Source organism: Mirounga leonina, unplaced genomic scaffold (genome assembly GCF_011800145.1).
Source record: "Mirounga leonina isolate KUSES-001 unplaced genomic scaffold, KU_Mleo_1.0 Mir_366, whole genome shotgun sequence".
In the NCBI taxonomy this organism is placed as follows: domain Eukaryota; kingdom Metazoa; phylum Chordata; class Mammalia; order Carnivora; family Phocidae; genus Mirounga; species Mirounga leonina.
This window is the reverse complement of record NW_023270709.1, coordinates 13,246,056-13,373,833: the sequence shown is the minus strand read 5'-3', so window position 1 is coordinate 13,373,833 and position 127,778 is coordinate 13,246,056. Positions and strand designations below refer to the sequence as shown.

Below are 127,778 nucleotides of genomic sequence, written 5' to 3'. Positions count from 1 at the left end.
AAGAAAGAAAGAAAGAAAGAAAGAAAGAAAGAAAGAAAGAAAGAAAGAAAGAAAGAAAAAAGAAAGAAAAAAGAAAGAAAAAGGAAGGAAGGAAGAAAGAAAGGAGGAGGAAGGGAGGAAAGAGAAAGAAAGAAAAAAGAAAAGAAAAGAAACGAACTTTGACTTATCTCTTGCACCAAATAGAAAAAGTTACTGGAAATGAACCACATAAACCTAAATGTAAAACGTAATACTAGAAAATTCCTAAAAGAAAATAAAGGGGGAAATGTTTGTGACCCTGGGAAGGCAAATATTTCTTATATACAACACCAAAAGCACAATTCATAAAAGAATAAAAACTTGGAATTCATCAAAATTAAGAATTTCTTCTCTTTGGAAGGCATTGTTGAAAAAAGAAAAAAGAAGCCATAGGCTAGAATGAAGTATTGTACTATATATATATGATAAAGGATTTATATCCAGAATATATGAAGAACTCTCAAAACTCATTTATAACGAAACAAATAATGCAGTAAAAAAATGGGCAAAAGATGTGAATAGACTCTTTACCAAAGAAGGCATGATGGTGGCAAATACACACATGCAAAGTGCTCAGAAAAAACCATTGAATGGATGGATGAAGGAATGAATGAATGAGGCCTGGCTTTCCTGAATGCATTTGCTACTTGTTTAACTATTTTTTTAAAAGATTTTATTTCATTTATTTATTTTAGAGAGTGAGAGTGAGTGGGGGGAGGGGGAAGGGAGAGGGAGAGGAAGAGGGAAAGAATCCCAAGCAGACTCTGTGCTGAGCAAGGAGCTAGGACATGGGGCTCAATCTCAAGACCCTGAGATGATGACCAAGGGTTGGTCACCCAACTGACTGAGCCACCCAGGTACCCCTTGATTAACTGTTTAGAATTCATTTTGATGATTATTCTAGTAACTAGAACAAGTGAAGATTATTTTAGAATAAACATACATACTAAAGCCAGATAAAAACAAGTTGTATCTTTATTTCTGGACCCTTCTAGTAGGAAAAATAATTTTTAAAAAGTTAGCTACATTAAGGTAATTTGGTCCATGTTCTAAGCTTTCTAAAGATCTGGCTTAATGCAGGAGTGGATGTAGACTATTCAAATAAGACTACAAAAATGACAAATCTCCATTAGAAAATTCCTCTCTCAATTAAGCTTTTGATAGATATTCGGTATCAGTGAGTCAAGATAACACTGCTAGACAAACAGTGTAGATGTGTCCCAGAAGATGGCCCCCAACCACCACAACTTGGCTGTAGTAGGAGTTTCCGCTTTGTTACAAAGCTAACAGTTTATCTCCTCAGCTCTCCTCCTTTGCAGAAAGTAGACAAAAATTAAAAGTTGCTATTACCTTCTTCCCATGAAGACTTTATTAGATGTCCTTCAGAGGTTTCTGAGATTACGTACTTCTCCCTTGGTCTCTAGTATTTCACATTTTACATTTTGACTTGCAATCTATCTTCTGGCAGAATAAAGGATCTTAACTTAGTCCCATTAAAACATTTTTTTTTCCTATTTGTTTTTTCTTTTTCCTGAAGTAAAGGCTATTGACCTGTTAACTCAGCCAGTTCCAAAGGATACCAGTTTGTTTTAAACTACTTGTTTAAGGACTTTTTTTTTTTTAAAGATTTTATTTATTTATTTGAGAGAGCGAGAATGAGAGAGAGTACATGAGAGGGGGGAGGGTCAGAGGGAGAAGCAAGCTCCTCGCTGAGCAGGGAGCCCGATGCAGGACTCGATCCCGGGACTCCAGGATCATGACCTGAGCCGAAGGCAGTTGCTTAACCAACTGAGCCACCCAGGCGCCCTGTTTAAGGACTTTTAACTATTTGTTTAAGGAATTCAAAAGGTGATCAGGCCTTTCTGTTTATTCCTATGCTCTGAGTAGTCATATGAGAGAACACGTTAACATCCCAGGAGATAGTCTGGCTAATGAATACAGCTTAGTCTGGATGATAAAATTATGTATAGTCAGGAGCAGAAGTCCATTTAACAAGGTCCAAAGCTATGCAGGACTTGCTAGAGAGTTTGGAGGTGAGGGCGAGGGTTAGGGGAGCAGGATTAGTCCTCTATGTGGAAAAAGAGGCCATCTTCCACGTATAGGATCCTTAATGCTTACTCTGTATCAAAGTTAAGAGTATAGGGACTTTGGCATGATCCTGGAGTCCCAGGATCGAGTCCCGCATCGGGCTCCCTGCTCGGCAGGGAGTCTGCTTCTCCCTCTGACCCTCCCCCCTCTCCTGCTCTCTCTCTCTCATTCTCTCTCTCAAATAAATAAATAAAATCTTTAAAAAAAAAAAGAGTATAGGGACTTTGGTTCCCTAGAAATGATAGAAATTGATGCACCAGGAATTCTAGCTATTGGCGTATTGTCTTTTGAGGCTGTAGAGCTTAATGCAAAAGGGCAGAAGAGCGCAAATTCAATTCGACCCATCGCCATGCTTCATTCAATTTCCCTATGGGGAGGATGATTAGCACAGGTACACATGAACTGACGTATGTATCTTTTTAAGGATCAAAAATAGAGAGAAGTGCAAAAGAGGTAAATTTTTATCTATTTCATTGGTAAAATTTCTGGGCCACACACTTGCTAGCTAGCCTTATCTCATGCTAGCTAGCCTTATCTCATGCACTAACAAGTAAGTTTCCTGGACCTATATTCCTAGTTCACTGAATTGCAACTGTTATTAGAACTCAACAGGCCCCCTGGGTACTAGTTCAGGTAGGGTTTCTTCACTGCTTGCACAATGTTCGGGTCCCCCATCAGACAATGGAGAGATAATACTAGAACCTATGAAACCCCAACTCCTAATGCAGCCGTCATACCTAATATGTGATGGCTAGAACTATGTCTCCCATTTTTTTTTAAGATTTTATTTATTGATTTGAGAGAGAGAGACAGAGAGAGCAAGCACAAGTGAGTGAAGGGGCAGAGGGAGAAGCAGACTCCCCGCTGAGCAGGGAGCCCGACGTGGGGCTCCATCCCAGGGCCCTGGGATCATAACCTGAGCTGAAGGCAGATGTTTCACTGACTGACCCACTCAGGCGCCCCTCTCTCTCTCTTTCTCTTTTTTTTTTTTTTTGGTAAACTCTTCAGTGCTGGCATGGTGCAGGCCTTGACAAAGTAAAGACCACATTTTTTTTCAGGGTATTGCTTATATCAATGATATTATTTGCTCAGGAGCTGCATTTCCATTAGCCAATAATAATAATATATTTTTCAAAGGCCTTTGGATCTAATGAGATTCTCATTAGAATGTCACAGAAACCCTAGGTGGCATGCAGTAACAAAAAAAAGGGAGGAGGGGTAGGTCTGCATTAAATATTAATTGAATGCTTACTATGTGACCAAAGCTAAAAAGACAGTTGAAATGAACATTTTCAGGTAAATTCTGATCTAAGCTGAAGTATCTGTAGATCTAAAGTAATTACAAATTACCTTTAACAGAACTAGTTACAATGCTGACCAATTATAATCAAGATTACTGTTAAGGGGTGCCTGGGTGGCTCAGTCGGTTAAGCATCAGGTTCTTCATTTCGGCTCAGGTCATGATTTCAGGGTTATGAGATTGAGCCCCACATCAGGCTCCTGCGTGTGGAGCCTGCTTAAGATTCTCTCTCTCCCTCTACCCTCCCACCTCTAAAAAAAGGTAATTGTCATATGTACTTTTCTGTTCAACTAGTTTAATGATAGAACCAAATAAGATTCAAAAAAATTCTTCATGTGACTCATTCTCCTGAATTCTGACCTCTTCCCTTGAAAAGGATCAATCACATTAAAGTCTTCTGTTAATTTTTTCCCTTTTCAGAGCTTAGATAAACAAAGACATCTGTGAAAATCACTCTAGTTAAGATAGAACACAGTATATTTAAAAAAGCAAGTTGGGCAACAACAGTTAAGGTGTCTTTGTTGACACTAGCAGCTAGCCTGAGTATTTCCAAATGCTATTTATTCTTATCTTCACATTTAAATTTTGAACCATCTCTGAGTTTTTACATGAGCAGTGAACCAGCTCTTCATTTTAAAGTTTTAATTCATTTTGTCTTTCCCGTATGCACAGCACCATAGGCAACCAAAGAATACATATCAGCAAATTTCTGGAAGTATTTCAGCAAATAAACGAAGAAGGAATGACAGAGTTAGAATGTCACAGTTTTGCAACCCCTAATGAATTACTAGATGTAGGCACTGAGCATCACCTGATGCCTAAGCATCACAAAAAGAGTGACAATTGGATGTCTTGTGCCTCCTGATGGAAACACACAATCACCTCTGAAGTATTCTTGCCAAAAATGTCTAACCTGAGTCTGATCAAGCCTCTGGAGCTAGTTACAGTTAACAATTTACAAAAACACAGAGGTCAGAGCACATGCGAAAAAGTACCCTGGGGGTGTGGTCAACAAAATCCAGACTGCAGGAAATGCTACAGTACAAATTGCAAGAAAATGAAAAGAGATGGGAGGGGGAGATTGGAGATTAAAGAAACATAAGAGATGTAGCAACCAATTGCTATGTTAAAAAAAAGACAAATTTTGGAAATTTGTGTACTCTGTGTCCATAATTAATGCTGTTGATAAGTTATGGTTAATGTTTAAGGTATTACAATGGCGTTGTCATTTTGTGTGTTTTTTTGTTTGTTTAAGTAGGCTCCGTGCCCAACTCTTGACCCTGAGATCAAGACCTGAGCTGAGATCAAGAGTCAGATGCTTAACAGACTGAGCCACCCCAGGGTCTCTTAATATGTGTTTTCTAAAAGATTTCTTTTCTAGTGATATATACTGACATATATACAGACAAACTATTATATCTGGGATTTGCTTCAAAATAATAGAATGGAAAAAAAACCCCTAAAATAATAGATCAGGGGAAAGTAGGTAGGGGTATTGATGAAACAAGATTGGTCATGGGTAGATAATTTTTAAAGACAGGTGACGGATGCATTGGAGTTCATTAATCTGTCTACTTTTTTAGATGTTTGGAATTTTCCATAATTAAAAAAATTCTGTAAAGTTCATACTCTTTCAAACCACAGAAAGTGAGTTTCTCTGCCAAGTTCATAAGGATTCTTAAAGATAGGATTATTCAAAACAGCATGGTGTCACATGGTGTCATAGAAAAAATCCAACAGGCTTCAGGTTGTATTCTGGCTTCCCCATTTTCCAACTGCCTGACCATGTGACTCTGGGTACACCATTTCCCTTCTTTGGGCCCCGGGTTCCTCATCTGTACAATGGAGCTAGTCACAAATGAGCTACTGCTGTAAGTCATTCAGCATGGTTTATGTTAGATACCCAATAGTTACCCGCAAATACCACATTTGAGCTAAAAGAATGATGAGCTTATAAACTGAGGCTGTCTTCTATAACTTCTGGATTAATCTTAGGATCCCTTTGGTCTGCTTCCCAGATGTAGAAGGAGTTGCTAGGTTGCAACAGTGCATGTGGTTGAAGTCTGGGTCAAGTAAGAGGCTCTTCAAGGCATCTGAACCTCATTTAGGTTCTTCTCCATTACCTCTAGAAGGCCCATTCATCAATTTACTGCCGAAATAAAATGTTAACTATTTCAGGGTACAGGTCTTTCACCTCCTTCATTAAGTTTATTCCTAGGTATTTTATTCTTACCGGTGCAATTGTAAATGGGATTGTGTTGAGTGAACAAAGTGAATGAATGAATGGGACTGACATCAAATTGAATATTTGGTTTCAGCCTTCTGGACACTTTTTATAAAAATATGCCAGCATTAAGTAGAATATAACTTTCTGATTTCCATGGGCATTAGATCAGTAACAATATCAATAATTAGTACTTTTGCTCCAGGCATTTTTCTAGTGCTTTATTCATACTAATTTAATCCTAATAGCCATATATAATGTGTCATTTTATCCCCATTTTATAGATCAAGAAACTGAAGCCTAGAGAATTAGGTAACTACTTAAAGCCAGTATGTGGCCGGGCTGACTCCTGAGCCCACTGATGGTGAGATTTTAAGAGACTTGGTTAACAAATACCTACCTGTTCGTGGTATAAGCTATCCACTCCTTATAAGCAAATACGTAACTGATTTTAACAGTCCCAACTACAGGAAACTCCAAATATTAGGTGATTATATGACAATTAGGAGTTAGCTCCACATCTATGGTTACTCACTCTGCTACTTCACAAAACTGCAAATACATCCGCAATCCTTCAGGTGTGGAATGCTAAGATATGTTGCAAGTACCTCCGTGTACAACCGTATGTGGTGTCCTGACCCTGAACAAACACGTTTACCTTTGCTTGCATTTCAGTTTACCACATCGGCCACATAAAAAAGCAAGCAGACATTCTTAACGCTAAAAAAGAGGAAAGGTCATGCAGCACGCACAAGTCTTCAAAAAATGAAAAGCGCAGGATCTTAATTAAGATCCCATACTTTGTGTTCACGATTAAGTGTTCAACTAACCATTGGTGGTATTAGCTAAGAAGGCCCTGGAATAAGACCCTCTGCAGGCAGCGTCGTGTGGAACAAGGAGTCAGTCGCCTGCTCAGACTGATCCGCTCCTGACCTTAACGCCAAAAAACCCCCACTGATCCCTGGATCTAAGACACCCACATCCCGCAAACCCGCATGAACACGAGCCATCCTCCCCAACCCCCCCCCCCTTAACGTGTGCTTGAAAACCGCGGAGCCCAACGAAGAGGAGGAGCAGGGCCCTGGCCCTCCACAATCCCCAGGTCCTCGCAGCTCCCGCAGCCGCCGCAGCCTCCGGGGGCAGCGGACAGAGGCCAGCGGGGCGGTCCTCGCGGAGGCTCTGCGAACGTTGGGCCCCGGCACGCGACGGGCGGCCTGCTGGGCCTGCAAATCGCCGCCCGGCCGGCAGGGGGCGCCGCGGGCGGAGCCGGGCGCCCGGGAGGGGGCGCGCAAGGCCGTCCGGGGCCCCGCCTCGTCGGCCCCCGCCCCTCCCCTCCCCCTCCGCCCTCCTCGCGCCGCGGCCGGCGACCCGCGGGCGGAGGGCGGGGGAGGGGAGCGGCGGGGGCCCGAAACGGTCCTGCAGCTCGGAGCGTCGCGCGGCAGCAGCGCGAGCCCGAGGGGGCGGGGAGGCGGGCGGGCGTGCGCGCGCCGGGCGTGGGCGTGGGCGTGGGTAGGTCGAGCGGGCGACACGGGAGCGCGGGGCAGAGGGCCGCTGGCTACCCTGGACAGCGCATCGCCGCCCGCCGGGGTCGCCGCGCCGCCGCCGCTGCGGATCATGGTGAGTGGGCGCCGCGCGCCGCCACAGCCGTTCTCCTTTCTCTCCTCGACCAACGCACTGGGCGGGAAGGAGCCGGGCGGGCAGCGGCGCGGGAGCTGCGGGTTCGACCGCTGGAACCCGTCGCGCTCGGCGGGCCTGGGGAGGGGGCGGTGAACGTTTGCGCAGGGGGTCGGGGGAGGGCGCGCGGGCCGGGCCGGGGCCGCGGTCCCGCCCCGGCACCTCGGGGCGCCCGCTCGCGTCCAGCCCCCTGTTGCAAGCACGCGGCCGGCCGGGCGCCCGGGATGCCCGACGACACCGTACCCCGTTCCCGTGGCGGCCATTCCCGCTCGCCTCCCAACCCCGCTCCCGCCCCGACCCCCGGCGTGGGGGGCGGCGTTTCCCTCCCGCGGTCCCGACCCTGCCTCGGGAAATTCTGGGGGTTTTGTCTCTAACGGCTGAATCCGTGCCTCCTCTCCTCCCTGCACCGTGCCTGCAATCCCGGGGCTGTGTCTTTGTGCTTGCCCCGGCCTCCCTGGGTTTACCTCGTGGAGTCGGGGAGATTCCCGTTTGCTTACGGAGACTGGGCGGGGGGGTCTGGCGTGTTCTTCCGACAACTACTCTTTCCCAGTTTCCAGGCCGGTGCTCGACTCTGAATTCATACCCCTTTCTGCTGGCCGCGGAGCTCTGTCCTGGAGAGAGAGGGGTGCGTGTGTGTCCGTGTGTGTCCCCGCGCGTCCGTATCCCATGAACTGCTTGCGAGTTTTGGCGGAAGAACCTGGTTCTGTGACTACAAAAAGAGAAAGTGATGTGGTTTCCATAGGGTTCCTTCTCCACTATGGGGCTTGTTAAAATATGCTAATCTCCTTTCTTTTCCCCGCTCCAGCTGACCTTGATCAGTCCCGGATTTTGCTCTCCCTCCACCCTCTCAGGCACACATCATCTACCTGATTATACGTGAAGCCTTCTGTGGTCGCCCTGTCTAACATTTCAGTCTTTCCTACCCCAACCACCACAGTTCCCATCACCCTTCTTGCTTCTTTTTTTTTTTTTATAGCATTTATTATTTAACATACTCTTTTATCTTGTTTACTGGACGTGTTCCCCACTATGTAAATATCGGCGCAGAGATTTTTTCATTTTGTTCACCGCTGTATTTCTAGTACCCTGGCACATAATATGTGCTCTATAAATTAAAGAGAAAATTAACCCAAAAAACCAGCATACTGTTGCTGATGTACAAATGGGAAGCAGCAATGCAACTATAAGGATTATCCAGTTGACAGTTATAAGGATGAGAATTTCAAGGGAAGATTGAGAGGAGGAATAGTCTTGGAAACCAGGGACTTAGTGTGGTGACCCTCAGTGGGAAGAGTAGAGCTGCCATCTCTTAATGCCTGGGTCTGTCTCTTCATGCCCTTGACACCTTTGCCCTTGGATGGATAAAGCATTTTTAGAGCTAAGTGGCTCTCTCCTTGGGGGCCTGAACCTTTGTTACAAAGAATTATAATGAGTAAGAAAAGAAGTCCAAGGATATCACCTTAATTGGAATGGAAGAGTCATGGGAATTCAAAAGAGTCAAAATAAAGGGCTTGCACTTATTAACTCTACCCTGTAATATTGTGATACTACCTTTTTAGAAAAGCATTTTCAAAAACTGGGTTTTCTGAGGAGATATTTTTATGCATATGTCCACGTAGAAGTCCTCTCACTTTAAAAAAATTATGCTGGCAGTGGGAGGTTAAATTCCAAAATAAGCTCATGGGTCAGTTCAGAGAGACACTGCTTTGGATTCAAGTCCAACATGAATAGTCTCTCACGATGGCTGCTAATTAGTCTTATTCCAAAGCCTATGTTTTTCCTTCAAATTCCCTTTTGCTTTTCCATTTCACAATATAAATGTATAGCAGTCCTTTGTTTTAAGCCTGGGGACATGTGTTTTTATAATCTGAACCTAACTGCATAGTAAAATTTACATGGGCAAGTTCCTGAAAATGATGTAATTATAGCCGTCACTCTTCAAGTTTAGCACCTCTGTAATTGCTGTTCTGGCCAGATAGGTAGTAAAGATGAAAGATGGAAAGGAAGGCATAATAAGATTGTCTTTGAAATTAAATCCAACCACCAAACATAAATGAAAGATGCCTCATTCTTTTGATCCCAATTTATATTTGTAGGAGATTTTATGTTACAATTCCAGTCAAAATATCAAGCCATTTTTTTTTTTTGTCTATTCCTCAAAGCATCATATTTTTCAAGAAATATAAATCCCCTTTTAAACTTATCCAGTTGGGTAAGCTTAATTCTCATTCTTTCAACAAAAAGTTACAATTTCATCCAGCTCCCTTGAAAACTTTTTTTTTTTAATTGCAGTATAACTGATCCCTTCAAAACATTTTAATCACACTTTGGGAGGTTCGGGTGTTTTCATAGTCTGAAAGAAGGTGTTTAAAATTTAAGTGGCTCCATATTGTAAATTTGTTCTATTCAGAAAACAGGGTCCTTCTATTGAGGGCTGTGCCCAGGATTATCTCCCTTGGACAGTCTACCATCTAACCTGAAAGTTCTGGATATTTAGGAGTAGATGTTGATAAGAGACAAGAGGTTACACCAGTAAGCTCTTATTTAAGCTCAACATGGTGAAAATATGCCAACATGAGTAGCTCAGCAAAATTCTGAAGTTACAAATTTTATACATTTGTATCTTAATCGAATTAGGACATCACTAGTATGTCCCTGACTCTGACAGTGAAGGATTCTAATAAATTGTTAGTTTAAATATAACCATTTAAACTCTAACAATTTAAAAGTTGCAGAGTATACATTGTTCTGGAATTGATGTGTCAGTTTAAACCTTGAGATCTGGATTGAGTCATGTATTTGAACCCCAACACAAGGTTTAACTGTGTGACCTTGGGCAAGTTAACTTCTTTAGAACTCAGGTTTTTTTCTGTAAAAGAAGACAGTGCTATCATTTCATAAGGTTGTTGGGAGGAACAAAGAAGATACTGCACTAACTGTGGCTAGTGTATTTCTTCGAGCATTCATGAATGTTATCTTTTATAATGACGTGCGTTCTTTCTCCTGTATCTGGCTGTTTTCAGTTGAAATACCTCAGGATAATGTCTGTGATTCACTCCTGGATTTCATCCCCTTATGTGATCCTGAAACGGATCTAGTATTGCTCTTTATCAACACCATCCAGGGGAAATAGCAAACTGCATATGTAGTTTAAAATTTTCTAGTAGTGGCATTAAGAAGTAAAAAGAGAGGTGAAATTAATTTTAATAATAGATTTTATTTAACCCAATTCATGCAAATATTATTTCAACATGTAATCAATGTAAAAAAATTAGATATTATACATTTTTCCCCCATGTGAAATCTTCAACATCTGGTTATGTGTTTTATACTGACAGCACATTCAGTTCAGGTGAACCACAATTTCAGGTGCTGAGTAGCCACACTTGGGACAAAGCAGCCCCAGATGACACACGTCTTCCAAATTTACCTCTTCTCTGCTAGACTCTTCCCTCTCGTGAGAACCTCACTGCCGCTTTAGACCTAGTGTTACCAAAAGTCAGCTACTCACCTTTCAGACTGTCCTCTCTGTTCCCTTTGGCTGTTAGTAATTCCACCAGCTTTCAAGTCTACTGTGTCTGAAATTGGATTCTTACTCGCCTTTCTCTTTTATAGTGTTCATTGTATAATATTCCCACATTTTGAAAATCTCTTTGCATCTTCTCTCTCCTCCGGGGCCCTCTCCACTATTCTTGTCTTTCTTACCGATTTCCTCCTTTGTGGTCTCTTAGTTTTTAACCTTTTTACTTGAAGCTCATTATTTTTTCAAGGCCAGAGTCCTCATTTTCCTGTAGTAGCTTAAAGCTGGGGACGCTCTGGTCCTGATATGTTTCCAAGACCTCCCTCTTGCCTTCCTCCCTGTGTTGCACTTCCCTTCCTTCTGCAACCCCCCCCCCCCTCCGCCCCACGAAAGGTAGTTCTCTACCTCCCAGCCACTGGGCTCCACATTCTCACCATTCTCTCATAGCTCTTTTGTATGTTAAGTTATAAATGCTTTCTATTTCATACCTTATTTCTGTGCTTCACACCTTTATCAAATATCCAAAGAAATAGAATTCCTTTAACTGAAAATCTGATATTGAAATGACCCACCCAAAGAAGGAAGCACAGATAAAGGAAAGAGAAAAATAGACCATGGGAAGGGAAAATGAAATTATTCTTTGAGCTTTAACTACCTTTCAAGAAGTATCAGTGGACCTGATTAATAATAATAGCAACAACAACCACAGCTATGGTGACCCCTTACTCAGGGCTTTATAGGAAACAGAACACTTTCCTCTAGCCTGGTGGACAAAGGCACGAAACAGAAAGGTGCTGGACCAAGAGTCAATAAACCCAGTTTCTTTATAGTCCTGGCTTTTTTAATTAACTAGCTCTATTGCCTTAATCCCATCACTCTGAGACACTATTTACTCATCTGCAAAATGGGGTATTTTCCTTTCACAAGATTGTTTTGGCAGAATCAATGGAGCCTTTACACTGGCTCTTCTCTCTGGCTGCCTGGCTGGATCTTTCTGCCAGAGAGCTGTATGGCTGTCTTCTTCTTTTTTTATATATATATATATATATTTTTTATTATGTTATGTTAATCACCATACATTACATCATTAGTTTTTGATGTAGTGTTCCATGATTCCTTGTTTGCATATAACACCCAGTGCTCCATGCAGTACGTGCCCTCTTTAATACCCATCACCAGGCTAACCCATCCCCCCACCCCCCTCCCCACTAGAACCCTCAGTTTGTTTCTCAGAGTCCGTAGTCTCTCATGGTTCATCTCCCCCTCCGATTCCCCCCCTTCATTTTTCCCTTCCTGCTATCTTTTTTTTTTTTTTAACATATAATGTATTCTTTTTTCTTTTTTTTTTTTTTAAAGATTTTATTTGTTTCAGAGGTACAGGTCTGTGATTCATCAGTCTTACACAATTCACAGTGCTCACTATAGCACATACCCTCCCCAGTGTCTATCACCCAGCCACCCCATCCCTCCCACCCCACCCCCCACTCCAGCAACCCTCAGTTTGTTTCCTGAGATTAAGAATTCCTCATATCAGTGAGGTCATATGATACGTGTCTTTTTCTGATTGACTTATTTTGCTCAGCATAATGCCCTCCAGTTCCATCCATGTCGTTGCAAATGGCAAGATTTCATTCCTTTTGATGGCTGCATAATATTCCATTGTATATATATACCACATCTTCTTTATCCATTCATCTGTTGATGGACATCTTGGCTCTTTCCACAGTTTGGCTATTGTGGACATTGCTGCTATAAACATCGGGGTGCACATACCCCTTCGGATCCCTACATTTGTATCTTTGGGGTAAATACCCAGTAGTGCAATTGCGGGATCATATGGTAGCTCTATTTTCAACTTTTTGAGGAACCTCCATACTGTTTTCCATAGTGGCTGCACCAGCTTGCATTCCCACCAACAGTGTAGGAGGGTTCCCCTTTCTTGTATGGCTGTCTTCTTAATACCTTTTTTTTTTTTTCCTTTTCTTGTAAGTGTTAAGAGAATACGATCTTAGGACCAAAAAAGTTTTGGGAAGCAGTAGACAAGACAGGTTTCTTTCTCTTTCTCTCTCTCTCTCTCTCTTTTTGAGGTATAGTTGACACACAATGTTACATTAGTTTCAGGAGTACAACATAGTGATTCAACAAAATCTATACCTTATGCTATGCTCACCACAAGCGTAGCTACCATCTGTCCCCATACAGTGCTATTACAATACAATGCAAAACTGACTGTATTCCCCAGGCTGTACCTTCATCCCTGTGACTTCTTCATTCCCTAACTGGAAGCCTGTATCTCCTACTCCTCTTCATCCATTTGCCTGTCCTCCTGTCCCCCCTTTGCTCTGCAGTCACCAGTTCTCTGTATTTATGGATCTGTTTCTGCTTTTCTTTGTTCATTTGCTTTTTTTTTTTTTTAGATTCCACGTATACTTGAAATCACATAGTATTTGTCTTTCTCTATCAGACTTATTTCACTTAGCATAATATCCTCTAGGTCCTACCATGTTGTCACAAATGACAAGATCTCATTCTTTTTTTCTTGACTAATATTGTGAGATATATATATATATGTGTATATATATATATATATTATATGTCTCACACATCTTATTTATCCACCTGTCTATTGATGGACGCCTGAGTTACTTTTATATGTTGGCTATTGTAAATGATGCTGCAATAAACTTAGAGGTGCATAGATCATTTCAAATTAGTGTTTTCATTTTCTTTGGGTAAATACGCAGTGGTGGAGTTGGTGAATCCTATGGTAGTTCTATTTTTCATTTTTTTTTTTAAAGATTTTATTTATTGGACAGAGAGAGATACAGCGAGAGAGGGAACACAAACAACGGGAGTGGGAGAGGGAGAAACAGGCTTCCCACGGAGCAGGGAACCCGATGCGGGGCTCGATCCCAGGACCCTGGGACCATGACCTGAGCTGAAGGCAGACGCTTAATGACTGAGCCACCCAGGCGCCCCCTATTTTTCATTTTTTAAGGAGCCTCCATATTCTTTTCCACAGTGGCTGCACCAATTTGCATTCCCACAGACAGTACATGAGGGTTCCATTTTCTCCACATCCTCGCCAACACCTGTTGTTATTTTTTTATTTTTTCTTTTTGATACTAGTCATTCTGGCAGCTGTAAGGTGATAGCTCAGTGTGGTTTTGATTTGTATTTCCCTGATGACTAGTGATGTTGAGCATATTTTCATGTGTCTGTTGGCCATCTGTATGTCTTGTTTGGAAAAAATTCTATTCAGGTCCTCTGCCCATTTTTTTGATTGGATTATTTGGGATTTTTTGGTGTTGAATTGTATGTTATTTATATATTTTGGAAATTAACCTTTCATCAGATGTATCATTTGCAAATATCTTCTTCCATTCAGTAGGTTGCCTTTTTGTTTTGTTGTTTCCTTCATTGTGCAGAAGCTTTTTATTTTGATGTAGTCCCAGTAGTGTATTTTTGCCTTTGTTTCCCTTGCCTGACAAGACAGATTTAGAAAAATATTACTAAGGTTGATGGTCCAAGAAATTACTGCCTGTGTTTTCTTCTAGGATTTTTATGGTTTCGAGTCTCACACTTAGGTCTTTAATCCATTTTGAGTTTCTTTTTGTGTATGGTGTGAGAAAGTTGGCCAGTTTCATTCTTTTGCATGTAGCAGTCCAGTTTTCCCAGCACCATTTATTGAAAAGACTGTCTTTCCCCCATTGCATATTCTTGCCTCCTTTGTCATAGATGAATTAACCTGTATAAGCATTAATTCATTTCTGGGCTCTCTATCCTGTTCCATTCATCCACGTGTCTGTTTTTGTGCCAGTACCATACTCTTGATTCCTGTAGCTTTGTGGTATATTTTGAAATCAGAGCGTGATGCCTCTAGCTTTGTTCTTCTTTCTCAAGATTGCTTTGGCTATGCAGGATCTTCTGTGATTCCATATCAATATTAGGATTATTTATTCTGAGATGTGTGAAAAATCCTGTTGTAGGTTGATGATAATTGCATTGAATCTATATATTGCTTTGGGTAGTATGGACATTTTAACAATATTATTCCTCCGGTCCATGGGCATGATGTATCTTTTCATTTGTTTATGGTGTCTTCAGTTTCTTTTATCAGTGTTTTATGGTTTTCAGGGTATAGGTCTTTCACTTCCTTGGTAAGGTTTATTCCTAGGTATTTTATTCTTTTTGGTGCAGTTACAAGTGGAATTGTTTTCTTAATTTCTCTTTTTGCTTTGTTATTAGTATATAGAAATTGAACAGATTTCTGTATATAAATTTTTTATCTTGCAACCATACTGAATGCATTTATTCTGTTTTGGTGAAGTCTTTAGGGTTATCTATATATAGTACCCTGTCACCTGCAAATAGTGAGTTTTCCTTTTTCCCTACCCATTTGGATACCATTTATTTCTTTTCATTGTGTGATTGCTATGGCTGCGATTTACAGTACCATGTTAAATCAAAGTGGTAAGAGTGGACATCCTTGTCTTGTTCCCGACCTTGGAGGAAAAGCTTTCAGTTTTTCACCATTGAGTATGATGTTAGCTCTGGTTTGTCATGTATGGCCTTTATTATGTTGAGGTATGTTCCCTCTAAGCGCACTTTGTTGAGCATTTTTTATCACGAATGGTTGTTAAATTTTGTCAGATGCTGTTTTGCATCTATTGACATGATCATATTATTATCCTTTGTTTTGTTAATGTGGTATATCACATTGATTTGCAGATATTGACCATCCTTGCTCCCCAGCATAAATCCCACTTGATCGTGGTGATCCTTTTAATGTGTTGTTGGATTTGGTTTGCTAATATTTTGTTGAGGATTTTTGCATCTGCTTTCATCAGGTATATTGGCCTGTAGTTTTCTTTTTTTGTAGTGTCTCGTTTTAGTGTCAGGGTAATGTTGACCTCATAGAATGTATTTGGAGGCTTCCTTCCTCTTCTGTTTTTTGGAATAGTTTGAGAATTGGTGTTAACTCTTCTTTAAATGTGAGGTAGAATTCACCTGTGAATCCATCTGGTCCTGGGCTTTTGTTTGCTGGGAGTTTTTTGATTACTGATTGAATTTTGTTATTAGTTTGGTCTGGTCAGATTTTCTATTTCTTCTTGACTGACTTTTGGAAGATTGTACATTTCTTTTTTTTTTTTTTAATTAACATTTGTTTCAGGGGTACAGGTCTGTGATTCATCAGTCTCACACAATACACAGCGCTCACCACAACACATACCCTCCCCAGTGTTCAGCACCCAGCCACTCCATCCCTCCCACCCCCCAAAGATTGTACATTTCTAAGAATTTATCCATTTCTTCTAGGTTGTCCAGTTTGTTGGCATATAATTTTTCTTAGTATTCTTTTGTATTTTTGTGGTGTTCATTGTTACTTCATTTCTGATGTTATTTATTTGGATCCTCTGTTTTTTTCTTGATGAGTTTGGCTAAAGTTTTATCAATTTTGTTTATCTTTTCAAAAAACCAGTTCTTGGTTTCATTGATTTTTTTTTTTTTTAAATCTCTGTTTCATATATTTCTGCTCCAATCTTTATTATTTCCTTCTTTCTGTTGATTTTTCTGCCTGGATGATCTATCCATTGTTGTAAGTGGGTGCTAAAGTCCCCTGCTGTTATTATATTACTGTCAATTTCTCCCTTTATATTTTTCAGTATTTACTTTATTCAAGTGCGCCATTGTTGGGTGTGTAGATATTCACAATTATTATATCCTCTTGTTGTGTCGATCCCTTTATCATTATGTAATGCCATTTTTTGTTACAGTCTTTGTTTTATTTTTATTTTTTAAAAGATTTTATTGATAGGGTGCGTGCGCACGCACACACACACACACACACACACAGAGGGAGAGTGAGAGGGAGAAGCAGACTCCTCACTGAGCAGAGAGCCAGATGCAGGGCTCAATCCCAGGACCCTGAGATCATGACCTGAGCCTAAGGCAGATGCTTAACCAACTGAGCCACTCAAGTGCCCCACAGTCTTTGTTTTAAAGTCTGTTTTGTCTGATAGAAGTATTGCTAGTTTGGCTTCTTCTTCTTTTTTGCCTCCCTTTGCATGAAATATTTTTTTCCATCCCTTCACTTTTAATCTGTATGTGTCTTTAAATCTGAAGTCAGTCTCTTGTAGGCAGCATATATGCATATGTGACTCTTTTATTTTTAATTCAGTCATCTCATATCTTTTGAATGAGCATTTAGACCATTTACATTTAAAGTAATTATTGATAAGTGTATACTCACTGCCATTTTGTTACTTGTTTTCTGGGTTTGTTTGTTTGTTTCCTTCCTTTGTAGTTCTTCTCTGTTCCTTTCTTTTTTCTTTTTTCTTTTTTTTTTGCTCTTTTTCCTTGTGGTTGATAACTTTCTTTAGTGTTATGTTTGGCTTTTTTTCTCTTTATTTTTTAATGTATTTTTTACAGGTTTTTGTTGTTTCCATGAGGTTCATATATAATATCTTAAATATATAGCAGTCCATATTAAGTTGATGGTCACTTAAGTTCACACACTTTCTAAAAAAAAACTATTTTTACTCTTCCATCACATTTTGTATATTGTCATATTTCACATATTTTTATTTTGTGAGTTCCCTTAACTAATCTTTATGATGTAATTGATTTTGCTACTTTTGTTTTGTAACATGCACAGTAGCTCTGTGATTGTTCTGCTATCTTTACTGTATGTTTGCTTTTACTCATGAAATTTTGTCCTTTCATAATTTTCTAATTTTGAAAATTTCATAGTTTTCCTTCTAATTATGACTTTCTCTTTTTCTTTTTTTGAAAGATTTTATTTATTTGTCAGAGAGAGAACGAGAGAGCGTGCGCCTGCATTCACAAGCAGGGGGAGAGACAGGCAGAGGGAGAAGCCGGCTCCCTGCTGAGCAGGGAGCCTGACATCCTAGGACCCTGGGATAACGACCTGAGCCGAAGGCAGATGCTTAACCGACTGAGCCACCCAGGCATCCCTGACTTTCTCTTTTTCACTTAATGAAGTCCCTCTGACATTTCCTATAAGGCCAGTTTCGCAGTGATGAACTCCTTTAACTTTTGTTTGTCTGGAAAACTCTCTCTCTCTCCTTCTATTCTGAATGGTAGTCTTGCTGTTCGGTATAACGTTGTTGTTGTTGTTGTTTTTCTCTTTCGGGACTTTAAATATATCATGCCACTCCCTTCTGGCCTGCAAAGCTTCTGCTAAAGAATTAGCTGACAGCCACTTGGGATTTCCCTTTTTCATTTGTAATTAGTTGCTCCTCTCTAGCTGCTTTTAAAATTCTCTGCTTATCTGTAATCTTTAACATTTTAGTTATTATGTATCATGATGTGGACGTCCTTGGTTCATCTTGTTTGGAGCTCTCTGTGTTTCTTTCTTTCTTTTTTTTTTTTTTTAAAGATTTATTTATTTATTTATTTGACAGAGAGAGACACAGCAAGAGAGGGAACACAAGCAGGGGGAGTGGGAGAAGGAGAAGCAGGCTTCCCGCTGAGCAAGGAGCCCCATGCGGGGCTCGATCCCAGGACCCTGGGATCATGACCTGAGCCGAAGGCAGACGCTTAACGACTGAGCCACCCAGGCGCCCTGCTCTCTGTGTTTCTTGAACCTAGAAGTCTGTTTCCTTTTCTAGGTTAGGGAAGTGTTCAGCTATTATTTCTTCAAATATAATTTCTGCCCCTTTCTCTCTTCTCCTTCTGGGACCCATGTAATACAGATGTTCCTTCCCTTGATGTTGTCCAAGAGATCCTTAAACTATCCTCCTTTCTTTTATTATTATTTTTGCTTTTTGCTGTTTAGCTTGGGTGCTTTCCATTATGCTGTCTTCCAGATTGCTGATCTGTTCTTCTGCATCCTCTAATCTATTGTTGATTCCCTCTAGTGTATTTCTCATTTCAGTTATTGCTTAGTACCTTCTTAATTAGACCTACCCTAACTACTCTATTTAGAACTAAAACCTGCCCTGCCATATTCACATATGCCTGATCCCCTTACACTGCTATATTTTTTCATAGCACTTTGATTTACTCATTTATATAACACTTGGTACCTTTTAATTATTATGTGAAGTGATTTTTGTTTATTCCTCATGATGTGTCCTTTAATGTCCCCTTTTGTTTGCAAGCTTCATGAGGACAGATTTTTGTTTGCCTTGCTCAGTAAAGTATCTCAAGCATCTAGGCTAATGCCTAACCTATAGTAAATGCTAAACTGTTACTTGCTGATAAAGTGAAGGCCAGTGTTGCTGGATCCCAGTGCAGTGTTCTTTTCTCATCAGTCCCATTTACCATCCATAAAGGATTAATTTGGAAACGCACATCTGCTTTACAAACATATCCATGGTACAGTTCTTTTAAAGACTCTTATAATTATTTATCACAGTTGAGTTTAGGCGTGTTTCAGTAATGTAGGTGTTTCATCCACGCACATATGTTTGTGTAACCTTTCCAGAAATGATGATGTATATGTATTCCTACAACTATATTTTTATTTCACAGTCATATTTGTGGAAGGGCTCAGGTTATGTCATTTCTGAGTAATGAAACCTATAACTTTATTATAAGTTACTGAAATTAAAATGAATGTGTATACGTTTCTATAATTATATTTGCTTTTCATAATATAATTTGTAGATGGGGCCAGATTATGTTCCTATTTTTACATAATGAAATCTATAAGTAAAAACATTAAATTTTTGCTGAAATTAAAAATGAACATCTTAATAGTAATATAAACAAAGCCAGGATTTGTGAATTTACTGAGTAATTATTTTGATTCTTACATATGTGTTGTCTTTTTTGGGTTTTAGTTATCACTTAAATACACGGCAAGTGTAATAATGTCATTGGTGCAGTTCTGCTTAAGGAGGGTGCTTTGGGTTATCAGTTATTTTATATTAATTAGTTAATATGTGTAAAAGTGCATTGGAAAACATTTATCTTTTTTGAAGCCTTGCATTGAGAGAGGCAAGTCCTGTATCAATATACCTACTTTACAGGTGAGAAAATTGAGTTTCAAAGAATAAATGATTTATCTAAGGTCACATACTAGAGGTAGCAAAACCAGGTATAAACCTTCTGATGCAAAAACATTACCTGTTTTATTCCATATAGGTTTATCCGTGAATCAGTGTAAATATACTCTTCTCATATAAAAATGTGATGAAAGCCATAGTACTCTTCTACATTATCATAGATGAGAATGGACAAATCAGAATGACTTCCCCATGTAGTCTCTTTCCTGTGAATTATGAGAATAGATGGATGGATAGATATATTTGTATTTATATATATAATATCTGTATTTACATATTATATAGATCATATGTATGTATTTACATATATAAACCAATACACATAACCTAAAAATCCATTTCAAATATATGGAAAATGGAGCAAGCAAGGAAAAGTGTGTGGGGGGGGGGTTCTGTGTTTCTTTTTTTAGAGAGAGAGAAGGGAGAGAGAATCTAAAGCCGGCCCCACACCCATCTAGTAGACACTTAAATAATATGCAATTAAGTAAAGCGGTCACTGTTTTTTGATTGAATAACTGTAGTATTAAGACACTAATCAGAGGGGCACCTTCATTAAGCACCTGATTCTTGGTTTTGGCTCAGGTCATGACCTCAGAGTCGTGAGACTGAGCCTTGTGTAGGGCTCTGTGCTCAGTGAGGAGTCTGAGATTCTCTCCCTCTCCTTTTGCCCCTCCCCCTCTCAAATGAATGAATGAGTAAATCTTTAATAAAATAGACATTGATGAAAGAGACCAATGATAGCTTTGCACATAAACTTTTGTTTCATAATGACAGTTTATCATTTGAGTTTAATTGTAATACTTAAAGATTTAAATTACTGATTTTTCCATATTGCTAAGCAGAATTTGGTTAATAGAATCTTTGAGTTTAACAGATATTATGACTAGTTGGGGACCCTTAGTGTTTTGGCAGGGTCAAAAGTTTATCAGCTGTTAACACTGAAGTTAGATTAGTAAGAGTGAGTGAGTTAGAGTCAGATTAAAAATTAACTCAAGCCTTTAAAGTAGAAAACAAAAGGTGTCCATAATGCAAAAATAAAATTAGACCATTTTTAATTTTCCAGAAAAATTAGTTCTGATCACCTCATTTTCTTTGCCTTTGGGAGGTCTGTGCAGTGTTCTCTGACTCAGTGGGACGAAAGAGGGAGCCTATACTTTGACCTTGTCTGCTTTCTTTGCAGAGGCTTTCCTTAAATTGTTACAGGGAAGGTTCATTCTCTTGGGCCAGCAGCTTCCTTAATTTTTGGAAATGCATATTTTGGGAGTGTTTTAATGTCAGTGGTGCAGTTCTGCTTAAGGAGGGTGCTTTGGGTTATCAGAACAATACTCAGTTGCATTTTCTTCTAGGACAACCTAATCAAGATTGCCCTTAGAGGCTATTTCATATCCCTCCCTCCATAGGTTAGGGAATTGTTACTCCTTTGTATTCTTCACGGTAAGGATTACCCCTTTCCTGTGGTCTTTTCTGTACTCAGACTCCTAAAAAGAAATGGCACGTATCACGACTAACTTTGAGATTTAACTGCCTGAAGTCTGTTTCAGACTCACTAATGCAAAGCAACCATACTAGTTTAAAAAAAAAAAAAAATCCAAATCTACAGCATGGGTAACTTTTATTTCTTTATTGAGCCAAGAATGTGGTCAGGACCAGGAGGTGGTTGGTAATTGAGGAGCCAAAATCATCAGGATTGATAAGGCTGAGATCAAGTTTGTGTCTGTGACACCAGAGTACTCAGAAGATGAGTCAATTCGACGAGAGGAGAAAAAATCAAACCAGTTGTCTGAGAGGTAGCATGAGTAGAAGGAGCAGGAACTTGGGAACTGGATAGACATGTTTAAATGCACATGCCCAGACTAGATGAAGCCGGACCCACTGATTCAGAGTCTCTCTATGAGGGGCTTTGGAATTTGCATGCCAGGAATCAAGTCCACAGAAATCTGAAATACAGTATTCTAGGGGTTCAGAGGAATGAACTAACAAAAATATTTAGTGTATGCTTCATGAAGGAGTTGGGATTGACACTAGATCTTGACTAGGTTGGATTTTGATATATAGGAAAAAGGAGGAATGTAGAATCAAACAGAAGATTCCATTTAGGGGAAATAACTGGGTAAGGAAGGACCCAGAAAGCAATAACAGATATTTGAGAAACACTGTTCTGTGAGCACCTTATGCACAAGGCCATCTATTCTTGCAGAGCCTAGCTTACATGTAGGTGCTCTGTAAATGTTTTTTGAATTGTGAAGGTTGTGAACCAACAGGAGTATGGAATGGGTCAAGGCAGATTTTTGAAGAGTCTTGAATCTGAGGCCAAGAGGTTCCTTCTTGATTATGTAAACCAAGTTTTTGAAATGGAGAGTCAAGTGATGAAAGTGTCATTTAGGAAGATTAACCTGGTTTCCATAATACCTGGGCTGGGAGAGCCTGGGTAAGGAGGTTATAAAATAGGTCAGTACTCCCTTTTTTTCGTGTTGTCAACATTTGAAAAAGTGATTTCTTGAACCACGCTTCCTGGGTTCAGTTCCCTACTCCATTTATCTCCTCTATAAGATGTGTATAGTAACAAATGGTGAAGATTGGGTCACATAAGATAACCTATATATAAGTTCCTCATAATATACAAGCTAGCTGATAGTGAAAATTCAAAACTGGTGGCTATTACCCGTAGAAACTTAATCCTGTTCATCTTTACAAACCTAACTTTTTTCTCTGGAAGAGAGAATTTTTTTGTTAGACTAACTTGATTAAGCTACATTTACTTACATTTTTAAAATCTTCATGTTCCTGTGACTATAGATTTAGTTTAACATTCAGGACTTTTCCTGGAGAGACTGAAAAAGTAATAAAGATTTCATTCTCTGATATTTAGTTCCTTTTTTTTTTTCAGACAGCACGAGTTCTGTTAATTAGCAAAAAATGAAAGACCAAGCTCCGTGCTAGTTTCAAAACTGTTTTTCCTGCTGAATAATTCGCACCTATAGATGCACTCCTGTTAGGAAACTGAATGTATTTTGACAATTGTTTCAAGGATTTGAATCACAATTTTAGAAAATCCTGAGTGCTCCCCATCATCAGATTAAACCTTAGCTGTTTGCCCAACTGCCTACATCAAATTGCTTGTCTTGAGCTTCTTAATAATGCTTAATCTAATGCCTTAACCCTTAAAAATTTACCCTACAAGAAAACATATCTTCCACTCTCTGCCTTTCCCACTGGATCATCATTATTTCATTACTAAAACCCTAAGTAGAGCAGATTATTGGATTTGTATATTGTATTTGAAATAATAAGGAAAGAGAACGCATATATATACGTAGTTTGTTTTCCTACTTTTTCCCTGTCAGTTTGGAAGTAGTGAAAATTGATTACAAACTTAAGCGTATGGATAAAAATGAAATAAATGGACAAGATAGGACTTACTTGGCATGACCTAGGCGGAGACAATATTAGAAGAGACTAAGATTAGGTGGGAAAACTGGGAGACCCATCAGATGTGTTGAGGGCAGTGAAGACACCAGCCTGGTCGGTATGAAGCTGTTGCATCAACGACTGGTCCCAGCAAGGCCGGAGGACTGCTTTGGACCAAATGGAATGAAGTTTCTGGGTTTCTGGTTCAAAGTCCATGATGCCCTCCGGCATAAAATTCTTTCCTATCTGGTAGACTTTTTTTTTTGTCTTGTATGGCTTGACTCCCTATCAGTTCGTTTTCGAATGAAATAGGATAATTGCAGCTTCAGTTTGTGGGCCACTTCAGAGGAACTTCAGGCAGCGTCCCCAGTGGTGATAATCGAAATGTCCTGCCCTTGTAGAACACTTTTCAATTTGCAGAACATTTTCACAGCATCCTCTCAGTTGATGTCATTTAGTTAGTTGCTTTTGTATTATCTTCGTTTACTTACTATTTGCTGCCCCCCCATCCTGCAGTATAAGCTCTGTAAGGGCATAGACTTCGGGTATCTTGTTTACCACTGTAGTTTCAGCTCCAGGATTGTGCCTGCACGTAATAGACCCTCGAAGGATACTTGTTGGATAAATGGACGGCTGTGTAGAGTAGTTCTCCCTTGTTTGAGGAAACTGAGACTCAGATTGTCTTAGCCGGAGTCCTACAACTAGTAAGTGGTGGATTGGGGACTCAAACCCTTTTTATACCCGTGTGTTTTGTCTTCTACCCTGTTGCTTATTTTATTATACCAGTTGGCCTTCCTCATACTCATGGTATTTTCAGCATGTCTTGCAAAAACACAAACCATAAAAAGTGACGGGTTTGACCATATCAGAATTTAAAATTGAGACGATAAAGGACACCATAGGTAGACATTTTAAAAAATCAAGCAACAGGGGCACCTGGGTGGCTCAGTCGGTTAAGTGTCTGACTCTTGATGTCAGCTCAAGTCATGATCTCAGGGTTGTGAGATCCAGCCATGCATGGGGTTCCGTGCTCAGCACGGAGTCTGCTTGAGATTCTCTCTTCCTCTGCCCTTCCGCCTACTTGTGCTTGCTCTAAAAAAATAAGTAAAATCTTTAAAAAAAAATCAAGCAACAGACTAGGAGAAGGTATTTGCTATCTGTATTAACAATATAGACTGTTATATATACAAATGATTTTTATAAATCTGTTTAGAAGACAAGCAATTCATTAGAAGCATACATAAGAGTTATTAAATGGCAGCTCCCTGAAGAGGAAACCTGTACAGTCAGGAAGCTTTTTTTTTTTTTTTTTAAGATTTTGTTTATTTATTTGACAGAGAGAGACACAGCGAGAGAGAGAACACAAGCAGGGGGAGTGGGAGAGGGAGAAGCAGGCTTCCCGCAGAGCAGGGAGCCCGATGCGGGGCTCGATCCCAGGACCCTGGGATCATGACCTGAGCCGAAGGCAGACGCTTAAAGACTGAGCCACCCAGGCGTCACCAGTCAGGAAGCTTTTAAAGACATCCCACTGCAGTAATAGTAAGGAAATGCAAATTAAAACCGTGTCACAACCCTGAACTTGGCAAAAATTTAAAAGATGGACAGTAGCAAGTCCCATAAGTTCATAAGAGCAATATGGTAGTTTTTACTAAAATTAAACGTATTCCCCAAACAACATAGCAATTCCATAACTAGACTTATTTTCAGAGAAAGTCTGTTATGAAAACAAGATTTGTATAAAGCAGCATTGTTTGTAATAGAATAACTGAAAACAACCTATGATTCCATCATGAGGAAATGGATAAATAACAATCTAGAATATTCACATGATGGAATATTACACAGCAGTTACAATGAATCAACTAGGTCTGCATGTATCATCATGAGTAGATTAAGCTAAGTATGATATAATTTATATATATCTTTAAAATGTGTTAAGTAGTGTTGTTTTTGTTTGTGAATATCTGTATATAATTGTATAGAAATACAGATAAGGCCTGAAATCAAATTTATTACAATAGTTATATCTGAGGAAGGAATGAGGGACAAAAGATTAGGGAGATTTGCAAAGGGAATGATGACTTCATCAGTTATACTTTATTCCTTAATTCCCAGTACCTAGTAGGTACATTCGATAAATATTTATTGAATTAATTTGAAAAGATTTGAAACAAATATGACACAATTTCAACGTACGTGATATATTTATTTTGTTATGCTCTACATTTTTTTGCCTTTACATTTTTTCCCAAGTTAAAAATCGGTTTGGATTTGGCATCTGCATTATATTCTCAGGTCAGATCTGTTAAGTATAGCACATGGAGGACAGATGAGCCACAAGGCAGGAGGGCCTTCCTTTGTTTTCTTAAACCCTAGTCCTGTCCTCTTGGCTGACCAAATCGACCTAGGGCCTTAGAAGGCCAGACTCTAGCATCCATGCAATTTTAGAGAACAAAAGGACTTACTGTACCAGGGCATGTTTGTCATTCTCAGCGTCAGTTAAAGGAATAAGGATATTTTCCCGTGTGCAGAAAGAGACTGAAGAGCCATATACTGACAACAGGAGCATCTAAGTTGAATTCTTACTGTGTCCCAGGTTCTGAGAACCTTTCCTGTTGTCACTCATCTCCACAGCGGCCCTGTGAGTTGGCAGTGTCAATTAATTCTTTTCTTCATAAACCAGTTAATAAGAAAAGAAAGGAAAAGAAGAAAAACTATGACCCTTATTACTGTTGGAGGCAATTTACCCTTTGAGGGAGATACTTTGGACTGAAGTTATCCAATCACCGATCAGCGCATTCGTTTACACCTGCTTCTAGCTGATGATAAAATCTCTTTACCCAAAGTGGCTAGACTGAAGAGTCAATAAATAGTTCAGTCAAGCAGTAGCTTATCAGGGCAGTCATGACAGGCCCTATTTTAATGTATCATGGAGTTAAAATACTACATCCAAATCTAAAGCAAAACCAAATCCTCAAAGAGGGAAAAGACATCCTATAATTAAAGCAATTTATGAGTTGTTATAAAGAAACTTTATGGTCATCATTTGGTGGATGGAAGAGAAGAGAAATCCATGTGTCTGTAGATTCTCCCCACCCCTCCAAAAAAAGTCCAAATTAGGTCCATTTGGAGGAATGGTATCAGAGGGAAAGTTTTTTTCTAGGTACAAGCCAAAAGGAAATGGTTATATTGATAGAAATACGGCTTTCAGAGTATGAGAGGTAATAGTTCTGCCACATTCTGAAAATGTTCACTTCTGAGGGCTTACTTTAAAAAAAGATGCTGACAAACTAGAATAAATCCAAAGGAGAATGCCGAAGAGTGTGAGGGTTTAGAGCTTATGTCATACATATGGACATGTGTCTAATACCTAATATATTCAACCAATGCTTGTGGGAGGAGGAAGGAAGGAAAGATCAGACGACATGGTACGGAAGAGAGGCAGGCAAGGAAAGGAGGATGGGAGAAGTTGGGCTCACTGAGACTGGTTAGCTAGGAAAGGGGAGGCATGGTGTGAAATGCCTGCTCTCAATGTCTGAAGGGCTCTCAGGTGACAGGAAAAACACCAGCTGTGTATGATTTCAGAGGAAAGAAGTAGGATTGATGGGTAACAATTGAATAGAGAAGGATTTTTAGCTTAAAATAAGGGTTTTCCGGAAACAAAAAACATTTTAAAAACAATGTGCTACCTTGCAAAGTAGTGAGAAGTCTTTCTGGAGTATTTTCCAGTAAGGTGGGTGAATTTCTACCAGAATTATTGTAGAAAGCTATTATTTCTGACTTTGGGTGGAAAGTTGAGTTAGATGTCTATGATTCTCTGATCTTGTGAGAGCCAATAACTGCTCATTGATTCATTTGAGGTTTAAAACATCATTCTGTATTTTTCCTTCCTTTGTTTCTATTCATCAGAAAAAGTCTGGACTATGCAGGGCTGAGTCTTATGGCTTTATGGTGCTCTGTGATGGGAAGGGAATTGTAATATTATTGTAGTACTTTCAAAGTTATTTTTCACAAAACAAGTTTTGTGTTGTGTGTAAGTTTAAGAAATGGAGAAGTAATCACATAAAAATTTTCAAATATTTTAATTTTACCTAAAGATATTAGATCTCCATGTAAGGAAGGACAGTTACTCTTTAGAAGGATAGTTACTCTGTTGGATATAATATTAATACTCCGTATAGCCTTGTTAAAGGTCATGTGACGAAACCAGGCTACGATTTATAAACTGGCAGTAAATCCTGGTATTTCCTCAATTTTTATATGTTGGATACACACAAAGCTAGAGGCTCTTTTGCAGGAGTTAAGAGTGTGGCCAAAGATCAGATTTCATACTGTTAATCTACTGATTGTGTTGGAATTACACATGAGTAACAGGACAAAGTTATACTTATTTTACTGATTCTAAAATGTGGTAGGACACTTGAGATGTATCAATGTTCCATGAATACTTGTCATAAAATCTTTGTTTCTAGGTAAATGGTCCTCAACAGCAGGTAATTCAGTCATCAGAAGAAGGGAGGTGGTTTTTTTCCTGTATTGTATAAATGAGGTTCCAGATGACAAAACTTAGCGGTGCCAGAGTCAAGACAAGAACCTGGGTTTCTTAATTCATATTCCAGTGCTTTCTGCCTCATTATGATAATTACTGACTTTATAGTGAAGCAGTTATGTTTACTAAGTGGCTAAATGTATGGGCAGTTCCATTTAAGAGATCCTATGGAATTGGGAAAGCTCATTTTTGTTAAATAGGATTTTTGATTAGTGTATATAACATTGATTTTATCCTGCATTCTGACATTCTGCTAAGTGTATGCAAGCTATCCTTACAGGTTTGGCAGGAATATGTTTTATTCTGAAAGATTTAAGCTAACGTAACCATTGCTGTCATGGAGTTAAATAGGTTTCTCTGTGAATACATTCAAGTGATTCCTACGTTAGAGAATTCTAGAGCCGGAAGGAATAGTAAGCTAGAACGAGCAGTTAGATGAAAATCAGACTACTCACTCCAGTCCTTCAGAGGCAAGAGCTAGAGGAGGTGGCAAATCAGTGTGGTAAGGTTTTCCTTGCAGTTGGAAGGGAACACTGTAAGGTTTTCGGGTTTTTTGTATGTTTTTTTTTCCTTCTAATTGTTACCAGCTGCTGCCTTCGTAAGTCTGTTGGACTTAAGAGTGCTACATTAATGAGACCGTGGATATGAAGAAAATACTGATAAACAGCTTTCATTTCCCCACAGTTCCTAGTTTGTCTAGTGAAACAAAGGAGGCTCTCCATTTAAGAATCAGGCTCTTGGCTGTCCCAGAGATCCACTTCTGTTACAGCCAAGAAGGACCACAGACGGTTTCCTACCACGCGCTGCTCCGCTATGCTGGCGGCCCAGCGCAGCATTGTCTGACCCTTACGCCTCGCTTGCCACTGGCTGCTGGAGTCACTTGCGTTCTCAGTCCTAGGGCGACTTTAAAGCTATGCAAATGAGTTGGCTGGACTTTGTCCTTTTAAATAAGAAACAAAAACTTCATAGCCTAACATCTTTAACTTTTCTAATATGTCTAAATGCAACATATTTGTTTTCGCACAATCAGGCTAGCAAACTTTCCTTAAGTCATTACTTCTCCGGCGACTAATTGTGGCTGTGATTTGAGAAAGCACTGGAAGCCGTAATCGGTGAGGCCACTAGGGGACGTGACCGTGGAAGCCAGGCTCTCAGAACTACTGTTCGGTTGCTGCTTCCACTGTATCTTCCAGATCGCGTGTCTGCTGCCTCCAGCGTCTTCTCGAAGGACACTCAGGACTGTTTTTGAGCCACGCCTTCCCCTGTGCAGAGTCCCGTCCAGTAGTGTACTGACTTTCTCCTTTCCTTTTAGGGCTGGGGAGGGAAAACCCTATAGCTCTGGTACCTAACGTTTCTAGACTGATACAGTTCTGACAATTTAACAGGAAAAACAAGCTTGGAGTGCTGAAAAGCTAAAACTAGGTGAAGACTTCTGCCAAGAAAATCTTTTTAAAGCCTAAGGTCTTAAAGTTAACAGTCTATTTTGTGTGTGTTTATTTTATGGAAGTCAAAGGAATAGATTGACGCACTTACTTTTTAAAGAAAACCTGGTAATAGTCTCTTATTTATATGACTTAAAATAGTTGTGCTTCTCTAACTCTATTCTAATTTTTATGATACATCTATAACCATTTCAAATAGGCATTTATTTTAAACTGTTTCTTCTACCTTATTAAAAGTTACACAGAAGATAAGCATTCGAAGGAAGACCTTGCTTGCTTGCATATAATTGAACTAAAAAACTGTGGAACGAGTGAACTCACCGAGGTAACCTAATTTACCGAGCAGAAATTACCCTGTTAATTTAGAAGGCTACAGATTTCAGCTTCCCAGATTTCAGTCCTACCTGCCCAGTTTACTTCCAAATTATGCATCAGTTCTACATACTTCAGACATACATAAAGCTAAAATAAATGATCATTTATTTCATTATGTGTTTATATTTCCAGTAGTGACTTCAGAATTTTTATATGGGCCAAGAATGGGATGGCCATCTGGTTGAATGGAGGACGGGGACTGGGGGATGCTTGAAGTTTCTGTTTTGCACTTCAAAGAAAATGAGAAAACATTACAAAATTCTTTCTATTCTCCATTGAATAGAAATGATTTGTCAGTAAGAAAAAGGATAGTAATGTTATAAAAGTGCTCATTTAGCAGGGTTCAGACAATAGCTCAAGAAGAACCCAGAGAGAAGATTGTGTGGTGCAAAGCTAATAGAAAAAAATGGGAGTCAGACACTTATATTTCCATACTTTTCTTTATTTTGACACAATACCTTGGAAAAGACAATGGGCTGAGCCACGTGTGGTATATAATTGTGATCATTTTGTCTTCTGCCTCTTATCTGTAAAATAGATAATACTTGTCACCTCTTGATCCACCCCCCCACCAACCTCCCTATAGAATTATCTGTCTTCATCCCTTAGCTCGGTGTTTTGGGAGGACAAGTTGGGTTGATGATTAAATGTTGATGAATTACTTAAGGTGAATTAAGGCGTTATCCCAGAAGATGCTCAAAATAACATGAGATTCATATATATAAAATTAGTTTGTAAAACTTTCTAACCATCAATAAAAGTTAAGTGGCCATCAACAAAGGCCTTTCCCCCCCCCCACCCCCCACACAACTCAGGCTGCATTTTGCCTTTCCATGACTTATTTTCTTCTTAGAGCCTGCCAATGATGCTCAATTTGATTTTCCATTATCTGGATTAAAATGCTAAGGGAAGGGTATGCTTTACCTTCACCTCTAAAAGACTTCACTCAATGAAGTGTGGATTAATTGTCACTTTATGATAATATACTGCTAAACAGCAAAGTGTGTGATAAGGATTTCATTCATCAGGGAAAGAATCTAGATTGCTCATTAAGTCCCCTTATTGGCTGGGTTTATAGCTTAAAAGAAGGAAGATAAAGAACAGTCCATAGGACTCACATATTGTCTCTTGCTCAATATTAGCAATAAAAGAACACATCTTTTGACTTTACCATAAATCTACTGTAAACTGTAGATATTTTTAGAATATATAGAAATAGAATACAGAGAAATAGATAGGTGTGATTATTGCTTAAAAAATTAGAAATAAAATCTGGCTCATTTTTTTCCCAAGAAATCATTAAAACTTTCCTTTGTTTTCATTCAAAAGGAAACCACTTACACATGCAGAATAGCCAACCTGCTTCCCCTCTGGTCAGTACTTGATAACCAGGGCACATACAAACAGAATCTCCTTTCATTGCTGTTGTTAATTGTGAAAGAGCTTTATTCTTGCCCATGTCCCCAAATTCAGAAACTGGTACAGTTCCAACGTGTCCTGAATCCAACTGTCTGGCTTTGGAGTAAATCTCCAAGGAGTTTTGTATTCCCTCACTACTTCCTGTGGAAGTAGAAGTTGTAATAATCATTATGAGGATCTCGGATTGTAACCTTAGCTTCATTATTAGCTTTTTTGTTGTTGTTGTTCCTTACATATTCAGTATTGAATCTCTGAATGACGTTATTTTGTAGTTGTGAAATTGACACTCTTTGTTTTCCTGTACAGCAGATTTCATTTTTTCCCTCAAAATTGGCAGTTATTTAGTATCTTTTAATGGGCCCAGAATGTTATGAAAGAAATATGGTTTTGAACTTTATTTCCATACTTTTAGAGAGAAGGCCATAACTTGCAAAGTAACTGGAAATAAACTAATATTATTATATCACTATTAAGAATATAAGTCTGTTCAGTAAAATTTCAGTTTCCTTAAACTTGGTTAAGATCTATGGGACTGGCGAATTAATTCACAAATCATTTAAGCATTGTTAATATATTTTTAAGGTGTTTCAAATCTATTTTTGAGACTTAACAAATCAGATATACTTATCTCCTATCTTTTTTAACCAGGGACTGTTCTGTGCTCCAGAGATACACATCTGAGCACTAGCTCACAGTAATTTTATATACTTTTTACGTCTCACCAGTTTTTTCACCAGCACCTCATGAATTTCCTGTAGTATCCTCTTCCTTTGACATGCACCCATACCCAGACAGGTTTTTCAAGAGTTCTTTATAATTCACGTCCATGAATAATTCTGGTCCATTATTTCAGGACATCCTTGGGCATAGCCTCTTGTCTTGCTTAGATCTCCTTTTTGGGGGTAAGGCCAGTACCACCATACCCACCAAACATCTGCCGCTACGTCGAGAGAATGCTGACGGCCAGTGGTGCTGGCTGGTGGAGCTCAGTGGTGCTCACGCCCGGTATCCCAGACTCTGCTGGGCACCACTGCCGATGCCAAGGAGCCCCACAGGTACCAGATTCCAGGTGCTATTCTGCGGAAAAGTTGAGAATAACCGGTCTCTTGTTTTCTGTTCTGTACGGGAGAGACGGCAAAGCACTCCTCTCCTACAACCCCAATATCTTATGTAGATTTAAGTACATCCTATTTTTTGATCACCACATTCTTTCTTCCTGGGGACTCACAGAGGACTGAACCATGAAGAGTCCCAAGTAACAGCTTTTACTTAATATCAGTGCTCTCATGTCCAAAGTTGTTACCAAGACAACCTTGTCAGTATCTGACCCCTCCACCAGGGAGCCTCCATAGGATGAGTTTCCTCCCAAAATGTTGCTCAGGCTCTTGTGCAAAGTGGGCTGCCCCACCAGTTTGCAGAGAATTCTGGAGCCAAGAGGTGAGCCAGCAGGACCACCCACAATGTAGAGATAGAGCAGCAGGTGACTGAATGCATATACACGCCTGATAGCATTCTGGAAAGCTTTTTTTTTTTTTTTTTAAAGATTTTATTTATTTGAGAGAGAACAGAGGGAGAGGGAGAAGCAAACTCCCCGCTGAGCGAAGAGCCTGATGTGGGGCTCCATCCCAGGACCCTGAGATCATGACCTGAGCTGAAGGCAGACGCTTAACCAACTGAGCCACACAGGTGCCTTCTGGAAAACTTTTTAAAATATGTTATTGAAATTTGTAATTTTTAAACATTGATATTTATCTCTTAAAAATCTAACAAACATATTTTAGAGTTCTGCTAGTTGTTTTGCACTGAGTCTTGGGTCTGTTTACAATTCTGGAATTACTGCTGCCTCAGTATCCGACTGCTTGAAAATACGGTGATACTTTATCAGATCTCTGTCAGTGTGTCTATTCTCTCTTCCTACTTCCCAGGACTCTTTACTTGCCATGTGTATATTCATATATACATAATCCTGATAACTCTCCAAACCTGTACAAGAAGAGTGTTGTGAAAGGAAAAAGAGGTCAAAAGTTGTCTGCTTAGCCCCATTCCTGGTATGATTTTGACAGACTCCTTCCCTTACTACTACATGCATTCCACAGATGCTTTTTGAGAGCTTGGTGTGTGCCAGGCACAGAAGATCTTGGCCACTTTGGGAGGAAAGTGGTTAAGGAAAACCAAAAGACTATCTAGAGTCATCCAGGCAAAAGGAAGAACAGCTGCAATGGCACAGACAGAGAAGGTTGCTTTGGGGGAACTTCAGGTAATTAGATAGGCCTAGAGCACAGGGTGCTACGCTCTAGGCTTCCGGAAGGAGAGGAAGCTTAGCGAAGTGGGTCGAGCTTGTGAATGTTGGCCCAGCCAGCCAAAGAACTTAACAATTATTTGATGTTTTAAAAATTCTTCAGGGGCGCCTGGGTGGGTCCATCATGTAAGTGAGCAGGGAGCCTGACCCAGGGCTCCATCCCAGGGCCCTGAGATCATGACCTGGGCCGAAGGCAGATGCTTAATGACTGAGCCACCCAGGCGCCCCTGAAGGGTCCTCTTGTTACCCTTCTCCAGGCATCTCTAAAGACCTATAGAGAAATATTAGAGTAGACAGCTCCTGGTGTTGCTGATCTTTTGAAGATAGTTGAATTTTGGTAGCTTAGTGTATTTTATATGATTCAAGATTTAACCAAACACAGCCAATTACTGTAGAGTTGGGCTGATGACTTTTTTCTCCAGCTTTGAGATGTAATTGACATATGACATTATGTAAGTTTAAGGTGTACAATGTAATGATTTGATGCTCTTCTATATTGCAAAATGATTACCATCATAGCATTAGCTAACACCTTTATCCTGTCTCAATCTTTTCTGTGATGAAAGCATTTAAGATCTACTCTTAACAACTTCCAAGTATTTGATACAGTATTATTAACTATATTCACAGTGCTGTGTATTAGAAGCCCAGAACTTGTTAGTTTGTACCCGTTGACCAATATCTGCCCATTTTCCATACCACCCCCCCCCCCCCCCCCCGGGTGCCCCCCCCCCCTTTTTTTGGTTTTGCTTTTTTTTTTTTTTTTTTTAAAGATTTTATTTATTTATTTGACAGAGACACAGTGAGAGCAGGATCACAAGCAGGGGTAGAGGGAGAGGGAGAAACAGGCTTCCCACGGAGCAGGTAGCCCGATGCGGGGCTCGATCCCAGGACCCTGGGATCATGACCTGAGCCGAAGGCAGACGCTTAATGACTGAGCCACCCAGGCGCCCCAATGGTTTAGCTTTTTTAAGATTCCACATAGGTTCCATGTCTTTCTCTGATTTATTTCACTTAGCTTAATGCCCTCGAGGTTCGTCTGAGTTGTAAGGGCAGGATTTCTGTCTTTCTCATAGCTGAATATTATTCCATTGAATATATATACTTTATTCATCTGTTGACAGACACTTAGATTGCTTCCATATATTGACTATTACAAATAGTGCTGCAGTGAACATAGGGACACAGATATTTCCGATATCTTGTTTTCATTTCATTGGATATATATCCAGAAGTGAGATTGCTGGATCCTGGTAGTTCTATTTTTAAGTTTTGAGGGACCTCTGTACTGTTTTTCATAATGGCTGCATCAGTTTCCATTTCCACCAACAGCATACAAGGGTTTCCTTTCTCCACATCCTTGTTAACATTTGGTAGCTCTTTTTGAGGATAGCCATTCTATGTCTCATAGAGTTTTGCAGTTCTCTGATGACTAGTCATGTTGAGCACATTTTCATGTGCATTTTGGCTGTCTGTTGGTCTTCTGTGAAAAAATATCTATTCAGTTCCTCTCTCCATTTTTTTTTAATCTGGTGGTTTTTGTGCTGAGTTGTATGAGTTGTTTATATATTTTAGGGTATTAACCCTTTACCAGATCTATGATTTGCAAATGTTTTCTCCCTTTCTGTGCTTTGCCTTTTCATTTTGTTACTGTTTCTTCCATTTTGCAGAAGTTTTTCAGTTTGATATAGTTCCACTACTTGTTTTTGCTTTTATTGCTTGTGCTTTTGGTGTCATCCAAAAAAATGTTACCAGGAGCAATGTCAAGGAGCTTTTTGCTTGTGTTTTCTTTTAGGAGTTTTATGGTTTCAGGGTTTAGGTTTAAATCTTTAGCCCATTTTGAGTTAATTTTTGTGAGTATTACAAGAGAGAGGTCCAATTTCATTTCTCTTCATGTAGTTACTCAGTTTTTACAACACCATTTATTGAAGAGATCATCTTTCTCTAGTGAGTATTCTTTTTTTTTTTTAAAGATTTATTTATTTATTTGAGAGAGCGAGAATGAGAGAGATAGAGAGTACACGAGAGGGGGGAGGGTTAGAGGGAGAAGCAGGCTCCTCGCCGAGCAGGGAGCCCAATGCGGGACTCGATCCCAGGACTCCAGGATCATGACCTGAGCCGACCAACTGAGCCACCCAGGCGTCCCTCTAGTGAGTATTCTTATTCCCTTGTCAAATGTTCATTGACTGTATATGTGAGGGTTTATTTTTAGGCTCTTGTTTCTGTTCCATTGGACTGTCTGTTTCTACTCTGGTATCATACTGTTTTGATTACTCTGGCTGTGTAGTATAGTTTGTAGTATGGTTCAAAATGTTTGATGCCTCCAGCTTTGGTCTTCTTTCTCAGGATTGATTTGGCTATTTGGGATCTTTGTGGTTCCATACACATTTTAGGGTTCTCTTCCTATTTCTGTGAAAAATGCCATAGGAATTTTGATAGGGGTTGCATTGAATCTATAGATGACTTTGGAGAGTATGGACATTTTAACAATATTAATTCTTCTGATCCATGAACATGGGGTATCTATTTGCATCTTCAGTCTCTTTCATTAAAATCTTGTAGTTTTCAGTGTACAGATAATTCACTTTCTTGGTTAAATTTTTGCTAATTATTAATTTTGATGCCATTGTGAATGAGATTATTTTCTTTATTTCTTTTTCAGCTGTTTAGTTTTTAGCATGTAGAAATGCAACTCCGTTAATTTTTGTATCCTGCAACTTTACTGAATCTATTGATTAGCTCTAACAGGTTTTTGATGGGATCTTTAGGATTTTCTATATATAAAATCATATCCTCTGCAAACAAAGATTTCTTCCTTTCTTCTTTGGATGCCTTTTCTTTTTCTTGCCTGATTGCTTTGGCAGGATCCAGTACTATGTGCAATAAGAGTGGTGAGAGTGGGCACCCTTGTCGTTTCTGATTTTAGAGCAAAACCTTTCAGCCTTTCACCATTGAATATAATGCTGGCCATGGGCTTGTCATAAATGGCCTTTATTGTGTTGAGATGTGTTTCTTCTATATCCAATTTGTTGAGCATTTTTATCATAAAAGGATGTTGTATTTTGTCAAAGGTTTTCTCTGCATCTATTGAGATATGATTTTTATCCTCTGTTGATGTGGTGTATCACCTTTACTGATTTGTGTGTATTGAACCATTCTTTCAACCTGGGGATAAATCCCACTTGATCGTGTATGATTCTTTTCATGTGCTTTCAATGTGAATTCAGTTTGCTAATATTTTGTTTTGAGAAATTTTCATCTATATTCCTCAGGGATATTGGTCTGTAATATTTTCTTGTAGTTCTTTATCTGGCTTTGGTATCAGTATAATGCTGGCCTTGTAAAATGAGTTTGGGAGTGCCCTGTCTTCATTTTTTGGAAAAGTTTGAGAAATTGGCATTAACTATTCTTTAAATGTCTGGTAGAATTCATCAGTGATACCATCTGGTCTTAGGCTTTTCTGTGTCTGAGGGATTTTGATCACTGTTTCAGTCTCCTTACTCCTGTTAGTTAGTTCAGATATCCATTTCTTCATGGCTTAGTCTTGGTAGGTTGTGTTTCTAGGAATTCATCCATTTCTTCTAGGTTATCCAGTTTGTTGGTATATAATTGTTCATAGTAGTCTCTCATCATTGTGTGTCTGTCATATCAGTTGTGATGTCTCCTCTTTAAGTTATGATTTTGAGTTCTCCCTTTTTTTTTCTGAGTTAGTCTAGCTAAAGGTTTGTCCATTTTGTTTATATTTTGAAAAAAACAGCTTTGGGCTGCTGATTACTGTAATCACTAGTCTTTTTGTATCAATACAAAATAATATATATTTGAAAATTTAAGTTACCTGTCATGTACTTGGTCAAGAATTTCACATAGGGTTATATTTTTTCATTGTTTTACATCATGATATCATCTATTTGATCTCATTTTTTATTTCATATGAATAGGAAGAGACAAACCTATTCAAAACTATGATTTTTTTTTAAGGAAATTGTACGACTTTCTTTGATAGTCATTCCATTAACAATATTTCTCTTTTTAGCTGTAATATTTTAATTATACAATTAATATATTGTTAACAATTTCTTATTAAAAACTAAGACATTAGACATACACAGAGTAAAGAGTCTCTCTTTCCTTTCACCCATTCCCTGCCCCATGTCATTCTCCTTCCCCCCAGAGATAATTGCTACTAACAATTTAATGTGTGTCCTTCCAAAATTTTCCATATATATATATTTGTACATATACATGCATAGGCAAATAGATTGAGGTTTGTTAAACTGCTTTTTTAAACCACATCTGATAATGTAAAGTGTGTATTGTACTTTACATTAGATGAGTTCAAGTCATGATTTCTTTTCTTACACAGTTATTCTGTAAGGCATTCTTCAGGGCTAGTTTTTTCTCTTTTAGCCAGTTCAGTCATAACAAAATAGCATAGACTGGGCAGCTAAACAATAGAAATTTATTTTCTCAGTTCTGGAGCCTGAAGTCAGAGCTCAGGTGCCAGCATTGGTCAGGTTCTGATGAAGGTGTTCTTCCTGGCTTGGAGACAGCCACATTCTCATTGTGCCCTAATATGGCTGGGAGAGAAAGCAAACTGTCTGGTGCCTCTTCACATAAGGGCACGAATCCCTCATAGGGCTCCATCCTCAAGACCTCATCTAAATCTACTTCCCAAAACCCTCTTCCAAATATGATCACTCTGGGCATATGAATTTGAGGGGGACATAAACTTCCCCAAACCCTCCTTTCCAAATATGATCCATATATGAATTTGGGGGGATGTAAACATTCAGTCCCATAACACTCACACTTGTGCAACTTTAACTTTGTTTCATTAGTAATTTGAATAAAGGTGCCAAAACTTTTAAGATACACTAAACCTAAAAAGAAAAAATACATACATTTAGGAATTTGGGAAACCGCTTTTTGAAATTCCAATATAACTAATGTACAGTGTTATATTATTTTCAGGTGTACAATATAATGATTCAGCAATTTCATACATCACCCAGTGCTCATCATGATAAATGTACTCTTTAATTCCCATCACCTATTCCACCCAACCCCCACCCACCCCCCCTCTGGTAATCACTCAGTTTGTTCTCTATAGGTAAGAACCCGTTTTTTGGTTTCTCTTTTCTTTTTTTGTTGTTTCCTTTCTTAAATTCCACATGTGAGTGAAATGTGGTATTTGTCTTTTCTCTGACTGCCTTATTTCACTTAACATTATACTCTCTAAATCCATCCATGTTCTTGCAAATTGCAAGATTTCATTCCTTTTTATGGGTGAATAATATTTCATTGTATATATATACTACATCTTCTTTATCCATTCATCTATTGATGGACATTTGGGCTGCTTTCATAATTTGGCTAATATCAATAATGCTGCAATAAACATAGGGGTGCATATATCTTTTTGAGTTAGTCTTTTGTTTGCTTTGGGTAAATACCCAGTACCAGAGTTACTGAATCATATGATAATTCTATTTTTAATTTTTTTGAGGAACCTCCATACTGTTCTCCACAGTGGCTGCACCAGTTTGTATTCTCACCAACAGTGCCCAAGGTTCCTTTTTCTCCACATCCTCACTAACTCTTGTTGTTTCTAGTGCTTTTGATTTTAGCCATTCTGACAGGTGTGAGGTGATATCTCATTGTGGTTTTGATTTGTATTTCCCTGATGATGACTGATTTTGAGCATTTTTTCCTGTGTCTGTTAGTAATCTATATGTCCTCTTTGGAAAATATCTGTTCATGTCTTCTGCTCATTTTTCAATTGGATTTTTTTTTTTTTTTTTTTTTTTTTGGTGTGGAGTTGTAGAAGTTATTCGTGTATTTTAGATATTAACCCCTTGTCAAATACATCATTTGCAAATATCTTCTGCCATTCAGTAGATTCTTTTTGTTTTGTTTATTGTCCTTTGCTATGCAAAAACTTTTTATTTTTGTGTATTCCCAGTAGTTTATTTTTGCCTTTGTTTCCCTTGCCTTAGGAGACCTATCTAGAAAAATATTCCTATGGCTGATGTCAGAGAAATTACTGCCAGTGCTCTTTTATGATTTCAGTCTCACATTTAGGTTTTTAATCCAGTTTTAGTTTATTCTTGTTTATGGTATAAGAAAGTGGTCTACTTTCATTCTTTTGCATGTAGCTGTCCAGTTTTCCCACCACAATTTGTTGAAGAGACTGTCTTTTTCCCTTTGCATATTCTTGCCTCTTTTGTCATAAATTAACTGACCATATAATCATAGGTTTATTTCTGGACTCTCTATTCTGTTCCATTGATCTATATGTCTCTTTCTATGTTAGGACCATACTTTTTCAAGATTGCTTTGGTTCTTTGGGGTCTTCTGTGTTTCCATGCAAAATTTAGGATTATTTGTTCTAGTTCTATGAAAAATACTATTGGTATTTTGATAGAGTTTCTTTAAATCTGTAGATTACTCTGGATAGTATGGACATTTTAACAGAATTTGTTCTTCCAGTCCATGAGCATGGAATAGCTTTCCATTAATTTGTTTCATCTTCAGTTTCTCTTATCATTGTTCTCTAGTTTTCAGAGTACAGGTCTTTCATCTCCTTGGTTACGTTTATTTCTACGTATTTTATTATTTTTAGTGAAATTAAAAATGAGATTGTTTTCTTAATTTCTCTCTCTGCTAATTTGCTATTAGTGTATAGAAATGCAACAGATTTCTTCCGTATATTGATTTTGTATCCTGCATCTTTACTGAATTCACTTATCAGTTCTAATAGTTGTTTGGTGGGGTCTTTAGAGTTTTCTGTATCTAGTATCATGACATCTGCAAATAGTGAGCGTTTTACCTCTTCTTTTTTTTTTTCTCTCTTTGGAGGGTTTATTTATTTTTATTTTATTTTTTATTTTATTTTTTTATTTTATTTTTTATTTTATTTTATATTTTATTTTATTTTATTTTATTTTATTATGTTATGTTAGTCACCATACAATACATCATTAGTTTTTGATGTGGTGATCCACGATCCATTGTTTTCATATAACACCCAGTGCTCCATGCAGTACGTGCTCTCCTTAATACCCATCACCGGGCTAACCAATCCCACCCTGCAACCCTGTTTGTTTCTCAGAGTCCATAGTCTCTCATGGTTCATCTCTCCCTCCGATTTCCATCCCCTTCATTTTTCCCTTCCTTCTCCTAATGTCCTCCATGCTATTCCTTATGTTCCACAAATAAGTGAAACCATATGATAATTGACTTTCTCTGCTTGACTTATTTCACTTAGCATAATCTCCTCTAGTCCCATTCATGTTGGTGTAAAACTTGGGTATTCATCCTTTCTGATGGCTGAGTAATATTCCATTGTATATAGGGACCACATCTTCTTTATCCATTCATCTGTTGAAGGGCATCTCGACTCTTTCCACAGTTTGGCTATTGTGGACATTGCTGCTATGAACTTTGGGGTGCATATGGCCCTTCTTTTCACTACATCTGTGTCTTTGGGGTAAATACCCAGGAGTGCAATTGCTTGGTCATAGGGTAGCTCTATTTTTAAATTTTTGAGGCACCTCCACACTGTTTTCCAAAGTGGCTGTACCAACTTGCATTCGCACCAACAGTGTAAGAGGGTTCCCCTTTCTCCACAACCTCTCCAACATTTGTTGTTTTTTTCCCTGTCCATTTTTGCCATTCTAACTGGTGTAAGGTGGTAGGTATCTCAGTGTGGTTTTGATTTGGATTTCCCTGATGGCTAATGATGACGAACATTTTTTCATGTGTCTGTTAGCCATTTGTATGTCTTCTTCAGAGAAGTGTCTTTTCATATCTTCTGCCCACTTTTTGACTTGATTATTTGTTTTTTGGGTGTTGAGTTTGAGAAGTTCTTTATAGATCTTGGATACCAGCCCTTTATCTGTAGTGTCATTTTCAAATATCTTCTCCCATTCTGGGGGTTGCCTCTGTTTTGTTGACTGTTTCCTTTGCTGTGCAGAAGCTTTTTATCTTGATGAAGTCCCAAAAGTTCATTTTTGCTTTTGTTTCACTAGCTTTTGGAGATGTATCTTGAAAGAAGTTGCTGTGGCTGATGTCAAAGAGGTACTGCCTATGTTCTCCTCTAGGATTTGGATGGATTCCTGTCTCACATTGAGGTCTTTCATCCACTTTGAGTTTATCTTTGTGAATGGTGTTAGAGAACGGTCGAGTTTCATTCTTCTGCATGTGGCTGTCCAATTTTCCCAGCACCATTTATTGAAGAGACTGTCTTTTTTCCATTGCATGTTTTTTCCTGCTTTGTCGAAGATTATTTGACCATAGAGTTGAGGGTCCATATCTGGGTTCTCCATTCTGTTCCATTGGTCTATACATCTGTTTTTGTGCCAGTACCATGCTGTCTTGGTGATCACAGCTTTGTAATATAGCTTGAAATCAGGCAACGTGATGCCCCAGCTTTGTTTTTCTTTTTCAACATTTCCTTGGAGATTCGGAGTCTTTTCTGATTCCATACAAATTTTAGGATTGTTTGTTCCAGCACTTTGAAAAATGTCATTGGAATTTTGATTGGGATGGCATTGAAGTTATAGATTGCTCTGGGTAGCATAGACATTTTAACAATGTTTATTCTTCCGATCCATGAGCATGGAATATTTTTCCATCTTTTTGTGACTTCTTCAGTTTCTTTCATGAGTGTTTTGTAGTTCCTACAGTATAGATCCTTTACCTCTTTGGTTAGGTTTATTCGGAGGTATCTTATGGTTTTTGGTGCTATTGTAAATGGAATCATTTCTCTAATTTCTCTTTCTACAGTTGCGTTGTTAGTATATAAGAAAGCAACTGATTTCTGTGCATTGATTTGTATCCTGCCACATTACTGAATTGCTGGATGAGTTCTAGTAATTTGGGGGTGGAGTCTTTTGGGTTTTCCACATAAAGTATCATGTCATCTGTGAAAAGAGAGAGTTTGACTTCTTCTTTGCCAATTTGAATACCTTTTATTTCTTTTTGTTGTCTGAATGCTGTTGCTAGGACTTCTAGTACTATGTTGAACAATAGTGGTGAGAGTGGGCATCCTTGTCGTGTTCCTGATCTTAAGGGAAAGGCTCTCAGCTTTTCCCCATTGAGGATGATATTTGCTGTGGGTTTTTCATAGATGGATTTTATGAACTTGAGGAATGTTCCCTCTATCCCTATACTCTGAAGAGTTTTAATCAGGAAAGGATGCTGTATTTTGTCAAATGTTTTTCTGCATCAGTTGAGAGCACCATATGGTTCTTCTCTCTCCTCTTATTAATGTGTTCTGTCACATTGATTGATTTGCGAATGTTGAACCACCCTTGCATCCTGGTGATAAATCCCACTTGGTCGTGGTGGATGATCCTTTTAATGTATTGTTGGATCCTATTAGCTAGGATTTTGTTGAGGATTTTGGAATCCATATTCATCAGGGATATCGGCCTGAAATTCTCCTTTTTGATGGGGTCTTTGCCTGGTTTGGGGATTAAGGTAATGTTGGCCTCATAGAATGAGGTTGGAAGTTTTCCTTCTGTTTCTGTTTTTTGAAACAGCTTCAGTAGAATAGGTATTATTTCTTCTTTGAATGTTTGGTAGAATTCCCTGGGGAATCCATCAGGCCCTGGACTCTTGTTTTTTGGGAGGTTTTTGATCACTACTTCAATGTCGTTACTGGTTATTGGTCTATTCAGGTTGACAGTTTCTTCCTGTTTCAGTCTTGGCAGCTTATAGGTTTCCAGGAAGGCCTCCATTTCATCCAGATTGCTCAGTTTATTGGCATATAGTTGTTGATAATTTCTAATAATTGTTTCTATTTCCTTGGTGTTAGTCGTGATCTCTCCCCTTTCATTCATAATTTTATTAATTTGGGTCCTTTCTCTTTTCTTTTGGATAAGTCTGGCCAGTGGTTTATCGATCTTACTAATTCTTTCAAAGAACCAACTTCTAGTTTTGTTAATCTGATCTACTGTTTCTGGTTTCTAATTCATTGATCTCTGCTTTAATTTTAATTATTTGTCTTCTAATGCGTGGCTTAGGCATCATTTGTTGTTTTTTCTCCAGTTCTTTAAGGTGTAAAGTCAGTTGGCGAATTCACGATTTTTCTATTTCTTTGAGTGAGGCTTGGATGGCTATGTATTTCCCCCTTAGGACCGCCTTTGCAGAGTCCATAGGTTTTGGACAATGTGTTTTCATTGTCATTTGTTTCCATGAATTGTTTAAGTTCTTCTTTGATTTCCTGGTTGACCTAAACATTCTTGAGCAGAGTGGTCTTTAGCTTCCAAGTGTTTGAATTTCTGCCAATTTTTTTCTTGTGATTGAGTTCCAGTTTTAAAGCATTGTGGTCTGAAAATATGCAGGGAATAATCTCAATCTTTTGGTATCGGTTGAGACCTGATTTGTGACCCACTATGTGGTCTATTCTGGAGAAAGTTCCATGTGCGCTCGAGAAGAATGAGTATTCTGTTGTTTTAGGGTGGAATGTTCTGTAAATATCTATGAGGTCCATCTGGTCCAATGTATCATTCAAAGCTCGTTTCCTTGTTGATTTTCTGCTTAGATGATCTGTCCATTGCTGAGAGTGGAGTATTGAGGTCTCCTACAATTAACGTATTGTTATCAATAGGACTCTCTATTTTGGTTAACAGTTGGCTTATGTAGATGGCTGCTCCCATGTTGGGGGCATAGATATTTACAACTGTTAGATCTTCTTGTTGGATGGACCCTTTAAGAATGATATAGTGTCCTTCTGTGTCTCTAACTACAGACTTTAGTTTAAAATCTAATTTGTCTGATATAAGAATTGCTACCCCAGCTTTCTTTTGAGGTCCGCTGGCATGGAAGATGGATCTCCATCCCTTCACTTTCAGTCTGGATGTATCTTTAGGTTCAAAATGAGTCTCTTTTAGACCGCATATGGATGGGTCCTGTTTTTTTATCCAATCTGCAACCCTGTGCTGTTTTATGGGAGCACTTAGGCCATTCACGTTGAGAGTGATTATTGAAAGATATGAATTTATCCTTTCTCTTGTTGATGTGATGTATCATATTTGATTTATGAATATTGAACCATTGCAACCCAGGAACAAATCCCACTTGATTGTGGTAAATGGTTTTTTTAATGTGTTTTTGGAATCAGTTTGCTAATATTTTGTTGAGGATTTTGGCATCTGTGTTCATCAGAGATATTGGCCTGTAATTCTCTTTTTTTTTTTGTAGTGTTTTTATCTGGTTTTGGTATAAGGGTAATGCTGGCCTTATAGAATGAACTTGGAGGCTTTCCTTCTTCTTCTGTTTTTGGAATAGTTTGGGAAGAATAGGTATTATCTATTCTTTAAATGTCTGGCAAAATTCACCTATGAAGTCATCTGGTCTTGGACTTTTGTTTGTAGGGATTTTTTTTTTTTTTTCCCTGAATACCAGCAGTGAAATTGAAGTAGTAATTTGTTCAGATTTTCTACTTCTTGATTCAGTTTTAGGAGGTGATCTGTTTCTAGGAATTTATTTCTTCTAGCTTGTCCAATTTGTTGACATATAAATTTTCATAATATTCTCTAATAATCCTTGTATTTCTGTGGTGTCAGTTATTATTTTGCCTTATTTCTGATTTTATTTGAGTCCTCCATCCCCCCACCTTTTTTTTTTTTTTTTTGATGAGTCTGGCTAAAAGGTTATCAATTTTGTTGATCTCTTCAGAGAACCAGCTCCTGACTTTGATCTGTTCTATTGCTTTTTTTTTTTTTTTTAGTTTCTATTTTATTTCTGCTCTAATCTTTATTATTTCTTTCCTTTTACTGGTTTGGAGTTTTGTTCTTTTTATAGCTTTTTTAAGTGTAAATTTAGGTTCTTATTTGACATTTTTCTTGCCTTTTAAGGTGAGCCTGTATTGCTCTAAACTTTGCTCTTAGAACAGTTTTTGCTTCATCCCAAATATTTTGGACTATTGTGGTTTCCCTTGTATGTAACTCTTTTTTCTTACTGCTTTTAAAATTCTCTCCTGGGGCACCTGGGTTGCTCAGTTGGTTAAGTGTCTGCCCTCAGCCCAGGTCATGATCTCAGGGTCATGGGATCGAGCCCTGCGTCGGGCTCCCTGCTCAGTGGGTAATCTGCTTCTCCCTCTCCCTCTGTTCCTTCCCCCCTGCTCATGCTCTCTCTCTCTCTCTCAAATAAATAAGTAAATCTTTAAAAAAAATTTAGTGCAAGAGGGTGATAGACAATTTTATTGATGGAGATTCAAACTGGTGCAGCCATTGTGGAAAACAGAATGGGGTGCCTCAGAAAGTTAAAATGGAACTACCCTATGAGGAGCGCCTAGGTGGCTCAGTCGGTTAAGCATCCAACTTTTGATTTTGGCCCAGGTCATGATCTCAGGGTCGTGAGCTCAAGCCCAATGTCAGAGTCTGCACTGAGCATGGAGCCTGCTTAGGATTCTCTCTCCCTCTTCCTCTGCCCACCCCTCCTCACCCCCCAACACATGTGTACTCTCTCTAGAAAAAAAAAAAAAAAAGAACTAAAAACAACTACCCTATGATCCAGCAATTGCACTACTGGGTATCTGCCCAAAGAATACAAAAACACTAACTTAAAGGGATACATACACCCCTAAGTGTATAGCAGTATTATTTATAATAGCCAAATTATGGAAACATCCGAAGTGTCCCTCCATAGATGAATGCATAAAGAAGTTGTGATATACAGACAATGGAATATGATTCAGCCATAAAAAGAATGCAATCTTGCCACTTGCAACAACGTGGATGGAGTTGGAGTGTATAATGATAAGGGAAATAAGCCAGAGAAAGACAAATACAGTATGATTTCACTCATATGTGAAATTTAAGAAACAAAGAAGCAAAAGGAAAAAAAAAAGAGACAAACCAAGAAATGGACTCTTACTATAAAGAACAAACTAATGGTCACCAGAGAGGAGGTGAGTGGGGGGATGGGTGAAATAGGTGATAGGGTTTAAGGAGTGCACTTGTGATAAGCAGCGGGTGCTTTAAAAAAAAAAAACAACTTAAAAACAAACCTTAAAATAAAATATATAGATTTTTAAAGTGTTCTTTAGCCCCAAATATAAAGCTATATTATTTTACCCTTGCAAAAAATTTAACTTCCCATTAAAAAATAAGAAGTAAAATTCTCTATCACTACTTTTTGCCATTTTAATTACTGTGTCTTGGTGTGGACCTCCTTGGGTTGATTTTGTTAGTGGGGGGACTCTCTGTGCCTCCTGGATCTGGATGTTTGTTTCCTTCCACATATTTGGGAAGTTTTCAGCTACTATTTCTTCAAATAGATTTTCTGCCGCTTTTCGTCTCTCTTCTCCTTCTTGGGTCCCTATAATGTGAATGTTGTTACACTTGATGGTGTTGCTGAGTTCCCTTCATGTGTTCTCATTTGTTATTCTTTTTATTCCCGTGTTCAACTTGATTGCTTTCCATTACTCTCCTTCCGGTTGCTGATCCATTGTTTTGCTTCCTCTATTTATTCTATCTAGTGTATTTTTAATTTCATTTATTGAGTTATCTCTGGTTCTTTTTATGTTTTCTCTCTTTGTTGAGGGTCTCACTGAAATCCTCCACTCTTTTCTCAAGCCTAGGGAGTACTTTATGACCAATACTTTAAATGCTTTATTAAGCATATTACTTAATCTCTGTTTTGTTTATTAGCTCCTTTGCTGTGATTTTGTCCTGTTCTTTCATAGGGGACATATTCCTCTGTCTCCTCATTTTGTCTAATTCCTTGTGTCTGTTTCTACGTGTTAGGAAAGTCAGCTATGTCTTCTGCTCTGGAAAGTAGTGGCCTTATGAAGAAGAGGTCCTGTGGTGCCCTGCAGTGCCGTGTCCCATTTATCAGAACCTGGCCCTGCGGGGATGTCTCAGGTGTGTTGTGTGCACCCTGCTGTTGTGGCTGAGCCTCATTTGCCTTCAGTCTAGTTATTTAAATGGCTCTCTTCGCCTGCCGTGGGCAGGGTTTAGTCCCTGTGTTGTTAGTGAGCCAGTCTGGGGCCACACTGGGCTTGAGTTGAGTCAGACCAGGCCAAGGCCCGGGATGCAGTAGCACCAAACTGCAGGGTGCTCTCCCTGAGAAGTTTTTGTATGTGGCCAGGGCCTGCAGTCAGACCAGATGTCTGCCCCGAGCCCATGGCTGGGGCTGCAGTGGGACAGCGTGTGTGGTTATCTTCCCTTACCCCAGTGTAGGCGTCACTTTGGAGTGCCGCTGGGCCCTGGTGGGGCTGCTTCACACTGCCAGGTTTGTGGTCCCACTTTGGATGGGTTCTGGCCCCGGGCATATTGGAGGGGGCAGGTCCACAGGAGAATGAGTGGGTGGGGGAGGGAAATGGCACCTGCCAGCTCGTTTGTGCTTGGAGAAGTCTCCTAAAGATCCCTGCCTGTCCAGCACACACTCTGAGAGGAGAATACAAAGCTCCCTCCCATACAGCCCAGGGGTCTTCAAACTGCTGCTTCTACACTCTATCTCTGCGGGCTGTTTGTTGTGCTGTCTTTTTAAGGTTAAAAACTCAGTTTCTTCTCACTCTCTGGCTCTCCCAGAGCCAGCCTGCTGACTTAGAAGTTCCAGCTGTTAAGCCCCACTGATTGTAAGAACTCATGAAGTTAAGTCTCTCTGGTTTTCAAAGCCAAGTGTTATGGAGATTTGTCTTCCCAGTGTGGGGCCCCTGTGTCTGGGCTGCCTGGTGTGGGAGCTGCTCCTCTCCCTTCCCCATACCAGTGGTGCCCCTCCCTTTCAAGGACGGGCTCATGGGTCAGTTTTGTTCCCGACTGTGTTTCTGCCCTTCCTAATGTGGCCTGTTCTCTACGTTTAGCTGTGGAGAGTCTGTTCTGCCAGTCTTTGGGCCATTTTCTGGGTTATTTACGTGGATGTGGTTGTTTATCTACTTGTATCCATGGGATGAGGTGAGCTTAGGGTCCTTGTACTCCACCGTTTTCCCGGGAAGACCAGAATTTGGATAATCTTAACAGAGCACAAAGTTGGGGCTGAAATGAAAAAGATAAATTCAAAAAGAACAAAAGCTTAAAATCCCATTTAAGTAAAAAAAAAAATGAGTTGTATAAGTATAGGATGGATAAGGTTTGAATTTGACAGCAATTAACATGAAAATCACCTGATAATCAGTACTGACTGATGCAGTGTGTGAATGCAATCTCATGATACCTTAATAGAAACATAATCTCATCAGAAGAGGCCACCAGTCCTTCTGCACTCTTCCCTGAGTAGGCACTTTCAGAATACCATATTCCAATACAGCAAATATAATGAAAAATACAACGGAAGCAGTGATTTCATTTCTGTCTGGAATACTGTGGATACTGTCTGAGTTTGTAGAGTTAATTACTAAATTCCTGTGAAGTGAGTGGTGATATAATTAGTATAAAATAAGTTTGAATTTCATAGGGTAGTATATGTAATAAAATACTTGGTAGATTTGTAGAAAGTAAGCAAGAACTTGGTATTTTTATAATAAAAGTGCATAAATAGTTAATTCCTTGATTATATTCCACATAAGTTTCAAGAGACCATGGTCTAAATCCTTGCTAGTCAAAGTGTGTTCTGTGGACCAGTAGCATCGACCTCACCCAGGAGTTTGGTAGAAATGCAGACATTTGGGTCCCAACCCAGACCAAGTTAATGGAAACTTGTACTTTAGCAAGATCCTCAGGCAATTTGTACGATAATCAATAAAGAGCATGAAAAATTCTGAACCTTCAAGTGTGTTCAGTGAGAGCTTTAAAAAGCTATAAAGAGGTCACTAAATTTCTTTTATATTATCTTAAAGCACAATGCCATTCCTTGGATAGAATAATAAGAAAAATGAAGGACGGTGCAGTAGTGATGACTTGTGATTATTTCATTGTCCTTCGAGGCAGTTCCATCATTTTTACATTTTCGTATTTTTTTTTCTTTTTTTTAGCACAAATTTAAATGCCTGAGTAGTAATGAGATAATTTCTGCGATGATTAAATAACAAGATGTTTTAAAAAATGTAGAAAATATAAAATCACTAAGATCCCACAACGTATCTTAGATTTATAAAAGAGTCCACAGAACTCATGTTAAATGCAAAATAGAGTGAGTTTTATTCTATTTTAAAAATATACAGGTTTTTTTCTTTGTTTTTTGGAAGAAAGAATCGTCTGAAAAAGAAACTCAAAATAAAAAATTGGGTCCCGTACACCCTGATGACATATCCGGTGTTAAGAGGGTTAAGGATCTTACGCAATGTACTGGAAACCATATCACACATAAGAAAATCTAGGTAGGAATGCAAAATAATATGAAATGTAAGTATCAAGTGAATCCTGTAAAGATTGAGAACAATGAGAGTTTATTAATTCACTCACTAATTATTATGCAATAGCTATGTACCAGGCATTGTTCTTAGAACTGGGGATATAGTGGCCTATTGGAAGGGCCAGACAATAAACTAGCCAGTGAAAGTTTGTATAGTAAGTGCTATCCAGGAAAAATAGAGCAGGTAAGGAGATAGAGATTCTGCATCACAGATCAGGACACCACAAGGCAGACGCTTTCCTCCTCCCTATGTAATTAAGCCCATGAGAGATGGAGCCAGGAAGCGCTGGAGGAGGAGTTTCCCTTTGACAAGACACTGAGTGAAATGAGATAAAGAGCCACGTGGGGGAAAACAGAGCGGAGCAAACAAAACTGCAGTGATCTATTCTGTTCTAAATAAACCTTTCATCTCCTTAATTGAGGGAAGCTGCCCTGCAGCCTCAGGGTTCCCCAGGACGCAGCTACAATCAACCCCTCTATTTTTGGTCCGCTTACTGTTCTGAAATGTGCTCCAGCATAGGAAACCTAAGTGGGAATCTACAAAGAGCCCTACCTCTGCCACCCCAGCTCTGAAACCTTTCACTCGGAAGGGATAAAAGACACTGGTTGTTACTGAACTTCGTGCACACTTCACACAGCAGTGCCAGTCTTGAGCTCACAGTCTCAGTTTCCAATCTGTAAACTGGGAAAAATACGCAACTTGCAGGACTGTTGTGAAAATCCTAGATAACATATATCCCATACCTGGCACACGAGTGTTTGGTAAACAGGTGCTGTTATCATTACTCATCGTTATGGTTCATTTATATTTCTCTTCAGTTGTGGTAACCAAATATGTCCCCCCAGATGCTTCAATACCTGACCTAGATGGTTTCAGTCTTGTGAGAATTACTCTGTAAGACAGACAATAACAATTCAGAGTTCCTCTAAATGACTGAGAATTTCCTACCTATTTTGTGTCCTCAGCCGCTCCCTTCAGAGCACCGTGCTGGGAGGTAGATGGTGAGTGGGTTTGCAAATTCATGTAAAATACGCATAAATACACCTTCTGGGAAGTCAACTGCATGAAAGCCAGAGAATTTCATATGTCTACTTCTAGCCATTCTCTAAATTTCGTTCACAAATGTAAACACATTCCGATTCTTCAGACACACGAGACACTGGCTAAGAACCATCCCTCAGGGGTCACCAAAAGAAGGGTCAACGTTAGGCAGCCATCCGGAGCCCTGGGAGCAACACAGAGGTTTCGCTGTGTGACAGTACTCCGCTTTGTGTCCCTTGTCTCTGGAAGGAGATGCCATCTCCCTGTCTCTCAGTTCTGTATAACTCAGCCTTAACCCTGAGGGTCCCAGGAAGGTTTCAGAGTTGTATCTGGTTAGTCTAAGAAGGATATATTCCTGAGCTGGTTGGATCCCATTTCCTGACCTGCCATTATCAAATGCTTTGGATTTCGTTTTCTCTGAAATCCTTTTTTTTTTTTTTTTTTTTTTTAAGGCAAAGGCTTGGATACCGTGTCTTCTTACAAACTCAGCAGTCTGTCTCACGACCGTAACGATTTTGCTCATTTTAAAAAGAAGTGAGGAAAGAGTTGGTGGTGGGAAATAACTATTCTGGTCAAATAAGTGCCCTTAAAATGTTCTATAAAACTGTATCAACAAAATAGGACAAACACCAAGATCTTGAATCACCGCATTATACAATATACTGCCCATGATTGATAAATGCTAAAACCCCCAAAATGCCTAAAACATAAAGGAAGGGACATGAAGAAGAAGGAGTGAAGGCATGAGGGAGGGAAAAGAGGAAGAAGAGGAAGGAAAGGGAAGAAGGAGCTGAGCTCCAGCCAACATAGCTGGGAGGGGGTGGGAGTCCCAGTCAGCACTGTGCTGGCAAAAAAGTAGGTATGCTTTTCATGACTCTCCTATTTCCAAGTACTCTCAGAAAAAGGTAGCTGAGGCCGGAGTGCCTGGCCAGCCTGTCCACCAGCACTGCGAGCTGCATGGCACAGAGCCAGGAAGACCATCTCAGCTTTGTGTAAGGAGTCAGCCCAGTGGGTTTGCCTCGGATGGGTCATCACTGCCTCCAAATGGTGGTCTTCCTAGTGGCAGTAGAACAAGGAGCGGGGGCAGGACATCACCTGGGTGTTGTGCAGCCCTGCCCCTCTGGTAGAGAGGAGCATGGTGTGAGGAGTGAGGATGGCAGGTGCAGTGCATGTCACGAGGTGGGTGGAGGCTAGCTTGCTCTGAGTTCTGGCCCGTCCATTAGAAGGATCTGTTTCTGGTGCTCTTGATGCTTTTCTGTAAATCCTTTCCGTATGGAATCATTTCCCTTGGCACAAAGAACATCTTCAGTGTATATTGTAGCGCACTTCTGCTGGCTACAAACTCTCTCACTTCAGCATCATATGAAAATGGTCTTATTTCACTTTCATTTTTGGAAGATATACTGTTCGACCTTGCAGTCCCCGAGCAACCACTGATTTGCTTTCTGTCACATATATGTTTATATTTCCTAGAATTTCATGTAAATGGAAACACATAGTATGTTCTCTTAGTCTAGCTTCTTCATAATTTGAGATCCATCTGTGTTGTGTGTGCATCAATAATTCTTTTATTTTGTTGAGTAGTATTTCATTGTACAGATACGCCACAATTTATGCATTCACCTGTTGGACATTTGGAAGGTTTCCATTTTTTTAGCCATTAAAAATAAAGCTTCCATGAATATTTGTGTAAAAGTCTTTGCAAGCATACATGCTTTACTTTTTCTTGGGTAAATATACCTAGAAGTAGTATGCTGGATCATACGGTAGGTGAATGTTGATATTTTTACCAAACTGCTAAACTGTTTTTCAATGTGGTTGCACCATTTTACATTCTTAGTAGCTGTGGTAGGCAAGTAGGGATACACAATTAAATAAAGCTCCACTTGCTTCTGATCTTTCTATCCTTCAGCCATTGTTATACACAGCCATAAATTAAAGTCATGGAATATTCCACTGGGTAGTTACCCAAAGAAAACGAAAACACTGATTCAAAAAGATATATGCACCCCTCTGCTTATTGTACCACTATTAACAGTGGCCAAGATATGGAAGCAACCCAAGGGTCCATCAATATATGAATGGATAAAGAAGATGTGGTATATATCTACAGTGGAATACTATTCAGCCATAAAAAATGAGATCTTGCCATTTGTGACAACATGTATAGACCTAGAGGGTGTTATGCTAAGTGAAAGAAGTCTGACGGAGAAAGACAAATACCATATGATTTCACTTAGATGTGGAATCTAAAAAACAAAAGCAGAAACAGAACCACAGAGAACAAACTGATGGTTGCCAGAGGGGAGGTGGGGGAGGGGAAGGGCCAAATGGATGAAGGGGAGTAGGAGATACAAGCTTCCGGTTATGGAATGAAGAAGTCATGGGCCTGAAAGATACCACACAGGGAATCTTGTCAGTGATCCTGTAATAGCATGGATGTGTACATGTAGCATTACAATGACATTTTAATAGCACTGTATGGGGACAGATGGTAGCTACACTTGTAATGAGCACAGCATAGCTTACAGAGTTGTCAGATCACTATGTCGTATGCCTGAAACCAATGTAACATTGTGTGTCACTTGTACTTCAATAAAATAAATAAAGCCCTGGAACATGGACTTTACTATGTGGGCAAGGGGAAATCCCTGAAGTTGTTCTAGAAGTGGAGATGGAGAATTGTTTGGCAGAGAATTATGTGGCCTGGGGAACTTGGATCACAGTCTGGAGGGGAAGCCATGGCCATGGATGGGCGTTTTCCTTGGTTCCTAGGATTTCCTGTGTAGAGCTGCACAGCCACGGGATGGCTAGTGTGGGGCCCTCTGAAGTATGGGGTTCAGGACAGCATTCCTCTTGCCGAGGTGTAAGGGCAATTCTGTTGCCCTCTTCTAAGCTGTCCAAATAACCATCTTTAAAAACCACCTTAAGCCCCCCTCCTGCAGGGTCCTCTGTCACTGTGGCAGTTCTGTGTATCTCTTCCTACTCAGTTGTTTGCTGTTTGCCTTTCTCTGTATGTGTCACTTTCGCAATCTGTAAGCTTCTGAGTCCTTTTTGTCCTATGTCTGACAAAGTGTTAGTACATAATGGCTGTTCAAAAATGTTGGCTGAGTGAGCAAAGTGTGCTGCGTGTAGTGTAGTTTGTTGATTTTTCTTAGCTCTTGGGTTCTGGTGTTCGTCTTAGGAAATCACCCAGCATGCTTTTCCCATAGAACCGAGTGTGCAGCTATGAATTCATTACCCGTGCTGCTCTCTCCCACGCTGTGCCAAGCGTTCATCTTAGTTGACTAATGCTACCCAACCTCTGTACTTAACGTTTTACTAATCCGGGGTAAATTTTCATTTGTTCTTCTGATTTCCTCTCATTACCTCATCAACGTCTTTTTAGATTGCATCCTTACTAACTGTATTAAATAACTGAGAAATAGAGAGTTCATTTTTATTCAAGTTTCTGATTTTCCCAATATTGGCTTTATTTCCATCTGTCTTATGGGTCAGTAGAGACCCTGGCTGTAAACATTCCCCAAGTGAGTCCTGTCTCAATCTATTTGTACGTGCTGATTATTCCTGAAATGTTTTTTTTTTTTAATTTTACTTTATTATGTTAGTCACCCTACAGTACATTATTAGTTTTTGAGGGTAGTGATCCACGATTCACTGTTTTCGTATAACACCCAGTGCTCCATGCAGTACGTGCCCTCCTTAATACCCATCACTGGGCTAACCCATCCCCCATCCCCCTCCCCTCTAAAACCCTCAGTTTGTTTCCCAGAGTCCATAGTCTCTCATGGTTCGTCTCCCACTCCTATTTCCCCCCCTTCATTTTTCCCTTCCTTCTCCTAATGTTCTCCATGTTATTCCTTATGTTCCACAAATAAGTGAAACCATATGATAATGGACTGTCTGCTTGACTTCACTTTGAAATGCTCTTTCTTCCCTTCTCCAGCTAGAAGGTGTCCTAGCATCTTTCAGAACTCAGCAGCAGCAGCATCTCTTCCTGGAAGGCTTCTCTTTTTAAGAGACCTGTATTAAATTTCCTAACTCTATGTTTTTTGTTCGTTTCAGGAGTACAACATAATAATTCATTATTTATACATATATATAATAAAGTGATCACAATAAGTCTGATTAACATACATAGTTACAAATTTTTATTCATTTTACATAGAAGTTTGTACCCACTTTGTCCACCCCCATACCACTGCTTCTGGTAACCACCAATCTGTTCTTTGTACCTATGAATTTGGGATTTTGGTTTTTGTGTTTTTAGATTCTACACTTAAGTGAGATCAGAAAGTATGTCTTGCTCTCTTTATTTCACTTAGCATAATGCCCTCAAGGTCCACCCATGTTGTCACAAATGACAAGATTTCCTTCCTTTTTATGGCTGAATATTTTCTTCCTCTCTGTTCTTATAGTACATCCTTGAAGCTTCTCTCATATTTAAGCCATTAATACTGTAATTATTGATTTACTTGTCAGTATCCTGTGTAAAGATGAGTACCATGTCTCATTTGACTTCGTATTTCAGCATCTAACATAGTGCTGGCACATAGTAATGTTCAGATAATTGGTTAATGAATCAATACATTAATGACTGAAAGACTGGAATGTCCTATTTTATTTATTGAAGTATAATTTAGATACAATGTTATATGAGTGTACAATGTATTGATTCAATTCTATACATTACTCAGTGCTAACCATGATAAATGTAGTCACCATCTGTCACCATACAACGTTACTACAATATTATTGACTGTATTCCCTATGCCGTACTTTTCATCCCTGTGACTTATTTCTTTTATAACTGGGAGTTTGTACCTCTTAAATCCTGTTTATTTTGCCCATCCCCCCACCTGCCTTCCCTCTGACAACCACCAGTTCTCTGTATTTAAGAAGTCCATCTTCTTTTTTTGTTTTGTGTTTTAGATTCCACATACAAGTGAAATTATATGGTATTTGTCTTTCTCTGTCAGACTTCTTTCACTTAGCATAATACCCCCTAGGTCGGTCCATGTTGTCGCAGATGACACGATCTCTCTGTTTTATGGCTGCATAATAATCCATCTTATTGATCCACTCATGTGTTGATGAACAGTTGGGTTGCTTCCATAACTTGGCTATTGTAAATAATAGTGCAATAAACATAGGGGTGCATGTATCTTTTCAAATTAGTGTTTTTGTTTTCTTTGGGTAAATGCCCAGTAATGGGATTACTGGATCCTATGGTATTTCAGTTTTAACTTCGGGGGGAACCTCCATACTGTTTTTCACAGTCGTTGCACCAATTTAATTTCCCATGAACAGTGCATGAGGATTCCCTTTTCTCCACATCCTTACCAACACTTGTTATTTCTTGTCTTTTTGATAGTAGCCATCTGACGAGTGTGAGGTGGTATCTCCTTATGTTTTCGGTTGGTTTTCTCTGACAGTTAGTGATGTTGAACATCTTTTCATGTGTCTTTTGGCCATCTGTATATCTTCTTTGGAATAATGTCTATTGACATCCTCTGCCCATTTTTAAATTGGAGTATTTGTTTTTGGGTAGGGAGTTGTGTGAATTCTTCATATATTTTGGATATTAACTCCTTACTAGATATTTCATTTGAAAATATCTTCTCCCATTCAGTAGATTGTCTTTTTGTTTTGTTGGTTTCTTTTGCTGTGCAGAATCTTTTTATTTTAGTATAGTCCCAGTAGTTTAGTTTTGCTTTGTTTCCTTGCCTAAGGAGACCGATCCATAAATATATTGCTAACGGCAATGCCCAAGAGATTACTGCCTATGTTTTCTTCTAGAAGTTTTATGATTTCAGGTCTCACATTTAGGTCTTTAATCCATTTTGAGTTTAGTTTTGTGTATGATGTAAGGATGTGGTCCACTTTTACCCTTTTGCATATAGCTGTCCATTTTTCCCAGCAGCATTTATTGAAAAGACTGTCTTTTCCCATTGTACATTCTTGCCTCTTTTGTCATAGATTAATTGGCCATATAGGTTTGGGTTTATTTCTGGGCTCTATTCTGTTCCATTGATCTGAGTCTGTTTTCATGCCAGTACTGTACTGTTTTGATTACTATAGCTTTGTAGTATGTCTTGAGATTTGGAACTGTGATACCTCTAGCTTTGTTATTTTTTTTTAATTTTATTTACTTTTGAGAGAGAGAGAATGACAGAATGAGAGGGGCAAGGGTCAGAGGGAGAAGCAGACTCCCCGCCGAGCAGGAAGCCCGATGCGAAACTCGATCCTGGGACTCCAGGACCATGACCCGAGCCGAAGGCAGTCGCCTAACCAACTGAGCCACCCAGGCACCCTCTAGCTTTGTTCTTAAAATTACTTTGGCTGTTTGAGGTCTTTTGTGGTTCCATACAAATTTCAGTATTTATTCTATTTCTGTGAAAAACACTATAGGTATTTTGATAGTGATTGCGTTGATCAATAGATTGCTCTGGGTAGTATAGACATTTTAACAATATTAATTCTCGTAATCCACGAGCATGGTGTATCTTTTCATTTGTTTGTGTCACCAGTTTATCAGTGTCTTACCAACTTTCATCAGTTGTCTTAAAGTTTTCGGAGTATAGGTCTTTTCACCTCCTTGGTTAAATTTATTTCTAGGTATTTTATTCTTTTTGGTGCAACTGTAAATGGGATTGTTTTTTAGATTTCTGTTATTAGTGTATAGAAATGCAACAGATTTTTATATGTTAATTTTGTATCTTGCAACTTTACTGGATTTATTTATCCATTTTAATGGATTTTGGTGGAGTCTTTAGGATTTTCCATCTGTAGCATCATGTCATCCGCAAACAGTGACAGTTTTACTTCTTCCTTACCAATTTGGATGCCTTTTGCTTCTTTTTCTTGCCTGATTCCTGCAGCTACAACTTCATAGAACCATACTGAATAAATGTGGTGAGAGTGCACATCTTTGTCTTGTTCCTGATCTTAGAGGAAAAGCTTTCAGCTTTTCACTGCCAAGTATGATGTTAGCTCCTAGGGGGTTTTTCAGATACAGCCCCTATTATGTTAAGGTATGGACCCTCTGAACCCACTTTGTTGAGAGTTTTCTTCATGAATGGATGTTGTATTTTGTCAAATGCTTTTTTGGCACCTATTTATTCTTCCTCTTGTTAATGTGATATATCAGATTGATTTGCAAATATTGAACCACCTGTGCATCTCCGGAGTAAACCCCACTTGATCCTTTTTAATGTGTCGTTGGAATTGATTGCTAATATTCTGTTGAGGATTTTTGTGTCTATGTTCATCAGAGATACTGGCCTCTGAGGGTTTTTTGTTGTTGTTGTTGTGTTATTTTGTTTTGTTTTTATAGTGTCCTCTGGTTTTGTTACCAGGGTAATGGTGTGGAATGCCCTTTGTTATTCAGTTTTTCCACTCTGCTCTCTCTCCATATCTTCCCCTCTCTTTTATTTCTGGTCTTCCACTGTGACTAAATTTCTGCAATATTATAGAACTAATACAAGCTTTGTAACCTTTAGTTAGAGTTTTCTTAGACCTACAGATGTGAGAAAATGGATTTTGGACCATAGCAAACAGACTGAAAAAGTTTAAACATGTGTGGGTGGATGTGGCAATGAAAGGAAGATTTCATTGGTAATTTGTTATGAGGGTGGGTTCATCAGTGAGGTTAACATTCTTTGCTCAAGAATGAGAGGCCTCAGGATTGATCTGCTCTTTTCTAATGGCAACACAAATCTTACTCTGTCACACTGACGTGAGATAGGTGACCTTTCTCAAGTCTAGAGGTCTCCCCAAGATGTCCTTCACAGAAACCAAAACACTGTATAAAAACTTCCAAGCTTGGTTTAGCCCAGATACTTTTTATAGAGCTACAACTAAATGATAAAGGTCCTAATACGTGGCCAGCAGGTGTAGGTGCTAACAAATGTCAGCCACTAATCCTCATCCACTCTCCCAAGCTTCCTAAAGTCCCCAAAGATCTAAGTTTCCTTGAAATTTTCTCAGGATCAAAGTCACAAACAAGAAAATAGGTCTAAATGGGGGCACCTGAGTGGCTTAGTCATTAAGCGTCTGCCTTCGGCTCAGGTCATGATCCCGGGGTCCTGGGATCGAGCGCCACATCGGGCTCCCTGCTCAGTGGGAAGCCTGCTTCTCCCTCTCCCATTCCCCCTGCTTGTGTTCCCTCTCTTGCTGTCTCTGTCAAATAAATAAAATCTTAAGAAAAAAAAAAAAATAGGTCTAAATGGTAGGTGCCAATCACCAAAAGTACAGATCTTCTTTTCAGATGCCAGTAACTTAATTCTCCTCTTTGGCACTTATACTTTCTTTGAAAATGAGATGCTTTGTTGACTGCACTCCCACTGTTGATTATACAGAATGTTCTAGATGAACGTCCTGGGGGCTGTCACACTCAGCTCACCAATCCACTGGCCCCAAACTCCTCTTCAACGATCCCTTTCCTAGGAACACTGCAACCATAAGATTCTTAGCAGAAATTCTCCTATTCCAACCCGAATCCACTTAAAGTGGCAGTAATAATCTGATATACCCTAGTGACACTGTTTACTGTGATATTAAATACATATTCATGTATAGAAAAGGTTTTGAAAACGAAATATGAAGGTTATGAAGAAAATAGCTATAGTGCTTAATTTCCTTATTTGAAAAATAAGTCCCCTTTAAAGCTTTAGAGTCAGCTTTGTAAAATACAACTCAGCTGAATTTTCATTTAACAATTACATTATATTCTGTAGGTATAGACCCTCCCTGTTGTTTGCACACAACTTCTGTTAATTGCAACAATAGACGTTGCTTATGGGAAAGCTTATGCCCCTAAGCATTTTAGGGGGAAATGAAATTAAGGTCAATAACCCTTCAGTGTTTAAATGTACCAAGCCTGTTTTCCAGAACTCCTGTTGCCTAAGGAAAGGAAAAAGAAATTCTTTCCAAATCCACACAAGCTCGTGAAGGGTGAGGCTGCATTTAACTCGTCCATTTCCTGAAGTCTTTACAGCCGAAATCCCTGAAGCTAGGACTGGGAGATTCTGGCCGCTGTTCTGTTGGTAGTGGTCTGTTTTGAGAGTTCCCCCCCAAAACCCCACTTCAGTCATTTTTTCCTTATCTTTTCAGGAGCATCTAAAGGCCTTTGATGATGAAATCAGTGCTTTTTTGGACAATATGTTTGGACCTCGAGGTAAGTAAGCGACTCGAGAACTTCACGTGGAAGAGGGTTTCGTCACTTCTGGTGTTTTTAAACAGGATGGTGCTCAACATTTAGAGATTTAACTTCCCTCGCCTTTGATATCCTTCTCCCAGAACATCCAGAAAGCCTCCGTTCTCCTGCTCAGCCTTCCTTGGGATGAAAGCCCTGGGGCCGCAAGCAGGGACGGAGCGCGGTGCGGTGCTCTGCTTCGGTGCCTCGCCGGCTACCCACGCAGTCGCCGCTGTCCTGCCCTCCGCGACTTCCTCTCCTCTCGCCGCCGCCCACTCACCGCCCACCTTCCGCACCTGCGCAGTCAGCCGTGGTCTCTGCGATTGCGGTCTCAGCGGCGCGCTCTCGCTCGGCCCCGGCTGTGGCTGGAGCGCCTGCGCGCCTGCGCACTCGACCGTCCCTGTCACCTCAATGTCGCGGTGGGGCACCGTCCCTCCAGCGCCTCTCAGGGCGCCGGGGACACCTTAGTCACACTACACAGCTTGCAGATGAATGGGTATTTCCCAGACAACATGCTTTGTTTCACTTGAGCCCTGCTGGTTCACAGACTGGAAAATCTGTGGTTCTCTACAGGTTATTTCCCCAGCGCTGTTGGGAAGGGGTGGAGGGAAAGGAGGTTTTCCGGTCTTTCAAAAATCTTTAAATAGAGTCATGTAGAGATTATTTAGACCACTTCAGTCTGTACATAGGCTTTACAAGCTATCCTAAATGAATGACTGTTTGTATAATTTTAATATAATGATACTGTGATTGTATAGAGCTTTAAAAAAAAAAGATTTTAAGTAATCCCTACATCCAACATGGGGATCGACCTCACAACCCCGAGATCAAGAGTCACCCGCTCCACTAACTGAGCCAGCCAGGTGCCCCTGTATGGAGCTTTTAAAAATTTTCACGCAGCCTTTTTCCCCCCATTTTATCTTTGACAATCCTGTGGGGTAGGCAGGGCAGGATATCTGTATCTGATAAGCTTTAATGACTGATCTCTGCCTCACAGTTCTCGCGGGTGGGAAGGAGAACGGTTCCCACAGAGGGCACAGTGCTCTCCCTTGGGCATGCGGTGTTTCTTGGTGTCTGTGGCTTTCTATTTGACACTGCCACTGGAGAGTGAAACAGCGGTCTCTCTGACCTGAGTTCACACTGAGCTTTGTGTTTACTAAGATCACCATGATCTGGAATTCTGTGGGTGGGGGTCACGCAAGGATAGGCTTGCAGTAGAGTTCACTCAGCTCTGGTCTGTTTTATGGAAAGTTCTTTTGTAGTGAGGAGACTGTAAGATTGACTGTTGACAACCGGATCAGGTGACCTCCACAATGACAGGGAATCTAGCATCTGGGCCATCAAGAATCTGTCTTCCTTTACTAAAAGTGGCACAAGCTTAAGTTGACTGGCAGGCCACCTCGTAGGCTTCTGGGTGTCCCCTCGTCTCTTCCGTATTTACTTATTCCATATTATCATCAAGGGATATTGTTGGAGGCAGATATCTGACACAGATGTACAGCTAACACTTATGTCCCAAAGATAATCTTATTACAAGTATTTGTTTCTATCTTTTGGTTGGGACAGTTATTCTCCTTGACAAATGTGAACATTTACAGGACCATGACAAAAGAAAACAACTTTCAGGTGCTGTATTAGTTTTATAATATGTGCTTGACTCATTGTGCCAGTTGATCTATATTTAATGACTCAGAACTAAGTGGATGCATAAGTGAGAGTAGAAGTAGAAGGCCTGGGCCCTCTCTCACAGAGCATATACTGTGGGGCGGGGGCGGTCAAACCACCCCATCTGAAACAACTGGAAAGCAAGAAAGTAAACCATGTGTACTGGTTTTCTAGGGCCACAGTAACAAAGTACCACAAGCTACATGGCTTAAAGCAACAGTGATTATTCTCTCACAGTTCTGGAGGCTGTAAGTCTGAAATCAGGGTGTTGGAAGGGCTGTGTTCCCTCTGCGGTTCTAGGGTACAGTCTGTTCCCTGCCTCTCTCCCAGCTTCTGGTGGTGTCAGGAATCTTTGGCATTGCTTGGCTTGGAGATGCCTCTCCTCAGTCTCTGCCTTCCTCTTCACATGGCTTCTCCTCCCTGTGTCCCTATGTCCAAATCTCCCCTTGTTATATAGGGCACCAGTCACTGGACTAGAGCCCACCTGATCTAGTATGACATCATCTGAACTTGGTCATACCTGCAAAGACCCTATTTCCAAATAAGGTCACAGTCACACAGGTCTCAGGAGTTAGGACTTGAACATATCTTCTGGGGGACAGAGTTCAATCCATAACACTGTAACAGGAGGTAGGGTAGCAGTTTAGGGCAAATATTTAACTTTTTTATTCTCTGTGCCTCAATTTTTCTCAGGCCTTAACTGGGGATAATAATGTCACCTATATGGTGGATGTGTCTATTACCTTGACTGTGGTGATGGCATCATGGGTGTTTGCATAAGTCCAAACACATCAGATTGTACACATTAAATATGTGCAGGTATATCAATTATACCTCAGTAAAACTGTTAGAAATATCATCTATATCATTAGATTGCTCTGAGAATTAAATACATGAATGCATGTAAAAGGCTTAGTGCTCTGTAAATGTTAGTTGTAATAACAGTTACAGCCATAATAATAATTCTAAAATGAGACTTGTGGGATACCTGGGTGGCTCAGTTGGTTAAGCGTCTGCCTTCGGCTCAGGTCATGATCCCAGGGCCCTGGGATCGAGTCCCGCATCGGGCTCCTTGCTCCGTGAGGAGCCTACTTCTCCCTGAGCGTGCCACTCCTCCTGCTTGTCTCCACACCCCCCCTTTCTCTCTGACAAATAAAATCTTTAAAAAAAAATAAAATGGGCGCCTGGGTGGCTCAGTTGTTGGGCGTCTGCCTTCGGCTCAGGTCATGGTCCCAGGGTCCTGGGATCGAGACCCGCATCGGGCTCCCTGCTCCGTGGAGAGCCTGCATCTCCCTCTCCTGCTCCCCGTGCTTGTGTTCCCTCTCTCGCTGTGTCCCTCTCTGTCAAATAAATAAAATCTTTAAAAAAAAATAAAAAAATAAAAAAAAATGAGAATTGTTATGCAGATGAGGAGCTGTAGTTATGAAAGAGCACTAGGAAACGGCTCCTTTCAAAAGGCAGGATGTTTTTCGGGTCTTGAGAGGCTGCGTAGGATTTAGATATGGAGGTGGACATTAGGAAGTGGCAGGCACATACCACAGACTTTTATGACTAGTGATTACCAGCTAGTTCTATGAAAGTTAATCTGTTAGTCACATGGATGCTGAGATGAGCCCCTTTCCTACTTCTTATCTCTGTCACAACCAGAGGGGTTTCCAGAACAGGAGATGGGACAGTGAGGGCTTGAGAAGGCACTTTCTTTGGTACTGTGTATCCGGTGGGGTGGAGTAAGGGAAGCTGGGATGCGCAGGGTAGGTAGAGTGGAGCAGAAAGAGGGGCAGAGATGTGGGAAAAGCAGAGACAGGAAGAAAAGGGCATGATCTGCTGGAGAAATCTGTTCCTTCCAACTCCATTTACAGAGATTAAAAACAGCATACTATTTTTTTAAACTAATTTATTTGTCAGAGAGAGAGCGAGCACAAGCAAGGGGGAGGGGCAGAGGGAGAGGGAGAAGCAGACTCCCTGCAGAGCAGGGAACCCGCTGTGGGGCTCTATCCCAGGACCCGGGATCATGACCTGAGCTGAAGGCAGACGCTTAACTGAGCCACCCAGGCATCCCACAGCATTCTATTTTTTATAATTGTGGGCCAAGTTATTTTCTTTATGTAAACAACGAAAAAGAGCAGAATAGAGAACTAAGATCATTTTGTGCCTATAGTTCTTTTCAGATGTTACTAATTATATTATAGAACTATTCTGTGTATTTTATTTAGATTTTTACATTTTCACTCTCCAGACTAAGGAACACTTGGTGTATCTTGGTCCTTCCTCCTGGCTGTTTATACTTCTAGTCCATGGTCAGGTTTAGGTCCTCGGTTGTATTCTCTGCCCACACGTCTGAATCATCAGCTCCAACACTTTGCCTTGGCTGTCTTGAGCTTCCCCCTGCTTGCTGTGCAGTCCCACGGCTCTGGCTCGGCTGAACTCTAAGCTCAGCCTGGTTTACCGCATAGTGGTTGTCTGTGAGCTCCGCAGAGTGTGGGTTTTATGAAGGTGGTATACACTATCCATACCCCTTCTCTCCTGCCTGCTCCAAACTTCCCCAAAGGAGGCAGCAGCAGGTGTAATGGGCTGGGCATCAGACGGGAATTCAGATCCCGACTCTGCTGTCCACTATTGTGTGGTCTTGGCAAGTTACTGTGGCTTTCTGAGCTGGTTTTCACCCACAAAATGACATAGGAATACTTCCTATTTATTGAGTTAGAGTAAATATCGTTAACTGTTCCAACAAAGACACTAGAACTACTACCTCCCACCTTAATTACTTGTCCCTGTCACTCCGTGTTCAGCCTAAGCTCTGCTTGCTCCACGAAACCTTCCTTAACTACTCCCACCCCCATGGGGTGGTTCTTCTGAACTGTAACCCAAATCCAGCTTAGTCAATGCCGGACTCTTGCTTGTTGTATTGGGTATGTACAAATAAAATATACGTGACAGTAGGCCTTAAAAGTTCTCATCAAAGAAAAAACATTTTTGTGACTAAGGTGATGGATGTTAACTAGACCTACTGTGGTGATCGTTTTGCAGTGTATTTGCAAATACTGAATCATGCCATACACCTGAAACTCATATGTTGTATGTCAGGCATACCCCCATTAAAAAAAACCAAAAAATCCAAAAAAGTTTTAAATATATGTGATAAAATTTTATAACTAAACAGAAGTGCTACTTTTCAGGATTCTCACTGTATATGTTTCTTTTCAGATTTTCGAGTCAGAGGATGGTTCATGTTGGACTCCTACCTTCCCACCTTTTTTCTTACTGTCCTGTATCTGCTTTCCATATGGCTGGGTAACAAATACATGAAGAACAGACCTGCTCTTTCCCTCAGGGGCATCCTCACCTTGTACAATCTCGGAATCACACTTCTCTCCGTATATATGCTGGTCGAGGTAAGTGTTTGCGTCGCAGAGCTGGTGGCTGGGGAGGCGGCGCGTGGGCGAGCAGAGCTGGTGGCTGGGGAGGGGGCGCGCGGGCGAACAGAGCTGGTCTGCCACAGCGGTCCACGCTCGGTCTCAGTACTGCTCTTTAGATCTCAAGAACTGTTCCAGTGTTTGCTCTTACTTCTTCTGAAAGTCTTGGAAATCTTTGTTTCTCACTTGAATTTTTCTCATCCCTTTAGTCCTTAGTCTTTCACTGTAATTTTAAATCACAATTTCGATCTGAATGGGCCTTTAAAGCTCCAATGTTCTGATTTTCTCCTTTTAAAGATCAAAAGGTACATGATTTGCCAGAGGATAGATCGCTATTGAATGACTGACATTTTTAAGTTGATTTAATATTGAATGCAGTTGGTTTGAAATACAAATACATAGGCCCTTCGAGACCGCTGCCCACATCTTTGGGGCCCCTGTGACAGCGAAAGCGGTGGTGGGGCTGTTTCTAGGATGACCGTGGAGGCCGGGTCAACGTTCCAGCCCAGCTCTGGCTGCCCCCATTACATCACGCATTGCCCATTCCTTTGCAACGTGCCAAACCCAAGTAATTCTGCAAGTAGAAGAAAAAGTAACAGTTGCCCTGCCTGTGAACCAAAGGCTGTTGCAGTCCACTGCAAAGGAGAATCCAAAAGTGCCAAATTAAACCTGCTCCAGCGAGCAGCCTCGGGGAGGGAAGACAAAAACATGAGCAAACCCGAGGGAACAGGATAAAGTCATTCGTACTCGGTTATAAATGTCTTATGGCACAACTGTAATTGCCTTCCTGGTCCTCGGATTCTAAAAGAACATAAATCCTTGCCTAACATCTGGATCCTCCCCAGAGTTTAATCTGTGCCTTGTATGCACCATTCTGAGTACGGTTCCTAACCGTTACTTTCCATGCCTACCGCCCTGTGATTGGAGGACTGGCAATGGACTCTGGGGTCAGGAAAGCCAATCTGCAATCCTCTCACATCGATTCTCCTAATGTCCCTCACTCTGAAAGGGGAATCCCCAGTTAGCTTTGCAAGTAGGCAAATTTCCCTTCACTAGGTGAGCTTGCAAGATCTAGCAGTTGACAGGATTCGTTTCTCTGGGAAGAACCAAAGAGAAAGATTCTCTTCCTTGGGATTGTTTCCAGAAGCAACACCCGTGTCAGAAGGGGCAGCCTGAACGTCTGACTACACCAGAAGCTCTAGCACCTGCTGGAGTCAGAAGGCCCGAATTCGGGAGCCACTGTTGCTCTCGCTATGATTCGAGAGCAGTTACTTAGGCTCTCTGACCCTTAGGCAACTTACCTTTAAAATGGAGATCCGGTACTTGTCCTTCTTAACTCATGGGGGAGCTGTAAGGATTAATCCAGTTCTGTTAGGCCAACATTCTGTGAGCACCTCTTCAGTGCTGTGAATTGTACTAATAAGCCAAGGACATAGGAAGATGAGTAACACGTGACTTCTGGACTTGAAAATCTCACAGACTAGTACACGGTAGGAGTTAGTAAATATGAAAATGCTGTATAAATATATATTTTTTAAAGATTTTATTTGACAGAGAGAGAGATAGCGAGAGCAGGAACACAAGCAGGGGGAGTGGGAGAGGGAGAAGCAGGCTTCCCGCCGAGGAGGGAGCCCGATGTGGGACTCGATCCCGGGACCCCGGGATCACGACCTGAGCCGAAGGCAGACGCTTAACGACTGAGCCACCCAGGCGCCCCGAAAATGCTGTATAAATATTAAAGTGCATAATACTCACCATTAAAGGAACAGGAACAATAGGTTAGTGTTTGAACAAGTAAATGGTTTCTGCTCCTTTTTAGGGAGGACATCTGCCCTGAGCCCATTCCCTGCTATGAATTTTATCTATTGCTTATCCACTGTTGCTCCTCTCAGGCTTCTGTACCTCGTGGTTCAAAATCGCTACTATTGATTGCCTCCTAGTCTCCTGAGACTGTAGCCTCCTCCAGGGCAGGCATAAGGTCTTGGACAATTTTGGGGTATGTTTAATAGCCACTAGTTGAGTGATAGGTTGATTTAACCTTGCTAATTTTTAGGCCCAGTTCAGACGTTTGCATAGGCCAGGAAGTTACCGCTAAAATTGTTAACGTTCTTTCAACAAATATGTGTGGATTTCTTACACTGTGTCAGATTCTCTTCTAGATTCTACGGCACAGCCTTTCCCTTGTACAACAGTGAGTGGTGGGCTGGTGGTGAGGCAGGAAGGCCTCTCTGAGCATGTGATATTTGAGCAGAAACTGAATGATGAAAATCAAGCATATGAAGATTTGGGGAGAGTGTGTTTATGCAGAAGGAGCAGCAAACATAAAGGCCTTGAGGCAGGAACAAACTCGGGGTGTTTAAAGACCATAAAAAGAAGCAGTGCAGCTAGAACACCCTGGACAGAGGAGGGAACGATCCAGAATGAGGTGGAGAGGTGGCAGATTCATAGAGGGTCTTGGAAAGTATTTGCCTTTTATTCTGAATAAAATGGCAAGCCACTAGAGGATTTTCATTCTCTCTCCCTTTCTTTCTTCTTTTTTTTTAAAAAGCCTGCAGTGGGGAGGGGCAGCTGGAGAGAGAGAATCTCAAGCAGACTCCCTGTTGAGCGCAGAGCCTGACAGCAGGCCTCCATCCCACCACCCTGATGAGATCATGACCTGAGCTGAAATCAAGAGTTGGCCGCTTAACTGACTGAGCCACGCAGGAGCTCCAGCTGAATTCTATTTAGATTTTAAATTGTCAGGTAGTTTTAAACAATCTAAATGGTTTTTTTTAGTAGTTCAGCTGTTTCTAGTGTTCAGTTTTAACACCCCATCCCTGCCTACTCTATGTATTTCAACAGAGCTATACCTTTACACATCTCTGTTAAGCAGCCATAAATAGTAGGCCTTTGCTTAGTTTATGTAATATGTTAACTAATCGTGGTGATCATTTCACAATATACACAATGTATCAAATATTCAAAGGCCTTGTCAGACTTGTCAGATGTATAGGTTTCTTTTCATATCCAGAGATATTTTTCATTCAGCAATTGTAAATGACTACCTGCTCCATGTTACTGAAGTTGGAAAGGTTAAAAATTTTCTCATAAGAAAAAATTTCCCCTAAATAAAATTCAGTGAAGGGGGAAAATGCCTTATGTACATGCTTTATATTCTAGAATTTTAAGTTTTTGCAGTAATGGCAGGAAAGAAAAGACAGAACTTCTTTGGCAGAATTTTCCACAAAGAATTTTAAAAGTTCATTTTCTCATATTTATTGAGTGCCTTCAATGTGCTGGGCATTGGGCAAGGAACCGTGGATTCAAAGATGAGCAAAAAAGGCACAAACCTTTATAGAGCCTTTTGTTTTTTCAACATGATGAGGGCTATAGATATTAATCATTTATAATCACACAAATGATTGATTACCAAGGGGCATAAATACAATGAAGAAAATGACTTAAGAACCTTTGAGCCCTAGTTTTCATGTCTGTAAAATGGTAATAAATATGTACTTCATAAAATTATGGAGATGATCAATTAAGGTAAGCCAGTACAAAGTATTAAATAATTAAATATTAAATAATTATTGAATAATACTGGGTGGCTCTTGATTTTGGCTCAGGTCATAATCTCAGGGTCATGAGATCAAGTCCCATGTCAGGCTCTGTGCTCAGCAGAGAGCCTGCTTGAGATTCTCTCTCTCTGCCCCTTCCCCCACTCTCTCTCTCTCTCTCTCTCAAATAAGTAAATAAATCTTTAAAGAAAATTTTTAGGCTCTTCTCAGTTGTTTGCACGTAATTCTACATTTCACCTATAGAAACATAGGACTTGATGATTCCTTACATGAAATATTTTGTTACTCAAATAGTAGCCAAATTCTGTTCCTTTGGGCCACTGTAAAGGATAGAAGTAAATTATACCAAATCAGGAATACAACCATTGGTATCTCTTCAACAGCAAGAATGAAATCCTTTGATCACATGACGTAGAGGACAGGATTGAGAAATTCAAGTGCAGGGTTGTTCCTACTCAGACCTTAAAGAGACGCCAATCAGAAACATGAATAGGAAATTCCATTCTTTCCAAATTTTAGTGTTAACTTTTCCTCCTTTGTTTCTTTGGCAGCTTATTCTCTCCAGTTGGGAAGGAGGCTACAACTTACAGTGTCAAGATCTCGCCAGTGCCGGGGAAGCTGATGTCCGGGTGAGTCCTGAGAAGCTGATTGACCCTCTGCAACCATTTCTCTTTGAAAAGGAGAGGAGGTTTTCTCCTTCCAGATATGAGGATGGGGCTGGGATTACATAAGAAAGGGAGTCCTCCTGTTCTAATAGAAATGCTTGGTAACAAAAATGTTTTCCAAATGTCCAACAAGGGGGGACTGACTGAATGAACCATGGCACATCCAGGAATGGATCCCTTTGCAAAATGGAAGGAGGAAGATCTCTATACTTACTGTTAGAGCCATTTTGGGGACATTCTCTAAAAAAAACCAACTTGCAGACTGTTTATAGTATAGTACAAGAAGTGATAGGAATGTGTGTGTGTGTGTTTTTGAAAAGAAACAGTGGCAGAATAAACCAAAACCTAACAAAGTGGTCTCCTTTTGGGTGAAGGAACTAGGCAGAGGGGGATAGGGATGGAAGCTGGGCTTCTCTGAATGTACCTTGTGTCATATTTGATTTTGAAACCATTAAGTATTTTACATAATCTGAAACAAAATTAAGTTTAAAAAGAAAGGTAGCCTTCCTCCCAAAACTTGGAAACTAAAATAAATAAATACACCCATATATTAAGTTGGTGACATAACCACCTATAGAATTATTTCAAGGGACTTAAAAACACAGTGTTTTGACTGAAATTCCCTAGGGGGATATATCTTAACAGTATTCTGTAATTTTTTTGGTTTCTATTAATAAAAATATTAGTATTGCTTTTTGGAGACTGTTATAGGTACACTGTAGAATAAAGTAAGTACATAATGTTAATATCATTACAACTAGTATTTTAAACATAGTTTAACTTTTTTATTAGTATCTCTTTTCTAACATTAATCATAGATTCAAATAGGAAATATCAGAATTAACATTATTCTAAAAACAAATGTGTTTTTTAGCTCTTATCTCCAGAAGAGGCCTAGTTAGTCTCTGACAACCCAGTGCAGTGAGCAATGAATACCCAGATTGCGCTTTCTAAATATAATTTTCCACCAGAAGGGATTAGGGTTCTTAGAGAATTGGCCAATTCCTGGTTTGGGGTGGGAAAAGTGCATAAGCAGAATCCAGGACATCTTATGACAGAAAGCAAGCAAGCTGTCCAGGACTACTCTGGTCATTATGAAAAGATCTAGGAGCCACCTTGAAGGGGACTCCCAGTGCTCAAGATGGGACAATTCAAAAGATTACTGATGAAACATATTACATTTATTTAAAAACCATGAGCTTAAAATGATACCAAAAAACACATTGTTGACGTCTGAAGGTTGCTAGAACACCAGCTCATTCTAGGGAAGAAAAGTTAAAGGGAAAGAAACATTTATCTTTGCTTTTCAAATGTGAATTTCCAAATAGAGAAGAACTCTTTCTCTAGAGAAAAATGCATAACAAGAGAATTAGAAAATCACCCTCTTGCAAGTCCTAGTGAAATGATGGATCTGTTCAGCAGTCATCCATAAGTGATAAAACTGTTGGGTAAAAAAAAGGTGAATGGAAAAACTTCATAATGGGGGCACCTGGGTGGCTCAGTCGGTTAAGTGTCTGCCTTTGGCTTAGGTCATGATCCCAAGGTCCTGGGGTCCAGCCCTGCATCAGGCGCCCTGCTCAGTGGGGCGCCTGCTCTCAAATATATAAAGAAAAGGAAAGGAAGGAAAGAAAGAAACTTCATAATGATTGGACTAGGCTGTTAATGTCTGAACTCTGTCCATGAATGTCGGTGAGACACCCTGAAATTCTGTGCCTCCCGGTATGATGCATCAGGAAGTACACAGAACCACCAGAGAAGTACTCCTGCCCAAACCCCTAAATCTCAGTCTATCAAGCCTCTAAGTCTAATTGCTAGTTATAGAAAATGTGGGGGATAGAGAAACAAGTTAAATAACACTAGGAATCCATAGTAGTAGGAATTCTAACAGCTGATCTAGTGTTTGGGAGGAAAAGACCTGGAAAAAGGAAAGGGGACTGTTACTGATCAGGAGACCGGAGAACCATATCACATCAGTGCAAGGTGGACCTTGTTTGCATCCGGATTTACATCAATTATAAAAAAAACATTTTTTTTAAGATTTTATTTATTTATTTGAGAGAGAGAATGAGATAGAGAGAGCATGAGAGGGGGGAGGGTCAGAGGGAGAAGCAGGCTCCCCGCTGAGCAGGGAGCCCAATGCGGGACTCGATCCAGGGACCCCAGGATCATGACCTGAGCCGAAGGCAGTGGCTTAACCAACTGAGCCACCCAGGCGCCCTATAAAAAAACATTTTTGAGACAGATTTGAACACAGAGGAGGCTATTAGTAGATATTAAGGAGCCATTAATTTTATTAGCTGATGACATGGTGGTTATGTTGAAAGAAAAAAAAGTGTTAGTTTTTATAGATAAAATGATAGCTTGCATTTGCTTATAATATGCTATACCCCCCTAAAAATGTTTAGAAATAGAATTGATCAACAAATTGAATCATACTGAAAACTTTGAAGCTTAGTGATAGATACACAGGTTCTATAATTTATACTTACTCTCCTTACATTTATGGATGTTTAACAATTTCCATATCAAAAATCCTGCTTATTACATAATAGAAACCTTTTCTTTAAAATCTTTAATATTAAGATGTACATGTTTGAATCCTCTTTTTAAAAAACATCTTCAAAGCTATAATACAAAATAAGGTATATAGATTTCTCTACACCCATTTTTTTTGCATCCATTTTATTTCTAATTTATTTCTATCACAGACCAGCACGTTTCAATTCTCTAAGGGTTGTTGTTTTACATTTATATTTGGGTTAATGTCTGTGAAGTTTAATTATATCCTTAAACATTAGGGTGGAAGCCACCACACCTTATTGTGTTCTTGGGAAGCAGACAATAGAGCATGATGTTCTAACTTCAAAGTTTCTGTTACACACACTCTCCTCATATGTTTCAATGTTAGCGCTAAAACCACAGCGCAGTTCAAGTATTCCCCCTGTAGCTGAGACTTCGTAAGGGGCTCAGGAGGGAAGGGGGAATCCTGACCCACCACTTCAGTGAGGAGGAAGAGCATTTATTTAAATTCATTAGTTAACATATGGTGTAATATTAGTTTCAGGTGTACAGTGTAGTGATTCAGCATTTCATACAACCCTGGAGGCATCTTGATTTTAAATCTGAGGAGGAGATGCAGAAGAAGTAGTCTTCTACGTACAGACGGCTCCTGGGCCCTGTACCAGTTAAGAGACAAAAACATATGTAGGTTAGAGGAAGAGGGGAAAAAGTGAAAACCTAACGTTAAGGAACAGTAGTGATCTGCTGAGTGCTCAGCACGGAGCAAAGATGGGCCGGTCCCTGCCCTGTGTGATGGGCCTTCGGCCGCCTAACCCTCACTACCCTGGCCTGCTTCCTGAGTGCAGAGGCAGAGTCATCGGGGAATGCAAAGGAAGCAGCCGCTGATGAGGCCTGAGAAAAGCAAGGAGAGGGTTAGGTAGAGTTCCAGAGGAGAGGGGGGTGCATGTGGGGAGGGGGCTAGGAAGCCCAGAGCAGAGACAGCAGCAAGTGTGGCAGGGAGAGTATGCAGAGCACCTGGACAGTGCACAGTGGGGCGCTCACAGAGGAGGGGTGGGGCACTCCGAGAGCGGTGCAGGAAGTGGCAGCCAGGGCAAGCCGGGAAAGAGCCTGTGCTCTGCAGGTGCACAGGAGTACCTTGATCAGATCTGCATGTTGGAGGCGTAACTTGTTTTCACTAGAGTGGGGTGGATTGCTGGGAATAGGGAGAAACTGGAGGCAGAGATGCCAGGAAGGCGCTTGTGGGATTTCCCGAGAGAGAAGTGCACACTAGTGAAACCCAGTGTCCCCCAGGTTGCCAAGAGGTAGGGAGGGCAGCAGGAGGGGGATTTTCATTGCTCACCTTTTCTCTTTTCTGTTTCCACATTCTTACAGGTAGCTAAGGTGTTATGGTGGTACTACTTCTCCAAATCAGTAGAGTTCCTGGACACAATTTTCTTTGTTTTGCGGAAAAAAACCAGTCAGATTACTTTTCTTCACGTATACCATCATGCCTCCATGTTTAACATCTGGTGGTGTGTTTTGAACTGGATACCTTGTGGGCAAAGTAAGTGATTTCGTTATTTTTCAGTTCTCTGTAATTGGGTCTTTTAAGACCTCTAGTGAGTGTCTTGTATTGAATATTGCATATATCAGGAGAGAGAAAAGGGAGGCCACGGGGTGGCCTGCGTTGTTACACAAGGAAGCACCTATTTGCCAGTGGCTGGTTATTTCTGGTCTTTGATTCTGGCAAAATCTGAGTATTACCTTAAATTTTTTTTTTTAAGATTTTTTTATTTATTTGAGAGAGAGAGAGAGAGAGAGCACATGAGGGGGGAGGGTCAGAGGGAGAAGCAGACTCCCTGCCGAGCAGGGAGCCCAATGCGGGACTCGATCCAGGGACTCCAGGATCATGACCTGAGCCAAAGGCAGTCGCTTAACCAACTGAGCCACCCAGGCGCCCTACCTTAAATTTTAAAAACATTTTTTTTTCTATGCACCAAAGGTCTGAGGGCCAGAAGCATGTACGCCAGCTGGAGAAATTGTCCTCCAACCCCGGGGGCTGAAAGACTCATGCAGAAATAAATATGGCACCTTCCACAGTCACCACCTGGCCACACTACAGCTTGGGGTCCCTTCAACTCCTAGGACTTTTTTCCCATTCTGAAAAACTAAGGTCACAGCTCTGTGTGGCTTTCAATATTTTTCTTAACTGAGAACTATAGTACACGTTATATCCCAGCCTCTTTACATGTATATACTTTGTATGAAACAAGAATTTCAGGAACTCTTTCCCCCAGCTCTGGGGGATGCACTTTGGGTTTTGTTGTTGTTAATTCTGTTGCACTTTTTCAAAAAGCTGATGATGACTCTCGTGACAGGGATTTCATAGTTTACTAACAGGTCCATTACGCCCCGCAGTAGGGACAGCAGTACTTTCTGATTGTCTTAAATCCCGAGATCTAAAAATGGTCTGTGAAAACTCAGAACAGGTAAAACTTCAGTGAAAATGATTTGGGGAGGGCTGCTGGGAAGATGGCGGAGTAGGACGTCCCTGGGCTCACCTCTCGCCGCGTGGCCGCCTAGAGAGCACCCACGTCGGCATAAATATCTCAAAGCAGCAGCCCAAAAACTGGCAGAACAGACTCTCCGCAGCCTGGCATAGACAAGAGGCCACAGCGAAGCAGATCCACCCCCTCCGATCGCTCTTGGCAAGATCCCGTCAAAGCGGTGCCACAAGCCTGGCGGTGTGTGCGCGGCCCAGACAAGGGTCAGCACCACTCCAGAGTGAGTCCTGCCCCAGGGAGTGGGGAAGATAACCACACACCCATCTGACTGTGACCCCAGCAGTGGGCCGGACTGCAGGCCCCCATCCACCAACAGAAGCTTCTCCGGGGATGACACAGGGACAGGGCCTGCAGTTTGGTGCTACTCCATCTCCGGCAAACGCCTGCTCTGACTCAACTCCAGCCCAAGGCAGCCCTGGAGCAGCCCACTAACACCACGGGCACCAGAGCCTGCCCACAACAGGCAGGGAGCCATCGCAGACAACAGGACTGAAGGCAAACAATCCCAGCAACACACATAGAAGACCCCCCTGAGCACCAGGTTCTGGGGAACAGACATTGCAGTGCAGGACCTCTTCTTCACAAAGCCACTACTTTCAAGTGCAGGAGACGGAGCTGACTTTCCTAACACAGAGAAACCGACCACGCAAGAGGCAGAATGAGGAGACAGAGGGATATGTCCCAAATCAAAGAACAGGACAAAATCAGAGTAGGAGACCTAAGCGAAACGGAGGTAAGTAATATGTCTGATAGTGAATTTAAAGTAATGCTCATAAAGATACTTGCTAGAATTGAGGAAGGACTGCAGGACCTCCATGAGACCCTCCACCAAGAGATAGAAGACATAAAAAAGAACCAATTAGAGCTATTGGACTCACTAAATGGAAATAAAAATAGACCATCTGGAATAAATAGCAAGCAAGAGGAAGTAGAAGAAAGGATCAGCCACCCGGGGGACAGAGTCATGGAAAGCAATCAAGCTGAGCAGATGAGAGGGGGGAAAAAGCAAAATGAAAATAGACCCAGGGAACTCAGCAACACTGTCTGCATAACAGTCGCGTGATAGGGATCCCAGAAGGAGAAGAGCGAGAAAAGGGCGCAAAAGATTTGTCTGAAGAAATAATAGCTGAAAACTTCCTCTATCTGGGGAAGGAAAGAGAAACCCAGATCCAGGAGGCACAGAGCACCCCCAACACAACCAGCCCAAAGAGGTCTGCACCAAGACACAAAGTAAATAAGATGGCCAAAAGTAGTGATAAAGAGAGAATTTTAAAAGCAGCAAGAGAAAGGAAAGCATGTACATACAAGGGAAACCCCATATGGCTATCAGTGGGTTTCAGCAGAAATTCTGCAGGCCAGAAGAAAGTGGCATGATAAATTCCAACTGCTAAAAGGAAAAAATCTACAGCCAAGAATACTCTATCCAGCAAGGCTTTCATTTAGAATAGAGGGAGAGATCAAGTTTCCCAGAAAAACAAAAATTAAAAGCAAAACCAGCCACGTCCCTGTCACACACGATGCCATCGGCCTGTGGGTCCCAAATTCACAGTCCAGCCACCCTCCTGCCCGAGTCAGCACGCACGGCCTGCCACCTGCTAAATGCCAAGTCAACATGCCTTCACCTCAGATTGCCAGGGGCTCAAATTGACACTCTTCCCCTCAAATTCCAGCCCCTGTGCTCAAGTTTGTGCACAAAAGTGGGCATAATTATAACAGCAGAAGGAAGCAACCCAAACATCTAACTATTTCTGTGGAATATAGAATGGATACAAGGAGTGTGCTAGGCTGAGAACATCTCCAACAAGCACATCAAAGAACAATACATACAGCATGATTCTGGTTAGTAAAAAAACAAACAAACCTGAGAAGAATAAAACAAGATGAACCCAGAGAGGGAGACAAACCATAAGAGACTTCTTAAGCATAGGAAAGAAACTGAGGCTTGTCGGAGGGGAGGTGGAGGGGGATGGGGTAACTGGGTGGTGGGCATGAAGGAGGGCACATGATGGAATGAGCACTGGGTGTTATATGCAACTGATGAATCACTGAACTCTACCTCTGAAACTAATAATACACTATATTGTTAATTAATTGAACTTAAAATTTAAAAAAAGGAAACCCCCCCCCCAAAAAAGAAAGATGATTTGGGGACCTTAGAGATCTATCCCAAACATTCTTGATGTTTTAAGAAATATCAGTGACTATGAAGATGCAAATTGAAACCAGAGTGTGAAGAAGGAAATTGCTGGGGGTGCAGGAGTCAGAAAGAGATGGGTCTTTTATACCTCTCCTGGACCGAATCTAGTTTGAGTTTTGTTATTAAGACAATGATAGACTTATGCTTAATCAATATAAAGCCCATAACCAATATTAAAGAAGAATTATCAAGGTTATTTTTTGTGCTTATCAGCTATCTCATTACAAATCACTAAGCATCTGAACGACAGTCTCACATAATTGCTGTGTAAAGACATCGGATTCCTGTTAATAAGATGCTGTGTGTGACAATTTCTAGTGAACCTAAAATATTATGGAATTATAATCAACCACTCCTTTTCCATTCATTCATGGTAATGAAAACCCAGGTGAGTAAAGAAATACCACTGACCTTATGCTAGCTGGTACTCTGAAACTCTGTGTTTTCATGTAAATCCAAGCCCTGTAACAAGTTATTCCAGCCTGTGTTTGCGGGGGACTTACTGGATGCGAGTGTTGTTTTCATTTCTTATTCGTTGATTTGCATTTATCTAACCAGACCTCTGATCTAGAATTGGAAAACCAGGCTAGAGAATTTAAATTGATTAACCAGCATAGGTCCAGTACTTTTCAGTTTATATAGTAGTATTCAGTCAATCCCATCATGCCCATTTTCCAGATGGCAAAATCAAAATTTACCAAGTAAAACTGATGTATCCAAGGGGACCTAGCTAGTAGGGGTCCTCTAGCTCCACAGCCTCTTCACCGCAGGACTCAGCTCCATCTGGATCCCAAGGTAGCACGTAAGTGGTATTCACTTTGCCAGACACCATTGTAAGCACTTTGCATGTATGTATTGATTTACTCCTCATGACAGTGAGTATCCCAGTTCCCAACAAAGAACCTGCCTCTGACATCCCACCTCTTGCAGCTAAATCCTTTTGCTTCTTAGTTGAGCCAACATAGAACTTAGTTTTTGCCTTTGGTTTCCCAAAACATCATTCACCCCCGTTGATGGCAGCTACAGGGACTTCAGGAAGGGAGGGGCACAGCACAGGTCCTCAAATTGGATTTTAGACATTCCTTGTCCTAGAAGTCCATGACATGACCCAGCCACTGGGAAATCTCAGTGACAGGTCCCTCTCTGTCCCAGCCTTCTCTCCTGCGGGACCTTCTCTCGCCTTCCCCCAGCATCTCCTGCTTCCTAGGTCCCTTTCAGGTTGAATTTATAAATATAAAGAGCAACATACTGTCCTCGACCCTTGAACGCTTTGTTCAGCCTCATACTGGTGGCTTTCTTTCCACAATCAAAATGGTTCATCCAAGGTTTAGCAAAAGCGGAGACACTTCTCTTTCAGAGGAGTTCTGCCACCAGTTTTAAGCAAACATTTCGTTTTTTCCCAGATTAGTGGCTAATAATGATGGTGTAAGAGACAGTAAAACCTTTGCAGATCAGGAATTACCTGTTTGGTTGACACTCTGACTGAAAAACCATCCCAGTTTTGTCTTGTCTCGGGGACTTTTGCTGAATCCTGGAGTAAGCACAGAAGCGAAAGGGAGTCTGTCCATGTGAAATTCTGGTATCTGCTAGTACCGGAGTTGCTATTCATCTTCAGTGATGGTGTACAGGAAGAACCAGTCTCACTGGATAAAGAATGAACAGTAATTTTTATACTGTACTTTCACAGGTTTCTTTGGACCCACACTGAACAGTTTTATCCACATTCTTATGTACTCCTACTATGGCCTTTCTGTGTTTCCATCTATGCACAAGTATCTTTGGTGGAAGAAATATCTCACACAGGCTCAACTGGTATGTTATCCCTTCTTTCTGCTGTTCTCCATGTGAAGCATCTAAATATGCTGAGGGATGGAGGAAAGGAATCTGTCATCCTCCACAGAGGCTTTTCTGTGTGAGGATGCTGCCTATTTTTCTCTAAAATTGCCTTTTAAGCATTAAACCTGGTGTGTTAAAATGCCCTCTGTGGATACAATTAGCTTATTCCTTGCTTTGAAATGTAGATGCTTTAACCCAGACATTAATTTTAACAGATTCATTTTTATCTAAAGAATTTCAACTGCAATTGTATATACCTACTAGTGTCATTTCAAATAAAATGTCTGGATAGGATCGTGGGCTGCTTCAGCGTTTGTTTCCGAATCTTAGGGAGTACCAGAAGTTGAGTTCTCAGTGTATAACATTTCAAAGTGGATTTTCTTTGGCTCGCCTGGTTGCCTCACCTGCTGCCTCCCCACCCCCTTCCCCCAGGTACAGTTCGTGCTCACCATCACGCACACCATGAGTGCAGTGGTGAGACCCTGTGGCTTCCCCCTGGGCTGTCTCATCTTCCAGTCTTACTACATGCTGACGTTAGTCATCCTCTTCTTAAATTTCTACGTGCAGGTAAGTGACCTGTAAGTCTTCAGCAGCAAAACATAGTAGACTGGGCTTTTGCCTCACCTAGAGGTTTAATTTTGCCAATTAAATAACGTAGCACAGACTTGTGCCTAATCGAGGCACCCAAAGGAAACAGAGAAATGTGCATTCCTAACTCCACACCCCGCATCCTCCCCCTTGAAGGATAACCCCTGTTCGAGCCTAGTGGGCATTTTATTAGAGTTCAGTCAGGTCACACATTTGGTTGATGTATTTGCACCATGCTACCCAAGTCTTATATATGAATGCAGGAAATCTGTTTGAAGGGAGAAAAACAGAAGCTAAATGAATTTAGTGTTAAAAAATTGTTTCTATATCAGCACTGTGATACTATAAACTCACTACTTGGAAAAAAATCTTAAGGCCAGCCATCGTGGAAAGGTCACATTGGCATTTTCTTCACTAAGTGTCATTTTCTTTTAATCAACAATTTAAATGGAACAGAGCTTCAAAACACAATTTCAGAGCAACTCTGTTAAGACAAAAACTGATGAAAGCCGTAGCAGGGCACAAGCCTCAGGTGATTATAGATTTTAAATTACTCTCCTGTGTGGGTGGGGGACAGAGAAATTAAGCTTCATGAAAAAGCAATGAGAACATACATTTATATTCAAAACAGCACTTTTGAAATTGTAATCAAGTGTGTATTTCTTTCTTCAGACAACAAGTGCTTTCTTTTTTAGTTTGTGTTTGCTGAAAGTTAACCCACAGGGGCTTCATACAGAGCCCAGCTGTGGGAACCTGAACCTCTGACAAGCTTTTAAGCCCCTGTGTTTCTGAAATTGGACTGGCTAGCCTTTGTCTTCTATAAGAGATAAGTTTCCTCTGAGAATTTCTAGAGAAATAACCATTGATAGAACCAAACAAAGCCACCCAAACAAAAACAAACCGAAACAGACTGTTCCAGGAAAGCTCAGGGAGTCCACGTGGTGCTTGGGGTCGGACCTTGAGGACAGGAGCATGCGGCCCAGCAGGGTGGGTGCTGGGCGCCCAGAACTTCAACCCTACTTGTTGGTTTAAATGGAATCTTACTCCTTTAGAGTTGAGTATATAATTTCAGTCTTGACCCTTGTTAATACCATTGCTTTAAAAAAAAAAAAAAAAAAGGTAAAAATGAGATGAAATCGGATATTTTGTCAGAATTAGGAAGGATATGCCAAAACCCAAATCAAGCCAGAATCCAAGGTACTGGTACTTTTAAAATAACAGCACCTTTTCAACTTGAATTGGAAAAGGATCTCATTTTTAGGAACTACAAGGAAGCAACATGCAGAATAATTTGGATGCCCATCCCGTAATACGTAAATCCTAACCAATGTTGATAAGGTGAAAGAAATAACCTTTCATTGGAATTCATATTTGTCTTGGGTTTTACCCCTTTATTTTTAACCATTAGCTTAAAAATTGTCCTGTTACAAAAATTCTTACTTGTTCAATATGCAATAAAATCATGAACTGTTTTAGATTATATGCCATGTCAGAGAGAAAGTCTTATTCAAGAATCCTTTTTTTTCCCCCCTCTTTGAAATACACACATCCAACAGACGTACCAGAAAAAGCCAGTGAAGAAAAATATGGAAGAGCCACCTGCAGGGAAAGAAGTTAAGAACGGTTTTTCCAAAGCCTACTTCACCGTGACTAATGGGGTCATCAACAGGAAAGCACAATAAACATCGAGTAACAAAGCATATATAATAGCCTAAGATTCGCTTGTTTTAAAGCAAAGACTGAATTTAAAGTTACATGTTTTAGCATAAACTAATTTCTTTTGAGTTTATAAATCATTTGTACCCGGAATGTATTAATATATTGCTATTAGCTTAATCTGTTAACTGAATGCTCCCGTCAGCACACCGTGTCACCTCAGACACCGAGCTCTGTAGACCTCAGACCTGGTGTAGCTTCTCTCTCCTCCTCCCCACAAACTGAACCCCTCACCAGAAACTGTTTCCATAACGCCTTATACACATACAAAGCCAGGAAACATGGAGCCTTGTTTTCCGAAGCCAGTCTTCAAATAAAAAGTTTTATTCAGATTGAAATGTTTAAGACAAAATGGTAATTACCTTCTAACCACAGGGTCTTAATCTATATTAAGCAATAATTGCTTAGTGCTTATTAAGCAATAAAGTCATTAGTCCATTTGTTCCATTAGGACTCAACCCCAGAAAATAATTAAAATGGATTATACATGGAAGACAGGAAAATCTAGCACAACTTTTTTCTTTTAAGGTGCAGTCTGTCAAATTCCTACACTAAGTCTCAACTTCGTGATATGGTAATGAAATTTGTATTTTATTTTGACGATTACTTTTTCTAAGAAGAAAAAAATCTGCCAAATCCTCATAGCTCAGGGGCTTCGGATAGGAGTTGTTCCTCAGTTTTAATTTGGTTTCCATGACTATTCATATGTTCATGTCTACCTCCTATGTTAAATTCCCCTACTTTAGGTTATAAACACACACCTTGCTCAGTTTTGAAAGCAGAATCTAAATCTGGCTGCCCGTTTCCTTTCTGATCAAGGAATCTTCCCTTCTCCCTAGAAGGATAAGCCACTGGAATATTTCTAAATCAGAGCAGTTGGGGCAAAACAGACATTGAGTTTTTCCACTATTTCTTGTGAGCCCGCTTGTGAATACTACCCCCAAATACCTGCTGTCACTCTTTGCAGGTTAAGTTTTTGAAAATGGGAAGAGGAGGATGATGGAAAGATTCCAACGCTGAGCCAGGGGGTGGTAATGAGCCTCCGTGAAAAGTGCCAATTTGGCAAACTCAGCACATCCCTTCCCTGCCCAGATAACACGCTCTCACTGAGAACAAGCACAAAAGCAGACGAAAGCAGTAGTGAATATTCTTTTTTCTCCCTGCGTATTGGACCTTTACTATTCACTTGCACCAAGAATGGAAACAATATTTTTTAAAGATGTGAGGAAGATTTATGCCCTAAGACAAGACTTGCCGCCTTTGACACTTACTCTTTCCTACCTTCTCTTTAAAATAGCTCATAGGGTGGCCCGTTGAGGTCCGAAGCACAAGCACCAGAAGGGCGTGCTTACCGCTCCCTGGACCCCATCCGCTCTGTCCGGGATGCCTTTCTGTCCTCCTTACCCCCTCGCTTTCTAGTGTTAAAATTCTTCTCCGTTTAAAAAAGAGCACAGACTCTGGTACGACACTGAACGTGGACTGTGATTGTGTTTTCTCACTTCTCTCAGGACCTGGCCCGCTGTGTGGAAGATGACGGGTCTTAGCTGTTTGTTGTGGTAGATGCGCTGTGCGTATATGTACATGTCACAGGTGGGCACTTGGTCCATTTTTATTGAACACACATTTTTGACACCCACTTACTCTTGGATTTATTTTTCTAAAAAGTTTTCTAAAACTGATTTTTCTAGGGTGCTTCATCCCCGCTTCTTCCATCCCATCCTAACAGTATTGTTAGGAGTATCGTTCTCTCCCAGAAATTCATTTTAAAATAAGGGCTAGACCCAAGTATACCTCTGATTACTCCTCTGTAACAAACATGGGTTGGACTAAAGCCCCTCAGAGCAACTGGACTCTAGCTCAGTTTTAGGTCCCAAGTGAGGGCTAAAAATCTGTTCTGTTCTCAAAGTGCATTCCGGGGAAAAATGAGACTCAGGGAGAAGCCGGATCTCACTGGGCCTTCATTGTTTGCAGCTGGTCCTCAAATGTCAGGAAGGCCAGAAAGTCTCCCCCCCCCCCCCCCCCCCCCCCCCGGCGTTTACCTGCAACTTTGGTGCTTTCCTGGACTTGGTATTGGCAGAGCAAGGACAGAAGCCATCCTTCAGCAGAATGAGTGAGCCCACCAGCTGTAAGTACAGGCAGGTGGAAGCCTCTCAGATCAAAGGGATAAAACAGGGTAGTTTGCACTTTTCCAGCTCAGTGTAGAGGTTTCAGGACGCTGTTTCCCATTGAGTCTTTAATTCTAATCAAACACTTCTAGCCTTAAACCATTCAAAGGCTGATATAAATACACAGAGCTATGAAATCTTAGCCGCAAAAGCTGAATCAGGTAAATATTTTGACCTGTTATTAAGTATTGGAACTTTAAAAAGCAAAATGTCTACATTTAATGCGATTTTCCTAAAACTGTAAAAAAAAAAAAAAAAAGCCAGCCTATATACGTTAGAAAAATGAAAACTTTTTGTTCCCAAATTTCCTTTTACTCATAAGAATGAAAATATGTAATACTATAAGCACATTAAAAATTCCAGTTTTTTTTTTTAAACAAAATGGAATGTTAAATGGAAATGAAGTGACATTTTCAACCCATCAAAATGATATATTGACGCCTTCAGGCATATTGAGAGAGAAGGTCCTCCCTATCCCCATCAGAGAGGTACTTATTTTTATTTGTAAGGCAAAATGATACTTACTGTGATGGGCAGAACAGCACTTTGTAAGAGACCATAATGATTCTTCCATATCATTTTATGATGTTTCTGGGGACTTCCTTATTTAGAAAATGTGGATATCACTTTTTGGTTTTCCTTTGAAAATACTTGAGAACATAATATCATGATTGGGGTGGACAGGGATGCAGGAGAAGCCATTTTTCTTTGTAGACCGATAAGCATTCTGTATGATTGTTATATAATAAATTGATTTTTACACTAAAGCACAGCATGTTGAGATTGTTCTTATTTGGTTCAAAGACATTAAAATGTGTGCCTGCGTGGTATTCCAAATGATTACTCAGGAATTTTTTTTAATAAAGGGATATTTTAGCACTTAATTTTAAACGTTTAATTCTTCATTTCAACAAGCAATGCATGGCCTTTTATGTAACAGTATTAGCTTTACATAATATTCATATACCAAGTTAAAATATTTCAGAAAATGGTTATTACAAGAAAAATTTAAGACCAGTTAGATGAGCAGACGATATAGCGGTTATAACAAGCAGATTTGCTCTGTAGAATAACCCAAGGAGGAGCACTGGCCTGGTTGAGGGGACAGTGTGAGGCAGAAACCTCTTCCCATGGTCTGGAGCCGCAGACTCTCCCCCCGCAGAGCGCCCAGACAGGCAGAGAGGAGGCTGCACCAGCTCAGGAGTGGGAGGTGAGCGGAGGCTTGACCCTGATGAAGCCCCACAGAGACGGAAGTCAAGGTCGTCCAGCAGGATCACTGGTTCTGTTGTGTCAGTGTAGCGTTCTGAACGGTGATGTTGGAACAAGCCAAGTCCAAAAGATGTGCTCAAAGTCCACTTATGAAATTGCTTAAATCCCTAGATAGTAACAGGGATGGGGCAGGAGGGGAAACGGGATGGAGAGGTGGCACAGAAGGGGGGGATTTCAATTTAGCTACCTGAATGGGGGCAGGGACAAGAGGACATTTTCAAGAGCCTCCTCTTAACCCACTGGGATTTCATTTTAAGCAGTGGGTGGATTCAATTCATGCTTAAAAATAAAAGAAATCCTTTGGTCTCTAGAGCAAGGCCTAAGAATTTGTTGCAAAGTAAAACAGCTGCTTATACATGGTAAGCATTCACCCAGATACGTTTCTTAGTTTCTTTATATTAAGAAAGCTTCAGTGTGTGTTTTTATCACAGTGGGCTTTTTTCAAAATCAATTACATTCACATATGTAAGGAAGAGTTCTATTCCAAGGCACACAAAGAAATCAGCACTCTTTTGACACTGCAGTTACCTAAAATATCCCTTGACCTTCAGTAGAACATGACTCTCAGTCACGGAAGAGTGTAGGTCCTTTTCCGTTTTAAGAAACTCTGTGGAGGGGCGCCTGGGTGGCTCAGTCGTTAAGCATCTGCCTTCGGCTCAGGTCATGATCCCAGGGTCCTGGGATCGAGCCCCGCGTCGGGCTCCCTGCTCAGCGGGGAGCTTGCTTCTCCCTCTCCCACTCCCCCTGCTTGTGTTCCCTCTCTCGCTGTGTCTCTCTGTGTCAAATAAATAAAATCTTTAAAAAAAAAAAAAAAAAAGAAACTGTGGAGGGAACACTGGAATAACAGCATGAGAACAAGCGGTTTGTAAGTACAGTCATTATGGATCTTAGGAGCCACTCACCGGGAGCCCAATGTGAAGGCGTCTGAGGCCAGGTCACGTTTGGCAGCCTGCATGAGGCCAAGCTCGCTCCAAGCTCCTGGCACCTGCCTGCCTTTGCCGTTGGCACACACCACAGCCTGGAGCCTGGGGAGCAGACCTGTGCTCTCGTATTTGCCAGCCACACTTAGGACTCACCCATCTGCCTTCAGCCAACACACCTAGCTGACCCCTGAAGGCATTTGGGTCTGACTCCTGAGCATTGAACAGAAGGAAAAATGTTGCAATGTTGCCTGGGTTCATGTCATATATTAAGAGGGAAATGAACGTCACATCCCTTAGTAACAAGTATTAGAAGTTGCAAATTTCTCCAAGATTTGAGCACTCTACCTGAGCTAGCCCACGTAGAACTAGCCGCTTTTTTTTTTTCCAAGATTTTGAGAGCGTGCGTGCGCGCATGTGCACACATGAACGGGGCAGGGTGGAGGGGGAGGGAGAGGAAGAAGCAGACTCCCTGCCAAACAGGGAACCTGTCATCACATCATGACCTGAGCCAAAGGCAGATGCTGGGCTTAACCGACTAAGTCACCCAGGTGCCCCTAGCCTTCATAAAAGCTAGTTTAGTCCTATGGGATTTGGAAAAACTCTGGAAATAGTAATGTTCACTTAATATTGTTCACAAATCTACCTTGCCCAGTGCTGTGTATTACACTAGAGATACAGAAGTGACCCCGGTGATATATCTGCCCTTAGAGTTCAGAGTCTGGTAAAATAGATGGAGAAATGTTTAGTTATAAAATAATAGAAGTATTAAAAAACAGCTTACTGAGAAAACGTAGAAAACTAAAGGAGGCAATACCTGAGCTTAGTTTCGATGGATGAGAAATTCTCCATATAGATGAGGGGGCTTTGTTCAAGAAAATTCCAGAGGTTAAACACCTAGGATTCCAATAGAGTCCCCATTCCCTCAGCAACTATTTGAGTGCCTCCCATGTGACAGGCATTGCCCAGGGTTTGGAATAAAATGTCAAGAGAACAGACAGGTGCTCTGCTTTTAAGAAGCTCTTGTCTAATGGACACCTCCTAGAGGGAAAACCGGCAGTTACCACGCTCTGTAAGATGTGCTGTTTATGCTGTTAAAGATGTCTGGGCTTGGGGCGCCTGGGTGGCTCAGTCGTTAAGCGTCTGCCTTCAGCTCAGGTCATGATCCCGGGGTCCTGGGATCGAGCCCCACATGGGGCTCCTTGCTCCGCAGGAAGCCTGCTTCTCCCTCTCCCACTCCCCCTGCTTGTGTTCCCTCTCTCGCTGTCTCTCTCTCTCTCTGTCAAATAAAATCTTTAAAAAAAAAAAAAAGATGTCTGGGCTCACAGACTCCTATCACATACATGGCGGCCCTGACTATGAAGGCCAAGACCCCTATTCCTGCTGAGCTCACACCACCTGGCTTGAGAAAAGCAGCAAAAACCATTGGAACTTCGCTAAGTGTGAATTACACTTTTGAAGCATATTCTAAGTTCTTGTGGGGAAAAAAAGGACTATTGCCCTGTGGACCAGGGCCCAGGATTTCAGCAGCAGAACCTCTATGGAGATACCCACACATGTCCATGAAGGGGCTCATGCCAGGGATTTGACCCTATACAGCTGTGGTAGTGATTAAGAAGCTTCTGTGAGACTGCTGTCATCCTGTCCAGCGTTAGGCCTCAAAGTCCACCAGGCGGGGAGGAAGTCAGGAAGGGGGGATGGATAGAGAATGGGGAGAGATCAAGAGTGAGCTGGAGCCCACAAGAGAATCTACAGGTTCAATGTAATCTCTATCAAAATACCAACAGCATTTTTCACAGAACTAGAACAAATAATACTAAAATTGTATGGAACCAAAGATGACCCTGCATGACAAAAGCAATATTGCGAAAGAAGAGCAGAGCTGAAGGTATCACAATTCCAGATTTCAAGATATACTACAAAGCTATAGTAATCAACACAGTCCGGTACTGGTACAGAAACAGTCACATAGATCAATGGATCAGACTAGAGACCCCCAAATAAACCCGCATTTATATAATTAATTAATCTAGGACAAAGGAGGCAAGAATGTACAATGGGGGAAAAGACAGTCATTTCAGTAAATGGTGCTGGGAAAACTGAACAGCTACATGCAAAAGAATGAAATTGGACTACTTTCTAACACCATAGACAAAAAAAAAAAAAAAAAAAAAAACTCCAAATGGATTAAAGACCTAAATGTTAGACCTGAAACCATAAAAATCCTAGGAGAGGGCACTGGTGGTAATTTCTCTGACATCAACGGTAGCAGCATTTTTCTAGATCGGTCTCCTAAGGCAAGGGAAACAAAAGCAAAAATAAACTAGTGGGACTAATCAAAATAAAAAGGTTTTGCACAGCAAAAGAAACCACCAACAAAAAGACAGTGTATTGAGTGTGAGAAGATATTTGCAATTGATACATCTAATAAAGGATTAACATCTAAAATATACAAAGAACTCCTACAACTCAACACCAAAAAAAAACAAAAACAAAAAACCCCACAACAATCTGATTAAAAAATAAGCAGAGGACCTGAATAGACATTTTTCCAAAGAAGAAATACAGATGGCGGACAGACACATGAAGAGATTCTCAACATCACTCATCATCAGGGAAATATAAGTCAAATTCACACTGAGATATCACCTCACACCTATTAGATTGCTAAAATCAAGAAGATGAGAAACAACAGGTGTTGGCGAGGGTGTGGAGAAAATGGAACCCTCGTGCACTGTTAGTGGGAATGTAAGCTGGTGCAGCCACTGTGGAAAAGAGTATGGAGACTCCTCAAGAAGTTAAAAATGGAGGGGCGCCTGGGTGGCTCGGTCGTTAAGCGTCTGCCTTCGGCTCAGGTCATGATCCCAGGGTCCTGGGATCGAGCCCCGCATCGGGCTCTCTGCTCCACGGGAAGCCTGCTTCTCCCTCTCCCACTCCCCCTGCTTGTGTTCTCTCTCTCGCTGTGTCTCTCTCTGTCAAATAAATAAAATCTTAAAAAAAAAGAAGTTAAAAATGGAAATACCATATGATCCAATAATTCCACTATTGGGGGCTATTTACCTGGGGAAAATGAAAACACTAACTTGAAAAGATATATGCACCCCTGTGTTTGTTGCAGCATTATTTACAATAGCCAAGATGTGGGAGCAACCTAAGTGTCCATCAATGGATAGATAAGGTGACATAGGATAAGATGAATGGATAAGGAAGATGTAGTATAGAAATATATCCAATGAAATAATACATGGCCATAAGAAAGGATGAGATCATGCCATTTGAGACACAGATGGACCTTGAGGGTAGTATGCTAAATGAAATTAGACTGAGAAAGACAAATGCCATATGATTCCACTCATAAATGGAATCTTAAAAAATGAATACATGCACAAAAAGCAGAATCAGAACTATAAACAGATGGTTGCCAGAGGGGAGGAGGATGGAGGGTTGGGGAAAATGGGTGAAGGGAAGAGGGAGATGCAGACTTCCAGTTATGGAATGAGTCAGTCATGGCAATAAACAGCAGAGCATAAACAATACAGTCAATGATATTGTAATAGTGATGTGTGGGGACAGATGGTACCTACAGTTGTGGTGAATACAGCATAATGTAGAGAGTTGTCAAAACACTAAGTTGCACACCTGAGACTAATGTAACATTGTGTGTCAACTACACACACACACAGAGAGAGAGAGAGAGAACAGAGGCCAGGAGATAATCTGCATGGAAGAGAGGTGAGGATCACAGTAAATACTGGGAAGAGCCACTGTGGAGGATGGAAGGTTACAGTTCAGAGGAATGTTGGAAACCTCAAACGAGGTCAAGGCCACAGCTTGGTTCCAGAGTTCACTGAGGTGGGCACAGGGCTGCTCTCAGTAGAGGGGAGGTGAACTCTGGTCCAAGCTGCTCTCCGTGTTTGTGTAATTGTCCCCATCGCATAGCTAGCTCCTTGAGGTCCTTGACAATAACAACATCGAACCCTCAGCACCACGCACAGAGCTTGGTTGTGTGTACAGTTAGTGCTCAATAAGGATTTGCAGAATAAGATGATGTTGAGTGAAGACTTCCTGGGGAATATTTCTAAAGAGATATCCCCCAGTATCTCAAGTTCATGGCTTTTGCAACTTCCATCAACTCATCCTCAAGCTTAGCTCTTAAAAATCCCCTACCTGCCATGAGCTAGCATACCTGCTCCCCCCTTTACATTCTGTCCTAAGGGAGGCCTTTACTGCTGTTAAAACCTCCTAGTAGATTGCATTTGGTCTTCATACTACTAGTGGATTAATCTTCCTAAACCACCATGTTCGTTTATCATTCTCTGCTAAGTCTTCAGTGACTCATTCTCACCAAAGAATAAAGTCCTTCCAATCAAGGCAGTGAAGACAGTAAAGGTGGCTTGAGCCTTAATTTCCACTAATACTCCATAATATTACAGCCTCAAACAAATTCTGCATCCCTCTGCCTCTGTTCCACTAGTCTCATTAGTCCCTCTTTGCTAACCCTAGAAAAACCCTCCCCAACCTTCAGGAGCTCAAGTGGTGCTTTTCCTCCAGGAAGCTGTCCCTGATCAACCCCACAAAAAGGACCTCTCCCTCCTCACAACCCTGCTGGTGCTCAGTTCACAACTCATTTATGGCACTTGTCACACACAGCCTGGAGATTTTTCAATTACCTGGTGTCTTAAGACTAAGTTCTTACTAGCTAAGATCACACCTTACCCATCCTAACCTCTACCACGTGAGCTCGCTGAAGGCTTTGGAGAGAACAGCTCTCCAATATATGTTTACCCGTTACCAGAAGTCATATATACTCTTTAGATGTCCTTCACTGAAGACAGTCAATGTAATGGCACTGAAATCCACAATACGCCAGGCCACCAGGAATCGTGAGCCCTAAACTGGATACACCCAAATGAGATGAGGTTAATTAGACCCTTTGGACTTAAAGAAAAAGTGCTCTCATACTCTGTAAAGCTTGCGATAATATACTAAACCATAGCTTGTTAAAAAATCCTAAATAAAAAAGATGACACACTGGGTTTGTAAACATTTGTTTTGGCAGATTAAATACGTAATACATAAGATACATTACATCACTAAGTTATACCATACAATGAATAAACTGTTTTCAGTCCACAGTTTTTAACTGTACTTATCCGGTTTGTGAACAGTTACTTTGTAAATGGCCTCAAATTAGATTTTATTTTTCCAAAATAAATCCACTCAACTGTACATGCAAACTTCATGCACTCAGACTTTATTAGAGCATTTAGTAATTACCACGTGAGTCTTTCTCCTCTGCTCAAGCTGGCGGTTTTGTGAAAGTGCTGAAGAAACTAGAATAGTTGTGGATCAAGTGAAATAGTAACTATTTCAAAATATGCCTTTTTCATCTGAGCTCTTTTTATCACAAATTAAATTCTTCCTCAAAGAGATCTACCAAATAGCATGGATACAGATGTTAAGATTTTCTTTCCCCCACAAAACTTGAGGACCCTTCTCAAATAAAAATCAGTATTACTTTGAAATCATTAAAAAAAAAAAAAGCAACACTCTAAGTTGGTAAACATTCTGAACTTCCTATTTTCTGACCAAATTTTGATACAGAAAATTAACTTTTGTGAACAAAGGGACAATAACACAGTTGCAAACTACCAACATATTCTATTCTATTCCAACTCAGGGGTTCCATTTGGAGTGAAGCAAAATGAATAAGCCAGAGCACTAAAGCACCATTGTGTGGCCCAAGCCAGCTTTATCGTCCTCAGGTGGCTCAGACTGCTGGAAAGAAAATAAAAAGAACGGTGGTTAGCTGAGCCTGAACTACCCCCCTCGGTCCCTCAGAACCCAGTGAGCCAACATGAACGTCACTATGTTTTATCAGCTACATCCCTAACTCAGATATTCAGTGAAGTTGCATCTTCTGTGGCCAGCTGAAGTCAGTTCACTGGGTGAAAGCTAGCCAGAGTCAAAATCACCCTCAAAAATGGGTGCCTGGACAGTTCAGTGGGTTAAGTGGCTGGTTCTTGATTTTGGCGCAGGTCATGATCTCAGGGTCCTGGGATCGAGCCCTGCGTTGGGCTCCGGGCTCAGTGGGGAGTCTGCTTGGGATTCTCTCTCTCCCTCTGCTCTTCCCCCTGCATGCATGCAAGCACTTTCTCTCAAATAAATGAATACCTTTAAAAAAAGGACTTAATGTGCTGCTTTGAAGATGTGCCTGCTACCTCTTAATAGACGCAGATTATTTTTTCCTCCACTGTTGGAGAAAAGCCAGTTATTTCTTGGGTGGAGTACCAGAGGCAGGGGCTGGGCTGGCTTTTGGGGCCATGCTGTATGAAAACTGCACGTTGTTAACAACCAGACTGGGACTGAGCCCAGTTCGATCCTCATAAAACAAGAGGTAGATAAGAGCTGATATCAATGAGGGATAGGTTTTCCCATCCTAATGCAAACACTTGGGTGCATGCTCATTCTAAAGAATGGCAGACAGAATCACCTACTAGGTACCTATTCAACATCTGTTCTCCCTTATTTACAGATCCCCACTTTTTGAGAAGACATTAACAGTTAAATTCTCCCCATATTCCTTTTCCACTGTGGAGGCCACGTGACCCAGTTCGGGTCAGTAAGATGGAGACAAATGTCTGTTGGTTTGGGCTTCCATGAAAACTGTTTTCTTAATTTAGAAAAAAGGAAGGTGAAGGTAGATTCTGCGGGCACACCTCTTTTACCTTTCACCCATCCCCCACTTCCTACCTGGAGTGTAGAAGAGATTCCAGAAGTAGAGCAGACAATCATTATAAAGCCCAAAGCCATATGAAGGATGGCTGAGGCGGAAGCTCAAAGAACCTGGTCTCTGATGGCCACTTCATGCTATTGCATCACCAGCCCTGGATAACCCCTTCCCTCTGGGCTGCAGCTTACAGGGGATAAAGAAAACCCCAACTTGGTTTAGCTGCTGGAGCCTGATTCCTGTTACATGTGACCAACTGTCACATGTACATTTAATTCTCATGTGATCCAATTCCCCATTAGGGCTGAGAATTATGCTAATATTCTTAACCCAGATTAGTCTTTTTTCTATATCCTCTTTTAGTACTATTTTGATTTGAAGATTTGCTTTTTTTTTTTTTTCCAAAATAGTAATTTTTTCCTGGCGTGCCTGGGTGGGTCAGTTAGTTAAGCATCTGCCTTCAGCTCAGGTCACGATCTACGAGTACTGGGGTCTGGCCCCACATGGGTGGGGCTCAGCGGGGAGTCTGCTTCTCTCTCTCCCTCTGCTCCTCCCTCCCTGCTCATATGTGCATGCTCTCTCACTCTCTGAAATAAAATCTTTTTAAAAAATAGTGCTGATAAGTAATTCAAGATATATGTAAAAGGATATTCACTACAGAGTTATTTGTAATAGTAATTTAAAATAACCTGGATGTACATCAATAGGGAATCCAATGTATGAGTTATAACATGTCCATAAACTAGAATATTTTACAGTTAATAAAAAAAAGTAGATCCATATTATTAACTTGGAAAGGATTCCTACTTTTATTGCTCAGAGAAAATATGCCTATTTAGTATAACATTTGTGTTACTTAAAAATATACATATGTATCCTTACACAGACATCTGTACACATTCTTCTATAAGCATTAGCAAAGTGTCTGGAAGAATACGAACCAAACTATAAAGAGGTAGTTACCTCTGGATCACAGATAAGAATGAGGGGTAGGGAAAGGGGAAAAAAATAACTCTTTATAAATGTTATGCTATTTGAATTTATTCCACAAAAGTAATTCTTATCTTGGACTAAATTCTAAAAATACAGAAGTAGCCTAAGATACGAAGATTCACCTAAAATGTCACCACACAGAAATAACCACAGTTGACATTTTGGTGAATATCTTTTAGAATCTAGACTCTCACTGTGTATACATGCACGTATATACACAGAAATTCTCTTTTGTAACACCACCCTCCTTGTTATCTCATTGCTCAACCCCTCCTCCTCTGCTGGCTTCATCTCCCTTACCTTCCTTTAACACATTGGAACAGCCCAAGGACTTTGTCCGGGCACTTCTCTCTATACTCAGTGTCCAAGTCAGCTCAGCCAGGCTCATGCTCAACCCTCTGCCATGAGTCTTAGTCTCAAATATCCAGGTACCCACTTGCCAACTCCATTCAGATGCTGAAATCACACATCGAATATACGTTCCAAATTAAACTTTTAATGTCTATCCACAACCTCTCCTTCACCCTACCAGCTAAAGCAGACCTTTCCCTATCTCTTTAAGTGAAACCAATCTCCACCAGGTTGCTCAAACCCCAACCCTGGAAGTCGCCCTTCACCCCTCCCACTACACAACTCATCAGCAACCCTTCCGGCTCCCTCTACACCTGCCCACATCATCCAACACCCCACCCCAACACATACGCAGAGGGCCTTCAAAGTAGTCCTTTACCATGACAACGATCACTGCCACTGGAAGAAAATCCTTCCACAGCCCATAAGGTGACCCCATCACCACCACCACACACAGCACAACCCCCAACCTCCTTATACTACTCTGCCCTCACTCCTGTTGTTTGGCCCTCACTGAATTCCTAGAACATATCAAGCTGCTTATGGCCTTGGACATTGGTCTTGGCCATTCCCTCTGAAATACCCTTCCCTGCTCTCCCAACCTTCAAGTTTTAGCTCAAGTGTCACTTTCTTAGAGAGGTTTGACTGGATTCTCCTTCCACACCATCAGTCTCTGTCATCACACTTTTCTCCTTCTTACCACTTATCACTGTCATGAATTCTTACCTGTTTACTCTTCACTGTCTATCTTACTAAGGTGTACTCTCTATGCAGTCAAGGACCTCTTGGGTATCGTTCTAGTCTTCAATGGGCATCGAGGACAGTCCCTGGCACCTCATAGACTCAGCAGTTTCTTAAGTGAATGAACATATACATCTAAAACATATTCTGTTCTATTCCAACTCTGCAGTTCTCAGGAGTTCCACTGGGAGCAAAGCAAAATGAATAAGCCAGAGCACTAAAGCACCACTGTGTGGCCCAAGCCAGCTTTATCATCGGAATTAAAACAAATGGAATCAGGGCGCCTGGGTGGCTCAGTTGGTTGAGCAACTGCCTTCGGCTCAGGTCATGATCCTGGAGTCCCGGGATCGAGTCCCGCATCGGGCTCCCTGCTCAGTGGGGAGTCTGCTTCTCCCTCTGACCCTCTTCCCTCTCGTGCTGTCTCTCATTCTTTCTCTCAAGTAAATAAATAAAATCTTTTAAAAAATTGTTTTATTTATTTGACAGACAGCAAGAGAGGGAACACAAGCAGGGGGAGAGGAAGGGGGAGAAGCAGGCCTTCCACTGAGCAGCCCCACAAACTTCTTCATTTAAAAATCTCTCTGAATCAGGGGTGCCTGGGTGGCTCAGTTGCTTAAGCATCTGCCTTTGGCTCAGGTCATGATCCCGGGGTTCTGGGATTGAACCCGGCATCAGGCTCCCTGATCAGTGGGGAATCTGCTTCTCCCTCACTCTCTGCCTCCTGCCCCCTGCTCATGCTTTGTCTCTGTCTCTCGCTCTCAATCAAATAAATAAAATCTTTTTAAAAAATCTCTCTGAATCAATCCCATCCTGTCTCAAATCCCTCTCTGCCTTAATAAGTGCTAAAAGGTGACCATTATCACCCACATTCTCACCTGATGATGCCTATACGTATCTCCTCTACGCTAGTCTGCTCCCCAGTATCCTCAGCCTCTTCTTAAAAGAAAAGGCCTCCCTGCCTCATCCTTTTAACTAAAAGGCGGCTGACTTCTGAGGGTACCACCTTCCCCAGTACGTTCTGTCAATTAAAAGTTTTTTCTTCTCTGTTATCCCGGACAGGTAGAGAGGCAGGTATTCTCCTTGCTCTGAACTACCAAACACAGGAATTGCTCCCTCTCCTGCAGACACTTCTCTGCAGATGTTTATGCCAGCCATCTGAATTATCATCCATCATCCTGGCCCCTCTGTTCACCTGGCCCTGGTTCCCGTCAGCCTTAGTAGTAACTGAAACTCCATCATGAGGGACCCATCTTCATGCTCTGGCTTCTCAGTTCTTTCACCTTCTCACCACCTCTAGCATTTTCTTCAATTCCACCACAGCTATGCACTCTCATATTTTTGTCATCACACACTTCCCACTTCTGAAACCTTGATTCTCAACATCCCATTTTCTAACCACACTTGCCGGGTCTTTCTAAGCCACCTGCTCTCCCTTCCCTCACTGTCTTAACTTTGGATTCCACTGAAACTGTCAATCCATTGACACTATTTATGGATGGAATGTCTGTGTCACCCCACCCCATTTAATTGCTGAAATCCGCCCCCCCCACACACACCCATGTGATGTAGGAAGTAGAGCTTTGGGGAAGTAATCAGGATGACATAAGGTCATGAGACGCCCTCAAAAGTAGAATTAGTGCTCTTAGAAGAGTCAGGAAAGAGCTTGCTTTCTCTGCTCTCCACCCCGGGAGAACTGACATCTTTTTTTTACTGAGTCTCCTCATCGGTTTGTCCTGAACTTAGTAATAATGCATTTAGAGTTTCTCCATTAAGTGTAAAAGTGGCTTTTGGACTGAGATTTAGCAAACTACAGAATATCTAGCTATGACTATTTTATGTGGGTTTATGCAAATCTAAACACAGATGTAGAATTTTTTCAATGCCTTTTGAAATATACGGAGAGAATCATAATTATTTTTCTCCCTAGATCGATTAGCAATTAGTGTATTAATGGATTCCCTAATATCAAACCATCTTTGCATTGCTTGGATAAATCTCACTTGATCATGACATATTATTCCTTTAATAAGCTGCAAAATGATGTTTGCCAACATTTTACTTCGTATTTTGGCTTAGTTATTTTGAGTGAGATTGTTCTATGGTTCTCTGTGCAATTCTCATTGAATTTTGGCATTGTAATGCAAAAGGCATAAGAAGAATTTGGGAATTTTCATTCTTCTGTGTGCTGGAATACTAAAGTTACCCTTTAGTCTCATTTAGTCACTCGCACTGAAGTTATCCTTTGCTAAAGGACCAGTAGAATTCCTCTGTGACACAACCTGAATCATACACATCTGCATGGTAATTCATCAATTCTCTCTCTACTTTTTCTATGAATATCTCCCATCTATGTAGGAGTCCACTTTATTAAATTATATTTTCCTGGAAATTGTTCATTACTTCAAGTTCTCATCAACACTTGAACGTGCATAGACATTTGAAAGTTAACGTGTTAACAAATAAACTCTAGTTCCTGCTTGACCCACATATTCCTCCCACCCCAAGTCTTCCCCTCATCTCCCTAACTGGCAGCACCATCCATCCAACTGCTAGAAAACAGAAACCCAGGAGTCATCCTTACTTCTCCTTCCTTCACCCATTGCTTCCGTCTGTCAGTGATTTATTAAATCTGGCCCCCAAATGTACCTGGAGTATCCCCATTTCTCACCATCTCCAAAGCCATCCATCCAGTTCAGCTCCCCTCTTCTGTTTCTCACTTCTCCAGTCAAGTCTCAGTATGGCAGCTAAGATGATTTTCTTAAAATATGAACCAGATTACACTATCCTCACCCCTAATGCCTTTGCTCAGAACCTGCCCATATTTTCCTTCACCTGTGGTATAAAATTCAAACTCCTCAATATGCTCAGGGAGGCCTTTCCCTCACTGAGAGTCAGCCATGGTCCCAGCTTCATTTCAAGTAACTGTCCTCCAAAACACCACTCTGAGCTAAGAACTTTCAGTTTTTCAAACATGTCATGTTCTCCCCTCCCCAATCCTGGTGCTTTAAACTGTTCCTAAGTCTGGTTCCTTCCTATGCTTGAAACTCCATCTTAAATGTCGCTTCCTCAGAGAGACCTTTGATGACCATCCTATCTGAAACCAATACTTCACACCATCACTCTCCGCCAAAACACCCCTTGTCAGTATCCCTCAAAGCACTAGTAAACTTTTAATTATTTTATTTCTTCACTTGTCTTTTTCTGTCTCCCTTCAAGGAATTTATTTTTATTATGGAGGCAGGAACAGATCTCTGTGTTAACCATTGTATCTTCATGTTTAGCATGGTGCCTGTTGCAGAGCAAGCACTCAATTATAAATATTTACTGAATGAAAAGACCAGATCCAAAAGGATAATTTCTAGGATGGGAGATACTGTGAAAGAGGAGAAAACTTCGTGGAACATGGGCAAAACGTTAGAGTATCTTACTGCCTACTTCCTCCACCCCAATTCCATCAAAGTAAACCTTTGCACCTACCCCAGGAATGCAGTAGTAACACTGGGCTTTGGCTTTCCTCATGAAGGCTGATCTGGATTAAGCCTGGAAGAAATTGGTCCATCTCATCACATTTACATTAGACAATTTAAAAATAAGAATATACATATATGTACATATATACACCATAGAGTTATTTCATAGATCATTGCATTACTAGATGTTACCCGAGGAGGGTCAATGGCCAATTCAGAATATCAACCTAAGCAATTAATATTTTCACTTGATTCTATTTCATGCATTGTATCTGTCAATGCTACTAGCCTACATAGTAGGTAGAGATATTTCCTGACAACCATTCAAAGTATTGAATCACTTCCTGATGTCCCAGTTGGTTAAATAGATTTAAATAAAATAAAATAAAAAACGTATTAAATCCCTACCTCCTTGTAACACTGCACTAGGGACTGAAATAATCTAGTCCGAGAAATGTCCTTCTCATTCCCTAGCAAAATATGTAAATCCATCACTGATGTGCAAACATGCCAAAAGGACACTGGGTACCAACCAGATCCAGATATTGGATCTCAACCAAGCTCAATAACCTAAGTCTCATAGACGCTTCCAGCCTGGTACCCAGTAAGCACCCAGCTTGAGCTAAAAGCATCATCATCATCTCTCCTCCGCAAGCCACAGCGTGGTTTCCTCAGGTGTCTGGAAGAGAGGACAGCAAAGGCAAAACCCAGGGAGATGTATATTTTGGAGGAATTTTTGTTCTTTGAGGTATTCTAAATTCACACAAGGGGCCTATTATAAGGAGATGAAATTAAAGAGTAATTAATATCCTACAATGTAATCTGTATGAACTAAAGAGACCGTTATCTAAAGTCTGGGGGTTAGTCAAAATAATTCTCCAGGTTTCAGAAGACTAGGGGTATAATCTTCCCTAATTCTTAATATAGCATGGATTTATATCAGCAGTTCTCAAAGTGTAAACCTTTAGGACCTTTAAGGGACCCCTTTTCTTGGAGACCCCTAAGCGTCCAAAGGTTCTGTGAGTCCAAAACTATTTTGGTAATAATGGTAAGTAATACTAAGACTTCATTTGCTTTTTTCATTCTTACTCTCACAAATATAGAATGGAGTTTTGCATTACATGATGTGTGATATCACAACAGATTGAATTCAGAAGCAGATATGACAAAGCAGCTACCTTCTGTGAAGCCTGACATTTAAGAGATTTGCAAAAACAAAATAATGCTACTCCTCTCACATGTTTGTTTTGAAAAGTCTGGTTATTTTTCATAAAAATCTGTTACTTACATCAATATGTAAGTTTTTTTCATTAGTCGTTCTATTTTTCATAAACCAGTCTTTTGAATATGTTCAGCCATGAGTGCAAAAGACTCATTATCATCTGAATTGTGACCTACGTATATCACGACAAGCTTTTTAGAGAGGGAACCCAGAACAAAGCCATAGCAGTAAAACAAAAACCACCAAAACACCCTCCCAAACAATAAATATATTATAAATATATACACATATGTTAATTTAACATAACATATGTAAAGTAAGTTACTGGAAATTATCCTGAGTTATTTATTTCTTTGTGTCATAAATTCTATTTTTAAATTGTTTTCACATTTTTTTAAGTATAGTTGACACACGTTACATTAGTTTCAGGTGTACAACATGGTGGATTTAACAACTCTATGCATTACTCTAGGCTCACCACAGTGCAGCTACCATCTGTTACCATAAAACACTATTACATACCGTGGACTATATCTCCTATGTTTCACTTTTCATCCTTATGACTTATTCATTCCATAATAGGGAGACTGTACCTCCCACTCCCCTTCACACATTTTGGCCATCCCCCTATACCTCTACCCTCTGACAACCACCAGTTTCTTCTCAATACTTAGGCGTCTTTGGGATTTGTTTTGTTTTTTAGATTCCACATACAAGAGAAATTATATGGTATTTCTTTCTCTGTCTGGCTTATTTCTCTTAGAATACCCTTTAGGTCCATCCATGTTCTCACAAATGGGAGATTTCATTCTTTTTTTTTTTTTTAAGATTTTATTTATTTGAGACAGAGAGAATGAGAGAGAGAGAGCACATGAGAGGGGGGAGGGTCAGAGGGAGAAGCAGACTCCCCGCTGAGGAGGGAGCCCGATGCAGGACTCGATCCAGGGACTCCAGGATCATGACCTGAGCTGAAGGCAGTCGCTTAACCAACTGAGCCACCCAGGCGCCCAGATTTCATTCTTCTTATGGACTAGTAATATTCTGGTGTGTGTGTGTGTGTGTGTGTGTACCCCACATCTTTATCCATTCACCTATTGATGGACACAGGCTGCTGACATATCTTGGCTATCGTAAATCATATTGCAATAAACATAGGGTTATGAGTATCCTTTTGAATTTGTTTTCGTTTTCATTACATACCCAGTAGCAGAATTTCTGGTCATATGGTAGTTCTATTTTTAATTTTGAGGAACCTCCATACGGTTTTCCACAGTGGCTGCACCAATTTACATTCCCACCAACAGTACATGAGGGTTCCTTTTTTTGCCCCCGCATCCTCACCAACACCTGTTATTTCTTGCTTTGTGATACTATCCATTTTGACAGGTATAAGGTGATACCTCATTGGATTTAGAATTGCATTTCTCTAATAATTAGTGATGTTGAACATCTTTTCATGTGTCTGTTGGCCATCTGGATGTTTTCTTTGGAAAAATGTCTATTCAGGCCCTCTGCCTATATTTAAATTGGAGTATTTGGTTTTTTGGTGTGGAGTTGCATACGTTCTTCATATATTTTGGTGGATATTAACCCCTTATCAGATATGTCATTTGCAAATATCTTCTTCCACTCAGTAGACTGCCTAACATTATGCTGATGGTTTCTTGTGCTATGCAAAACCTTTTTATTTTGGTGTAGTCCAAATAGCTTATTTTGGCTTTTATTTCCCTTGTCTGAGGAAACATAGGGTGATGTCCAGGAGATTACTGCCTATGTGTTCTTTCAAGAGTTTTATGGTTTCAGGTCTCACATTTATTTAGGTCTTTAATCCATTTTGAATTTATTTGTATGTATGGTATAAGAATGTGTTCTAGTTTTTCCAACACTATTGAAGAGGTAGTCTTTTCCCTATTGTATATTCTTGTCTTCTTTGTCAGACAAAATAATTGACCAAAGCAGCATGGATTTCTGGGCTCTCTCTATTCTGTTCCATTGATCTATGTGTCTATTTTTGTGCCAGTACCACACTGTTTTTGAATACTACAGTTTTGTAGTATAGTTGGAAATTGGGATTGTCATACCTCCATCTTTGTTTTTTCTCAAGACTGCTTTTGCTATTCAGGGTTTTTGTTTCCATATAAATTTTAGGATTATTTGTTCTAGTTCTGTGAAAAATGTTGCTGGTATTCTGATTGAATCTGTTAAGTTATTTTGAGTAGTATGGACATTTTAACAATGCTAATTCTTCCAATTCATGAGCATGTATATCTTTCCATTTGTTTTTGTCTTCAATTTTTTTCAACAATATTTTATAGTTTTCAGAGTACAGGTCTTTAACTTCCTGGTTAAGTTTATTCCTAGGTTTTAATTCTTTGTGATGTAACTGTAAATGAGACTGTTTTCTTAATTTATCTTTCTGCTACTTCATTATTAGTGTATATAAATGTAACAGACTTCTGTGCATTAATTTTATATTCTGCAACTTTACTGAATTCATTAATAGGTTCTAATAGTTTTTTTGGTGGAGTCTTTAGGATTTTCTGGATATAGTATCATGTCTTAAGCAAATGGTGACAATTCTACTTTTTCCTTACAAATTTGGGCACCTTTTACTTCTTTCTCTTCTGATTGCTGTGTAAGACTCCCATTAACTATGCTGAATAAAAGCAGTGAGTGTGGACACCCTTGTCTTTTTCCTGATCTTAGAGAAAATGTTCTCAGTTTTTTACCATTATGATGTTAGCTGTGGGTTTATCATATATGGCCTTTATTATGTTGAGGTATGTTCCCTCTAAATCCACTTTTGAGAGTTTTTAATCAGTAATGAAACTGAATTTTGTCAAATGGTTTTTCTGCATCTACTGAGATGATTTTTATCCTTCATTTTATAAATGTAGTATATCCTGTTGATTAATTTGTGCATATGGAACCATCCTTGAACCCCTAGAATAAATCCCACTTGATCTTGGTGAATGATCCTTTTAATGTTCTGTTGAATGCAGTTTACTAATATTTTGTTGAGGATTTTTTCATCTGCATTCATCAGGGAAAGCAGCCTATAGTTCTCTTTTTTTTTGTAATGTCTTTGTCTGGTTTTGGTATCACAGAAATGCTGGTCTAGTAGAATGTATTCAGAGGCTTTCCTTTCTCTTCTATTTTTTGAAATAGTTTGAGAGCAATAGGTATTAAATCTTTTAAAAATGTTAGAAGTCACCTGTAAATCCACCTGGTCCTGGACTTTTGCTTGTTGTTGTTGTTTTAACATACAGTGTTATATTCATTTCAGGTGTACAACATAATGATTCAACAATTCAACATACATTACTCAGTGTTTATCAAGATAAGTGCACTATTTTTTTTTTTTTTGAGAGAGAGTTTTTGTGTGAGCTAAGGGTAGGAGCAGAGAGAGAGAGGGGGAGAGAATCTTAAGCAGACTCCATGCTGAACATGGAGCCCAATATGGGGCTCAATCTCATGATCCTGAGATCATGACCTGAGCTGAAATCAAGAGTTGGACGCTTAACCCACTGAGCCACCCAGGTGCCCCAATATAAGTGTACTTTTAGTCCCCTCACCTATTTCACCCATCCTCTCCACCCACCTCCCCTCTGGTAGCTATCAGTTTGTTCTCTATAGTTAAGAGTCCGTTTTTTTTTTTTTTTTTGGTCTCTTGTTTTTTCCCTTTGTTTATTTGTTTTGTTTCTTAAATTCCACATGAGGAAAATCATATGGTATTTGTCTTTCTCTGACTGCCTGATTTTGCTTAGCAGTATACCCTCTAGATCTATCCATGTTGTAAATGTCAAGATTTCATTCTTTTTTATGGTTGAATAATAATCTATTGTATACATATACCACATATTCTTTATTCATCTATTGATGAACACTTAGGTTGCTTCCATAAAGTGTCTATTGTATTTAATGTTGCAATAAACATAGGGGTGCATATATCCCTGTGAATCATTGTTTTTGTATTCTTTGGGCAGATGCCCAGTATTGCAATTACTGGGTCACAGGATAGTTCTATTTTTAAGTTTTTGAGGAACCTCCATATTGTCTTCCACAGTGGCTACACCAGTTTGCATTCCCACCAACAGTGCAAGAGGGTTTCTATTTCTCCACATCCTCACCAATATTTGTTTTTTCTTATGTTTTTGATTTTGGTCATTCTGACAGGTCTGAGGTGATATCTCATTGTAGTTTTAATTTGCATTTCCCTAATGATGAGTGATGTTGAGCATCTTTTCATATATCTATTGGCCATCTGTATGCCCTCTTTGGAAGAATGTCTGTTCATGTATCTTCTGCCCATTTTTTAAACTGGATTATTTGTTTTGGGTGTTGAGTTGTATAAGTTCTTTATATATTTTGGACACTAACCCTTTATCAGATATGTCATTTGTAAATTTCGTCTGCCATTCAGTAGGTTGTCTTTTAGTTTTGTTGGTTGTTTCTTCACTGTGCAAAAGCTTTTTATCTTGATGAAGTCCCAATAGTTTATTTTTGCTTTTTTATTTTGTTTCCCTTGTTTCAGGAGACATATCTAGAAAGATATTGTTATGACTGATGTCAGAGAAATTACTGCCTGTGCTCTTTTCTAGGATTTTTACAGTTTCAGGTCTTACATTTAGGTCCTTAATCCATTTTCAGTTTACTTTTGTGTATGGTATAAGAAAGTGGTCCAGTTTCATTCTTTTGTATGTAGCTGTCTAATTTTCCAGCACCATTTGTTGAAGACACTGTCTTTTTCACTGCATATTCCTGCTTCCTTTGTCAAAGATTAACTGACCATATAATTGTGCATTACCCTGATTCCAAAACCAGATAAAGACACAACAAAAAAAGAGACTACAGGCCACTCTCTCTGATGAACATAGATGCAAAATTCCTCACCAAAATATTAGCAAACATAATCCAGCAATACATTTTTAAAAAGCATTCATCATGATCAAGTGTGATTTATTCCTGGGATACAACAGTGGTTCAATATTTGTGATACATCACATCAATAAGGGAAAGGATACAAACCATATGATCATTTCAGTACATGCAAAAAAAGTATCTGACAAAGTACAACATCCATTCATGATAAAAACCAAGTAGGTTTAGAGGGACCATACCTCAACATAATAAAGGACTTATATGAAAAACCCACAGCTAACATCATACTCAATGGGGAAGAACTGAAAATTTTTCTCGCTAAGATCAGTAGCAAGACAAGGATGTCCACTCTCACCACTGTTATTTAACATAGTACTGGAAGTCCTAGCCACAGTAATCCGACAAGAGAAAGGAATAAAAGGCATTCAAATTGGTAAGGAAGAAGGGAAACTTTTACTATTTGCAGATGACATGATACTATACATAGAAAACCCTAACGACTCCACCAAAAAAACTACTAAACTGATAAATTCAGTAAAGTTGTGAGATACAAAATTAATGTACAGAAATATGTTGCATTTCTATACACTAATAATGAAGAAGCAGAAAGAGGAATTAAGAAAACAATCCATTCACAACTGCATCCAAAATAATAAAGTATCTACAAATAAACTAACCAAAGAATTGAAAGATCTGTACCCTGAAAACTATAAAACCCTGATGAAAGAAATTGAAGATGATACAAAGAAATAGACATTCTATGTTCATGGGTTAGAAGAGCAAAAATTGTTCAAATATCTATACTACCCAAAGCAATCTACAGATTTAATGCAATTCCTATCAAAACACCAGCAGCATTTTTCACAGAACTAGAACAAACAATCCTAAAATTCGTATGAAATTGCAAAAGACCCTAAGTAGCCTAAGCAATCTTGAAAAACAAAACTGGAGGCATCACAATTTTAGACTTCAAGTTATATTACAAAGCTGTAGTAATCAACAGAGTATGGGTTTTTAAATTACCAATTCAAGATTGTTACTACGATTCAATTTCATTGCTAGTAATTGGTCTTTTCAGTATTTCTATTTCTTTCTGATTCACTCTTGGAAGATTTTAATTTTTTAGGAATTAATCCATTTCTTCTAGATTGTCCAGTTTGTTGGCATATTTCTTTTATTTTACAATAAATATATATTTAAATCTCAGTCTGAATTTTTAATATGGAAAATATTCACAGATATAACCCATGAAACAAAAGCTCTTTGGGGAACCTTAATAAATTTTCAAAGTGTTAAGAGGTCCTGATTCCAAGAAGTTTGAGAGCCTTTCACAACCAACCAGGAGCACTCAGTGAAGAGGTTATGAAAGGAAATCTCCTTTAATCATCCATTGAAGAGTTTTGAAAATCTATTTACCTACTCTTATTATTATTAATTGTGTTAACTGGAGTAACAGAAGGATGGATATTTCAAATTTTAAACTTTTTGTTATTTGAAAAGTATGGTGTGATCAGAACAATGGCCTTCCTAAAACTACTGGACTTAGATATCTGTGACAGAAGCTGGTTCTGAACTGGCAGATAAAACTTTAGGCCATTACAGATTTATATCAGGATTCTTTTTAATTGTTCAAGCAGAAACAAACAAAACAAAACAAAAAACACTAGAATTTCTCCCGGGGCAGAAGCATTTTCCCACTCCCTACACTCCATTTTCCCACTCCCTACACTCCAGAGAATCAGACGGTATTCTACACCAATAGAAGCAACAGCCTCAGAATGCACACTGAGTAATCACACTGAAAGGAATGTGTAGCAGGATAAACTCATTGGCTGTTTTATATACACTATATATTTTTTAATATAGAATATATTCTACAAGACCACAATTCAGTATATATCTAAATATTTTTCTCAGAATATACTCATTTTAATTTTTTTGTAATATTGCTTAAAAATAAAACAGTTTGGATCAAAAACACTGACATTTGTATAATTCTGTTTACGCTTTTCAAAATTTACACTTCTAGATTGATACCCTAAGATACACTCTTTGCTCAGGGAGTGCCACAAAAGTAATTGGTTTGAAAAGATGCAGTTTCATAGCTACTTACATGCAGTTTTACCATCATCAATGACTCATACTATAGCTAAAGCAACTACCCTTATCCTTCAACTAAGATACTTCTAGAAAGAATACTTTGAAAAAATACCTCAGCACTTGCAGATCACAGAATGATTTCAAATCATCAGACTGTTTTTCCCAAAATTCCTAAAATTGAACAAAAGTTTTAAGTAGTTAGCAGTTACTCTACTCTGGAACAGATCCTCTTAAGTCACAAAGAATATTCCAAAAGTGGGGGTCACTTACCAGAACATCCTTCTCAAGGTGTTTCAGAGCCTGAATATCCTTCTCAAGATTGTTCAGCTCTTGAAGAACAAAACTGTGAAACTGTTGTAGTTTATTCAGTCTGATAAATGTAAAAAGCAAAAGATTTAATTGGAACTGCTTGACTGTAACAAGAGACAATCCTCTTTTTATAAGGATACTTCTTATTCTTCTCTAGACTTTTTTTTTTTTTTTTAACTTAAATGCAAGTTGGTTAACATATACTGTATTATAAGTTTCAGGGGTAGAATTTAGTGATTCATCAGCTGCACATAACACCCAGTGCTCATTATATCAAGTGCCCTCCTAAATGCCCATCACCCAGTTACCCCATCCCCCCAAACCCAACTCCCCTCCAGCAACCCTCCGTTTGTTTCCTAGAGTTAAGAGTCTCTTATGCTTTTCCTCCTTCTCTGTTCCTATCTTATTTTTCCTTCCCTTCCCCTATGTTCATCTGTTTTGTTCTTAAGTTCCACACGAGTGAAATCCTATGGTATTTGTCTTCTTCCAACTGACTTATTTCACTTAGCATAATACCATCTAGTTCCATCCACGTGACTGCAAATGGCAAGATTTCATTCTTTTTGATGACTGAGTAATATTCGTGTGTGTGTGTGTGTGTATGTGTGTGTGTGTGTGACATCTTCTTTATCCATTCATCAGTCAATGGACACCTGGACTCTTTCCATAGTTTGGCTATTGTGGACATTGCTGCAATAAACACTGGGGTGCATGTGTCCCTTTGAATCACTATGTTTATATCCTTTGGATAAATACCCAGTAGTGCAATTGCTGGGTCATAGGTAGTTCTATTTTTAACTTTCTGAAGAACCTCCATGCTGTTTTCCAGAGTGGCTGCACCAGTTTGCATTCCCACCAACAGTGTAAGAGGGTTCCCCTTTCTCCACATCCTTGCCAACTTTTGTTTTAAGAACACATATCTCTTCTTCCCTTCCCTCACTGCATGACCATCCTCTTCCCCAGAAACTATGAAAACTTTGATTTATCCTTTCAACAGAAGTCCAGAGGAAGCTGGGATTTTAACATCATACTTAGAGCAAAGGAGAGATGACTCCAGGGAAAAGGACACAGAGGCCAGACCTGGCCTAGAAGCCATTGTACCACCAATCATGGCTCCCCATCACTTCCAAACTTCCACTTGCTCCCCTCTCTCTTGCCTTAAGGGGGTTCTGAAAGCTGAAATTGGCTAATAAACTCTGTCCTCTACATGTTAGTTCTAAAGTTTCCAACATCTGCTATTCTGTGTCAACTACCATATAAACTGCTTGCTTGCTTATTGTCTGTCTTCTCCATTAGGCTGAAAGTTCTATGAAGGCAAGAAGCTCCCAAAGCTTGTTGTCACGGCTCTCCTGCACTTAGCACAGGGTCTGGCACCTCGTGCTGCTCGGTGTGCATTTGCTGAATGAAAAATGGCTGAATACGTAACCCCTACAAGACAATGGAAGTTCTACAAGTCCAAAGTCCTTCTTGGGCTTGTTTTGAGAATCAAATGACATTGCATGTATCAAAGTTTGGAAAAAAAAATCGTAATTCCTATTCACATTATATTTTCTGCCCTAAGAAACTTCCTCCTTCAGTCAAGCTAACCAACCTGCCATTGTTTTCTTTCCCTCCTTCATCTACAGGCCATTTTCTCCAACAAGGAACAATCTCTATACATACCTTCCCTATACCATTCAAACCTTTGTTTCCAAAACCACTACAGAAGCACTTCCATTGTAATGGTTCTAGATTAACTCTAATCACCACAGAACCCCATCTCCACTCACCTTTCCTATCCTTCCCATCTCATGGTCATCTGAGTGTGTTTGCATACGTGTGCATGTGTGCACGCGAGTGCATAGCACTCTTTATTGTGGCAATATATGTAACATAACATTCACCCTTTTAGCCATTTTTAAATGGACAATTCAGTGGCATTAAGTACATTCACAATGTCGTGCAACCATCACCACCATCCGTCTCTAGAACTTTTCCATCATCCAAACAGAAACTCCACACTGATTAAACACTGACTTATTTCCCACTCCCTCAGCCTCTGGTAATCTCTATTCTGCTTTCCTTCTCTAGGAATTTGCCTCTTCTAAGTACCTCATATAAGTGAAATCATGCACAACTTGTCCTTTTGTATCTGGCTTATTTCATTTTGCATAACGTCCTCGAGGTTCATCCATGATGTAGCATGTGTTAGAATTTCATTCCTTCTTAAGGCTGAATAATATTCCACTGCACATGCATGACACATAGCACTCACTCAGCATTTTTCCATATATGCCCATGCTTGCTCTGTCTTCATAATAGTGTTTTAGGATCATACCATGGCAGACCATGAAGAGGCTTAAGGAAGACCTTACCCCATCATCTTATGAATGAGGAACTAGAAACCAGACAGGTTAGGTGATGTATCAAACCTCAACTTCAGGTCCTCATGACCCTACCACAGTGGACATGACACAAATGTTTACGAGTGATCACACTTTTATGACTTTGTTTTGAAACCCAACACTTACCTGCATTGATGTATCTGGTTTAAAAGTTGGATTAAGCAATCTGGTGCTTGCTTTGCATCTTCTGAATAAAGTGGACTCCCTTTGTACCTAAGCTAAACCATAACAACAATAACAAAATGATCACACTTGAATTAGCCATAACTACATAAATGGAGTTCAGGCTTTGTGTGAAAATGATACTACCAGCACATTATATTCATAGCAAACATTACTGCTTAACAACTGTGATAAGACAACATGCTACACGCTTTCTATGTATTACCTCAGGTTCAGTACCAATAAAGAACAATACGCCAAAATAGGAAAACATATTCATGCTATCAAAACACATATTGAATATTACGAACAAATTTCCATTATAAACTAGCTTACATTGGTATTGCAAAAAATATAAGACTTTGGAGATTTTCCAAATTAGTTAAATGAATATATGTCAGGGTAAGATAATTTTCTCAAATGTGCTAATAAATAACTCTTTTGGGATTTATAAACAATAGGACATAAAAGGAGGGAACTGAAATGCTTCCAAAGTTCATCTTGCAGACAAGATTTTGGGACAGCCTACGTATGCACTGCCCAGCTGTACTCAGATTTGCCACCACTCAGCTGACCATCTACCCAAAGCCCACCTCCATCTTTGTCCTGGACACCTCTCTCATCCACATGGTACCCCCCTCTCCTCCTTGCCTATTGTTATGACTGAATCATTGCTTTCTGGTACTTCCAATGTCTGAGAATGCTCTCAATGAAACCAAACCATGAGTCTGATTTCCATATAGGTCCATCCGGTCCCACTGTAGCAAATGGACACGGAACAGCTTCTTACAATACAAACCACAATTCACAAAGGCACTACAATCAGTACCCATAGCTAAGGCAAATACGCCTCCCCCAAAGCCTCAGGAGCATCTTCACACATGAAGGATAACAACAGTACTGATGAATAATACGAACTTGTTACTTTAAGCTCATAACAACCCAGCTCTTCATTTTTAGTGGACCATTACCTCAGATTTTCTTTTCAGTTCTCTAGCGAAGTTTTCAAGGGCTGTGATAACAGCAGAACTCTTCGAATTCTCTGGTACAACTGCTAGAGATGGAGTAGAAATGCCTTCTGAACAATAAAAATAGAACATTAAGTAAAACTAACACAGGGCTCAAAATAGATGTGCTCAGTCCATAAGCTGCCTGGAGGATGGAAAGTCAGTCGGGAGGCAAAGATATACTCCAAAGAAGTCCCAAGGGGGCCTGACTCTGGCTGACAAGGCCAGCTTGGAACCGAGAGTCCTCATGGTGGGCACTTCCGGCTGCTTCCAGTCAAACCTCAGTCTCTGGCAAGGGCTCATTTCATCCAAAGTTTCCCAGCACTTTAAATTGGGGCAGCTGATATTATGTCTAAGAAGCAGGCTGAAGGAGGTGTCAAAAGAGGTTTTAAGGAGGACATGACAGGTAGCACTTTTCTATGGGGGCAACAGAGTTTTATGAGGGCTCTGGCACTATTCTAAGGGATTTGCAGGTATTGACTCATGTAATCCACACAAAAACCATGTCAAGTAGGTGCTGTTGTTGTGCATATTGAACAGAAGGATCAAATAACCTGTTCAAGCTCACACCAACAGCGTCAGGATTGGAACCCAGGCCAACTGGTTCTTAATCACCAACCTCTAGTATCTCTGAGCTTCCAAATTTGCCCTCTTGGCGCCTTTTGTTTTGAAACAGTGTGGCATCACTTATGCAGATGGCCAACCCCACATATGCAGATATTTTGGATCATTCTCCTTCGTATAGAGTGGATATTTCTAATAAAAACTTAGTTAATAACTATCAACTAAAGCAGAGGCCTAGACATTTAAGAACCTTAGGCCCTGGGGCACCTGGGTGGCTCAGTCGTTAAGCGTCTGCCTTCGGCTCAGGTCATGATCTCAGGTTCCTGGGATCGAGTCCCACATCAGGCTCCCTGCTCAGCGGGAAGCCTGCCTCTCCCTCTCCCACTCCCCCTGCTTGTGTTCCCTCTCTCGCTGTGTCTCTCTCTGTCAAATAAATAAATAAAATCTTTAAAAAAAAAAAAAAAAAAAAGAACCTTAGGCCCTGAAAATTGCCATAAGGAAGAGTGAAGAGGCAGAAATCAAAATGCTAGAAAGGATATGGTGCTTACTTGCTTTTATCTATAATTTGTGCAACAATTTACTTGGCTTTGAAAGGACAAAATGCTTAGTTTGTAGGGTTCTGCAGCAACTTTGATCTTTGAAATGTAACCCCCTTGTAGTGCATGCTAGTACATTCAGTGCTTACAAGTTTGTCACACTCGTGCTTGAATGGCTGGCTGGGCACATAATGTTACCTGAGTCTGTCTCTTCTGTCACTGAGGCGAGGGATTCTGGAGCAGCATCTTCTTCCAATTTTGACTGTTTTGACTTAGCAAAACTGCCATCTGATATGTCTGAAAGTAAACACAGCACATTAATAACCACACACACGTTCCTTTTGTCCCAATTTTATCTTGTCTTCTTTTCACCAGTAAATACCTAACTTTGATAAGCAGCAAGGAAAACTTGTTTGCCGTTACTAATTACTTATCAGTTGACACGCTAAGAACAGCACAAGCATCAAAGCACTAAGTCTACTGATGCCTGAAAGAGGACACACGGGAACAGGCATCCCTTTGATGAGCTCTGTAATGTCTAGGAACGATCTGCTTAGCAAAGTACAGACTGACTCAAACAAAACAGTAGTGGATATAGTATCAAAAACACTGCCAGGGCTCAGGCTAAATGGCAAGGTAAAATGGTATCCGAGCAGATGGGCCTTCGGAAGCTCATCAGATCACCCTGCAAAGTGCGTCACCTGTTGGCGACACTGGAGATTAATGAGATCATCTTGGCTCCTCACTAGCTAAAGTGACTTGGAGACCTTCAGCTTATGAGATTTAAATATAATCCCTTTTTCACCTTGGTATTTACTAAACATTTTCTATTGATGTTTACTTTTATCCCAAACATGTCCTTGTTCCTTCTGAGCCCTCCCAATCTTATCAATGGCACCTCTATTGTCAAAAGCACCATAGAATTAGGCCCAACTCCTGCTTTTCCTTACCATCCACCTCTCTTCCATCATCAAGGCTAAGGTCCTGCATACAGAATGAATCCATCCCTCTTTCTGCATTCCCACACCATGACCCTGTCCAAGGCCATCCTCCCTGGAGGACCTCGTCAGTCCCATGCCTTCAACAGTGCTACCTCCCAAATCTCTCTCCTGAGCTCCATTAAGCAGCAAATTTTTGTTTCCGACTGCTTAGAGTCCATCTCTAAACCCACTCTATTCTATCCAAACCACTCCTTCTTCCCCACCATACACTTAGCCCCTACGTACACACTTAGCTTGAAGTCATCTGGCTTTGCCCCTTCTCATCACATATTCTGCCAGTCTTTACTGATTTTTCCCCTTCAGAGGGGAGAATTCATTACTCAGCAGATATTTGAATGTTATTATGTACAAATATTTGAATAAACTGTACAATATGGTGGCATGGTGGAGAAGCAAAGAGCCAACTTTCTCTTTCTGTGCTCTGCTTCTCTATATAGTCTCCCTGGGGTGCCTCGGACACCTCAGGCATGTTCTCATCTCAAGGTCTTTGCTCTTGCGGCTCCTCTGGACTTGAATCCTTTACCCCATAGATCTGCATTAAGGTTCCCTCTGGCCAACCAACATAAGATTTCAGTACCACCCCCCAACTTTTAAATGTCGTTCCATGCTTGATTTTTTTCCCTAGCCTTTATCACAATATAACATACTACATGTTTTACTTTTCTTATATATTATTTGCCCCCCACACACTGGAAGATAAACTCCAGCAAAGGTCGGCATTTTGTCTGTTTTGTTCATCAGAATATCTAACCCTTAGAAAAGTGCCGGGGCGCCTGGGTGGCTCAGTCGGTTAAGCGGCTGCCTTCGGCTCAGGTCATGATCCCAGGGTCCTGGGATCGAGCCCCACATCGGGCTCCTTGCTCGGTGGAGAGCCTGCTTCTCCCTCTCCCTCTGTCTGCTGCTCTGCCTACTTGTGCTCTCTCTGTGTTAAACAAATAAATAAAAATCTTAAAAAAAAAAAAAAAGTGCCTCATCCACAGTAGACGCTCAGTAGATGTTCATTGAATGAATAAATGAATGCTACAAAATATCCAAGTTCCTATGAAAAAAGAAAAGAAAACATAAGATACCTTAGGGGTTCCTAAAATGGCAACAGAGGAAGACTCACCTCCTTCACAGACACACACATCTATAGAGCAATTGAAGAATGGAGGGCTGACTAAACAGCTTCTGCACAACAAAAGATAAGAGAGACCACAAAAAGAACAGCAAGAGAGAGGGAGACAGGGTAATGAAGGAGCCCCCATCCCCCGCAGGGTGTACTGCAGTGGGGAGGGATAGTACTAAGGGACGGGGAGGAGATTCGTCTGCCCTGGGACATAAAATAAAAGCTGTGGTTTAAAAGGACAACTAGAATAAAAAAAGATCTAGCCCTAGGACCCTGCCAAACAGTGGGGGAGCTACTGGAACTCACTCTGGGTCAGAGGGGCTGGTGGGTGCCATGGTTTATGTTCACCCTCTACCTTGATAGCACAGAGGGAAGTAGGGTTGGGCTGCCATAGCTGACCTACCTCCACACCAGCCCCAGCCATCCCATCAAGGTGGCGCCCATGCAGCACATACCAGGACACCCCTGGCCAGCAGTCACTATGGCTCCAACTAACTCATCAAGACACAAAACATCCCAGAACATGTCAGGCCTGAACCACTTCACCTCCAGACAACTTGCCAGGGCACCCTGCACAGAGTGCCCGGAAACCTCTGTGCCCATGCCTGCTTTGGCTCCAGAGTACCCCCCTGCATGGAGCTTCCCAGGACACTCCAGCCTGCACCAACTTCAGTTTCAACCATCCTACCAGGGTGCCCTCTACTTAGGGAGCCCAAGGATGTAGAAAAAGGAACCCTCTTGCACTGTTGGTGGGAATGCAAACTGGTGTAGCCTGTGGACAACAGTATGGGGATTCCTCAAAAAGGTAAAAATAGAACTACCCAATGATCCAGTGTGGGTATTTACACACAAAATTACAAAAACACTAATTCAAAGGGATACATGTACCCCTATCTGTATAGTGGCATTATTTATATACTAAATTATGGAAGCAACCCAAGTGTCCATTGACAAGTGGATGGGTAAAGATGTGGTGTATATACACACAATGGAATGTTACTGAGCCATAAACAGGAATGAAATCTTATTTGCAACAACATGGGTAGAGCTAGAGAATATAATGCTGAGCAAAATAAGTCAGAGAAAGACATAAATACCATATGATTTCACTCATATGTAGAATTTAAGAAACAAATGAACAAAGGGGAAAAAAGAGAGACACACAAACCAAAAAACAGACCCTTAACTATAGAGAACAAACTCAGGGTACCAGAGGGGAGGTAGGCGAAATAGATCAAGGGGATTAAGCATACACTTACCTTGTTGAGCACTAAGAAATGTATAGAAGTGTTGAATCACTATATTGTACGCCCAAACCTAATACAGCACTCTATGTTAACTCTACTGGAATTAAAAATAAAAGTAGCAACAGAAAAAAAAATTCCCACATAAAAGGGAACCTCCATAAGGTTTACCTCTGTTTATATTGGGCATATATCACCAAATTATTATAGGTATAGTTATATTATCTGTCAGATTTCTTATCAGAAATTTTACAGACTAAGAAAAATGGCATGATATAAAGTGCTGAAAGAAAAACATTGCCAACCATGAATACTTGATCTGGAAAAGTTGCCCTACAGAAATGAAGGAGCAATAAAGACTTTCCCAGACAAATAAAAGCTAAGGGAGTTTATCGTCACAAGATCTGCCTTATAAGAAATGCCGAAAGTAGTTCATCAAGTCAAAATGAAAGGGTGATAATTAGTAACATGAGAACATAGGAAAATATGCCACAATTATGAACACATAGTTAATATCAGAATACTATAATATGATGGTGTGTTAACCATTAACATCTAGTATAAAGGATGAAAATATTGAAAATAATTATACGTGAAATAATTTGGTGATGTATGCCCAATATAAACAGAGGCAAATTGTGACAACAAAAACATAAAATTTAGGGGAAGCAAAGGGTGGAGTTTTGTATGCAATAAAACTTGTTATCAGCTTGAAATAGACTATTTGGTATCTAAGACATTATATGTAAGCCTCATGGTAATCACAGAGCAAAACCTACCCAAAAGTAGATACACAAAAGATAAAGGAAATAAAAAAATACCACTATGAAAAATCACCAATTCACAAAAGAGAGGAAGAGATTAACAAGAGAACTACACTACAAAACAGCCAGAAAACAATAAGATGACATTAGTAATTCCTTACCTATCGATGACTACTTTAAACATTAGTGGACTGACCAATTAAAAAAGGGCAGAGGATCCAAATAGACATTTTTCCTAAGAAGATATACAGATGGCCAACAATCTCATGAAAAGATGCTCAATGTCCCTTACCAGGGAAATGAAAATCAAAACCACAATGAGATATCACCTCACACCTTTTAGATTGCCTAAAATTAAGAAGATAAGAAACAAGTGTTGGTGAGGATGTGGAAAAAAAGGAACCCTCCTGTACTGTTGGTAAGAATGTAAATTGTTACAGCCACTGTGGAGAACAGTATGGAGGTTCCTCAAAAAATTAAAAATAGAAATACCATATAGGGGCGCCTGGGTGGCTCAGTTGGTTAAGCATCTGACTTCGGCTCAGGTCATGATCTCAGCCTCCTGAGATAGAGCCCCACACTGGACTCCCCACTCAGCAGGGAGTCTGCTTTTCCCTCTCCCCCTGCCCCTCCCCCTGCTCATGTTCTCTCTCTCTCTCAAATAAAACCTTTTTTCTTAAAAAAAGAAATACCATATGATCCAATAATTCCACTATTGGAGGATATTTACCAAAGGAAAATGAACACACTAACTTAAAAAGATCTATGAACCCCTATGTTTATTGCAGCATTATTTACAATAGCCAAGACGTGGAAGCAACCTAAGTGTCCATCAATAGAAGAATGGATAAGGAAGATTATGCTCCACACACAGAGGAATATTATGCAGCCATAAAAAAGATGAAATCATGCCATTTGAGACAACATGGATGGACCCAGAAAGTATTATGCTAAGTGAAATAAGTCAGAGAAAGACAAATACCATATGATTCCACTTACAAATGGAATCTTAAAAAAAAAAATGAACAAAAAGTAGAATCAGAATTATAAATACAGAGAACAAACTGATTTTTTTTTTAATTTGTATTTATTCTATGCAGAATTTACTCTCGGGCCATAAGGTTTTGTTTCTTCAGTTTCTTCTGGGGTATCTTTTTCTTCTGTGCAACCTCCTCTTCTGGTTTAGGAACAATCCGCTCTTTTTTTTTAGTAAGGATCATCTTGATGAGGCAGGGAGAGCTCATGTGTGGGTTAATCTGACCATGAGCCCTGTATGTTCTATGCCACATCTTGGGGGCTTTGTTCACCTGGATGTGCTCAAAGGCCAGAGAATCTACACCTTAAATCCTTAAGCTCAGCATTATTCTCTGTATTTTTAAGCATGTGCAGTAAAAATTCAGCACTCTATTTGGGCCACCGACCCTGTGTGCAGCCCCACTGTTAGGCCTGGGCAACCTACCACCTCCACCATTGTAGCAATGGAATGGCACACCCTGCTTCTGCAAAGTGACGTCTTTCAGATAATCGGTGGCTTTTTGGATCTGCAGACCCTTGGTGGTCTGGGCAGTTTCACGTGTGTTCTTAAAGCGAACACGAAGATTTGAACCTCTTGATTTGCATGATTTTGTAGGGTTTTCTGGGTCAAGCAAATAGTGAACCATTCTCAGCGGTCACTGCAGGCCACTTAGGGGAAGAGCGAGAACAAACTGATGATTGCCAGAGGGGAGATGAGTGGAGGGGCTGGACAAAATGGGTGAAGAAGAAAGGAAGACATGGGCCTCCAGTTATGGAATGAGTAAGTCACAGGAATAAAAAGCAGAACATAAGGAATACAGTCCATGATATTGTAATAGCACTGTATGGTGACAGATGGTGAGCATGGCATAATATAAAAACTTGTCAAATCACTAAGTTGTATGCCTAAAACTAATGTAATATTGTGTGTCAAGTATACTCAAAAATTTTTTGAATTAAAATGTAAATGGATTGAATTGTTCAATCCACAGGAATATAGTAGCTGAATGGATTAAACAAAAAATAAAAAGACCTAACTATATGCTACCCACAAGAGATTTAGTTCACTTTTAAGGATGTGCATAGGCTCAGAGAGAAGGAAAAAAATATTCCACGCAAATAGAAACTAAAAGGAAATAGAAGTAGCTATCATCAGACAAAATAGACTTTTGTCTATTTTTACATACAAAATGTATTTTACATCAGACAAAATAGGCTTTAAGTCAAAAGTGGTAATAAGAGACTAAGAAAATCATTATGTAATGATAAAGGGATCAATTCATCAAGAGGATACAGCAACAGTAAATATAAATGTACCCAACATCAGGGTACCTAAATATATTAAGGAAATACTAATGTGTGGGAAGGGATAAGTAGACAATGCAATAATAGTAATAGACCTCAATACCACATTTTCAACAACAGATAAATCATACAGACAAAAAATCAATAAGGAAACACTGGACTTGATTTTACTTTACACCAAATAGACCTAACAGACATATACAGATCATTCTGTCCAACAGCAGAACACCAATTCTTTTCAAGCACACATGGAACACATGGTGTGTTTTCTAGGATACACATGTTGGGTCACAAAACAAGTCTCAGGAAATTTAAGACGACTGAAATCATGCCAAGAATATTTTCTGACCACAATGATATGAAACTAGAAATACCAGGAAGAAACAAAAAATCACAAATATGTGGAAATTAAATAGCACAATCCTGAACATTTGGGTCAAAGAAATCAAAAGGAAAATAAAAAAATATCTTGATATAATTGAAAATGGAGAAAATCTACAGAAACTTTGGAGTTCAGTAAAAGTAGTACTGAGAGAAATTTATAGCCATAAATGCCTACATAAAGGGAAAAAAATCCAAATAAACTACCTAATCTTACATCTTAAAACTAGAAAAAGAAGACCAAACTAAGCCTTAGCAGAAGGAAAGAAAAATCAAACCAGAAATAAATGAAATAGAGATCAGAAAAATAGAAAAATCAATGAAATTAAGAGCTGTTTTTTAAAAAGATAAAGATGACAACCTTTTAGCTAGACTAAGGAAAAAAAGACTCAAAATCAGAAATAAGAGACATTACAACTGATACCACAAAAATACAAAGGATTGTAGGAGACTACTATGAGGAATTATGCACCAAAAAAATGGATAGTTAGAAGAAATGGGTAAATTCTTAGAAACATACAACCTACTAAGACTGAATCATGAATAGAAAATCTGAATAGACCAGTAATGAGTAAGGAATAGATCAATGAATTCTACTAAACATTTAAAGAAGAATTTATATTAATCCTTCTCAAACTTCCAAAAATTGAATGAAAGTAAACACTCTCAAACCATTTTATGAGGCCATCAGTACTCTGATACCAAATTGGATACTACAAAAACAAACAAAACTACAGGACAATATGCCTGATAAATATAGATGCAAAAATTCTCAATAAAACACTAACAAATAGACTCCAACAGCACATTAAAAGGATCACACACTGTGGTCAAGTGGAATTTATCCCTGGGAAGCAAGGAGGTGTCAACATCCACAAATAAATGTGATAAACTACATTAATAGAATGAAAGATAAAAATCATATGATCATTTCAATAGATGCCAAAAAAAGAGCATTTGACAAAATTCAACATCTTTTCATGAAAAAAAGTGCTCAACAGATTGGGTATAGAGGGAATTTACCTCAACATAATGAAGACCATATAGGACAGGCCCACAGCTAACATCACATTCAATGGTGAAAGGCTGAAAGTTTTCCTCTAAGATCAGGAGCAAGACAAGGGTACCACTTCTACTACTTTTATTTAACACAGTACTAGGAATTCTAGCCAGAGCAATTAAATAAGAAAAAAAAAAAAGGTCATCCAAATTGGAAAGGGGGAAATAACATTGTTTCTTTGTAGATGATATGATCTCACATAGAGAAAATTCTAAGGATTCCACGAAAAAACTGTTAGAATAAATGAATTCAGTAAAGTTGAAGGATATGAAAATCAATATACATAAATCAGTTTCATGTCTATTTACTAAAACAAAAAAATCTGAAAAATAAAAAACAATCCCATTACAGTAGCATCAAAACCAATAATATACTTAGGAATAATATTAACCAAAGAGGTGAGAGATCTATACACTAAAAACTGTAAGATATTAATGAAAGAAATTGAAGACACAAATAAATGGAAAGATAACTCATGTTCATGAATCAGAAGAATGAGTATTAAGATGTGCATACTACCTAAAGCCATCTATAGATTCAGTACAATCCCTATAAAATAAACTCCAAAAACATTATGGATCCACAAAAGACCCAGAATAGCAAAAGAAATTCTGCAAGAAGAACAAAGCTGGAGACACCACATATCTAGATTTCAACCTATACTACAATGTTATAATAATCAAAACAATATGGTATTATGCAATGGAATACTACTCAGTAATAAAAAAGAATGAAATCCTGCTCTTTGCAACAACATAGATGGATCTAGAGAGTATAATGCTAAGTGAAATAAGTCAGTCAGAAAAAGACAAATACCATATGATTTTATTCACATGCAGAATTTAAGAAACAAAACAAATGAACAAAGAGGGGGGAAAGAGAGACAAACCAAGAAACAGACTCTTAACTATAGAGAACAAACTGATGGTCACCAGAGGGGAGGTGGGGGGGGATGGGTGAAATAGGTGATAGGAGGGATTAAGGAGTGCACTTGTCGTGATGAGCACCGGGTGATGTATGGAATTGTTGAATCTCTATATTGTCCACCTGGAACTAATATAACACTGTATGCTAACTACACTAAAATTAAAAACAACAATAAAAAAAAAAAAACGACCAAGAGAATCAACTAATAAACTGTTAGACCTCACAAGAATTTTGAAAGTTTGACTGACACAGAATAACCAATAGCATATTTTCACTGTAGCATAATCATTTAAAAAAGAGTAATAACAGAACTATGAATATCTAAGAATTAATCTAGGAGAAAACTTTAGAACTCTATAAATGACATAGCCCATGATAAAAATCAATGGACACATTCTGTATAGTGTAAGATGATTAAATATTTTATTATCTTTTTAAATTTTTTTTAAAGTAATCTCTACACCCAACATGGGACTCAAACTCATGACCCTGAGATCAAGAGTCACATGCTCTTTCAACTGAGCCAGGTAGGCACCAAGATGATTAAATATTTTAAAGATAAAGTTAATATCAAGTTAATCTATGTATTTAATGCAATCCCTATCAAAATTTTAGTGAACTTGGAGCACCTGGGTGGCTCGGTCGGTTGGGCGTCTACCTTCGGCTTGGGTCATGATCCCAGGGTCCTGGGATTGAGCCCCGCATTGGGTTCCCTGATCAGTGGACAGCCTGCTTCTCCCTCTCCCTCTGCCTGCCACTCTGCCTATCTGTGCTCATTCTCTATGTCTCTGTCAAGTAAATAAATCTAAAAAAAAAAAAAAAAAATTAGTGAACTTAAGATACCTGATCTATTACTCTAAAGTTACACGAAATGGTCCAACAAGTCACTTTCGGATATATATCCTAGGAAATGAAATCATTATCTCTTAAGAGATAACTGCACCCTCATGTTCACTGTAGCACTATTAACAATAGCCAATACACGGAAACAATGTAAGTGTCCACTGACAGATGAAAGGACAAGGAACATGTGGTATGTATACACTATTCGGGATATTATTCAGCCATTAAAAGATGGAAATCCTGGCGTTTGTGACAACATGGATGGACCTGAAGGCACTATGCTAAGTAAGTCCGACAGAGAAAGACAAACATTGTATGATTTCTATTACTACATGATGATATATATGAAATCTAAAAACTGAACTCATAGAAAGATGAATTGTTGGTTTGTAATAGTAGGGGTAGGAGAGTAATGGGTGAAAGTGGTCAAAGTGTATGTATTTCATGTTATAAGATGAGTAAATTTTGGGAATGTAATGTATAGCATGATGACTAATAGTTAACAATACTATATTGTATATTTGAAAATAGCTAAAAGAGTAGATCTTAAAAATTCTCACTAAAAAGTATTTTAATATTGTAACTATATGAAGTGACATATGTATTGACTTTATTGTGGTAATCCTTTTGCAATACATGCATACATCATATTGTACACCTTAAACTTATTCAGTGTTATTTGTCAATTAAATCTCAATAAAGCTGGAAAATAAAATTTATTTAAGTATCAAAATTCCTTGAACAATTATGTCAGCCTTAAAGAAGAGTAAAGAGAGGGGCGCCTGGGTGGCTCAGCTGGTTAAGAATCCAGCTCTTTTTTTTTTTTTTAAAGATTTTATTTATTTATTTGAGACAGAGAGAATGAGAGAGAGAGAGAGCACATGAGAGGGGGGAGGGTCAGAGGGAGAAGCAGGCTCCCTGCCGAGCAGGGAGCCCGATGCGGGACTCGATCCGGGGACTCCAGGATCATGACCTGAGCCGAAAGCAGTCGCTTAACCAACTGAGCCACCCAGGCGCCCGAAGAATCCAGCTCTTGATATCAGCTCAGGTCGTGGTCTCAGGGTCCTGGGATTGAACCCCACATCGGGCTCTGAGCTCAGTGGGGAGTCTGCTTGAGGATTCTCCCTCCCTCTCCCTCTGCCCCCCACTTCTAAATAAATTGTTTAAAAAAAGAGAGAGAATCAACTTTCCCTGTTAGATATCAAGACCTGCTATGAAATTCCAGCAATAAAAAAAGATAGTATTAGTGTAAGAATCCAGACAAATAGACCCACAAAATGCTAAAGATAAGCCAGAGATTCACCCACATTTATATAGGAACTTAATATTTGACAAAGAAGGCATTTTAAAGCTAGGGTGATGATAAAAATTATTTAGAGATAATACAGTAAACATAAAATGATGAAAAACTTATACCATGCAAATGCTTAATGGAAGAAATAAACTTCAAGACAAAAACATTACTGGAGATAAAGGGAGTCACTTTATAATGATAAAAGTTTCAATATTTCATATGGATACACTATTTTACATTTATAAGCACATAAATATTTTATTTTTTTTTAAAGATTTTATCTATTTATTTGACAGAGAGAGACACAGCGAGAGAGGGAACACAAGCAGGGCGACTGAGAGAGGGAGAAGCAGGCTTCCCGCCAAGCAGAAGCCCGATGCGGGGCTCCATCCCAGAACCCTGGGATCATGACTTGAGCTGAAGGCAGATGCTTAACAACTGAGCCACCCAGGTGCCCCAATATATTATTTTATATAATGAAAAATCGAACAGAACCAGAAAGAGAAGTTGGTAAGTCCACAATCATAATGAGAGGTTTTAACATACTACTCTCAACAATTGATATAACAATTAGACTGAAAAAAATTAATATAAAATATTTGAAGAACATAATTAAGAAAAGTGACCCACTGGATGTATATTTATATAGATGTTACAGTGATTGTGGATTATACTCTTTTAACCACAAGTTAATCTTTAAAAAAAATTGACATATACTGCGTCAGAAAGTACATCTCAAAATTTCAAAGGTTTGAGTTATATAGACTATGGTCTCTAGCCACAGTGCAATCAAACTAGAAAACAGTAACAGAATCATAGCTTTAAAAAATCCCTTACTACTGAGAAATAATCTATGGGTCAAAGAAATGAAAACAAAAAAATAGAAAATATTTTAAAGTGATGATATATATTACAACATGTGGTGCTCACCTCTAGCAGTACTTAGAAATGCACCGCATTATATATAATATGGGAAATAAAAGATTAATAATTTAGAATTCATTAAAATTAAAAACTAAAAACGTTATCCAAAAAGCAGCCGTAAAGACCTACAGTGAGTGCAAACCACACAGTGGAAGAAGACATTTACAAGACATATAGACAAGTCCTGAACATGTGAAGAGTTCCTAGGAACTGATATAAAAAAGACAATCCTCCAGACAAATGGGCAAGACATTTTAACACTATACAAAAGAGGAAATTCAAATGGCTAACATATAAAAATGATGCTTAACCTTAATCAGGGATATTCAATCAAATTAAAACTTCAATTTGTACACACACACACACACACACTTTAAAATCCCAAGTGTTGGAGAGTGTGAAGCAACAGAACTCTTATACACAGCTGGTGGGAAAGTAAATTGATACAACCAGTTTGGAGAAACAGTTTGGCACATTTAGAACCGGTAAGGAAATATAAACTCTGTGGCTGTTCTATTCCTAAAAATAGACCTAGAGAATATTTTGCAAATATGTATCAGGAGAAATGTACATAACTTGGCATAGTGGCATTTTCTATAACAACCAAAACTGTAAGCGATCCAAATATCCCACAGCACTAGAACAGATATAGACCATTCATATCACTGAACGCTATGCTCTGATGAAAATAAATATACTTCACCTACATCCATCAGCATAGATTTTTACATATGATTTTGAGCAGAAGCAGGTCACACATTATTTACACACTATGATGCCATTTGTTTACATTGTACACGAGATAAAACTAAACTACATATTATTTAGGGATGCATACAAAGAAAGCATTATAAAGAAAAGCAACAGAGAGCTTTTCTTTTTTTTTTTATTCTTATGTTAATCCCCATACATTACATCATTAGTTTTAGATGAAGTGTTCCATGATTCATTGTTTGTGCACAACACCCAGTGCTCCATGCAGAATGTGCCCTCCTCAATACCCACCACCAGGCTAACCCATCCTCCCACCCCCCTCTCCTCTAGAACCCTGTTTGTTTTTCAGAGTCCATCGTCTCTCATGGTTCGTCTACCCCTCTGATTTCCCCCACTTCATTCTTCCCCTCCCGCTACCTTCTTCTTTTTTTTTTCTTAACATATATTGCATTATTTCAACAGAGAGCTTTTCATGCAAGTCAGGATTTTCATTATCTCTCTCAGAGATGGAGGGAAGTAACAGGGTTATGACACAGTGTGGAAGGATTCTCGGTCAGTGACAGTAACCCAGTTCTCAGACTGGGTTGTAGGTACAAAGGTGTTCACCTTATAATTGTTCTTTAAACTGTACACATATTTGACATTCTCCTCTGAAGGTATGATATTTTTCACAATGCAAAAGTGAAAAAAATAAAAACAGTGGAATCAAACACCAAATTACGGTTAATGGGCCCCTGTGAAGGGGGGAAGGGGGCAGGGATGAATTTAGGGTAGAACCTACCAAGATTCTGAAACAGCAATGTTTATTTTCTTAACCCGGATGTTGGTCCACAGATGTTTGTTGTGTTGATATCCTAAATAGGCTGCACATAATATACAGCTATTTGAACTTTCCTGGTATTTCATTTAAAATGTTAAGAGAAAACAAACAGTTCAAGAACATCCTAAAGAGTGGCTAGGTGCTCTACTAAATCACAATCCTGTGAACTGGCTTGAAAACCTTCTTACCGTGGTTACCATAAGAAAACGAATTGGAAAGTTTCAATACTTGGCCACACCATTTTTTAGAACATTGCTTTATAAACTGCAAGGGAACCTACTTACTCAGGGATGGAAAGAGCCCCTGGACCAGATCCTTAGGAAAGTGCCCCCACTGAGCCCTCCTTTGAGGCCAGAGAGGAAGCAGCGGGTCCCAGGCTATACTTCTTGAAACAAGACACTCTTCTTGTTCCTGAGTGAAGCCCCATGTCCCTCCCCTCGACCTTCATGCACTTTTGATAAGCAGATCCCACTGCTCTCTCCAACACCTGGTGTCACTCTGTAAAGTGATTTTTTTATCTGCTGTGATTAGAATAACAGTCCAGCCTGCCAAAATCAAATCAATTTTGCTTTATTCTGCAGAGTTTAGTATTCTCTCACCTCCGTCTTCCAAGTTTTGCAGTTTATGTTTGAAGCTAGTACTTTTCATCGAGGACTCTTGGTCTACCAGCTCAAAGAAAAAAAGCCATAAATATATGTTAAAGTAAGAAACAAATGGTGCTACATCATCCCTTAAGAAGGAATAAGTACATGATGCAAATATAACATTAACTCTGGAAAATCAGATGAATAACCAACAATAAATAGTACCTTCGATACATTTTCCTTAGATACATTTTCTTCAACTTCTGAATGCTCCAAGGATGACAGATCGCTCGGTGGGTAGGGACTTTGAGGTTCTGAGTGTTAGAACAGTTTCCAGGGAATCAACATGCTAAGAAGCAACTTCAGGTAATAACATTTCACTAGCACTCTCTATATTAAATCTTATTTTTAAAAAAAGATACTAACAATAAACCCCTTTGGATCTTTCAGGGCATGTATGTTTATTAGGTTTGTATATCTGCAGATAAAATGAAGAACCTCAACTAAATCAGTACCTTTCATAGCTGCCCATCTGGCCCCCAATATACGGGCAAACCTCCAACTACCTCAAGCTTGTGACCCTTCTCTTTCTTTTCTCTTCTAGTTCTACTAACTTATATCCTCTTACTCTCTAATGCTATATTTTTCTCTCTCTTTTCCTTACTCCTTTTCTCCCAGGGGCAGCCAAGCTAAGAAGTTGTCAGTTACCTGCTTACTGACGGCTATCGTTTGCCTAGCAACGTGCTAAGCTGCAGAATGATAAAGGTGAACAAACCAAAATCCCTAGCCTTACAAAAGATATGAATAGTTTTAATAAAATACAAATAGAGGTTAAGATACACCTAACAGGACAAGGGTTGGCAAACTCTGGCCCCTCAAGTCAAATCCAGGCCACCGCTTGGTTTTATAAATAAAGTTTTATGGAAACACAGCCATGCACGTTGGTTTACATCTGGTCTGTGGCTGGTTTGGAGCTACAACTGCAGAGTTGCCAAAAAGCAAAAAAAAAATACTTACTGTCCGGTGCTTTACAGAAAAAGTTTACCAATCCTTGCTATAAGTCATCATTTGAGTCTTCTTGCTTCTTTAAAAGTGGAAGAGGACAAGCTAATCTCAAATGTTAATGCAAAACTAAGACACAATGTCCTCTATCTTTTGCTAATGAGGACAGTAAAGAGCATATATTCACACTTTTTTCAACAGATATTAAAAGAAAAAAATTGTTTAGTTCAAACTACTTTTCCTAAAATATATTTTTTGTCTATGTAAATCAACAGAAAATCAGGTACCTGTTTTCTGGGCAGAATCTTCCGCAGTTAAAAAGTCAGAACTACCCTGAAGTTTTGTTCCAGAAATTTTTGAAGGTGTGGAATTATTCTGCCTGGAGGTATCTTTCCATAATGGTGTTAGAAGTTTAGCCTAAAATATAGTATTTTTAAAGAGTGTTAACATTCATAACCATTCAAAGGAGTTTTCAACAAATTCCAATACATTTCTAATGTCCTTTAAAAGTGGTTTAAGTATTGGATTTGCTCCATTTGAAAACAAACACTAAGACCATGAGATCCTACAGTTGAGAGCACGTTAAGTCATATATCAATTCATAATTCTAACTCAAAAATAACTCTAAATTAAAGTTCTCAAAGTAGGGCCCCCACCCCAGAACAGAGCATCAGCAACACCTGGGGACTTGATGGAAATGCAAATTTATCCAGAAACTATGGGGACAGAAGCTGCATTTAAACAAACCATACTGTTCATTCTGATGATCACTACAGTTTGAGAATCACTGCTCTAAATCAGGAATCCGCAAACTACAGCTCACCGGACTTCTTATAAATAAAGTTTTATTGGAATGCAACACACCCATTCACTTAGGTATTGTCCATGGCTGCTTTCATGTTACAGTGGAAGAGCTGAATAGTCCCCACAGAAAATATTTATGATCTTATATGTCCAAAATATTTACAGTATTTACTATCTGACCCTTTACAGAACATGTTTGCTGTCTCCTGCCCGAAATTATTCTCTTACACGCCAACACAGAGGAGTGAATTTTGAATGCTAATATTTGTACAAAGTCAGCAATACCCTCACTGAAATAGCGACAGACTTCCTGTCAGTTGCATAGCTTAAATTTATGGATTCTCAGAGCTTTGATGTTTCTTTGGTGCTTACTTCAAACAAAAGCTGTGTTTACTTTAAATCTGTCTTTTGGCCTATTTAAAAAAAATTTTTTTTATTAACATATATTATTTGTTTCAGGGGTACAGGTCTGTGATTCATCAGTCTTACACAATTCACAGGGCTCACCATAGCACATACCCTCCCCAATGTCCATCACCCAGTCACCCCATCCCTCCCACCCCCTCCACTCCAGCAACCCTCAGTTTGTGTCCTGAGATTAAGAGTGTCTTATGGTTTGTCTCCCTCTCTCGTTTCATCTTGTTTCATTTTTCCCTCCCTTCCCCTATGATCCTGCCTTGTTTCTCAAATTCCTCATATCAGTGAGGTCATATGATAGTTGTCTTTCTCTGATTGACTTATTTCACTTAGCATAATACCCTCTAGTTCCATCCACGTAGTTGCAAATGGCAAGATTTCATTTTTTGATGGTTGCATAATATTCCATTGTATATATATTCTAACTGATATCTCACATTGGTTTGAAGTATTCAACATACATTTAGGTCCTTACTCTGGCTAACAGGTTTAAACTATGAACTTTGTCAGTACAGAATATGACAGCCCCTTAGATTCACAGAGAGCAGCTGATAGAAGGGAACAGGTGGGGAGAGACAACTGTGATTGGAGTTCTAACCACAATGTATTTCTGCATGGGGTGGGGGTAGGGTGCTGTTGATGCCGTCAGAATCCCAGCAACCACCCCCTTAGAAAACTCATGTACTTGGCACTGTATCTGCAGTCTTTATGTATCTCATTTGACAAGAAACAAAAACCAACTGTTGAGATTCAGCTATTAACAGGAAAATTTGGCTTTGAATTTGTCTGGACAACACCAGTGTTCATATTTTTAGCTATGTTGCTTTAAAACAAGGAAAACCAAAATGAATTAAAGAAACTGAGGATTTATTCAATATTTATATAAGCCTGAAGTCGTTTCAACCACTTACAAAATAAAGATTTGAATGTTTAAATCATTAAAAGCTTTAGAAGTAAACTGAAAACTAAGGGAAGCATTAAACCAAGAAGTTCATTTTAAAATGTAAATTCAAAGAGCAGATATTTACAGGAATATAGCCCAGATTTTAGCATCATCCATAATAAACATCTTACAACAAATTTGGGAACAATGAAGAAAGATCCTAAGTCTTCTTTACCCAAGATTTAAACTAAACTTTTACAAGTCCTTGCAGTTTCTATTGACAGTGATTTACGT

General features: G+C 39.9%; 2 protein-coding genes and 1 long non-coding RNA gene across 4 annotated transcripts in view; 1 reads left to right on the top strand and 2 right to left on the bottom strand.

Moving 5' to 3' along the window:
• The first annotated feature begins 7,145 nt into the window (after positions 1–7,145).
• On the top strand, positions 7,146–83,015 carry ELOVL2 (ELOVL fatty acid elongase 2). Of its 2 annotated transcripts, none has more exons than XM_035030843.1 (8): positions 7,146–7,247; positions 59,810–59,873; positions 64,761–64,948; positions 69,078–69,155; positions 73,083–73,254; positions 78,139–78,263; positions 78,720–78,854; positions 80,432–83,015. In XM_035030843.1, exons 1-8 carry the CDS (start codon positions 7,245–7,247, stop codon positions 80,555–80,557), a joined length of 891 nt encoding a protein of 296 aa, XP_034886734.1. In that variant the 5' UTR covers positions 7,146–7,244; the 3' UTR covers positions 80,558–83,015. The 2 variants fall into 2 exon arrangements, with proteins under 2 accessions (XP_034886734.1, XP_034886733.1); XM_035030842.1 differs by lacking the exon at positions 7,146–7,247 and adding an exon at positions 47,156–47,225.
• On the bottom strand, positions 77,415–82,667 carry LOC117997407. The gene is made up of 4 exons (XR_004675806.1): positions 82,631–82,667; positions 80,438–80,474; positions 79,777–79,971; positions 77,415–78,094 (listed from the first exon to the last, which is right to left on the bottom strand). It is a non-coding gene; the product is annotated as an uncharacterized LOC117997407 (long non-coding RNA).
• A 22,334-nt stretch (positions 83,016–105,349) lies between the features above and the next one.
• SYCP2L (synaptonemal complex protein 2 like) overlaps positions 105,350–127,778 on the bottom strand; it is a 112,467-nt gene continuing 90,038 nt past the window's right edge. The window contains exons 25-32 of the mRNA XM_035030436.1: positions 125,668–125,797; positions 124,613–124,692; positions 124,394–124,463; positions 110,594–110,692; positions 109,260–109,366; positions 108,253–108,344; positions 105,704–105,803; positions 105,350–105,604 (exon numbers count right to left, since the gene is read on the bottom strand). Of these exons, the coding sequence (XP_034886327.1) occupies positions 105,509–105,604; positions 105,704–105,803; positions 108,253–108,344; positions 109,260–109,366; positions 110,594–110,692; positions 124,394–124,463; positions 124,613–124,692; positions 125,668–125,797 (774 nt within the window). The 3' untranslated portion in view covers positions 105,350–105,508. The remainder of the gene's footprint in view (positions 105,605–105,703; positions 105,804–108,252; positions 108,345–109,259; positions 109,367–110,593; positions 110,693–124,393; positions 124,464–124,612; positions 124,693–125,667; positions 125,798–127,778) is intronic.

Coding starts and splice junctions, on each gene's coding strand:
- ELOVL2 (XM_035030842.1), top strand. Junction 64,949..69,077: donor CCGTATATATGCTGGTCGAG/GTAAGTGTTTGC, acceptor TTTCTTTGGCAG/CTTATTCTCTCCAGTTGGGA. Junction 78,264..78,719: donor ATCTCACACAGGCTCAACTG/GTATGTTATCCC, acceptor CCCTTCCCCCAG/GTACAGTTCGTGCTCACCAT.